Source organism: Phyllostomus hastatus, unplaced genomic scaffold (assembly GCF_019186645.2).
Source record: "Phyllostomus hastatus isolate PE091 unplaced genomic scaffold, TTU_PhHast_1.1 phas_contig_17, whole genome shotgun sequence".
Classification (NCBI taxonomy): Eukaryota; Metazoa; Chordata; class Mammalia; order Chiroptera; family Phyllostomidae; genus Phyllostomus; species Phyllostomus hastatus.
Genome location: NW_025333664.1, coordinates 46,378,654 through 46,500,549, shown reverse-complemented (window position 1 = coordinate 46,500,549; position 121,896 = coordinate 46,378,654). Strand labels below are relative to the sequence as shown.

General features: G+C 42.4%; 2 protein-coding genes, 1 long non-coding RNA gene, 1 other non-coding gene and 1 pseudogene across 8 annotated transcripts; 1 reads left to right on the top strand and 4 right to left on the bottom strand.

Annotated features, from left to right (window-relative positions):
* Positions 1–2,751: 2,751 nt before the first annotated feature.
* Positions 2,752–4,676, bottom strand: LOC123815381. The gene is made up of 2 exons (XR_006785066.1): positions 4,540–4,676; positions 2,752–3,022 (listed from the first exon to the last, which is right to left on the bottom strand). It is a non-coding gene; the product is annotated as an uncharacterized LOC123815381 (long non-coding RNA).
* A 41-nt stretch (positions 4,677–4,717) lies between these two features.
* LOC123815380 (adipocyte plasma membrane associated protein) lies at positions 4,718–39,996 on the top strand. 4 transcript variants are annotated; one of them, XM_045833701.1, is made up of 10 exons: positions 4,718–4,855; positions 9,138–9,248; positions 14,724–14,840; positions 18,885–19,000; positions 25,748–25,840; positions 27,277–27,393; positions 28,569–28,743; positions 29,340–29,474; positions 29,930–30,122; positions 38,762–39,996. In XM_045833701.1, the coding sequence occupies exons 3-10, from the start codon at positions 14,800–14,802 to the stop codon at positions 38,969–38,971; spliced, it is 1,080 nt and encodes a 359-aa protein (XP_045689657.1). In that variant the 5' UTR covers positions 4,718–4,855; positions 9,138–9,248; positions 14,724–14,799; the 3' UTR covers positions 38,972–39,996. The 4 variants fall into 4 exon arrangements, with proteins under 4 accessions (XP_045689657.1, XP_045689655.1, XP_045689658.1 ...); XM_045833699.1 differs by lacking the exon at positions 9,138–9,248 and having other exon boundaries at positions 4,723–4,855; positions 38,762–39,941; XM_045833700.1 differs by lacking the exons at positions 4,718–4,855; positions 9,138–9,248 and adding an exon at positions 4,857–4,933.
* On the bottom strand, positions 13,355–13,740 carry LOC123814949 (annotated as a pseudogene).
* LOC123815452 lies at positions 25,221–25,322 on the bottom strand. The gene has a single exon (XR_006785109.1). It is a non-coding gene; the product is annotated as a U6 spliceosomal RNA (small nuclear RNA).
* An 8,930-nt stretch (positions 39,997–48,926) lies between the features above and the next one.
* On the bottom strand, positions 48,927–64,023 carry CST7 (cystatin F). 2 transcript variants are annotated; one of them, XM_045832949.1, is made up of 4 exons: positions 63,788–64,023; positions 53,764–53,936; positions 51,804–51,920; positions 48,927–49,399 (listed from the first exon to the last, which is right to left on the bottom strand). In XM_045832949.1, exons 1-4 carry the CDS (start codon positions 63,855–63,857, stop codon positions 49,322–49,324), a joined length of 438 nt encoding a protein of 145 aa, XP_045688905.1. In that variant the 5' UTR covers positions 63,858–64,023; the 3' UTR covers positions 48,927–49,321. The 2 variants fall into 2 exon arrangements, with proteins under 2 accessions (XP_045688905.1, XP_045688904.1); XM_045832948.1 differs by lacking the exon at positions 48,927–49,399 and having other exon boundaries at positions 51,415–51,920.
* Positions 64,024–121,896: the final 57,873 nt, after the last annotated feature.

Here is a 121,896-nt window from a genome sequence, read left to right as displayed (position 1 = left end):
TTCACATCACACCACAAACTTATAAAACCCTAGGCTAAGCAGGCCAATTTTCCTCCTGCTCTCCCTGATCTGAAGGCAGGAAGGACCTGGCCCTTTTCTGCTCTTCTTTGCTTCTTTCAGACAAATCTTTCTTGATTAGGCAAAACTTGATCTACACTGATCATCACTCTCTTGTTGACCAATCCTTGGGTATGCTACACTTTCATCTTAGACTGTTTATTGTCATTTATCATCCCCTCAACTAGCCCATGATAATCTTACTCATCCAAGGCCTGTGTTCACAGGTCACTTCCTCCAAGAAGCCTTCTCTGGCCACTTTCAATTAATGGGACTTGTTTCTCCTGGCCTATAAGGCACTCTGTAGTTCTTCTGTGGCATTACTTTATATTGGCTATGCTTCTTATTTCCCCTCTCAGACTGAAATATTCCTGCACATTGACTCATATTATTTTACCTTTGTTTTGTCACAGTATTTGGCTGAGCACTTGGAAGGCTTTCAGGAGATATTTGTAGAAGAAATAGAAACAACATGGGGTTGGGAAAAAGCAATGGACTGAAAAAAGGTGTGTTTCTAGTTTTAGCTGTGAGGCACACTTTTGGTTGCATGCCCAGCGTCATTGCTTCTAAGCTGGTAGAACCCTGAGTTTATTGAGATAAATGTCCTCCATGTGGGCCAGTGTTTCAGTGGAAGTGGGCCTCATCCCTAGTCTTAGGGTGTGGTGGGTGGGGGTGGGGCATAGGTTCTGGTTCATCTAACCTAGTGGTTCTCAACAGGGGCTATTTTGGCCTCTCAGGGGACACACCTGTCTATATTATTGATTGTCATGACTATGTGGGATGCTATTAGAACCTAGAGGGTAGAGGTCAGTGATACTGCATCTTACAATGCACAGGAAAGCTTCTCCCCTGCAGACCCCCATCAAAAAACTATCTGGCCCAAAATGTTGACAGTGTTGTGGTTGAGAAACCTGGTCTAAATAATTGCAGAGGTTCCACCTTACTGCCAATAATTGGGCGGCAGTTAGGCTAGAGAGTGGGGTGAGGGGACTGAGAACTAAAACCACAACTAACAAAATGGACCTCACCATGACTCACAAACAGAAACTCATGTTACTAAACTGTGCCTAAGGATTAGTTATCTAAGCTTAGACCATTGAACTCATTTAGCTCATTCAGACCATGTGCTCTAAGATAAAGATCACTGACTCCTTCCAGAGACTCTCCTAGTTTACAAATCTTGACCTATCCCTGACAAGATGATCTGTGACTACCTTCAGTCCCCAAATCCCAAGAGTGTTGCGCGTGGGTCACCGGCCAGCAGTGACCACGGAACGCTGTGGATGGCTCGCCGAAACACGCGCGAGAAAAAACAACACATGCACAGAGACAAGCTAGTTTCTGTGGGGAAGTAGGGACGAAATGGCCACCCCCCCTAGTGGGGAGCGCGCTGATTTACCGTCCATACCTGCTTTTATTAGGCTCATTTTGCATAATAATTCAGGTAAAGTACAGTACTCATTCGGGGGAAGTAAGGAACCATAGAAAACAAAGAACTCTGCCGGTCTATTGAGTTGGGAGTCAAAGAGCTGTAAGACTGAGGAACAAAATAACTTCCTCCTAAGACCCTTCTCATTCAACTGAGAGCATTCTAAACAAAGGAGGTTTCACAGTAATTTACATGTTCTTTCTTAGGCCTGATCACCCTGGGGAATCCGCACTTCTCAGTACCGAGCTGCACCACCCTGTCATTGTTTCAGGCTTAGGTGGAGCAAGGGAACTAAGGCAACTGAGAGATAAGGAGATTTTTTCCCAAACGCTGAGAACTCAGGCTATGTCAAAGCCGAGAAGCGAGGGCCCATCACCCCCTTTTGCTGCAGCCCCCCAAGTCCTTCTTTTGGGGGGGGCCTCCCAAAAGTGATCGTGCCTGTCTTAGGTCGTTCCCCCGTGGGGAATCTTACCCGTCTTTGGCTAACTGACCAAGCTTTTTGGGGTTCAGTTATGAATAAAGCAGCAGAAGCAGCATTCCTGCCAGGAAGATAAGCTTTTGTCTCCTTGCTGGTTTACGGTTCCAAGGGCGTTCCCTTAGCCTTAGCCTAGGCGGGGGTTTCAGCCTCTGATACCAGTCAGGGCGGTTCCCAACACAAGAGGACCCTTCCATAACTCCACTGCTTTGAGGAGCCTCACAGGGCCTCTGGTGCATTCCTTTGTTGTAGGAAGTTTAATAAAACTAACTTGTTATTTTTTATTGAGGAATAATTGATATACACATTGTATTAATTTTAGTTGTATAATACAATGGTTTGATATTTGTATATATTGTGAAAGGATCACAAATTTAGTTAACATCTGTCACCACACATTGTTACAGACTGTTGTCATAAGGACTAAGATCTATTCTCTTAACAACTTTCAAATATGCAATACAGTATTATTAACCGGTCACTATACTATCTATTAACATTATTACTGTATTTTTTACAAATATGTTCCTGGTTGCTTTTTGTTGGAGAGCTTTAACACTGGGCATAGAATATAAATAATTCCAATGCAGTGGGCTATGTTCCATACTTCAGTCATGTTCAAAGTGCCTTAGAAACAAAATGTTCTATGTGAGAAATTAAGGGAATAATGATTTTCAGCAATGATACTTGAAGTAGGTCCTAGGTCCTGAATAATGAAATATTTTTGGCTAAGTGGAGCCATTATCACCGGGAGAAGGGATAATATGAATAAAGGCAGGGAGGCATAAGATTACAAATAGCAGCAATCCTGAGTGTTTGAAACATGGGAGTCAGGGAAGGAAGGATAATCCAGACAAGCAGGGAGGGCCAGATCATGCAGTACTGTCAAAAGCTTCCCTGATATATTGGTTTTATTCAACAGGGAGTGAAGTAAAGTGTTGCCAGTTATAACCCGGGATCCCTGAAGATCTCAATTTATAGAACTTTTCACTTCCCTCATGTTGGTTCTTCATCATCTCTTCTTACGGTAGTGTCACCTGGGATTCTAGTGCCATCTAGCCCTAAAAAAGAGGAGGGCACATTTCCATCAGGAAAGCCTTCAAGTGCAATCAGTGAATTAGTTCTTACTATTTAATTTCAAATAGGCCTTTTCTAGAGTTGGTTTCTTTTCTTGGTTTCCTTTGCCTGGGAATCCTACTCCCTGCTCCCTTCACCAAAATCCTATTCATTTTTTCAGCTCTTTCAGCTGTAAAATGCTCTCATGTTATTCCTTTATTACACTTAAAAATTTACATTTATTATGGTGAGCTGATTAAAGTTGTCTCTCTCCCTAAATTTCCATAACTGAGCAAGTTTGTGGTTTGCTCACCATCATCTTCCAGCATTTAGAAATTATACCTAGCTCACTAAATTAAAGGACAAATAGATTATTTCATGTTTTCTTAGAGCATACTTATTGTTATTTATACTCCGTGTTATTACTCGGGAGAGTAATTAGTTTGATTTGTCAAACTAATTTTTTTTTTAATATCCATGGCGGAAAGTCTTTTTGTAAGTAAGGTTTTATTGAGCCAAAGATGTTAGGCAGTATGGCTCGGCAGAAAAGACAGCCTGTCTGTGGTCCCAGAGTTTTGCAAGCATTTTAATACATCAAGTAGGGGTAAGGGAGAAGTAAGATGTCTGAAAGAATTTACCTAAGCTATAGGCAAAGCAGTAGGCAAGGTGGAAGGGGTCTAGCTTTGGGACAGTCGCCAAGTTGGAATACAAAGAAATGTCCGCCGCTGTAGACTGGTTGCGGGCAGCAGTCCGACAAATCCTGTGCAAACAGGTGGGACTCCTGAAGTTATATCCTGGCTAAAATAACCTGTGGAAATAGCCACCTTGAAATTAATCCTAAATTCCAACAGGCAAAACAGGAATGTAGTAAGTGTTTTTGTTAAGTGGTCAGCAGACAACAGAATGTCTCCTTCACGCTCCTGCTGTAATTTAATTTAGAATTGTTTTCTTAGCACTTTTTATAAACTTTATCAAACATCTGTTGTAACCATTACAAAAAAGACTTAACACGCAAATTCTGGCCTTAACCAAAGAGACATTTTCTAGCCTGTTTTCCTCTTAACTGGACATGTTCAAAGTATAATTTTTAGGTAGGCATTGTTACACTGCTGTACCTCTAAGAGTATAATCTCACATTAAAAAAAAAAGATTTATTTATTTTTAGGGAGAGGGGAAGGAAGGAAGAAAGAGGGAGAGAAACATTAATGTGTGGTTGCCTCTCACACGCCCCCAATTGGGAAGCATGCCATAACCCATGCATGTGCCCTGACTGGGAATCCAACAGGCAACTCTTCGGTTCCCAGTCGCACACTCAATCCACTGAGCCACACTAGCCACGGCACACAATGTTGCTTTTTACGCTGCCTGTAGAAACTCAGGTCTTTGTCATTCTAACAGCACCATCCTCTTTACCAACACAAACCACCAGCACTGCCGAGGTGCAAAACAATTACTGTCGTTCGCCATCACAAGAGAAATGAAATTAAAGCAGGCAGCAAAGAAGCAGGCCAAAGGCACTCACTTAATCGGGGGCGCTTCCAAGCCCGGCGCCCAACACTGGGGAGCCCGCGACCAGTCGAGCGCAGGGCTCACGAGCGACGCCCAGGAGCCTGGCAGCCACGCAGTGAAGTGACATGGCACGTCACTTCCGCTCGCGGGGGGTGATGGGGCGGTGTGCGGCCATTCTCGCTGTTCGCGTTGCTCCGTTTTGGTATTTGTGGGTCGGGTGGCACTGGTAGTCGCAAAATGAGCGAGGCGGACGGACTACGGCAGCGCCGTCCCCTGCGGCCGCATGTCGTCACTGATGACGGGCAGATCCCGGGGACCAAGGACGGCAGGTAGGCCCGGCCCCCAGACTTTGTCCTCGAGCGGTGGGGCCGACCGCAGAGCACGAAGATGGCACTAATAGCAACCGGGTATATGCGGTCCCGACGCACGGCATGCTGTGTCATTTAACACCCTTGGCAAAACTCATTTTACAGGGAAGAAACAGGCTCTGATCAAGCTGGTGGCACCTGGCAGACCCTGGAGGCTTTGCGCATGCTCTGCGCCCAATCGCGGCGTTATTCCGGGCTCTAGGTCCCGAGGCCTCCTCGCATCGCACCTGCCCCTCCTGCTTCAGCTTCCAGAGCGGTGGTTTCCTCGCTTTCCCTTTCCCTACTCGCTGGCCTTCTTGTTGGCCTACCATACGTGTCCACGGGTAGAGCCATCTAGCCACTACCCTACCTTCCCGGTTCTGCGCTCGCACAATCCTGAAGGGAGGTCTGAAAAGATGGTTCGGGGCGCGCCTGGATATGCCAGCTAAGAGCTGGCTTCTGTACTTGGCCCCCTCTTTCTGAGTAGGACCAGTCCTCGCTGCGGTTTTCCGGAAAGAGTAGCGAGCAGAGAAGTGACTTTGTTAGGCAATTTTCGTGAGAATTCAGCCTTGCCGATTTTTCCTAATACGGACCGAGAAGCAGAGGAAACTGTAGTTGTTGATGCCTAATGAAAGAAACCTCAGGTTTTTGGCCTTTGCTTCTGTCAGCCTTCCAGAATTTAAGTATGCTCTGTTTTGTTAGATAAAAACTGAAGCATGATCCTTAATCATCTATTTTAATGTAAAATACTTAAACTTCTGTTTTTAATTTTGCATCCTGAGTCTCATAACTTGGGGAGAACCAAGTGGCCTTATATAGAACAAGCTCAAAGTTGTGGAACTGATTGACTTATAAGTTTATACAAATAGAAATATTTATTGGCGTGGCAAGGGATATGGTAGATACTGAATGAGGGACAGTTTTTGCCAGGACAGACTGACTTTTGAATTTATTCACCTATGATAATAAGAGGAACACTTTGAAGGAGAGATATAACAGAAAGGAGTGTTTTGGTCTAGAAAGGTGATTCGCAGAGAAGACTTTCTGGTAATATCTGGCTCCTGGGCTCAAACCATCCTATTTGCCCTGGACTCAGAAACTTCCAAGGATGCAGGCCTTTCAGTGCTAATCTTGGCAGACCAGGACAAATTGGTCACCCTGTTGACTGTGGATGTTGATTGTGAAGTCATCCTCTGGTGATGACTGAGGAGCCTTTTAGAATGGCCATGCAAGAACCAGCAGTGCTTTACTATAGAAACCATAGAGACAAGGCATGCCATGTGTAGCATCCAGCAAACGTGAGAACAAATATTGGAGACTTTCAGGGTATCAAAGATGTTACTTTATTGGCCAAGTTTAACCTGTGCAGGGGCGAACTCTCAAAGTGTCCAGCGACACAGTGCCCACAAGGAGCTGCAAACGAGAGCCGCGCCAAGCGCTTCAGCTAAGTCCTTATATAGGGCCGGGCAAGCAAGCGTTATACAGAAGCAGACGTGGCAGTTAGTAATTCGCTTACAAAGACCGTGCTCGGGAATTTCAAACCAAGCATTCTTTCATAAGGCGGGAAGGCAGGATGTTTGTTCATTAACCTAGTAATCTCCTGGCTCTAGCTAGCTAGGTTCTTATTTTCTGATTAAAACTACAAAGCATTGCTTATCTAGCCTACCCAGGGGAGAGCATCTGCTAGACACAGGATGTTTGCTTAACTGCACTCTGTCTCTTTTATCATTTCTTTTTAGCTACAATGTGGTTCTTGTCTATTAAGGTTAAATTTAATTCTTAATTTCCTTGTTCCCAACACCATGTACACTTTTACATGAGAAATGTAAGCTGGCCCTTACATGAAAGTGCAGCTAGCCCTGAGATCTCTGTGAGGTGCAGTGTTGAAAACCAAGGCATATAGCTCCTGATAGGAGCTTACTTACTGGATAGGCCCAAGTCTCACCTGGGCTCCTCTGACACTCCTGGCCCTGCTGCAGAGGGGCAGAGTTAATTAAATTGTTTTTCAGTTTCCCTGTGGGGATTTCTGACTTAATGGCAGGGTAAATTGGATGTTCCAAAGTTGTCTGCTGCTGGTCTTTTCCATTGTACCTTTTTTACATTGTGTTCATTTAAGATACTTTTTTTCAGATTTATTTTATTTAAAAAATATATTTTATTCATTATGTTATTACAGTTGACCCAATTTTACCTCCTTTGCCTTCTACCTGGTACCCCCGCATTCTCTCTGTCAGTAACCCCCGTCCCTTTAGTTCATGTCCATGGGTCAGACACGTAAGTTGTTTGGCTACTCCATTTCCTGTATACTGTTCTTAACATCTCCCTGTTTATTCTGTAACTACAAATTTGTAGTTCTTAATCCCTGCACATTTTCCCCCATTCTTCCCTTTCCCCCTCTCAACTAGTAAGCCTCCAAATGGTCTCCATATCTGTGATTCTGATTCTGTTTGTTTGCTTAGTTTGCTTTTTAGATTCAATTGTTGATAGTTGTGAATTTATTGCCATTTTAATGTTCATAGTTTTGCTCTTCCTTTTCTTAAATAAGTCCCTTTAACATTTTATATAATAGTGGCTTGGTGATGATGAACTCCTTTAGTTTTACGTTGCCTAGGGAGCACTTTATATGCCCTTCCATTCTAAATGATAGTTTTTCTGGATAGAGTAATCTAGGTTGTAGGTGCTTGCTTTTCATCACTTTGAAAACTTCTTGCCAGTCCCTTCTAGCCTGCAAAGTTTCTTTTGAGAAACTAGCTGACAGTCTTATGGGAACTCCTTTGTAGGTAACCATCTGCTTTTCTCTTGCTGCTTTTAAGATTCTTTATCTTTAATCTTTGGCAATTTAGTTATTTATTTATTTTTAAGATTTTATTTGTTTATTTTTAGAGAGAGGAAGGGCTGGAGAAGGAAAGAAACATCAATCTAATGCTAAAATGAAGACATCTATAGTCTAGGAGCCCCACTATAGTTGCCTCTTGCTCACCAGGGACTCTCTGCCAGGGACCTGCCCTGCAACCCATGCATTGTATCCTGATTGCGAATTGAACTGGTTACCCCTCAGTTTGTACGCTGGCACTCGATCTACTGAGTCACACCAGCTAGGCCTAACCTTTGGCATTTTAATTATGACGTGTCTTGGTGTAGTCCTTTTTGTGTCCATCTTGTTTGGGACTCTGTACGTCTAGGACTTGTATATCTATCTCCTTTGCCAAATTAGGGAGGTTTTCTTTTATTATTTTTTCAAGTAAGTTTTCAGCCCTGGCTGGTGTGTCTCAGTGGATTGAGTGCCAGCCTGTGAACCAAAGGGTTGCTGGTTCAGTTCCCAGTCAGGGCACATGCCTGGGTTGTGGGCCAGGTCCCCAGTAGAGGGACGTGTGAGAGGCCACCACACATTAATGTTTCTCTCCCTCTTTCTCCCTCCCTTCCCCTCTGTAAAAATAAATAAAATCTTTAAAAAGAAAGTTTTCATTTCTTGTTGTTTCTCTTCCCCTTCTGTCACCCCTATCATTTGAATGTTGGTATGTTTGAAGTTGTCCCAGAGGCTCCTTAGCCTGTCCTCGTGTTTTTGGAGTGTTTTCTTGCTGTTCTGGTTGGATTTCTTTCATTCCTTCCAAATTATTGATTTGATTTTTGGCTTCATCTACTTCACTGTTCTTGCCCTGTAAATTGTTCTTTATTACAGTTAGTGAATTAGTTGTTTCTGACTGATCTTTTTTATGCTCTTCAGGTCCTCACTAAGTTCCTTGAACATTCTCATAACCAGTGTTTTCAACTCTGCATCTGACAGATTGCTTATCTCCATTTTGTGTACTTCTTTTTCTGGAGTTTTGTTCTGTTCTTTTGGGCCATATTTCTTTGTCTTTCTGATCTTGGCAGCCTCCCTATATTTGTTTCTATGTATTAGGTAGAACTGTTTCACTCCCTGTCTTAGTAGCGTGGCATATTGTAGAAAATTGCACTGGTAAATTGGGTGTGGTACAGCAGGGGTGTCAAACTCATTTTCACCGGGGGCCACATCAGCCTTTTGGTTGCCTTCAAAGGGCTGAAATAATTTAAGGACTGTATAAATGTAACTACTCCTTAACTGTTAAGGAGTTGAAATTACATTTGGCCCTTTGAATATCTGTTTAATGCCCACAAGTAACTGTTTAGGACTGAAAACTGAATGCATTGAGAATTTAACAGCTGCTTTTTCAATAGTTTTTCTAAAGGACTTTAGAGTAATTAAAAACCTCTACTAGGTCAATTTTATTTTTTCCTTTTTAAGACTGAAGAGTAAAGGAAGCAGTGTGGAGGAACAGATGGGGATGCCATAAATTCATAAAGTCATGAGGATTTAGGAATCTGGAATTTTCTTCTCAGCCCTTTCCCTGCCCTGGTATGTGTTTTCAAATGGCTCCTTTAATTTCTTAGTTATTCTCAATGCTAAAATGAAGACATCTATAGTCTAGGAGCCCCACTATAGAGGAATGTGAAAAATGAACAAATTGAAGGTGCATTCACTTAAAAAGGTGGATTTTGTTGCTGTTTGACTTTTTCAGTTTCCAGAGATCACTTGACACCTGCAGTTCTTGTCCTCTATGGATTTGGGGCTTACAGGTTTCCCACAAAAATCACAGGTTGTTTTTACTCTCATAGGGTCTGTTGGTCAGGACTTTAGTCCATGACTGAAGACTCTGATGTCCTGTGTACTGAAGGAGTTTGAGAATGCCCTTCATATTTGGTTGGTGAAAGTAAAGGATTTTGTAGATTGTGGTTGAGACAACAGTAATTGCATCACTGTGATTGTTTGCTTGCCTTTAGAGACTGTGGGAAATTTCAGGGTGCAGATGTCCTCAAGAGGTGAGCATCACCCGGGGCTCTTGAGGAGATTGGGGCAAACAAGTTGATTTCCCAGACTGTACCTGGGAAGGAAGTTGTTAGCTTTCCTGAATGTGTTAGCACAGATTGAGAAGGGGATTGTGATGGGCTTTGTCAGTGAAAATGGTTAGGGATAAATGGAGTATCTTTTATTTAAGTTACCATAATGCAGGTGTGCAGAGAAAAGGGGCACACATGGAGGAAAGGCAGAATTGTAGTTAACGATGAGTTTGCAGGAACTGCAATGAGATGGGCCTGTCAAAAAGTTAATGAACCTGGGGATAAAATAAGTGTGTTTAGAGCATGGGTACAGAAACCACTGCAAGGAACTATGCACCACACAGTCAGGGATACAGTTGCTCCAGGGAGCTGCAAGTCCTGGAACCTACCACTTACTGAGAGCTTTTTATGTTCCAGGCTCTGGTCTTAGCATCAGTCACATTGGTTCTTTTACTAGCTTGATGTGGTGCTGTCTGTAGCAAGTTTGGGGCTGGGGAGAGCAGAGTGTGTGCATGTCTGAAGAGTGGTAACCCTTGTGAGGCTGTCCTGAAACTTTGGGTTTCATAGGGTCAGATCTATTGCTTTTTCTAGAGAGGCCAGAAACCACATTTTTCTTTGAAATCCCTTATTTTTCAGTTTGGGCAACTAAAACCATTTTGTGGAGCGATAGTTTATGGTTTAGACTAGACCTTTGCCTTGAGTTGTGGGCATCACATTTTATGGGAGACTTTGGCAAACTCTGAAACAACCAGAAAAGAGAATGTTCTGCAAACCCCACCATTTGAGAAGCTCTAGTAGGACTGGGGACACTGCCTGGAGACCATAGAACTGAGAGTGTTATGACTTCAGGCATCAGATCTAGGGAGGGCTGTCTAGGAGGGCAAGAATTTGGTGCTCCTAAGGGCAGAACTGCAACCAATCAGTGCAAGCAAGGGGAAAATGTGTTTCTCAGAACATGTTGCATGAGATCATGTGGGCAGACAAAGTCCCTGAGTCAAAGAATTAGGGAAATACTCTATGTATGTTCTGGCCTTCTGGACGTTGACCATGCACACTGGCAGGCACTTTCCTGGTCTTCAGAGCTGTGTGGGATATGCCCCCAGCAATGGGCCTGACAGGTCTAGCAGCTTCCCTTCATTCACTCTGCCTCATACTCCCTGTTTGGGTCATTATGCCTCTGTGGTCAAGTCTTAAAGCATGTATCCTTCACTTATGTGCCAAGTGCTTGTTGAGTCCAGCTGTGTTTCCTTTGCCTGTGTTGCTTTGCCCCAGATATTTGATTTCTCTGAGCTTCATTGAATTTCTCTATTCTGAGGTCATCTGCTTTGACCTCTGTGTGTGGCCAGCTCTCCCCATCACTCTACCCCCGACCCTACTGTATTGTTCTTCATTGTACTTGTTACTGTCTGGTGTTTGCTTATTTATACTAGAATACACAGAGGAGATCAGGAAACTGTATTTTGTTTATGGCTATACTCTCAGGGCTTCATTTACTACCTGGCACATGTATGTAGGTGATTATTAAATGATTGCATATGAAGGAATATTAAGTTAAGTCTGCTGTCCGATGTTATGACCACTTGGCTATATGTAGCTATTTAAGTTTAAATTAATTAAAAAATGTTAATTAACTAAAATTAAAAATTCAGTTCCTCATTTGTGCTAGATAGGGAGTTTTAGGGGATTTTGAGGGAAAGGGATCAAGGAAAAAGATGACTGAGGTGGCAGTCACAGCACACAAGCTTTATTGGGTGACACTTTGACAGGTTTGCATGTGAAGGACAACAGGAGGGGTGCCACAGTCCTGAGGGGAGGAGGGCAAGGGAACTCTAGAAGAGAGGGGGAACAGAGAGAGGGCTCCCTGGTCAAGGTGAGTCTCTGGGTCAGAGAACTCCAAGGATAGCACTGGCTGGGCAAGGCCATTTTATCAGTGGGCAACAGCCGTCAGGTGAAGTTTCACAGAATGTGGAAAGCAGTCAGATGCTAAATGGCTGAAAATTTGTTTGTTTGGGCTAATTTTAAAAATAATTAGATTTGTAAAATTTGGAGTTTGGCACTGTGGGCCTTTTGAGCTAATGGTTCTCACATCTTGCAGTGAAGAAATAAACAACCCAGGGGCCTGATACACATAGGTGGCCTTTGGATCATTTGTATAATACGTTAGCCCCATTTCAGGTGCTCTGTAGCCACACATGGCTAGTGGCTGCTATATTTCTGTCATTGCAGAAAGCTCCATCAGACAGCACTGCTCAGGGAGTTAAGGTGATATTTCTAAAACATGACCACAAAACTTTCCAATAGAGGCTAGCTGATGATAAGTGACTTGGGTGTTGATAGACTACTTTCACTGGGGAGGGAGTTAAATAAGGTTGGTGGTGTCTAGTTGCATATCAGAAACAACTGGAAAGCATGAAAGGAAAAAAAGCTTCCAGGCCAATGCTGGACCTATCCAATTAGAATATCTGGGCCTTGTTTAAAGCTGCCCCAGTCAAAGATTATACTTTCTGGGATCATTTCTATAGTTTGTTAAAGCTGCCTCAGTCATATGGTGAGTGGGCTTTGGGTGAAGAAATTCACCTGCAGTGGTTTGGCTGGTTTTTGGGAAGTTAGTACTGGCATCAAGGTCCCCATATTTCTATCTGGATCTGGTTTATGCAGAAGAAGATTATCCTGTCAAAATCAAGCAAAACACTGCCCTTAAATTATTTGTTTTTTTAAGTGTATTGATTTTTTTTTTGATAGAAAAAGGATTATTGCCCTGGCTGGTGTGGTTCAGTTGGTTGGAGCATCGTCCCAGAAACAGAATGGTTGTGGGTTCAATTCCCAGTCAGGGCACATACCTAAGTTGTGGGTTCAGTCGGATCAGAGCATGCATGAGAGGCAGCCGATTGATGTTGCACTTTCTCATCGATGTTTCTCTCCTTCCCTTTCCCTCTCTCTAAAATCAATAAGTAAGTCCTTGTGTGAGGATAAACAGAAAAAGAAAAAGATTATCTATCTTAGGAGCTTATGATTCCATTTTCTTTAAATTTTTTTTTAACTATTAGGAAAATTTTTTGTTGTTTATTATCATGAGGCATCGAAACATCTCAACAAATCAATATCTGGGCAGTGAAGCAGCTGCTTTCTCCTTCACTTTGGGTTACTGGAACAACTTGCCAACAGATTAAAAAAAAAGACAAGCTCAGTGGACTGAGCATGGGCCTGTGAACCAAAGGGTTGCTGGTTCGATTACTAGTCAGGGTACATGCCTGGGTTTTGGGCCAGGTCCCCAGTAGGGGGCATGCAAGAGACAACCACACATTGATATTACTCCCCTTCCCTTTCTCCTTCCCTTTCCCTCTCTAAAAATAAATAAGTAAAATCTTTAGGGAAAAAATATTGCCTTTTGCATTACTTAAGTCTTTCCAAGGCATGAACTGGTACAATACAACCTTCTCTTGTCAGATGTAACTAGTCTTGTGTCCAAACATCATATACAATACCTAGCTAGCAGCAGCATACTGTGCCCACTTCCACCATGGCCCTGCTCATTTGTGTATGATATTTGGAGCATCTGGAGGAATGTGAATAATATCGGGAAGAAGAAGGAGGAAGAAATAGTATGAGTGCTTCACCAGATGGTCAGCTGAAGTTGTGCAGGGCAAGCCTAAAATGTCATTGGTGCAAACCCAAGCATTGTCGATGTTCTTTAATAGGAACATCTGGTGTAACCCCATGATGGGATCTTTGTCAGCCTTAAGCTGGTCCACAACCATACTGATGATGCAGCTATCTGGCGTGGGCTGATGGTCCTGTGCCTTGGGGCTGTGCTGGATTTTCTGGAATGGAAAGCTAGACCACTTCTTCACAATGGCAGCTTTCCCCTGGAATTGCTGTCCTTCCCACGCAAGGCATGACACATGAGTAATGTACATTGTGCCTAGTTGGGTTCTGTCATTATCAAGTAACTTGCAGTAATGCTGAAAGAAGCTGGATCCAGTCTGCTCCCATATTGGCTTGTCTCTCATTCTGGAGTGTCACCAGGCCTCATTGAGACCTGAGGGTCTGAGACAATGGTGGCAGCAGAGGCAGAAACCCATTGTGGTCTGCTGCTTTAAATTAATCTTGACGTCAAGTGTTTAGTAAATTTCAATGCACTTAATATAAGCAAATAATGATCCTATAAAGTTTATTTAGTAGCAAGAGGCTAAATGTGTTCACTTTTTTTTTTACCAGGTGAGTAACGATGTAGGTGAGGATCATTTGAGAGAATTTTAGTCACTGTTGGTCATTTGTCCCAAAACTTAACGAGAGATTCCTAAGGCAGATTTCACATCTTCCCAGGGCCTTAGTATTGATGACTTGGAATTGTAATTTTATAGATTTTTTCTAAATAACTGTCAGTATCTGTCAGACTCCTAGGTTGAAGAGCTGGGTTTACCTTTTGAGGTTTTAAAGGTGTGATCTACAAATGACTGGGGAATCGGATGCTCAGGAAGTTGTTGTTCTTCCTCTGCCTCATGAATTTGTCTCTGTCTCTTTTGTTCACAGAACCTGAGAATCTAGGAACATAATGTACTGAGTGTTGCTGCTTTGAATTCATGTACCAGAAAATAGTGGCTTTTGAGGAACACCTGTCTTCTCTGTAGATGAGTGTGTCTTCCCTTATTGTAATTCTTTACTCCCATTACTTTTTGTGTTCATCAGTGCTTTGAATTTTCTCTCTTTAAAACTCACTAGAGGATTTAAGGTACAACCTATCATACTATCTGGAAAATAACTGATAAGAGTGCCCCACACAGCTGGAAGATTAAAAAAGAACAAAAGCATGTTTGCCAATACTAGCAAATAGTGCTAAAGTTGAGTCACAAGCCACAGAAATTGATGGTGTCATTGTGGAGATGTGGGGTGAGAAGCCTGTTCCTGCTGAAAGGGCTTTGAGAACAGCCAAATTGTCACTGCCTGAGCCTCTGTTGATTGATTACCTTTGTATATATTTCATTTCTGACAGTTCCTTTAGTGGCAGAGTTTTCCGAGTGACCTTTTTGATATTGGCTGTTTCCCTCACCATTCCACTTCTTGGAGCCATGGTGCTGCTGGATTCTCCCATAGATCCACAGCCTCTCAGGTGAGCTGCCCCAGCAATTCTTGGGAGGGATTGCTCAGTAAAGTATAATAGGCTGGGATGATTTCTTGACTAATTAAACCAATCTGATTTGAAAGGTAAGTTATGAGAAATAAAGATTTGATTTTTTTGCCTGCATTTTATATTGAATTAGATATTCCACAAAATATATGCATGGTGTTGCCCATGTTATTGTTTCAAAAACAAAACTATATAAATCAAAAACAAAAACCAGAAGAATCCCAAATAAGAGAAGCTTAAGTATTAGACACAGTTAAGCTGAATTAATAAGAAGTGGCAAAAGCATACACAAATGGAGGTTACTTTGTTTAAATTTTGTAAGTAACTGATTAAAAAAAAAACTTGCAATTAATGTTCTTTTTTTCCTAAGTTACCTTTCCTCATTGGTGATCTGTGAACAATACAATCTGTTATAACTTGATAAAATAGTATACATTTAGGGAGCCCCATGAAATGTATTCATATTCTTAGTTATATTAAGACTGAGTCAGACTCCTATTGCTGTGATTTATGACATTGATGTTTACATGGTACAAGAAGGTCATGCAGCCTGGTTCAGTAAGTTCCTGTTTTCTTCCATTGCAACTGCCTGGAGGGATGAGCAGTCTGAAGTTTATTTTAAGTGAATTGGTCTATGTAAGGTTTAAAAACTCCAGAAAGAACCATGTCTTATTTTGAAGTAAATATAACATATGCAACTCTATAATGTATTGGTGTTTTGTATCTAACTGATATCTACCTGCAGGACATATCAATTGTTCTGACCTTAAATTGACATACATAGAAAAGAGTCAACTTTTTGTTGTTGGATTGGAAATTAGTTAAGATACATGGTGTTATTAAAACACAATTAGCTTGCATAAGATTGAATTAAATTGACAATGGGTTGAGGCCTGGGTACTTTAGATTCATATGCATATTTGCTCTGTAATTTCTGGTGTGCCAATATTTCCTTGCAAGGACACCCTAGATGTTCTCTCTGAGAGGGTTCTGGGACACATAGAAGGGAGGGGCCTCTTTCTTGCTAACCCCTCTCAACGTGTGGAAGGATGTGGCTCAGCCCAACCCAAATAGAAACTGACCTGGACTTTTCTGTTCATTTGGCAAGGTGATAAAATGAACTGTGTCCACAGGTGGGGATTAAAGTCTGGGCTGGGGAGGTAGCCTTGGGAAAGAGGAGGAAAGTAGAGAGAGCAGGTAAAGATGGAATTTCAGAGTTGGAGTGGGAGGGATGGAGCTTAAGTGACTGAAGACCTTTGATCTCAGTAAAGGTGAACTTAGGTATGGAAAGAGTAGTGAAGAGATTTAGAGGAAAGGTGGGTGTGTACTCATGACCAGAAACTGAAAGGAGACATGATCTAGTAAGGATTTAAAGTTGTGCATGAGAATTCTGCCTGGGCAGTAGATGAGCCTGATGAAGAAGGAAAGGTGGAGAAAACTAGTGAAATCAGTGTGGCCGATAGAATCTCTCCCACAGGCTCAGATTTATGGAATGACTTGCCCAAAAATTGGAAGCATGGACCTCAAAGTGCAGACAAACAGCAGAGTGGCTGAGAGTTATAAGAACAGAAATAAATTGAGGTTTGGGAAAAATGCTAATGACAACAGCAAAAAAATCCTTCTTTCAAACTCTCTTCAGAGCAAAAAGAGCAAGGAAGGAGGAGACCCACGGTTTGGGGTGAGAGATACAGTGTTGATGAGGTCAGAAAAGCAGAGCTACTAGTTTATGCTCTACCTCAGTCATCTCCCAGCCAAGGGAGATGCCATGTACAATGGGATCAGGTCCGCTGGCAGAGCTGGATGTCAGCAATGGCAGTGATTCGGGAAGCCTACCTCCAGGGTGCTAATGACCTCTATTTGAGTTTAGACCATGCTTAGAAATCTTTAAGAAATCAGAGAACAGATATACCAGAGACAGGAGGGGTGGAACCCTTCCAGAGCAGGTTGTTACGCATTAGTTTTAGTTCTAGGGAGTAAAGTCACCTAGAAGGCTGCAGGGCTTTGCCAAAACCTCACATGCGAAGCCACTTCCATTTTGGAAGACTAGAGGACTGTTATATACAGAACATTTTTAGATATTATTTACTTATTTTAGAGAGTAGAGAAGGAAGGGAAAAAGAGAGGGAGAGAAACATCTATGTGCAAGAGATACATAGATCGGTTGGTTGCCTTTCACATACCCCTACCTGGAGACCTAGCCATCAACGCAGGTATGTGCCCTGATCAAGAATTGAACCAGTGACCTCTTAGTTACAGGTTGGCACTCAGTCCGCTGAGCCACACCAGCCAGGGCTCTCCTTGGGCTTTATGTGTTTATGTTGTTCAATCTTCACATATACCTTTGGGAAGTATGACCTTTTGGAGGTCAGAATCTGAAAGCAGATTTGTACAACTCCACCAAAAATGCAGGTTACAGTCCTGCTCTTCCTTTGTAAATAAAATTCCTAGTTAAATTAAGTATTTTTTTTTCAGCAAGTTGAAAATCATAATGATGGGGGAGAGGGGCAATTTAATTTGAAGGAAGTTGTGCCATGTTCTGCACAGTGCCCACGGAGAGTGGGTGGCAAGGGTGAAGTGTTTTGCCAGCAAGGCAGAAAGCTTTTTTCCACATCCTCAACCACTCCCTCCACCCACCTTGTGTCTCCCACTCTGGTGGTCTGGCTAGGCAACTGCTTTGGTGGAGGGCAGGGTGCGGAGGGAATTGGGAGGTTGCTCCACCACTTCTCACCTTCCCACTCCTTCTGTAGTGTTCATTAGGAGCCTCCTATATGCCCAGTGGTTGGAATACAGCAGTGAAAAACAGAACAAATCCCTGATCTCATCTGCTCATCTACAAGGGGATAGATAGATAATAAACACAACAGAAGTAAGAAGCTGAAATGGGCTCTGAACCCAATAGAGTTGGGGGGTACTGTGCTTTTGAAAATTAAATTGGATGGTCAGAGCAGGTCTCACTGAGAAGGTGAGAGTGAAGGGAATAGCCAGTGTGAAGGACTTAAGATGGAAGATGTCTAGTGCAGTCAAGAACCAGCAGGAAGAGAGAAAATTGTACTGCCAACAATAATTAAAATAAAATTTAAAAACTATCAGGAAATGGCTGGTGTGGAGGGGTAGAGTATAGTACTAGGAGAGGGGAGAGAGAATTGACAGGCCATATGGTGTAGGGCTAAGAACCACAGCAAGGACTTAGGCTTTAGGTGAGATGGGGCCATTACAAGGCTTTGAGCAGATAAATGCTGTGATCTGACTATAGTGCTCACATGGGCTACTGGGTTGAGAATAGACTATTGAGGACAGAGAGGAAACAAAGGAGAGAAGACAGTTGCCTGGACCAGGGTGGTAGCAGAGGACATGAGGCAAAAGGGTTCAGTGATGTCTGTCTTTTAGAGGTGGCATCAGCATGATTTGCTGATGGATTGGGAGAAAGAATATATTTGCATGAGGAGGGAAAGATCTGAGGAGAGGGAAGAGTTCCTGGAGCCCAATCTGAGTGAAGGAAGGGAGGCAGGGCCCAGTGGAAACTATCTTCAGAGAGAAGCCAGATGGGTCCTGAGGGTGCACCTATGCTGGACGATAGGGCAGTGGCACCAGTTCTCTATGCACTTATCTCATTCCTTCTGTCTTCTCTATGAAGCAAGGCTGTCAGCTGTGAAATGTCCACATGGCTCCCCTCCATCTCCATTGGACTTGAATGGGAGGGCAACCACTGGGAGTATAAATGCCAGTGTGTGTGAATCATGGGGTGTGAGGAGGTTTAACATGCTGCAAGGCATTGGACTTGTGATAAACAGTTCAGGTGGGTGGAGGCCCTGAATGCTCTCAGATGGCAGGTGATTGATTGCAAAATTTGCAATCACCTGCCATCTGAGGGACAGTTTTTTCTTAACTTTTATATTTCTGGCAGATAAGGATATTACTGGAATGATCGCTTTTTATCAATGGAATTATACATGTTGTAGGTCCTCAGTAAACACTTTCTTCATGTGTTTTCTATAGACAAATCCCTATAATTGCATTATTTTACAGCTTCAAAGAACCCCCTCGCTTGCTTGGTGTTCTGCAACCAAATACGAAGTTACGACAGGTGGAAAGGCTATTTGAAAATCAACTTATTGGGCCAGAGTCCATAGCAAATATTGGGGGTAAGTAAACCCCTGGAACTTCAGAGTCTGTCTGGGATAACTTTGATACTGTCTGTTGTTTTGGAGGGGGGATTCTATAGGAACAGCCACTGGCACCCTGCTCCTGGTTTGGGGAGCCTTCGCCATCTTTGGCTACAGATGTTGTGTGATGTGCATGTGTTTGTTGAGCAGACATCCTGAGGGAGCTTCTCGGCTCTTTGAATTATGGGCCATTTCAGTATGGGGTGATTTTGAGTTCTTTTCTGTGGAGCACTTTATTTGGCTCAAATTGTTGGACTGGACCTGTTAAAAAGAAATGAAAAAATGCAGATATTGATGTTTAGTTCATTTATTAAAGTTATGTAGATATTTCTTGACAGGACATTGTTTCTTAGCTGAGTTTGTATAGATTTCATTTTTGAAAAGAATATAAATGATTCTTAATATTTCTACTTTTTTTTCTTCAGAATTGTCCAAACCTAAGAACTAGAATTGGGTGTGGTGCTAATACTAGAGTCTCTAGCAGCATGAAACAGTGCACTTTCTATTAGAATGAGAATTAAGGTTTGGAATGAAAAGATAAAATTAAAGTTGCTGTACTTAATATGGTATGAGGATTTCTGAGCAGCTTAACTGGGCACTCTGCTTCTAATTCTAAAGTATTACATGTTTTCTGTGAAGTAGTTTTGGACAGTGCGATGGGGGTCCTCCTTTGTTTTGTTTTGAAGACAGACCAGGGCCACTGCCCCTGTGATATTGACCATTCATCTGTCCCAGATCTCTTGTTCCATGCAGAACCCAAACACTGGTGGATTTCTGCAATGGTTTGTTTGGCTGGCAAAGTCAGAATTGTTTGAAGAGGAATAGGTACTTGATGATAGAACTTCATATTTTCATGAAAAGACATTAATATTCAATATTAATACATTTCTTCAAAAAAATTTTTTTTGGTGAAAAAATCAAATTTTGGAAGTCAAAACTGGAACTTGGAGGAGTTAAAGTGATTTTTAAAAAAACTTTCAAAGAGAAGTCTATTCTTGTGTTTTTCTTTTCTGCCTGGGTGAACATTTCATTGTACTCTAGCACCAGATAGAGCTGGTTATCTTCCTGGTGACATTTCTGGTTAGGCACAAGGAGCGGCAGAGGGCAGTGCGGGGGTTGGGGGGGGTCTGTCTAGTTAGCCTCCTGCAGATGTGAACCCTAAGGAGGATTTTGGCTATTCAAATAGGTGTGTAGTGGGTACATCATTGTTTTAATTTGTAGTTCCCTAATGACATAGATGTTGAGCATCTTTTCATATGATTATTGACAAGCTGTTTAAGTCTTCTGGCAATTTTAAAAATTGAGTTATTTTCTTATTGTTGAGTTTTAAGAACTCTTTGGATATTATGGATAACAATCCTTTAACAGATGTGTTTTCTACCAATATTTTCTTCCAGTCTATGGCATGTCTTGTCATTCTCAACAGTGCCTTTATAGAACAGAAGTTTGAAATTTTTTTTTAAAGATTTTACTTATTTTCAGAGGGGGAGGGAGGGATTAAACGAGGAAGAGAAACATCAATGTGCAAGAGAAACATTGATTGCTTGCCTCTCACATGCCCACAACCAGAGACCCAGGCATGTGCCCTCACTAGGAATCAAACCTGTGACCTTTTGGTTCTTAGGCAGGCACTCAATCTGTTGAGCTACACCAGCCAGGGCAGATGTTTTTAATTTTAATGAGATCCAGCTTATCAGTCCTTTCTTTCATGGATTGTCTTTATGATTATGTCTAAAACATTATCTCCACACCCAAGGTCAACTAGTTAACACTGATACTATCTTCCACAGTTCTGCATTTTACAGTTAAGTCTGTTTTGAGTTAATTTTTATTAAGGTTGTAAGGTCTGTAGGTCTGTGTCTAGATTTTTTGTGTGTGTGCTTGTGTATGTCTGGTTTTTCCAGCACAATTTGTAGAAAAGACTATCTTTGCTCTATTGTACTGCCTTTGCTCCTTATCAAAGATGAGGTGACTATATTTATGTGGCTCTGTTTCTGGACTCTATTCTGTTGCAATGATCAATTTACTTTTTCTTTTGCATTATCATGCTGTCTTAATTCCTGCAGCTTTATAGTAGTTTCAAGTCAAGTAGTGACAGTTCTCTGATGTTCTTCGATGTTGTGTTGGTTATTCTGCATCTTTTGCTTTTCCATATTGAAACTTTATAATCAGTTGGTGGATATCTAGGAAATAACTTGCTGGATTTTGATTGGGATTCCTTTAAATATGTAAATCAAGTTAGGAAGAACTGACATCTTGACAATATTGATTCTGTGTCCATAAACATGGGGTATCTCTCCATTTATGTAGTTTTTTGATCTTCCATTATAGTTTTATAGTTTTTCTTATGTAGAGATTTGTTTTTAGATCTCAATTATGTCATTCTTTTGGAATGCTAATGTAAATGGTGTTCTGTTTTTAATTTCAAATTTTACTTGTTCATTGCTGGTATATAGGAAAGCAATTGACTTGAATATTATTCTTGTATCCTGCAACCTTATTAGTTCTGGGAGGTTTAGTTGTTGATTCTTTTGGGTTTTCTGCTTGGATAATTACATCATCTGTGAAGAAAAACAATTTTAGTTCTTTCTTCTCAATTAGTATAGACTTTATTTCCTTTTCTTGTTTTATTGAATGAGCTAAGGCTCATTCAGTACAGTATTGTAAATGAGTAGTGAGAGTGGACATTCTTCTGTTGTTCTTGATCTCAGTGAGAAAGCTTCTTGTTTGTTACTATTAAGTATGATTTTAGCTGTACATTTTTCTTTTTTTAAAATAGATGTTCTTTATCAAGTTGAGAAAGTTTTTTTCTATTTCTGATTTGCCGAAAGTTTTATCATGAATGGCTGCTGAATTTTGTCAAATGCTTTTTCTGCATCTGTTGCTGTGATCATGCGATTTTTCTTCAGCCTGTTGATGTTATGGGTTACTTAATTGATTTTCAAATGCTGAACTAGCCTTGCACACCCTGGATAAATCCAAGTTGGTTGGGTGTCTAATTCTTTTTACATATTGTTGAATTAGATTTGCTAGTATTTTGTTGAGGATTTTTGTATCTTTGTTCTAAAAAGAGGTTTGGGTATTAGGGCAGTGCTGACTTCATAGAATGAATTAGGTAGTATTCCTTCTGCTTCTGTCTTCTGGAAGAGATTGTAGAGAATTAATATCATTTCTTCCTTAAATGTTCATTAGTATTCACCAGTGAACCCATTTTAGCCTAGTGTTTTCTGTTTTGGAAGCTATAAATTATTGATATGTTTCTTCAGGAGATATAGGCTTATTCTAATAGTCTTAGTTCTTGTGTGAGTTTTGGCAGATTGTGTCTTTCAGGGAATTGGTTCATTTTCATCTGGATGATGAAATTTGTGGGTACAGGGTTGTTCATAATATTCCTTTATTTTTTTAATACCCATGGAGTCTATATGATGTTCCCTCTTTCATTTCTGAGATTGGTAATTTGCATTTACTCTTTTTTTCCCTTAGTTTGGCTAGAAGATTATCAATATTGGTCTTTTCAAAGGACTAGTTTTTTTGTTGATTTGTCCCTATTGATTTTCTGTTTTCGGTTTCATTGATACTTTAATTTTTATTATTTCTTCTGCTTGTCTTGGATTTAATTTTCTCTTCTTTTTTTAGTTTCCTAAGGTGGAAACTTAGATGGATTATTTTATTTTATTTTCATTTTTTTAAGATTTTATTTGTTTTTTAGAGAGAGGGAAATGGAGGGAGAAAAAGCGGGAGACAAACATCGATGTGCAAGAGAAACATCAATTGGTTGCCTCTCACATGCCCCCACCTGGGGTCCTGGCCCACAACCCAGACATGTACCCTGACCCAGGATAAAACTGGTGACTTTTTGGTTTGTAGGCCAGTGCTCAACCCATTGAGCCATACCAGCCAGGGGTAGGTGGTTGGTTTTAGATTTCTTTTCTAATATATGATTTGGTGCTGAAAATTTCTCTCGAAGCACTGCTTTTGCTGCATTCCACGGATTTTGATAAATCGTTTTTATATTTTCATTTTGTTCAATTTTTAAAAAATTTCTCATGAGATTTCTTCTTTGACTCATATGTTATATAGAAGTGTATGTTATTTAATCTCCAAGCATAATGTGATTCTTTCAGTTTTCTTTCTGTTCATTCCTAGTTTAATTCCATTGTGTTCTGAGAGCAGACATTATATAATTTCTAGCTTTTTAAAATGTGTTAAGGTCAAAAGGCAGATCCGTTTTTAGTTTTCTGATAAAATTCTATACTGTTTTCCATAGTGGTTGTACCAGTCTGCAATCCCACCAACAGTGCCCTAGGGTTCCCTTTTCTCCACAACCTCTCCAACACTTGTTGTTTGTTGCATTGTTTATGATGGCCAATCTGACCGGTGTGAAGTGGTATCTCATTGTGGTTTTAATTTGCATCTCTCTGATAGCTAGTGATATTGAGCATCTTTTCATGTGTCTCTGGACCCTCTGTATGTCCTCCTTGGAGAAGTATCTATTCAAGTCCTTTGCCCATTTTTTAATTGGGTTGCTCGTCGTCTTAGACTGGAGTCGTGTGAGTACTTTATATATTTTGGAGATCAATTCCTTGTCTGAGGTGTCATTGGCAAATATGTTTTCCCATACAGTTGGTTTTCTTTTTAATACTGTTTTCTTTAGTCATTTTTGACCCAGCAATTCCACTGCTAGGATTAAATCCTAAGAACCCTGAAACACTAATCCAAAAGAACCTGTGTACCCCAATGTTCATAGCAGCATAATTTACAATAGCCAAGTGCTGGAAGCAACCTAAGTGTCCATCAGTAAATGAATGGATCAAAAAACTGTGGTACATTTATACAATGGAATTCTATGTAGCAGAAAGAAAGAAGGAGCTCCTACCCTTTGCCATAGCATGGATGCAACTGGAAAGCATTATGCTAAGTGAAATAAGCCAGGCGGTGAAAGACAGATACTGTATGATCTCACCTTTTACAGGAACCTAATCAACAAAACAGACAAACAAGCAAAATATAACCAAAGACACTGAAATAGAGAACAGGCTGACAGTGACCAGAGGGGAGGGGATTTCAGGGGAAAAGGGGAAGGGTTTGCAGGAACAAGTATAAAGGACACATGGAGAAAAACAAGGAGGGGGTGGAAATGGGGAGGAGGTGGGGAGGGCTGGGGGGTGGGGGCTGGGATGGGGGTAAAAGACAGAAAATTGTACTTGAACAACAATTAAAAGAAAATTAAAAAATAAAATGTGTTAAAGTGTCATTTATTGTACAGAATATGTTCTAATTTGGTGAATGTGCCATGTGAATTTGAGAGGAGTGTATATTCCCACCAGTTGGATTACCTAGTTGATATTAATTATATTCAGTTGATTGATGGTGCTGTTTAGTTCAACTGTGTATTTTGCTGAGGTCTCCAACACTAACAGTGGATTGATTTATATATTTTGACACTTTGTTATTAGGCATGTACACATTAAGAATGTCTTCATGCATAAGTGAACCTTTATCATTATGTAAGGTTGGGTTTTATTCTCCTGACAACTTCCCTTGCTCTGAAGTTGTCTGTCTGAAATTAATATAGCTAATTTAGCTTTCTTTTGTTAAGTGTTGACATATTTGTCCAGTCCTCTATTTTTAATGTATATGTGTTTTTACATTTAAGGTGGGTTTCTTATAGACAACATATAGTAGGCTCTTTTTTTAATCTACTCTGACTTCTAAGTCTGTCTTTTAATTGGTATATTGAGGCCATTAATGTTTAAAGTAAGAATTAAAGGAGTTGAGTTAGCAGCTACTATATTTGTTACTGTTTTCTTTCATTGCCCTTGTTTTTTATTCCTAATTTTGTCTTCTACTGTCTACCCTTTGTAGTTTTTATGGTTTCATTTTTTATCCTTTCTTAACATATCAGTTACTTTTATAAAGCTTTTTTTGTGGTTGCCTTAAAATTTGTAATGTACATTTAAAAAATATGTAATATGGCTTGGGCCAGTATAGCTCAGTTGGTTGGAGCATTGTCCAAGTAACCTAGCTGGGGGTTCTATACTGGTCTGGCTGCATAAGATCCTTTGTCTGGGCATGTGCCAGTCTGGGCAGCCAGTCTGTGCTTCTCTCTTGCATTGATGTTTGTCCTTCTTCCTTCCTCTGTCTCTAAAAAAGAAATGAGAAAATGTCCTCGAGTGAGGATTTAAAAAAAAAAAATAAAAAAAATATGTAATGTTTCATGAATTTGCCTGTCATCCTGGTGTTGGGCCGTGCTAATCTCTGTATTTTTTCAATTTTAGTATATGTGCTGCTGAAGTAGTACCAAGTGTGGTTTGATTTTATCCTGAGGGACTTCCTAGCAGTCCTTTCCTTTTAGTTGGATATGATCAGCCTGAACAGCAGACACTGATACGAGACAGACATGAACACTTGTCCCTGAGTGCCAACCCCAAGAGAGTAGAAAATCCTCATGGTTTTATCACTGACTGGTGTCTGCTGCTCCCTTGCTCTGGTGTCAGGTTTAAGCTCACAGGCAGATGACTCAGGACCCCACAATTTTACTGTTGGGTGTTTTAAGGACTTTTGGTTCCCAGATATCACTTCTCCCTCATCTTCAGAACTGCCATTTCTTCTCTGGAGATGAAAAACACCAATAAGCCAGCTCTGTTGTAGAAGAAGGTACTATGATCACAGTTCTTAGGCTAACCAAGTAATACCTTTATTCTTTTTTTATTTTTTTTTAAACAGATGTGATGTTTTCTGGTACAGCAGATGGCCGGGTTATAAAATTTGAAAATGGTGAAGTAGATACCATCGCCCAGTTTGGGTCAGGTCCATGCAGTAAGTCAGTTCCAGCCCCCCTCTTGTATGTCTCGTCCAGTCATTGAGAAAGCTGCCAAATAGCCCTGTGTAAGTCAGGTTCACCCTTGGAGAAAAAGAACCCTGACCACCTGGTAGATAGCCTGACTTGGGTGCTATCACGTGCTCTTAATTTGCCAGTGGTCCTTGGACCTTATGGTGCCTGGTTGTCATCTTTCATATCAGTTTCACGCAAAGCAGTGGCCATAGCATATTGCTGGTTACTTCTTAGCCCTACCACTTGCCATTCTGCAGAGGCCTGTGCTCACTTTTGAGGTATGTTGAAGATTAATAGGTGTTGTCTGAGTGCTACTAGAGCAAAACTGTTGGCTTTGTCATTACTTGGATGCTTAAATGTGATTCCTGCTTTAGCTTCTCAGAAATTTCAGCAGTGTCATTCAAAGTAAAAATACGCTGAAGTCACTTCAATTTTAGAAAACTAGAGTAGAATAATCTTATTGTTCACACATTGGTAGTCCTGACTTCATATTAGTTACCACTTTTTAATAGCTAGAATGTTTTTGTAAAAATGAATTCATTTTCATTGTGAAATGCAAACAATGCAAAAGTACAAAGAAGAAAGAAAAAAAATCACCTCAGATTTTTTTCAGGTGTAACTGTTACTGACATTTTAATGAATAACTTTTCAGATATCTTTCTGTTTGTGGATACTTACAGCCATCCATGGTTATGGGGGATGGAATCATGCTCTACATTTGGTTCTTTACCCTGCTTTTTTTCACTCTATATTTTGGCTCTAAATACCTCTAGTAAGCACTCTGTGGCAAGTGCCCCTGCTTTTGCTATAAGCTCCTCTGTAGTAAGCACTCCATAGTAAACACCCTACAGTGGGCATCCTTTAGTAAGTACTTACAGTAGCTCTCCATAGTGGGCACTGTACAGAAAGCACCCTGCAGTAAAAACCATTGCCACAGGTTTTAAAAGAGTGTAGGTAGTAGAGCAAGAGAGTTAATCTAAGGAATAAAATAGTAACTCTCCCTTTATACCAGGTGGAGAGAAAGCCATCATGCTCCTAGATGGGGAGGCAATTGGGATTAACCTCCCAACTCCTGAGATTCTGTGGGGATTCTAGAGTTGAAGCCTGGTTCCTGGTGATGTACCTGAGTTAACTGTTCAAGTCTCAGGGTACTGATGTGAACATGATTCTTTGGTACCAGTTGCTGTGCTTATATCCAGATCTGGATTCTCAGGTGGTTCCTCTGGACATGCTGGACAGTTGTCCTAAATTCTAGTGTACTGGAATACTGGGGGGTGGGTCTGTCTGCAATGTCATGGTCTTTTTTGTCCTCTACAGCACTATGAGTAGTTAGGAAGGGATAGATGAGTTACCTGTATATTGATGGGTGTACAGACAGAATCAAGACCAGCCACCAAATTATGTCCATTTGTTTCTCTAGAAACCCTCGATGATGAACCTACTTGTGGGAGACCCTTGGGCATCCGGGCGGGGCCCAATGGGACCCTCTTTGTGGCCGATGCGTATAAGGGACTATTTGAAGTAAATCCCTGGAAACGTATGTGACAATATTTTGTTTCCTTCTGTGATTATATCAGATTTTTAAAACAATATGTGCATAAGTGGATTTAATAGAACTTATTCAATACAGTCTACTGGAAACACTAATATTTTCTTACTCATTGATTAGTACTAAAAGCATTACCTTACAAATATCAGCTAATATAAATACCACATAAATTCCCACTCATGTTCATGTAGTTAGTATACTAATTTCCTCTGGTGTTTGTGTTTTGGCCACAGGTCTCAATAGGACTTATTCTGAGGATGTTAGACCTCTTCCTTCCATCTTTATTTTTCTATGTCTTTCTTTATGTCTTGGCTTTCTGTTTTTCTGCCTTTCTGTCTTTTCTTAACCTTACCCTTTGTCTCTGCCTTCATTTTCTTTCTCCAGCTCCTCCTCTCATTGCTCTCTTCTGACTGGTCAAGATGTCACCTTGACCAGCAGTGTAACATTTGCTGTATGTGCTTTAGCAGGGGAGGGTGCTAGTATGGAGGAGTTTGTTATCATGGGTGGTTCATGGGACCCTGGGTTCAGGCAATACAGACTGACTGCCTGAGTCTGCTGTACCATTGACTGTCTCTGTGACTATGTAAGTTATTTGTCCTCTGTGCTCACTTTCCTCATTTATGGAGAGGGATAATGTAGTTGCCTGCCTTGGGGGATTGTTGTGAGAGTTTAAGTCCTATACATGGAAAGAACTTAGCACTTAATAAATGTTTGTTCTACTCTTTAAAAAACGTACTACCTTTCTTATTTCTTTATTTAAAAGCAAATGAACAGAACATTTTATATTTTTCTCAAATAGTCTTACCTAAGGTAAGGTAAAAAAGTCTTAGGTAAAAGTCTTACCTAAGACTTTTAATAGATTTTTAGTCAGTTAGTCTCAATAAAAAAAAATTCCTAATCCTTAAGAGGAAGGGTTTTGCTTTAATGTATTCCAAAAAAAAAATTCATCAGTTAACAGATGAAAGAAAGAAAAACATTGTTTTTACTATAAGAAGGAATAAGTTCTGACATGGCGTGGAGAAGCTTATTTTAGTTTTTCTTTTTAAGTCAGGCTAATAAATGTTTTGAAATAATTGAGATGCAAGTTCTTAGAATGAAAGCAAGTCTCCTTCTCCCTCCTTTCTTTAATTGTCTTCCTTTCTTTTTCTTCTTTGCTACTTCAGGTGAAGTGACATTGTTGCTGTCCTCTGACACACCCATTGAGGGGCGGAAAATGTCCTTTGTGAACGATCTTACAATAACTCGGGATGGGAGGAAAATTTATTTTACGGATTCCAGCAGCAAGTGGCAAAGACGAGATTATCTGCTTCTGGTTATGGAAGGAACAGATGATGGGCGGTGAGTATGTATTCTATATTTTCTGCTCAGTAAGATCATTAGTCAGGCAAGGTAACTTTAGCAGAGCTATTACTTCTGTAAATCTTGGGAGTATTTCTGAGCATGATATTTCAGCATTTCAGATAGGACCTTAATGGCTTCTGGAAATGGGTGATGTATGCAACAAAACAGAGCAAGATGGTCTTCCTTTCTCTTTGATGAGAAGAAATAAAAATAGCCCAGTGCGTGTGCAGGTGTGGCCTATGCAGTTTGGGAAAGACCTATAAGCAGGCCTAGGTTTTAGGTCATCCCTCTAAAGGAGGACTTCTATGAGGCTGGAGCCATGTGGCCTCCCTGGTGCTAAGCCAGCTCCCAGGTCAATGAGAGACCTGACTGGGGGAGGTCTGGAGGAGGTTGCCTGGGGCTGCTGTGGATGGGGAAGGGCCCTTAGAGACCAACCTTGAACCATATTTGAGCAGGGGACCACCAGGGGCCTTCATTCTAGTATAAGGTTGAGTCCCCTTCCTCAGGTCCCTACCCAGAGCAGAGCAAGACTCCCAACCAGCAGGACAGTCATGTACTCTCCCTGTGTGACTCTTTGCTGTTGGCATCCACAGCCTGCTAGAGTATGATACAGAGACCAAGGAAGTAAAGGTTTTACTGGACCACTTGCGGTTCCCTAATGGAGTGCAGCTTTCTCCTGCAGAGGACTTCATCCTGGTGGCAGAGACAACCATGGCAAGGATAAGAAGGTGTGTGTAGTATTTGTTGGGCTATCACTGATCACCAGAGCTCCTTGTGCCCAGGATGGGCATGGAGGTGTCAATGGACAGAATCTGAGAATCAGCAGGGCACCTTCTCCTTTGTGTAAAAATAAGTGACAAACTTGAGTGCATTTTTCCCTCCCATATCTCAGACTACTTGAGTGTCACAGTCTGCAGACTTTTAATTTAGTTCTGACTGTGCATCCAAGGTTCCTTTCCCTATCAGTGGGTTTTGGCCCACCGGCTTTTCCTGAAACTCTGTCTAGCTGGACCTAGGGTTCATGAGTGCTTCTTTCAGTAGATATACCTTTGTTTATAATGGGCATGTTTATAGTTGTTTCCATAAACTTACTGGAACCAAGACTAACTTGGTACTTGGCTAAAATTTTTTCTTAAATTGGGGGGCTGCTGCTCATACCTACCTGCTTGGGTGAATTTTTCAGATTCTACGTGTCTGGCCTGATGAAGGGCGGGGCCGACCTGTTCGTAGAGAACCTGCCTGGATTTCCAGATAACATCCGGCCCAGCAGTTCCGGAGGGTACTGGGTCTGCATGGCAACCATTCGCCCTACCCCTGGGTTTTCAGTGTTGGATTTCTTATCCGAGAGACCTAGTATTAAAAGAATGATTTTTAAGGTAACTGAAAACTGTAATTTCAAAAACCAAAACTATAATTAGAAGATGCATCCAATTATGATCTCTTTTGATTTATAGCTCTGGAAATTCTAGTTTTGCTTATAATATTTAGTACTTTTAGTGACTAATGCGGACCCCGGCTTGTGGGGTCCGCAACATTGTGGATGAGACATGAGACAAATTCACATGGACTACTGAGTCCTATGGAGGAAAAGGGATGGCATGGCCACTCTCTCAAGAGGATAGCACCTTGACCCTTGCCTTGACAGACTTTTATTGCTTTTCTGGGCACATTACAAGATGGTCCTCATTTACTATGCACAGGTTCGAGTTAGGTGGTTACCTTTTACAGAAAACAAAGGAGAGGATGCTGCTAATTGCTTCAAAGAGAAGGATGTTGCAGACCAAGGGCAAAAGTGGTTGAACCGGTTTCACTCCATACTGGGGAGGTTTAGCACAGACTTTAGGAAGTTATAGTCAGCATTTGCTGCCTCAATTCAGGGTGAGGGAGTTTTAGCAAAAGCAAATCTCAAAGCGGCCTAGGTACAATGCAAACCTGATTCTCCATGGGAGAACCTGTCCGTGGGCGTGGGTCCTGTGCATCAGACCTCGCTTTCCACTGGGAACTGGGCCCACGCCATGCTGAATGGTCTCCTATAGTGACTTCTTTAATACACCTTTTATTTTTCAGCTTGACATGTAAACTTAAACATTTGGACTCTGATTTTTTTCCTTCTGGTTTTCAGGTCTGGGCGTTTTTATCATCACTCTACCATCATGACCTTTTGGGGCCTATATCCTTCTGTCAGCCTTGCTCTTGCTCTGAGATGGCTTTTTTCAGACCTTCTCCCCTGTCCTTCAAACTTTGCAAACTGGCCTTCTCCTTCCTACTAGCAGACAACACTGCTTCTCCTCAAAGGGTTATCAGATGAGTCTTCTTGTGGCCATACATGTAAACCCACTCACCTTTGTACCTCATTCTGCTTTGCTCCCTCCTACCTTCTTGGTCAGTCACTGCCCCCTCTGTAGGATGTTGCACACTAAATTCTTTTCCATTAAAAAAAAGATCATCCACCCTCACCAATAGCCCTTCAACATAGCCTTTAAATGTTCATCATCCTACCCTTTTTTCCAGTGATGTCCATGAAATTCCCCTGTGTAATTTAACATGTTTTACCATGGGGCCAAGTAATTTGCTGATACTAACAGGTGCTTTCTTCAGAAAGCAATCTTATTTTCTGAAAAGCTCCATTGTATAGACTGAATAGTATTTGAAATTGATGTTGAATATTTTAATAGATAATAAAATATTTGTAACTTAAAGTCCTGGAAGGTGCCTGAGCCCATGTGGTGCCAGCACCTGTGTCTAGGCCCTGGAGAGGGGCCTCATACACCTGTTTAGTCAGACTGGCCCATGGCTTTCAGTGTTGTTTGAGTTTAATGGGTCATTGTAGAAAATCATAATCTGTTCAGAAACAACACGTTCCTCCTCTTTGTCTTGTTGGCTTCAGAGCCAGAATCTGTTCCCGTTGGAACCTAGGAGGATGCAGAATGGTAGGGCGGGCAAGACGAGGGGTTTTGAAAAAGACTACATCAACTGTGGGACCATGGGCAGATGTCATGGTCTCTCTGCCTCAATTTCTCCATTATTGAAGTGGGAATTCAATAGGTGATGAAAAAATGTAGTGAGAATATGTACAATGTACACTTTGCTGAGTGTAGTAAGTGTTCAGTTCCTGTACCTGTCAGTTTTTCTACAGCAAGGATGTAATCTCTTAGTGGTGGGTGTTTGTTTCTTTCCCTTTATAGAATGTGCGCTTCTTCCAAGCGGGTATTGATTATGCTATTGCAGTTGTCCCAACTTTTCCCCCTTTTCCCCTTCCACCCAATACTCCCCCACTCCCTCAGGCACTCCTCACTGCATTGTGAATGTCCATGGGTCATTGTATAAGTTCTTTGGCTACTCCATTTTTATACTATACTATACATCCCCATCATTGTTCTGTAACTACCTATTTGTACTTCTTAATTCCCTCACCACTACAACCATTCCCCTACACTCCTCTCCCACCTGGAAACCATCAAAACACTCTCAGTATCCATGAGTCTGTCTCTTGTTTTCTTAGTTTATTTTTTATATCCACCTGTTGATATGTATTTATTGCCATTTTATTGGTCATAGTTTTGATCTTTTTTTAAAATAAGTCCCTTTAACATTTCATATAATAATGGTTTGGTGATGATGAACTCCTTTAGTTTTTTCTTGTCTGGGAAGCTTTTTATCTGCCCTTCAGTTCTAAATGATATCTTTGCTGGGTGGAGCAATCTTGGCTGTAGGTCCCCACTTTTCATGACTTTGAATATTTCTTGCAATCCCTTCTAGCCTGCAAAGTTTGTTTTGAGAATCAGCTGACAGTCTTATGGGAACTCCTCTGTAGGTAACTAATTGCTTTTCTCTTGCTGCTTTTAAGATTATGTCTTTATTTTTAACCTTTGACATTTTAATTATGTCTTGGAGTGGGGCCTTCTTGCATCCACTTGTTTGGGACTCTGCTTCCTGGACTTGCATGTGTATTTCCTTCACCAAATTAGGGAAGTTTTCTTTCATTATTTTTCTCAAATAGATTTCTAGTTTCTTGCTCTTTCTTTCCTCCTTCTAGCACCCCTATGATGCATATGTTGGAACACTTGGAAGTTGTCCCAGCAGCTGTTTACACTATCCTTGTTTTCTTGGATTCTTTGTTCTTCTTGTTCTGGTTGGTTGTTTCTTTCTTCCTTATGTTCCAAATCATTGATTGATCTTAGCTTCATTAGTGAATCCTTCATTTCTGATGGGATCTTTTTTATGGTGTCGAGGTCCTCAGTAAGTTCCTTGAGCATCCTTATAACCAGTGTTTTCAACTCTGCATCTGATAGATTGTTTATTTCCCTTTTGTTTAGTTCTTTTTCTGGAGTTTTGATCTGTTCTTTTGTTTGGGCCATGTTTCTTTGTCTCCTAATTTTGGTGGCCTCCCTGTGTTTGTTTCTATGTATTAGGTAGAGCTGTTATGACTTCCTGTCTTTGCAGCATGGTCTGAAGTAGTAGGTGTCCTGTAGGGTTCAATGGTACAGCATCCCCTGTCACCCAAGCTGGGTCCTTGAGGTGTGCCTTTCGTATGGGCTGATTACACTCTTCTCTTGTAGTTGAGCCTTGATTGCTGTTGGCGGGTCAATGGGAGGGATTTAGACAAGTCAGTCAGCTGCAAGGACTGGCTGTAACCACTGACCACCAACTTCCACCCTTGTGCAGGATCAGCTGTGCAGGTTCAGGGTGGTAGTGCTCCGTTGTGGTCTGTAGTTATCCTTTGGATGTGCAGGCTCTGGGGTTTCCCAGGTGGTGCAGCCCAAGCTGGCTCCCCCGTGTCTTTTGCCCGGGCCCACTCTGTCTGGGCTACAAAGCAATCTGAGATTGCTGCTACTTATGCTGGGCTTGGAGATTTCCAGTTGAAGCTAAGCTGTGAATCTAGGCTGGCTGCTACTAGTGCGAGCCTAGGGCCACTTACTTAGCAAGAGGTATGGGGGTCTGGGGGCTCACTGAGGTCAGCTGTTGCTTGTTTGAGATGATTTAGGAAGTTGTGAAGCATGAATCAAGACCAGCCATTCATATGGAAAAGTCTGTGTTTGTTAACAGCTTGGAGTCTCAGGATCTCTAGAGCAGGGCAAACAGTTATAGCCAGATTGATGGAGTCTCAGATGTAGCACCCGCCTGCTGGCTTTGTGGCTCTGTGGAGGGAGGGTTCAGAAAAGGGACAATGGCCTCTTCCTGCCTTGCTGTCTGGGAGAAAGCTGTCTGCAAACTTTCCCTTGATGCCAGGCACTTCAGTTCTTCCCTGTATGCCACTGGTACCTTTCAAGCTGCTACCCTGGTTCTGGAGCTCAGAGGGAGTGAGTCTTTGTAAGTTCATGTGTGGGTTCTTAATTTAAAAGGAACTACTTGGGACTCCAGAACTTTTCCCCAATGACTCAGTCCCCGCTGATTTTTGCAGCCAGACATTATGGGGACTTACCTTCCTGGCACTGGAACTCTGGTGTGGGTTTCCTGGTTTGGGGCTAGGACTTCTTGCTCCTGAGATATCCCTCCCAATTTTTTATCCAACATATGTGGATTTGGGACCAGCCTGTTGTGTGTCTGTGCCCCTCTTACCAGTCTGAATGGATGTGGTTTCTCTAATTCCATAGTTGTCAGGCTTCCATTCAACCTGATTTCTGATGGTTCTGAGTGATGATTGTTATATAATTTAGTTTTAATTTTGATGTGGTTGTACGAGGAGGCTAGCCATGTTCATCTGTGCTGCTGTCTTGACTGGAGGTCCCAGAGCAGATATTATTTTCTGGTTAGTTCACTCCTTTGTTCTCATTACTGAGAACAGTATGTGGCACACAGTAGGCACTCAGAAGTTATTATTGAAGACATGAGTGATTAGAGAGCTGAGGCCATAAATATGAGACAGAACTAGAGTGGCAGGATGTGTTCCTGGTGAAATGTGATCAAAATCATCAAGGATTTTTTTTGTTTTTAAGTTTTGAGACAATATCAGACTTAGAAAATTAACAAGAAGGGTACAAAAAAACTTTTTCACTAACTGTTTGCCAGTAAGTTGTTGGTCTGATGCCCCATTCTCCTCAGATATTTCCAGGATCACAGGCTTTGTAGGAGGTTAGATTTTATTAAAAATGTAATCAGAGTCATTGAGGGTGGGGTTTTTTTTAAGTTTTGAGACAATATCTGACTTAGAAAAGTAGCAAGAAGGCTACAAAGAATTTTTTCACCAACTATTTACAAGTAAGTTGTTGACCTGATGCCCCATCATCCTCAGATACGTTAGTTTATTTCCTACAACAAGGACATTCTCCCATATGACCACCTGTCCAAACAGGAAACTTACATGGATACCAGTGACTAACACATCCAATTCAGGTTGTTCCAGTTGCTCCAATGATGCCCTTCAATTATTCAGTCCAGGATCAGGCGTGGCATATAGTCTACACATCTCTTTATTCTCCTTCAGTCTGGAACAGTTCTTCAGTTTTAACCTGTTGGTAGACACAGGTCAGTTATGTTTCATGATGCCTCTCCATTTAAGTTGTCAGGTGTTTATCATGCTTAGATTCAGGCTATGCATCTCTGGCAGGGAGACCACAGAAGTGAAGTTGGGTTTTCAGTATGTTTTGTCAGGAGGGAAGTGCTGTAACCTTGTCCCATGCTTGTAGTGGCAACGTTTATCACCTGATTCAATGGCAAATGCCAGGCTTCTCCTGTGAAGTCATTCTTTTTCCATTTGTAATTAATGAGTATTTTGTGGGTAGGTACTTTATAACTGGGTAAATATCAGCACGATCTCATGGTTGCTTATTATACTCAATGGGTTGTATAATCTATTACTATCATTTAATTTTTTTATTTTTTAAAGATTTTATTTATTTATTTTTAGAGAGGGGAAGGGAAGGAGAAAGAGAGGAAGAGAAACATCAGTGTGTGGTTGCCTCTTGTGTGCCCCATACTGGGGTCCTCGCCCACAACCCAGGCATATGCCCTGACTAGGAATCGAACCCACAGCCCTTTGGTTTGCAGTCTGGTGCTCAGTCCACTAAACAACACCAGCTAGGGCTTATTATTTATTTTGATTGCTCAGTTGTCCAGCTTTATCCAGTGAGAGCCCCATCAGTGTGGCTTCTTGACCTTGGACATGTACGTACCATTCTTGGAATCATCCATTTGCCCAAGGATTCCTGGTTCTTTCTAGAAGAAATCTGGGCTAAGGGTACACATTGATTTTTTTGGGTATCACTGCTCCCAGGACCCCTCAGTGGACAACAGAGAATGTATGCATGTGTGTGTATATATATAGATGTGTGTGTATATATATATATATATATATATATATATATATATATAGAAAGAGAGAGAGAGAGAGAGAGAGAGATATGGTGTGTATAAACACATTTACCAGCATTTTCATCTGTTTATTTAAATTGAAAACCATAAGTAATGTTGGTATCTTTATTTCTAGTCTAGTACCACAGGACTTATTCTAGTTTTCTTCCTTTCTATATTTGTGCTTCCTTTCTCTAATAGCAAGAAACCTGGATCTCATTATCCTTCATACCTACTTGATCAATTCCCCAAATATCACCAATCTGTAGCCATTGTCACATGGCCCCTGCTAGGGCTCTAGCACCAACCTTCCTCCTCTCAACTATGAGAGGGGGCCAGGCTTTCTTCTGAAGGACTCTGATATCTGCATGACTGTCTCCCAGATAAACACCCTCTTCATCCTGCCTGTGCTGTGACAGCCTGTGCCAGGCCACCCCACTGTGGGGAAACTGTCTCAGCTTGCTTGAGCTCTGTCACTGTACTCTGTGTTACTGCCCTCTCCCTTCCTTTGGCATGGCCTCTCCCTCACCCTGTTCACACTGACTCCCTGGTCTGCACACATCTTCCCTGCTGGGACACACAAGCTGCTGCTTGACTGAATTGTTTGAGAGAGGAGTAATGTACTACAAATAATGTCTTAAAAAGATAACTGTAGGTGCTATGTGGAGAACAGCCTGTAGTAAGGCTGCACTGGGTTTGGGAGCCTGTGTGGAGGTGGTTGGAATAGCCAGGACAGGGAGTGGGGAAAGTTTAGGGAAAAAGTGGTACATGCACAGCAGATGGCAAGACACCTTGATGCTGGGCTTGTGGGGTTTGAGAGAGGGGTTAAATGTGAGGGCTGACTTTCTGGTGTCAGCAGCTGGTGTCAGGAGCCCCATCTCCTGAGCTGAGGAGTCTATTGAGTTTGAAGAGCTGTTAGAAAGTACAGATGGAGATTGGTCCTGGGTAGTGAGGAATTTAGCACTGGGCATCAGAAAATAGAGGTAGAAGTTTGAGAACTTTCTAGAAAAGTGACTAGTTAAGCTAATGGGAAGGTATAGGATCTCTTTAGGGATAAGATGGAGAGAGTGGAGAGGGGAGGAGTAATGGCTGATGGGAGGTGGTATTTCATGGGTCCTGGGAAGTTTTACGGAATATTTTGAGCTGTAATGCACCTTTGATTGATTGCTATAGAACCTTCTAGAACACAGTCTCCTTGTATGTCTGAACATTTCCAGTGACTAGGAGACATTGTTCATTGGACATATGTGATTGTATAGCTGTTTTTCCTTATCTTAGAAAGTAGTCCTGGCTGGTGTAGCTCAGTGGATTGAGCATGGGCCTGCAAACCAAAGGGTCACTGGTTTGATTCCCAGTCAGGGCACATGCCTGGGTTGTGGGCCAGGTCCCCAGTAGGGGGCACATGAGAGGCAACCACACATTGATGTTTCTTTCCCTCTCTTTCTCCTTCCCCTCTCTCTGAAAATAAATAAGTAAAATCTTTAAAAGAGAAATAAAAAGTAAAAAAAGAAGGTAGACATCTGCCTATTAATTTTCATTTGCTCATCTTATGTAGTGGTGTCCTTTGTCATTTCCTACGGGTATCCTTCTATTCTGCCAGATATTACATGTTACCATCTGTTTTTCTTTGCCTAAGACCTTCAATAGCCCTGTGGGCCTCTTGGCCCAGCTGAGCTAGGGGCTAGGTTTCTAGAAGGTTCCTGCTCAGCATAGAAATGTTTGATCTCAACACTGGCTGCAAGGAGAGCCTAGAACCATTGTTATGTTTCATAGGGCAGGGACATGTTCATTTGACCTGCTGAGGTTCTTTTACATGAACCATCATTTGCATGATGCACAGCCAAAATATCTTAAATACAATCAGAGGGCTTGGCATTTATTCTGGTGAGGCTGTGCTGGTTTTAACCTGGCGTTCTGGGATTGATGTCACTCTAGACCTTGGCCTCATGTTGTGTCTTCCTCGGATGTGATTTGTGCTTCTCTGTGTTCAGCCAGGTCATCCAGAGAGGTACCTACATGGCAAGCTTGGTGGGTATCACATAAGAACTATCAGACAGCCACTGTCATTGTTTGTGCTTGGTTAGCCTTGCCTCATATATGCAAGTGACAGGAGGTACCTTTGCCTGATCTACACAGGGGGCGGGGCTTAACACCTGTTGTAGGACAGGCCCTGTGCTAGGAATAGGGAGCTGGTTTATTCCTAGCTCTGCCCTATGTGGCTTCCCTTTCACTAGAGGAGCTGAGCCCTTTCCAAATAGTTAAGGGCTGTGGGGTCTTTTAAAAATTAAATTCAGCTGAATAAATTTTAAAGAGCTTACTGGCTTTATTCAATGATTTAAGAATCAGACAGGATCCAGTCTCAGAGACAGAAAGGCGCTCCAAGGAGCTGTACGAAATGAAGGACTTTGACAGACAGAAGGAAGCAGGAACAAATATGTCATACTAAGTAAAAATCAGGTTGGTAATTGCAAGAGTACTTCCTTTTAGAGGACAGCAGGGGTCTACCAGATTACCTAACTAGTGCTGGTGGGGGGATTCTGATTGACTGGCTTAAAATTTCATTTGTGGGAGATCCTAAACTATAAGTTTAGTCTTGGTTTGGAGATGTGGAGCTTACTATCAGCTACTTCATTGCGGGCCTGTTGTCTTGTTTTTAAAAGGTTGGATCTACTTACAGCCTCTTAGTCAGAAGATAAACTCTTTTCACACTGTGCTTCCCTTCCAGCTCTTTAGTCAGGAGATGGTGATGAAGTTTCTGCCATGGTATAGCCTCGTCCTAGAACTCAGCGACAGTGGGGCCTTTTGGAGAAGCCTACACGATCCTGACGGACAAGCGGCCATCTACGTCAGCGAAGTGCATGAACATGACGGGCACCTATACCTGGGCTCCTTCAAGGCCCCATTCCTTGGCAGACTCAGCCTTCAGTCTGTCTAGCTGCCCTGATTGCAGCCCTGGTCATGGCTGTGCCAGGAGTCACCACACTGGGCACCACACCTGGTTCAGGATACCATGGCCACAGCCCTTTTCACCTGTAGTACTGCTCCTTGGAAGTGTGGTGTGACCCTGCAGATGTATGGGCCCCTGTAGGACAGCCCTCACCTGGGTTTGACTTCTCATGCAGAGAGAAGCATAACATTTGCCATTGGAAGATAAGTTCATGTAAAGCTATTTTCTCTAAAAATCCTAAGTATAGTAAATTTTCTGGGACTTAGGGGATATCATGTACTTTCAGCAGGCCTTAGGCTTTGGTGGATAGAGCAGTAGATGAGTTGTCTCTGGATCTTGTTTTAGCTACTGGCTCTGTCCTGCCAACCTCAATGTCTTTATTATAAAACAGGGTAATGCTTGTCTTACAGGGGGGAGTACAGGAAGGGCAAGGATTGCTCAGTGCAAAAGTGCATGGAGGCCAATGGGTGGAGCTATGCCAACACTGATGTTAGCTCTGCATTCTCCAGAGTTGTGTGGGACATGGGCCCTTGTTCCCTGGGGTTTCCCTTCCATTGTTCCCACCCTCTGGCCTACTCTGTCTCATAACAGGGTTTTTGTTAAAACTCCTGAGTCCCATCAATCATATAAAGGTAAGGAAGGACCTGAGTAAGTACATAGGAAAAACATGTTGATTTCAACAGCTGTAACAGGACTTGCTGGGTTTTTCTCTGAACAACCTACCACCCAAATTGAATGACCCAGCAGCTGGGTGAATTGAGGGGAGTCCTGTTTACACACCTTGTTCCTCACCTCTAGACCCACAGATGTGAATAGTCCATGTGTTAATGTCATATTGACTTGACTGTCACAAGCCTGAAAGTTGCTGTATGTCTACACTCTAGCCGTAATTTTGTTAGGGAGACCCATGAAATGATGATAATTAAACTTTTATGTGGATTAGTCTTTTTTGATGGTATTGCCAAGGAGTTTCTTCTCTACTTCAAATATAATTATTTTAACAGTGACAGAAATTTGATTCCGTCCATTGTTGATATGGGTATTGTTTTGGCTAGGACCTTGTTTTAGGGACAGGCAGTTCATCTGATTTGCTCAGGACCTATCATGAGGTAGCAGCCAGCCTCAGGCCATTTCCTCCATGCTGCCTCCCAGCATAAATTCATTCTTGAACAAGTTGATATTGTACTTCTCTCTTATTTTCTAACCTACAAAATAGGTCTATTATCTATTCCTATTCTGTCCTAAAGAACAGGTTGTGCCTCTAGGATAGTTATATTTTTTTAAGATTCATTTTTAAAGATTTTATTTATTTATTTTTAGATAGAGGGGAAGGGAGGGAGAAAGGGAAAGAAACGTGAGAGATGTGAGAGAAAAACCTCACAGAAACATGGATGTGAGAGAAAAACCTCATTCAGTTATATCTTGTATGTGCCTGGACCGGGAGCCAATCCACAACCTAGGCATGTGCCCTTGACTGGGAATCGAACCAGCAGCCTTTTGCTTTATAGAATGATGCCCAATCCATTGACCCATACCAGTCAGGGCCCACTGGGATAGTTTATAAGGAATTTGACAAAGATAATATTTTACTTTATTTTTTTAACTTTATTGTTCAAGTACAGCTATCTACATTTTCCCCCCACTATTCTCCACCCCCCACAGCCATCCCAGCCACCCTCCCCTGACCCCACACCCCCTTGGTTTTGTCCATGTGTCCTTTTATATATTTTTTTAGGTTTTAAAATTATATTTATTTAAACCTGTTAATCAAATAGAGCACTAAAATATAAATAGTAGTGAGTGTTTCTGTCCATGCACAAAAGCCCATTGGGCATTACAGTCTTTTATTTTTTAAATTATTTTATTGTAGTACAGTTGTCTACATTTACTTCCTTCCTACCACTACCATTCCTCCCCACCCCAGCCATCCCCACCTCCCTCCCTTGCTTTCACCCCACCTTGGTTTTGTCCATGTGTCCTTTATAGTTGTTACTGAAAACCCTTCTCCCTTTTTCCCCCATTACCCTCTCCCACCTACCCTCTGGTTACTGTCACTTTGTTCTTCATTTCAATGTCTTTGGTTATATTTTGTTTGCTTGTTTGTTTTCTTGATTAGGTTCCACTTAAGGATGAGATCATATGGTATTTGTCTTTTATTTCACTGAGCATAATGCTCTCCAGTTCTACCCATTCTGTCACAAAGGGTAGGAGCTCCTTCCTTATCACTGCTGTATAGTATTCCATTGTGTAAATGTACCATAGTTTTTTGATCCATTCATTTACTGATGGGCACTTAGGTTGTTTCCAGCACTTGGCTGTTGTAAATCCTGCTGCTGTGAACATTGGAGTGCATAGGTTCTTTTGGATTGGTGGTTCAGGGTTCTTAGGGTGTAATCCCAGCAGTGGAATTGCCAGTTCAAAAGGCAGTTTGATTTTTAGTTTTGTGAGGAAATTCCATACTGTTTTCCACAGTGGCTGCACCAGTCTGCACTCCCACTAAGAGTGCACTAGGGTTCTCTTTTCTCCACATCCTCTCCAGCACTTGTTTGTTGATTTGTTTATGATGGCCGTTCTCACCTGTGTCAAGTGGTATCACAGTGTGGTTTTAATTTGCATCTCTCTGATGGCTAATGATGCTGAGTATCTTTTCATGTCTCTGGGCCCTCTGTATCTCCTCCTTGGAGAAGTATCTCTTTAAGTCCTTTGCCCATTTTTTAATTGGGTTGTTTGTGTTCCTGGAGTAGAGTCTTGTGAGTTCTTTTTATATTTTGGAAATCAAACCCTTGTCTGAGGTATCATTGGCCAATATATTTTCCCACACGGTTGGTTTTCTTTTCATTTTAATGCTCTTTTCTTTAGCCGTGCAGAAGCTTTTTAATTTGATGAGGTCTCATTTGTTTATTCTTTTCTTCATGTCCTTTGCTCTAGGGGACATTTTGGTGAAAATATTGCATGAAATGTCTGAGATTTTTTCTGCCTATGTTCTCCTCTAGGACTTTTATTGTGTCATGACTTATATTTCAGTCTTTTATACACCTTGAATTTATATTTGTGTATGGTGTAAGTTGGTGATCCAGTTTCATTGTTTTTCATGTAGCTATCCAGATCTCCCAATGTCTGAAGAGGCTGTTTTTACTCCATTTTATGCTTCTTTACCCCTTGGTCAAATATTACTTGACCATAGAGACTTGGGTTTATTTCTGGGTTCTCAGTTCTGTGCCATTTCTCTATGTGTCTGTTCTTTCCGCAGTACCAGGCTGTTTTGATTACAGTGGCCTTGTGATACAGTTTGATATCATGTATTGTGATCCCTCCTACTTTGTTCTTCTTTTTCAAAATTGCTGCAGCTATTCAGGGTCATTTATGGTTCCATATAAATTTTTGAAGTGTTTGTTCTATATCCGTAAAATATGTCAATGGTACTTTAATACGGATTGTGTTGAATCGATAAATTGCTTTGGGTAGATGGACATTTTAATGATGTTAATTCTTCTAATCCATGAACATGTTTCCATTTGTTTGCATCTTCCTTGATTTCTTTCTTCAGTATTGTATAGTTTTCTGAATACAAGTCTTTTACCTCCTTGGTTAAGTTTATTCCTAGGTATTTTATTTTTCTTGTTGCTATATCAAATGTGATTCTTTTCCTGATTTCTGTTTCTGATATTTCATTGTTGGTGTACAAAAATGCCTTTGATTTCTGGATATTGATTTTGTATCCCACTGGTTTGCCAAATTCAGTTATTTGAATAGTTTTTTTCGTGCAGTCTATATGATATTCTGTGTTCACTATCATGTTATCTGCAAACAATGACAGTTTTCCTCCTTTCTAATTTAGTTGCCTCTTATTTCTGTTTCTTGTCTGATTGCTGTGGCTAAGACTTCGAATTCTGTGTTGGATAGGAGTGGTGAAAGTGGTCATCCTTTTCTTGTTCCTGATCTTAGTGGTAAAGCTTTTAGTTTTTGCCCATTGAGTATAATGTTGGCTGTAGGTCTCTCGTATATGGCATTTATTATGTTGAGGAATGCTCCCTCTATTCCCACTTTGCTGAGTGTTTTTATCATAAATAGGCGCTGTACCTTATCAAATGCTTTTCCTACATCTATTGATAAGATCATGTGATTTTTCTTTCTTTTGTTTATATGATGTATTTCACTTATTGATTTGCAAATATTGTACCATCCTTGCATCCCTGGGATGAATCCCACTTGGTCATGGTGTATGATCTTTTTAATATATTGATGCATGTAGTTTGCCAGTATTTTGTTGAGGATTTTAGTGTCTGTGTTCATCAGCAATATTGGCCTGAGGTTTTCTTTGTTGTGTCTTTATCTGCTTTTGGGATTAGGATGATGCTGTCTTCATAAAAAGAGTTTGGGAATCTTCCATCATTTTGGATTTTTTTGGAATAGTCTGTGAAGGATAGGGCTTAGCTCTTCCTTTAATGCTTTGTAGAATTCTCCTGTGAATCCATCTGCTCTAGGGCTTTTGTGTGTTGGGAGGTTTTTGATTACTGCTTCAGTTTCATCAGCTGTTAATTGATCTGTTCCGTCTTTCTGCTTCTTTTTCATTGAGTTTTGGAAAATTACATTTTTCTAGAAATTTTTCCATTTCATCTAGGTTTTCAAATTTCTTAGCATACAGTTTTTCGTAGTAATTCTTACAGTCCTTTGTATTTCTGTGGTGTCAGTTGTAATCTCTCTTCTTTCATTTCCAATTGTATTTATTTGGGTCTTATCTCTTTTTTTCTTGATGAGTCTGCTTAAAGGTTTGTCAATTTTGTTTATCTTTTCAAAGAAGCAGTTCCTTGATTTATTGATCCTTATAATTGTGGTTTTATTCTCTATGTTGTTTAATTCTGCTCTGACCTTGGTTATTTCCTTCCTTCTTCTTGTTCTGGGCTGTCTTTGTTGTTGTTCCTCTAGTTCTTGTAGGTGTAGGTTTAGGTTGTTTATTTGAAATGTTTCTATCTTTTCTAGGTAGGCCTGTATTGCTATGAACTTCCCTCTCAGGACTGCATTAACTATGTGCCATAAGTTTTGGATTGTTGTGAGTTCATTTTCGTTTGTTTCCAGAAACTTCTTGTTTTCTTCCTTTATCTCATTCTTAACCCATACACTGTTTAATTTCATGCTATTCAATCTCTATTAATTGAGTGTTTTTGACTTTTTTCCTTGGGGTTGGTGTCTAGTTTCAGGCTCTTGTGATCTGAGAAGATGCTTGATATGATTTCAGTTTTCTTGAATTTGTTGAGGCTTGTTTTGTTTCCTATTATGTGGTCTGTCTTTGAAAATGTTCCATGTGCATTTGAAGAGAATGTGTACATTGCTTCTTTGGGATTAAGGGCTCTATGTATGTCAGTTAAGTCTATTTGATTAGGACATTGTTCAATGTTGTAATATCTTTGTTGATATTTTGTTTGGAAGATCTATCTATTTTTGACGGGGGGTGGGTGTTAAAATCCCCTAGTATAATGGTGTGGCTGTCAATATCTTTCTTGAAGTCCTCCAAGTTTTTCCATGTATATTTGGATGCTCTTTTGTTGGGTGCATATATATTCACAATGTTTATGTCTTCTTGTTGGATTCTTTAAGTACAATTTTTTAAATAGGTAATGATTCTAAAATTCAGAGAGTATTGAGAGCCGTGGCAAAATATGAACCTTTGTGTCTTATTGCAATGTGTTTCCTTCAGCCCCTGCTTTTTTTTCAGCTGCAGCCCCTGCCCCTGAACCCCATGTGCTGGTCAGCCTCATTTTGGGAAAAGGTAGCTTGGAATGTAGTTGTGAGCTCATCTTGTGTCGCCCTTGTCAGGCTGGCTTTATGTACAGCAATAGTGGAATAGTCTAGGTGATGCAACATGTATTGTCTCAGAAGAATCACCTCATATTATTTATATAACTTTATAGGAAAGGAAATAAAGTAGTGATTATTAAATATTTTAATAGGTAATGTCCCCCATATGTTACACATACAGGAATACTAGGTTAAAACTCCATCATTCTGCCATAAAAATCAATTTAAATGTGCTGGTCTTAAATAAGTCAACTCCTTGCCCGAGAAGGTAGGGCTTTGCTTTTAGTGCCTAATTTTTATCATTACAAAGAAGCTGATAAATAAATTTTATCAGTTTTCAGCAGAGGAGTCTTTATTTGACTCAGATGTTCATTTTCTGTCCCAAGTGTCATTTCCTGCATTTTATTTGTTAGTTTGCCATGGTCACGTGTAAAATACAGCCTTATTAGGTTTAAATATATGGTAGGCTTTTATTGTAAACATAAAATAGATTTGCTCTAATGTGAATTACTAACATGGTTTTAAAATTAACTCAAGTTGTTCGTTCACTCTGGGCTACTTTATTATCTGTTATAAAAACTCCATGAAGATTCAGTTATTGCTTGCCCTGGCTGGTGTGGGTTAGTGGACTGAGCGCTGGACTGTGAACCAAAGGGTCACTGGCTTGATTTCCAGTCAGAGTACATGTCTGAATTACAGGCCAGACCCCCAGTATGGGGCTCTCAAGAGGCAACCACACATTGATGTTTCTCTCCCTCTCTTTCTTCCTCCCTTTCCTTCTCTAAAAATAAATAAATAAAATCTTTAGGAAAAAAATGATTCAGTTATTGCTTTTTATGGGACAGAGGTCCCATTTTGATGTTTTTATCATCAGTATACACTTGCAGAATGGTCTACAGTTTTGAAAGTGTTTTCATGTACTCTGACCTTTTAATGATACAAGGAGATAGAGAATGAGGTAGGATGGTGTTGTAGGATGCCCAACTCTGGTGTGCCCTGGGCATCATTGTGGTTTAAAGTTTCATAGGTGGTCTCCATGGGTAGTGGTGAGGCATTCTTCACAGTCTGGGCCCATCTACAACCTCAAGAGGGCCTACGCTGTGTGAATGTCTCAGCAAAGAGAGTAGAGAGTCTGTATGCAGTCAGTAAGGAGGTGTGTAGGCTCAAAACTTCAAACACTTAGAACAGGACTGTCTGTTAGAATTTTGATGGTTTTGGTGGTTTGTTCAAGTTTGAGAAAGTGTTCCTTCTTTTTGGTCGCAGTTCTGTTCTTAGAATCATGGGTACTTTACATTTTCTCCATGGCAATAACATTAGATGATGACATGGCTTTTCCTCTGAGTCAGAGTAAAGCTGATGAATTCTGAAAAAAACAGGTAGAATTTGGTTGGCAGTGAGGGACTTGAGGTCATCACTCATTGACACCCAGCACTTGCAGTAAGGTGTTCTGCCTCCATTTGGGTGTTTGGTTTCATTTGTTTGAACCCACTGCAGAGCTCTGGCAGTTCCTTCTCAGGTGGGGCTTTGGTGTGCTGAGTCTAGAGAGAACAATTTCTTATAGCAGTCAGAGTTATGACGATGAAAAAAGTGAATGGAGCTGACACAGTCACTACACATGTTGTGTGCAGGGTCTGCTCTCCCAAAAGTTGGAGCAAAATGTCTACAGGTTTGGTTGGTGTACACGTCTCTGTAGGGGGTCAAAAGTATGCCAGCTGCTGGCTTCCATATTTCAAGGTAGCTTCACACTGGCTCACCACCCAGCCCCTTTCCTTCTGGTGTTACAATGGGAGGTTTAAGAGTTGTTGGAAGATAAGCATTTGCTTTTGTGAGGTACATATACTACATAAAACAGATTGGGATTGGGGATGATAGAACTATGGAAGCATTATAAAATAGAGCCTTTTCTACCTGGAATTCAGGCCCTGAGGCCCTCATGGAGGGAAGGTTTGCAGAAGCCTGAGGTTGGGGGGCAAACATTCAGCTAGCTTCTGTTGTGGCTGATTTGCCATAGTTCTAAGACTTCTCTTTGTTAACTGTATAGGAGGCAGTAAATACCTGGCCCCAAGTGATGTTTTTAAAATTGTGGGTATAGCTTAGAGTTCAAACCTGAGAGTTTTGAGATTGTGATTTGAAGTTTCCTCCTCGCTTCTCTGAGGGAAGGCTAGACACAGCCTCCTGGCTAGACAGAGGACATGTGGAACTGAGTGGGAGGGGGTTCATATGCAGCTCCAAGCAGGTGTTCTATGAGGCTGTTCTCTCCCGTAGCTGGTGTGTGGGGGATACCATCCCTCGATGTCCCCTGGAGTCTCAGATGGAATGAGACTACCAAAACATCATCTGCTTGGGGAGAAAAGGCTGGCTAATCTCTCAGTGGAGAAGAGCCCCAATGTCTCTTCTCTTGAGGCTTTTATTGGGATTGGTATGTGCAGGGGTATACAGTATGCATGCAAAACTCATCAATCAATGCCCAAAGGCTATAGTTAATAGAAAACAGATATTATCTTATTAACAGATATTATCTAATATTAACAGATATTATAGATAACAATTGAGGAAACACAGAGATCTTCCTCAGGTCAGAGTCCACTAGACAGAAAGACGCCAGATAACCACAAAGTTGGGAGGACAAGACCATCCTGTGCTTTGAACCCAAACATCTGGTATACATTAACCCAAAGACATTCTTAGCAGGACAAACTTCAAAGGAAATAATGCATTCTTTAGGCCTGATTACCTACAGGGACTTCCTGTGCCTGTAACGGGTCTTGTCTGCTTCCTGCGTTTCCTGGCTTTCCAGGGAGACTTACTGGCCCCTTTCAGGGCCTGTTCTTCACCGGGGCTACTGTCCCCAATACCAGGCCAGGTGGTTCCCCACAGCTGTGCATTTCCATTTCTGATACTGCATGTAAAGCCAGTGGAGGTGGAGGCTTTCTGGAGGTCTAAGTAATTTTTAGGATAGACCTGGCCTTGATGAACTCTGACCCGTATTTAAATGTAAATGAAGACTGACTGGGAGCTCAGAATCTGGGATCCTCTCCTTCATTTTCTGCTGTACTTTGCATAAATCACGAAAGACCCCTTGAGCTGTGTCCTGAAGCCTGTCTTGCTTACACTTCTGGTATTGGTGTTCCTGCTGTCTTATTAATGTATGTTGTCAACAGCTCAGAGTGAACCCATTAATCTTTACAAAAGGATTGCCTTCAGGGGCCTTCAGAATTGTAAGATAAATTAAATGTCTTGTGGCATAGTTGCCACCACTGCCCCTGAATTAAATGATCAGAAGGAGGTAAGTGAAGGCAGCAAAAAAATGTGGGGATTTGGAGTTATAGTTTTATTGTCATCACTGAAGGAAGCTGAAGGTCATTCATTTTAGTTATTGACATTGATCAAGTTTATGACTGTGCTAAATTGCCATACATATTTAATGCAAATTTTCTCTTTCCTGTGAATTATCAGGTTCATATTTTTTAAAGTCAAACAATATATTTTATACTAATCCATAGTTGGAAGAGGAGGATTTCCAAAATGAAGGGCCCCTGCATTTGCATCAAGCTTACTGGTGTAACCCCTGGCTTCTGCTCTGTGGTCTAGCCTTAACATTGCTTCCAGTGCAAGCACAAGGCCTGTCTTTTACAAAGACCTTGGATGGTCTCCTTCCCCTGTGCCCCCAGTGCAGTATGTCCACTCTTGACCTTGTCTTCCCTCTCCTGGTTAGGTATGTATGAGGTATACTCCTCTTGGGTGGGGCTGTATGTGGAGTATGGTGCTCCTACTCCTTGGTGGGTCTCTGTGGGATGTTATCTCAGTGCTTTATCCTACCTCACTTGTTCTAGTACAGCTGTGCATAGGCTGAGCCTCAAAGGCAGCAGAGAGAATTGAATGGATGCCCCCAGTCAGAAGAAAGCACAGCTGGAGGGTGAAAGTTCTCTGTGGGTTGCCACCTATCTTGCTAGTTCATGATATGGACACAGGCTGGCCTGTATCTGACTGCTTTGGTCTCTAGTACGTTGTAGCCATTAGCTGATGACCAGAAAAGCCATCAGCTAGTGGCTGAGGTGCTTTATGTAGTTAATTTGCTCAGAGTACTGAGGGGGACTCCTCATCGCTTACCTCCTGAGTCTCCCTTTAACAGATAAAACAACAGCCATTGCTTTGAGAAGGTTAGTTCTTTATTCATATTTATCTGTAACTTTCATCATCCTTGAAAGGTCAAGATGCTCCATAGCACACTTAGTCCTTTTGTTCAGTGCTGTAACTGTTCAAACGAAAGGACAGATCTCTGGGCTTTCATCCGAGACCTGGGACCATGGAATAATCAGGGCCACTGGTAATTGGGTGGGAGGGGATCCTTCAGGGATTGAGAACCCAAAACATTCCCATTGGAGGACTCAGTCTAGAAGAGAATGTCAAGTATTTAATTTAACTGTAGGACAGTCATTCTACCATCCCAGCTGTAATGAACCCATAGGCACTTCCATTCTGCTTGCCGGAAGATACTATTTCAAGAGTGACAGCAGCTGTAGTATTGCGGAGAGGCGGAAGTCAGTGACAATGGAGAATGGGTACTTTGAACTTCTGGAGCCAGGGGATGACCCAGACTTCAGAGTAGCAACAGAGAGTCTGGAATAAAGAAGGACACCCTAAAAATTGTGCTACCTGTCACAAAAGCCTCCCTCCCTAGAGAGGCTGCCCACTCCACAGAGTTTCCTATGCTGCTGCCTGTGGGCTTTGTCTGTGTTCTGTGCACATGTGTGTGCATGCATGTGAGCATTTTCCTTATTGAGTTTTATCCTTGCCCTGAGATTTTATTTAAAAAAATTTCAAGACTTCCGGCTAAGATAGAAGCGTAGGTAGATACACTGTGCCTCCTCACATTACCAAAAGAAGGACAACAACAAATTTAAAGACAAAAAACAAGAACTTACAGAGAGTTGAACTGTATGGAAGTCTGACAACCAAGAAGTGAAAGAAGAAACATTGATCCAGACCAGTAGGAGAGGCAGAGATGGGCAGCAGTGACAGAGAGGACTGGAGGCAAGGCAGCAGTTGGAAGACCGGGGTGGTTGGTCCCATATTTGCATATGGATAAACCGGGAGGAGCAACTGGAGAGTGAGACAGACCACACAACCCAGGGCTCCAGTGTGGAGAAATGAAACCTCAAAACATCTGACTAAAAAAACCTGTGGGGCTTGAGGTGGCAGGAGAAATTCCTAGCCTCACAGGAAAGTTCACTGGAGAGACCCACAGGGTCCTGGAACGTACACAAAACCACTCACCTGAGAATCAGTACCAGAAGGGCCCAATATGCTTGTGGCTAGTGGAGGCAGTGACTGAAATGTGGCACAGAGCTGAACAAGTGGCATTGTTCCCTCTTGGATCCCTCCCCCACACACAGTGCTACAACACAGTGACCTGGGTTGCCCCGCCCTGAGGAATACCTAAGGCTCCACCCATTACTACATAACAGGCATGCCCAGACCAAATAAAAGCCCAAATAAAAGAACAGATCAAAGCTCCAGAAAAAATACAACTAAGCGATGAAGAGATAGCCAACCTATCCAGATGCAGAGTTCAAAGCACTGGTAATCAGGATATTCACAGAATTGGCCGAGTAAGTCCAAAATAGAGTAAAAAGTAAAGACTGAAAAGTGAAATAAAGGAAAACATACGGTGAACCAATGGTGACAGGAAGGAAACTGGGACTCAAATCAATGATTTGGACCAGAAGGAAGAAATAAACATTCAACCACAACAGAATGAAGAAACAAGAATTCAAAAAAGAGAGACTTAGGAACCTCTGGGACAACTTTAAATGTTCCAACATCCAAATCATAAGGGTGCCAGAAGGAGAAGAGGAAGAACAAGAAACTGAAAACTTATTTGAAAAAATAATGAAGGAGAACTTCCCCAATCTGGCAAAGGAAATAGACTTCCAGGAAGCTCAGAGAGTCTGAAAGAAGTTGGACCCAAGGAGGAAAACAAGCCACATCATAATTACATTACCCAAGATTAAAGATAAGAAGAGAATCTTAAAAGCAAGAGAAAATGAGGGAGTTACTTAAAAAGAAGTTCTCATTAGACTGTCAGCTGATTTCTCAAAAGAAACCTTGAAGTTAAGAGAAGGGGCTGGAAAGAAGTATTCAAAGTTACGAAAGGCAAGGACCTACATCCAAGATTACTCTATCCAGTAAAGCTATCATTTAGAATGGAAGGGCAGATAAAGTGCTTCTCAGATAAGGTCAAGTTAAAGGAGTTATCATCACTGAGTCCTTATTATATGAAATGTTAAAGGGAGTTATCTAAAAAGAAGATCAACAATATGAACAGTAACATGACAATGAATTCACAACTATCAACAACCAGACCTAAAAAAAACCCCACAAAAATGAACTAGGCAAACAACTATGACAGGAACAGAATCACAGAAATGGAGATCACATGGAGGGGTATCAGCAGGGAAAGGGAGGGAGTAATGGGGGAAAGTTACAGGGAATAAGAACCATAAATGGCAGGTATAAAATACACGGGGAGGCTAATAGTATCAGGAATGTAGAAGCCAAAGAACTTATATGTAGAAGCCATGGACAAGAACTAAGGTGTGGGGGAATGCCTGTGGGAGGGGGTGTGCAGGGCGGAGGGGACTAAAGGGAAGGAAATGGGACAACTGTAATAGCATAAGCAATAAAATATATTTTATAAAGTTTTAAATGTATAGAAAAATGGAAATAGTTCAAGGACTTATACTTTTTGCCTATATTTATGAATTGCTAAATTTTGCTACATTTGCTTTCTCCTGTGTGTATATACATTGCCCCTGAATGTAGATGTGTCTCTCAGGGTGTGGGGGAGGAGTGCCCCCTCCATGTCTGTTGGGTTCTGTCAGATGCTGGGAAAACTGAGTTTAGCTATGATATCTGGAACCGTGGGGCCAGAGATGGGATGAAGGACTTTTTCCCAAAGCCCTGGAGAGTAGGTGGGGCTAGGGAAACAGGGGTCTGAGGAGGTGAGATCCCTTTGTTTTACCAGCTTTAAGGTGTGGTTGGTTTGGAAGTCACAGTTGTCCAGACTGGGCTGCTTGGTCTTCTTGCAAGTAGTTCTGCCGATTTCCATATCCAGCATGTATTTCAGGCCTTTCACTATCTAAAGAGAGCAGAGGGCAGGGCCTGGTTCAGCTCAGCAGGGATGGCACCTCCTCCCCCAGGAGATGGCTTGAAGATAAGTGGTGAAGATGCCCTGATGGGACTTGTCCATGTCCTGGAAAGGTGGTGAGTGGTGGAGAGGGAATGTGGAACTTATAGTTCCACTGCAGTCCTGCAGTGGGAAGAAAGTCTGCAACTGGATCCCAGACCCCTCCCTCTTCTCTCCTTATTCACTCATTTTCTCATTCCTGCTCAGGAACTTAGCTCTTGGTCCTGGGGACAAAACGCATACCCTGTGTCCTGTCTTGGGACATCTTTCTGCCCAGCACTTTCCATCAGGCATTATGAGGGTGACAGACTAGGGTTGCCCTGGGGCTCCCCTGGCCCCAGGGCAAAGATAAAGTCCTGACCTGCCACCCCATACCCCGCTCATGCCCTAGCCACTGTTGCCTGCCCTCTGTGGCCTTTATGTGGCATGAGTGCAAGCAAGGGTATCTGCTGGCTCCCCTGATCATTCTTGGGCTTTTTATTTTTCAGTTTCAAAATAACCCATCTCCACTTCTATGTGGCAACAACTTGGTTCGTTTCCCTCATTTGTGATCTCGGAGTTGGGAAAAAGAAAGTCCGCAATTTTCAGTCTCAGCCCTACCAAGTACCAAGTGAAATAAAGTCCCCAACGTCACTGAGGGATAATGCACCCCTCCCTCCAAAGGCACTTAGCATAGGGCATATCATAATTGTGTTCTTGCTGGAGGCCACAGCCTCACCCTGGGGCTAGGTCCTTGGAGTGATGACACTTGAGCTGTTCCCCAGGAGAACCTTATAAAAGTCATCCCCGTACCATACTGCTTTCCACATGACACATTTCTAATCATAAAAATACACTGCTCTCAAAAGGTTTGCAAAAGCCAAAAAAAGAACATCATAAAAATCATGTATAATTCTATGACCCGAAGGTAACCAACCATTAATAGTGTGTAAACTGTCAGCATCTTTCCTCCTTCCCTCAACACCATACCTCCATGGAAGTGTAGATTTCATCCAAAGCCAGTTTCCCACATCTGGGAACTTCTTTTTGAATGGTTGTACAGTATCCCTGGTTTTAGCAGGGGCAGAGACTATGAGGCAGCCACCTCCTAATTGTGTCTTGTCATGGTTATGCATCCCGTATCCCAGACTGACCCTGTGTTCTCAGGACACAGATGAGCAAGACCTGGCTTTGCCCTGTAGGGTCACTTCTAAGGGCAAGTGCTGAGCCATCTTTGTGACAAGTTCACAGGGTATGACATTGAGGCAAGACAGGAGGAGGAGGGGTTTGCATGTGGGAAGGGGGTGCATCTTGGGCAAAGCTCCGATGTGAAAGAACTGGTCCCAGGAAGAGAATTTCAAAAGGTCCTTTGGGGCTGTGGTTCTGGTAAGGGGGTGAGGCAAGGGTGGGGCCCTAGGCAGGGGCAGCTTTGGCAGGCTCTGCAATAGGCCCCTCCAAGGGATCAGCATCTTCATCAGTTTGGTTCCTGTTGCCTAGCTTCTGGTTTCTGCCCACCCCCAGCCTTCAGCATACCCACCTCTGGTCCCAGTTCTACCTCTGCCCTCTGTGCTACTCCTGGCAGCTCTACCCAGAAGTTGGTTTCAGTAAGAGATGGCTCCAGGATCTTTTGCCAAACTCCGATAACAGTGGTTTGGCCTGCTTGTGGACTAACTGTGGCTGCTGCTGTCAGTCTTCTGGCCTGGTCTGTGTTCTTGATGGCCAGGGCACTAGACAGGTAGACCCCTGGTAGGATAGGAGACTCTGAAGCCTGGCCTTCTGGCCCTGAGATGCTGGGCACCAGAACCTAGACCCTCACCTGGACCAGAGCTCTGATGACATGAGACTCCTTGAACAAGAAGATATCATTTGTGCAGTTGTTGAACCTTTCAACACTGTGTCTGGCTGCTTTGAGGACTCCTGGGTCATTGGTCTTGATTGTTTTGGGAAATCCTGGCTTCAGATCTGAGTTAAAGGTCTGAGAACAAAAATCTGAAAGAAATAGAACCAGACAAAAAACATTGCTGTTAGTGGAGCTCTAGATTCCAGTGTCAAGCCTCATACCTTGGTGCTTAGTGCTCTTCTCTGCTCCCTTCTCAGGACCTTAGCCTGTCTAGCTTCTCGCTCATCTGCCCTCCTCTCACCAGTCCATCCTCCCCTCATCCATCTACCTTCCATTCTCCTGTCCACCCTCTAGCCCATCGAACCTTCACCCCACAGTGCAATTCTTTTGCATCCTCTGGTTGCCTGTACTGAAAGCTGTGGACCAGGCAAGGTGGGTGGTACAATAATGGATAAGATACAGTTCCTGTCCCCACACCCTCCTTCAGAGCCCAGGGGATTTCCAATGTGTGTTAAAGAAAACCTGAACATATCTAAAGGTGGCAGAGCCTCTGGACATGATGCAGCCTCAGGGTTAGGAGCAGTTGTTCCAGTTGGTTTTCAAGGACATCTGGCCCTGATCCCTCAGCTGGTCCCCAACAAGTGGATCATGAGAAAGTGTCCAAAGCCTGGTCCTGCTTTCTCACTTGTAAGGAGGCTGCTGCTATCCTCTGCCTCAGGGATGCTTGTTAGAACCTACACAGCTTCCAGGCCACACTCCCAGGGGCCCCCATTCCCCAGGCAGGTCCAGAGAATCTGGTATTCTTCACATCATGCTGCTTTCATGCTGCTTGCTTCTGCACTGTTTTGGGTACAGATCTGAGGACAGGGCCGGGCTTATGCCACACAACTCCTCTATGGAATTGCCATGTGGTAGCAGGAGGCCTGGATTTCTTCCACCCTTCCATGTTCTTCCTGTCCTGAGGAGGCCCATATTTGGATAAAAGATAGGAGAAGCAACATGAGAGTCTTCCCCTACCATCACCATACTTCTGCCTCTAACAATTAGGCAGAACTAAGGACCTGGTCCCCCTTCTCTGCTCTTCACATCCCCCTCTCCCAGTTCCCACAGCAGCAGAGCCCAAGTGGACCAAAAGCCCCTTGCTAAAGGAGAATCTGACTCCACTCTTTTGTTCAGGTCCCCGTGGGCTGAGCCCTGCTCATCCTGAAGGTTTGGGGGGCACACAAGCTTGTGTTTGCTGAAGCTCATGTTCCACAAATAAACAGGCAGAAATTGTGCAGGGGTTTGTCTGCAGGGATTCAGGGTCTGGCTGCATCATCTACACAGATCCGAATGGAGGGCCTAAGGGCCAGCTGTGGGCAATGGGCAGAGGTGTCTCAGGGCTCAGGGGACCAAGTGGCTGAAGTGAGGAGGGCACAGGGAGAAATGCTGAGAGGCAAGGCTGGCTTGATGTAATTGTGCTAACTTAGGTTTTGAACATTGGATTTTATTATGAAAATAGTGTAAAACACCCACAGGCTGCATGAATTGCAATAAGTAAAAATGGCTTTTCTGTTTGGTGGGCTCATGGGTGAATTTGTCAGTTTACTACAAGGGTCATGTACTACTTGTGTATCAAAATAACAAAAACTTAAAAATATGGGGGGGAAATCTAAATAAATTGGGGGATCGGGAGAGTATGAAGAGGGTTTTTAGGTCTGTGAACTGCTTCTCTTTACTAAGACTTTCCCCCAGATTTTCCTGAGATGTTAGCATGCCACACATGACCCAGAGCTGAGATGTCCCACAAGGCTGGCACTAACCCAGTCAACATTTTTATTCCATTAACGGAATGAAATGAAATGAAATATAAGGCTCAGCTTTTTGGTGGCACAGCTGATGTCAGATGCTCTGTACAGTAGCCACAGGTGGCAGTGACTGCCATCTGGGCTGGTGCAGGCAGGGACTATGTCCTTGCTGAGGTATTACGTTTAGCATGCAGCAGAGGTGTCCAAGCAACAGGAAGTGGAGATGTGTGAGGGCAGCAGCAGTGCTAACCAGACAAGCTTCCAGCTTAGAGATTCCTGCTGCCCTGTGCTCCCCTCTCTCTCCACACAGACATGTCTTGCTGAGATTGGAGACACCCAGTTGTATTTGGGTTATAGACATATTCTGTCTGAGAAGATAATGGTGGCAAGGGATGTGGGCTTTGGGGGGAGTCAAAGTACCAGGTGATTCCATGGGTTGTAAAAAAATCAAAACTTAGGGAGGAAAACAGCAGCATGTATTCAGCAGAGCTTGGGAGCTTTAATAGAGAAGCATTATTCCAAGGAGTACCCCACTCATGGGAGTGACAGAAGAGGGCTGAGAGAAGTACCTTTTACCTTGTATTGGGGGTGGGATTAGATATGGCCAGTGGGCTGGCAAGGCCAGGGGAAATGTAAACCTGAACCACTTGAGGATTTGTGCCTGGCAGGATGGTACACTTTGGAGCTGTATGCTAGCTATGGCCTGCCTGTAAGGCTGTGCCCAAGAGCCCAGGGAACGAGCCCTTGTGTGGGGAAAGGAGCATTATAGCTGGGCACAGGGTCTCTGAAACAGACTGTCCATATGGTCCTGGGCTAGAGTTGGTAAAGCATGTTGGAATATATCCCACGGGACCAGCATGGGTTACACTGGTAAGAGGAGGGAGTCAGAAGCTCAGCTCAGCGGGAAGGTCTTGCCCAGGGTGTCAGTGATCTCATCAACTTAAAATGAGAGGTCCAAGAGGAGGCTATTTCCACTGCCAACTCAGGTTTTAGGCAGTGGAACCTGAATGTATGATTAGATGGCATGCACCTGAGACACCCACTGAGAACTAGGATGGCTGGGCATCTATGTAGCTGGTTCCAGGCAGCCCACCTACAGGGTCTCCTCTCCCCTGTGGGTGCTGCAGTGGAAGGAGGCTGAGAGTGGGAAGAAAAGGTGTGGGGTCTGTGTAAGTTCCATTACCATGGGAGGTGTCCTACTGTCTCTGGAAGACCCACACTGCCTGAGCAACTGGTCTCTGCTTGGCCAGAGGGGCTTCCCCAACTGGTTCCCTGGGGCCAAAGACAAATGTCAAGACTAAGTTCATGATTCCTCTGTAGGGCTCCATATGCTTTAGCAGCCCAAAGGACATGGCCTTTCCCAACAGAGGACTATGGCCATCTGTTGGACCAAGGTTTTTCCAGAGCTTTGTCCCCTACAAATGTCCTCTAGATTATCCTTTGCAATAATCCAGCCTTTAAATGACATCCTTGCAGAAGCTGGGCTGAAACCTTCACTTGTGTCTGAAGCAATGAAAACTGCTTCAGTCCCTTAAGTGCCAGGAGCTGGGTTGATCAGGTTGTGTGAGGCCCTGAAACCTTCATTTCCCTGTCTCCCCACGTGGCTTTAGCTCAGGTGGTGATGGAGGTCTTCTTACGCCTTTGCATGCTGATGTTAACATGGCTGGGAGGATTATTCCTGGGGTACCTGTGCTTACTGACAATAGGAAAATTGGTGTGGATTTCAGTTATAACCAAAAACTGTTTTGGAAAACAGTTTGGTTTCTACTTGTCACTGAAGTCTACACAGCAGAGAAAGAAAAAAGTCCCTTTCTTTCAAATTTCCTATTATTGCATGGCCTCCCATTCCCTACTGTTGGTTAATATATTTATTGCTTTGTAAAATTACATTTATTGCTTTTTCTGATTATAAGCTTACTTATTTTGGGTAGGAAATTTTAAAAATACAGAACAGTTTAACAAAAATATTAGAAATCTTTCTCAATATCTCTAGGTTAGCCACTGTTACCTGTTTTTTTTTTAAGTAAAATGGATTATATTTAGTTTTGCTTGAGTTTAACAGAATTAAAACAATGAAGTCAGGTGCAGCTGAACCTCAGATGAATGTGATGTTACTTCCTAAGTGATTTTGGTCAAGTTATGAAACACAACAAAAAAGTTATGAAATACTTTGAAGTTGCTTTATCTTTATTTAACATGTTTCCAAAAGTGTCAGTTTCAAGTCTGCACAGAGGTCCAAACAAATAGTAAAAGTTCTATTTTTAATTAAAAAAAAGTGGAAAAGTCAAACCTATTTTTAGGATGATTCAAGAGAAATTATCAGGGAAGGGCTGATCATAAAGAAAAATATCACAAAGAACTGACTCCCCTTCAGGGAAGAAAACAAACAGGTGCTGACAACATGATGAGGTCCCTGGGCCCTAACCCAGGAGTTAGACCCTCCCTGTCCACTATCCTCTGGAGTGGGGTTTGTAGTTTGTGCAGGGAAGCTGAAGTCTGGGGCAGTAGGAGAAGCCTGCTCTGCAGTCACTTCTCACACTTCTGCAGGGGTGGTGTTTGCATCTCCATCTTATAAGTGAGGAAACCGAGGCCTCAGAGGAGTGCAAGGCAGGTTTAAATCCAGATTTGACTAATTCTAAAGACCACACTCTTTTTTTGTCATTCAAGAAGTATTTTTTGGAAGCTGCTATGGACAATGCCAAGATGATTCTGTTACTAGGGAGTCTACAGTACAAGAAGGAAGGCAGCATGCAGACCTGGGCTGGGCAGGTTCTAGGAGGGTGACTGTAACCAGCCAATAAAGAGAGTGCTGAGGGGGGTGAGGTGAGGGTGAGGAGACCAGTGGGAAAGCGGTAGCAGGAAATGGCTTAGGTAAGGAGGAGAGAGAGCTGAGTGTGAAGGCAGAACTGACTGCACTCAGTGTTGGGGTGGCACTGTGATGCCCTGGGTGACATACACTGAAAGGATAATTGGGGGAGGAGCAGGTTGGTACGAAGAAACAAAACATTCTTCTGCAAAGGACCAGTGCTGGGCTGGAGACAAACTGTGCACAGTTGGAAAGAAGTGAAGTTTTTCCAAATGAGGGATGACTTTCCCATTGCCTCCACACCTCCCAGAACAGCACAGAGAATAAATACGTCAAGGCCCAGGGTTTGGACATGCAGTGTTGTACCAGGCCCTGGGGACCCAAGCCACACACAGCCTTGTCTGCAGTCAGGTGGGAAGTGAGGTCGAAAGCACCCAGAAAGGAGAGAAAATGAAGGAATTTGCTCCCTACTATGGCTTTGCCAGACCAGTCCAGGAGCAGGATACTCCACAAAGGACTCCCTACTCCTCACAGAAAAGAAATTGCTCTGATTGGTCTTGAAAATAATGACTCTAATCAAAGGGGATCAAGGGGTGCGGAGGGAGAGGCATCCCCACCCCAGCAGGATCTCTCCTGTGGGGCTGGGAGACGTGGAGAGGACATCAGGATGACCAAGAGACTAGTCTGACCGCTGAGCAAAGTATGCTGTGCTTGTGACCCAGGTGCCACCTTCAGGGCACACAGTATAATAGGAGGGACAAGCACAATGTGTAGGTACAAAATGCTAAAGTACTTGGAAGAGGACAGCTATGTTCCAGCCTTTAGGGTGTCAGCATATAGCCAGCTGCCCTGGCCAGGTGGCTTAGTCAGTTGGTTGAGTGTTGTCCAGTGCACCAGAAGATTGCAAGTTTGATCCCTGGTCAGGGCATATACCTAAGTTGCGGGTTCAAATCAGAGGCAACCAACTGATCAATGTTTTTTTCTCTCTCTCCCCCTCCCTCCCTCTCTAAAAATTAATAAACATAGCCTTGGATGAGGATTAAGAAAAAAAGACGCAGTCAGCTTTTTACCCCTGGGTTTGGACTTTTGCCTGGGGCAGTGCAGATAGTGTTCTCAGAACAGGCCCTGGAGAGTTGGCACTGAGACCCAACATGTGGGTACGAACCAGCCACATAGTGTGGAGATGCAGACCTTCCCTACCTGCCTGTGAACAGCTCAGCCTTGCTGCAGAAACAGACAACTAGGGGTGCCCCTCAGGCTCTGGGCTGTGCCAGTCCTGCACCAGTGGATGCCTAGGCCATTCTCTGTACAGTCACCCTAGTCCTCTCCAACCTTCCCTGTATCAAAGATAACCAGAGGTCTCCTCTCTGTGGTTATCAAAATGGGAAGCAAAGCTGAATTCAAGGAAACATTCTGATGTTTCTCACTTAAAAATGTGATTTTTCTATACAAATCACAAGTGACTCCTACTCCAGCATCCTGTTCCTGTTGCATTCCCACACCCACTTCAGAACCATGACACTCAACCTTGATTTACCTTTAGTGTGCCAAGCTCTGCAGGCCACCCTCATTGAGTACTGCCCCATCCTTTGTGAGCCGAGCACTTCATTTACAGGCCTGCTGGTGTATGTTGAACAACTAAGAGTTTCAATCAAATCTGCAGGTGAACAGGTGATACCACAGCTTGGGGATACTGTCAATAACCAGAGTGTTTGTTGTAGCAACAGTTAACTGTTTCTAGGCAGATTAAAGAGGGTATAATCTGTCCTTGAGTTACCAAGAACATATAGGCAAATGCCCATAAGAGGTGTGGGACAAGGACTTCCTTACAAAGACCAGTTGGTAAAATAATCCAGGAGTGAATATTTTTGGTAAACAATCCTTAATTTACTTTTCTGAAAAACTAAGACAAACTGGATGTATGTCCAGTACAGGGCACCAGAACCTGGGACACTGGCCACGTGTCCACATTCTGAAGCCATATGAAAGTCTATACCCCTTGGAGAGAACTTCTGTCCCCTTGGGCCTGTTCTCTCTGTACATTGTCCTGCAAAGGGAGTTAGTTCTTGGGAAGCTGGGGTTCCCCACCACCCTCCTCTTTCAGGTGTGTTCTGTTGTGGCCTGGGAGATAGTGGGAACACCAGCATGTAAGACCTGAGAAGAGAACCCCTGGGTACTCAGGAGTCAAACACTAGTAGTCCATGCTGGTGTCCTCCCTGTGTGACCTGGGGTGGTTTCCTCCAGGTGGCTGCTCGGGCTTACTCTTCTAGCATCATGGAGCCCTTTTGGGCAGGATGCTGGGTCCTTTGGGAAAATGACCCCTGTAGATCCCCTGCTCCTGAAGCTCACAGTCTGGAGGTCTGGACCTAAGGACTGGGTTGATAGGTCATGACTGTCAGGCTCAGTGGTGCTAGTGTCTACTCTCTGCCTACCTGGAGATGACATCCTGAACCTTGCACCCCTCTACTTTCATATGACACCAAAATTTAGTCAGTCTATATTGTTGCCATTAATTCCATGGAACTGCCCCTGCCTAGCTGTGTTCTGATGGCTTTGAGTAATGAATAGACTTAATTCTTTTGAGGGTACATGTGTCCCTCTGACATAAATAGGATGCTGGTTACTCCTGGCCTTAACACACTGGTACATGCCCAGGGTTTGAATCCCAGCTCTGCCTCTCACTGGCTATATAACATTTAGCAAGCTGCTTAACCTCTCTGAAGCTCTTATGTTTTCATCTATTAAATGGGGATGATGATGGCACTGACCTCACAGGGTAGTGGTGAGAATATACAAGATGTTACTGATAAAGATCAATAAATGGTATGCAATAGTGTAAATATAATCAAGTATTAGGTCAAATATGCAATATGGCTACAATGGGGGTCCCTGAGAGCAAATTGGTGTCCTCTATTGGAAAAAACTTCAAGATGCAGACAGAGAGTAGGTCCAAACACAGCCTGCAGCAGTTCCCAGGGCCCTTTCCCCAGATGCAGGGGCATTGTGGTATCTTCTTTACTGCAGGTGGTCTTTGGATATGACAGGTGCTCCCAGCTCTTGGTACTAGTCACTGAGGACTAATGTGACCTTGCAGTGGAAGGAGTGATGGCTGCTGGACCCTGCCCAATGGCCCTGAAATAAGAAGATGGACCTTTGCCAGCTTTGCTGGGGGATTGGGGTGCGGGGAGCAGAGTGCGACATGATGGCCTAGTGGAGTTTCCCAGGAAAGCGAACAGGTTGAGAAAGAAAGGCCTTTCATTTTCGCTAAGTTCTGCAGGGCTGGGGTTGGGGAAGAGCTACTGGGGGCTCTGTATTTAGGTTAGTGCAATTTAGTGTTTAGGCATAGGGAGAAGCCAGATGCCCAGATCGTGCCACCTTAGGGGTCCTTGTCAACCCCTTTTCATCACCACAGAAAGGCTCTCGAATCTGTTCACTGAAGGTGAGGGGGAGGCTGTGGGAGCCATGGGGCCAGGGAGAGGGTAGGTGGAGGAGAGAACTAAGCCTGGGGCTGAGTTCCCATTTCTGTTCCACACTAGAGAGAGGGGCCTTCAAGCCCTTCATTTGGAGGCCCTCCTCTATCAAATGAAGGAAGCACCTGAAAGGATTGAAACTGGGGTAGGATGGGGTAGGGTGGTATGACATGAGGGTGCCAGGATCAAACAGACTGAGGAGCAGGGCTAGAGTGAGCAACTTCAAGCACCCCAAACTCAGTGAGAATGCCATCTGTGTCCACCACAGTCAAACCTCTCCAGGGCCTAAGAGGGATGGGTTAATTTACCCATTTCATGGGTCATGAGGCTGATGCTAGGGAGGCTCCAGGCTCCACAGCTACTAGGTTGAGGGAGTGTGCATGTCCTAAGGCCCTCTATATGTGAGTGTGGACTCTGCACCCTTCATCTGGGGCTTGGTGGCAGATAGCAGGTCTAACAAGGAATGGCCCAGGCTGGCTAAGCATGGCTTTGGCAGGGAAAGGCAGGAGCAGCTGTGAACAGGGGAGTGTATTGGAGAGGGCTCTCTGTTCAGTATGAAATACCAGCAGAGGGTCGGTAATCCTTCTGGTGAAAGGGCACTAATAGTTGGGTAAGGATTCCCAATGCAATCCTGGTTTTGTCCCTGCTTTGTTAGGGTAGGAAGCTGAGGCAAGCAGAAACAACACAACAAATAATTGCCAGTAATATAAATAATTAAATCTCAGTATGGTTGAGAAGCCAGGTGTCACATTCTCAGAAGCCCCTTCACTAAGGTTTGAGGAGTGTGCTTCTCTGGTCTGAGCATCTCATTTCTTCCCCTGGCTTGTTCCCTCCTAGGGGCACTAGTGGGGCACAGTAAGACACTGGCATCCAATCAGGACAGGACATACTGGAAGAGGGGGTGTGTGGTCAGGGCTTCACTGTGTGAGCTAAGAACAAAGCAGCAGGAGACAGCTGAGGTAGAGTATCCTGTCCTCATAGTCTGAGTGCAGCACTCACCTGAGATGGTCCAAGGGCCTGAGACAATGTTACCATGATGATGTGACCCCTCCACAGACTAAGAGGCTCTGGGGCTGTCCCCTTGTCATTGGTCCTGCCTGTACATCCTCTACCTGGTCCCTTGTGGCCAGGCTCCAACCCCCCTCCAAAGAGAGAGGAGGGCAGAAACCAGCCACTGCATAGGCACTGCTCCTGCTCCCTGGGAAGTGGCTGTGGGACTTGAGCAGGTCATGTCAGTCCTCCAGCACTGCTTCCTCATTGGTTATAGGAGGTGGGAAAGGGGCCCTCCAGGTCTTCACCAGTATCCATGGCCTATGATTCTGGTGCTGAAAAGACACCTCCAGCCCCACAAGTGTGTGTGTGGGCGGGGGGTGGGGTGGTGGTGGTGCAGGAGGAGTCTGGGGGCAGGTGCTCACTGGCTGTGTGACTTGAGGAGGTCAACTATTCTAGCTGTGCCTCAGTTTCCAGACACAAAGGCTATGTCTCCCTTCTTCCCCTTCTCTCCAGCGCTGGCCTGGCAGGAAGCATGACAATGTCTGATCAACAGGGTCCCTAATGCCAAGTCACAGGACAGCATCCAGCAAGCAAGCAGAAGTGACCAGCCCTGAGATAGAAACTACCACACCCATTCCTGTGCTCCATCCCTCCTTTGTGAGGAAGGTCCTCAGGTCACTGTGGTGATCCTGGAGCAGCAGCAGGGAATAGAAGTACCTTCCCTGGACCGCAAGCAGCACTCAGACTCTCATTCCTGAAACCCTGGAAGGCAGCTGCTGCCAGCACTGGGGGGCCTTGGTGCTCCACCACTGCATGGTCTGCTGGGGTGGGGTTGCCCAACCAGGACTGTTTCATAGACCTCCAGAATAAGAGGAGGAGCTCATGGCATGCCGGCCTCTTCCAGCAATCTTGGGATCACACAGAACTGAGGGAGACCCTCTTACCTGGGGACAGGTCCAGAGTGGTGCTCAAGATGAGACTGCAGAAGGCAAGCAGCACCCAGGCCGGCTGCATGGCTGCGTGGAAGGCAGTGCTGGTTGTGCGTCACTGGGGTGGTGCTAGGGAGCGTGGTTGTGGCTGGTGGGGCAGGGGCAGGCTCTGCAAACTGCCCTGGTCCGGGTGAGGGCTGCCTGCCTTGTTACAGGGCAGGTGGTGGTGGTTTCTTGCTAAATCATTTTGACCAGAAGCTCTTCAACTTCACATCTATAGGCTACACAGTCAACCACTTCCTTTATTCAAGTTTCCAAAGTGCAATTCTTTGCAAGGGGAGGAGGAAGAGAATAAATGAAACATGTGAACAAAACTGCTGTGACCTTCTACCCTCAAAACACAGGGAAGAGATGCTGCATTTAAAAAAAAAACATTAGCGAGGATTTTCAGAAGCAGAATCACTTTGATTTCCTTCCTCAAACCATACTTTTCAGGTCCAAGACTCTAGTTTTCTGAGGTTTTGAGTGGGCTGCTGCAGGAGACTCTCTGCCTACTGGTATGAGTAGACATCACCCCTACCTAGAAGTGAGCAGGAAACAGGGTGCAGAGTGCAGTTTCAGTGGGTGAACATGGTCAGGGCACATGGTGCCTCTAGTGATCTCTGCACCTGGAATCGGTAAAAGAGCAGCATTTGCTGACTGATGGATCATAGCTCATCTTTGGCTCAAAGCTGATGAAGGAAAAGAAAACACATGTGGCTCAGAGGTTCTAGCCGCCAGCAGAGTGCCTGTTTATGTGCCAGCTCAGCCATTAGAAGTGAGACTCTGGAGCCAAATGGCCCAAGTTTGCTTAAATCCAGCTGTGACTGTTACCTGGGTGACCTTAGATGTGGGACAGCCTCTATGTTTCAGTTTCCTCCTGATAGGGTTGTGGTGAGAATTTGGGGACTTTCTCAATGTAAATGCTCAGGGCCTGGATAAAGCAAGCTGAATGGGCAGTTCATGGGTAACACAGGAAACTGAGTCTCACTACTCCCAGTGCATGCACTGTACTGCCTGTGGTGGTTGGATGGCATATTCTCTGAATCAGGACCTGCATGTTAACACCATCCAGAGAAAGATCTTCCCCAGATGGATTCTACTAGGTTTTACTGGATTCCAGGCAGGGGATCTGGGTTTGTGTGACTTGGACAAGCCATATACCCTCTTGAAGCACCCACTACTGCTCCAGGTTCCTGGCTTCCATGAGGACTGTTATCAGCAAAGCATGTTTAGCACAGTGTGTGGTAGAATGTAGCATTGATAAACCATGGCTGCTGTGACAGCCAGCATGTTCTGCTGGGCCTGCTCTGCCAGTTCTGGATGCTCACCCTCTGGCTGTCAGAGGCTGTGCCATAAGGACTCCAGGGTGATGTCTCCTTGCCAGGCTCTGGGCCCTGATTACATGTGCCATATCTGGGATTCATCCCTGGTAGGGGTCTGGGATGGAAGAGGGGCAAGTGCAACAGCAGTGGTGTCTGCCCAACTCAGGTGGCAGGTTGTCCTTAGTGCTGTGGATTCTTTTCACTTTCAGAAGCATTGGCAAGGTTCAGCATGTTTTTGGGGGACTTTATCCAGTCACTGTATCTTCTTTAGTCTTTGACCCTTTAATCCGTGAGTGTGGATGATAGTCATCCACATCCCTAGCCCCACAGCTCTCAAGCTGTGAGCAGAAGTGGGGCAGAAGTACAGGGAGGCCCTCCTTAAGTCACAAAGTGCCTTTGCAGGAAGGAGCTGATGTTGCCTCAGTATTTTACCATGTTGTCCAGGAAAAATGTGTGTTGTGCATGTGCATGGATGGTATCATATATGTAGATGTATATGTCTGTGTCTTTTTATGTCTCAGTGTATATGCTTGTGTATCCAGTCTGTTTTTGTTTCAGTCTGTATATGGTTTGAATGTGAATGTGTGTGAGTTTTTCTGAGTGTGTGTGTGTGCTTATGTGCATATATGTGTGTATTTGTATATGTATGTTGTAATGATTAATTTTATGTGTCACCTTGACTGGGTCAGGGGCTGCTCAGATATTTTTTTAAACATGATTTCTGAGTGTGCCTGTGAGCTTATTTCTGGAGGAAATTAATATTTAATTGGTGCACTAAGTAAAGCAGATTGCCTCCCCAACATAGGTGGGATTCATCCAGTCAGTTGAAGACCTGAGTAGAATAAGAAGCTGAGTAAGAAAGAATCCTTTCTGCCTGACTGTGTTCAAGCCAGGACATCAGTCTTTGCTTTCAGACTCAGACTCAGATTGGAACTGACACCACTGGATCCTGCTTCTCAGGCCTTTGGACTGAAGCTGGAAGTATACCATTGGCTTTCCTGGGTCTGGACTTCTTAGCCTCCATAATTGTGAGAACCAATTCCTTATAGTAAATCTCTTTACACACACACACACACACACACACACACACACACACTCTCTCTCTCTCTCTTTCTATTGGTTCTGTTTCTCTGGAGAACACTGATATATTTGGACACATGTGTGTTTGTGCCTATGTGGGTGTCTGTGTGTAAGCATATATTGTGTGGGTTTCTATGTCTCTTTGCTTGCATATCTGTATGTTCATGTGTCTGTGTGTGTTCCTGTGAGTTACAAGCTTTATATATATGTCCCTGCATGTGAGCATGTGTGCACAAATGTGCAGGTATGTGTGCACATGTGTAATTATGTGTGTGTGTGCTATGTGCACTATTTCTGTTCTATCCAAGGCATTCCTAAAGTGATGGGCTCCATACTGAGTATCATTCATTCATTCATTCATCACTCATCTGTCCTTTATCATCTTGCTACTTGATGTGTGGTCCCTGGAATAGTGGAATTAGCATTCCCTGGGAACTTGATAGATATGCAGATTTTCAGGCCCCAATAGACCTTATGAATCAGACTCTCTGTGACTGCAGCCCAGGGATCTGTTTTCATAAATTCTTTAGGAGAATTTTTGGCCTCTAAGGTTTGGGAAGCACTGATTGAACCCATTTTATTGCTCCTCCTGTTCTTGAGGATGTGCATAATGTACTTCTGTCCTTCATGCTGTGTCCACTGCTGGCCTTGGTCAGTTGTCATCTCATCATATGAAGAACATGGTTTTGTCCACTAATTGGTCATAAAGTAGGGCTCCTCCATGAGACTTCTAATCCCCAAGGGTGTGAATGGATGTAGAAGGAACACAGGTGGATTGGGGAAGCCTGGCTAGGCGAAGTCAAGGTGTGTGCATGATCCTCCTCCCCACTGCAACTGGTCACACCCCCAGATCAATCCCTCTGTTGGTTGTGAAAACATAGAGTCTGGTTTTGCCAGAACCTCCAGAGCCAGGACTTCTAAGGTGCAGCCCATATAGCTGGGAAGCCTCTTATCTCTGGCTCTGTGAGCAGAAAGTGCTGTCTCCCTAATTTGAGGTGTTAAAATTATTGATCTTGGTGGTGACAGGGTGGTTTGGTCCTCTCTTCCCCAGGCTGGGTCTCCTGAAAGCTCTTCCTTGCCTACTCTTGGGGTGAAAAGGAGGCAGGTGCAGTTTATGTGGCAGGGACCCTAGGTACCTGGTCTCCTGGACTCTCTTCTGACACGTCTCCTACCTGCCATTCCATTTTGTTGCAGCTCATGATACATAGCTGGAGGACACATGGTTGATTCAAACACATTAAATTTTACTACAGAGGGCACATCTAGGCACAGACAGCATTGCTGTGTGAACTTCTTGGCAGACCCTGTTCTCAGGGTACTTGACTTGTTGCCTCTATCATGGATTTCTTTTTGCAATTTGAAAGGAAAATTCAATGAACTGTATCCAGCTGTTGTGTGGGTTATATACCGCTGCATAAAAAATGACTACAAATTTAGCAGCTTAAAACAGAACAAGTCCATTATCTCATAATAATTGTGGGTCATGATCTGGGCACAGCTGAGCTGGGTTCTCTGCTTCAGGCTTCATCACACTGAAATCTAAGTGTCACCAGAGCTGCAGTCCCATTTGAGGGCTGAACCAGGGATGATCCCCTTTCAAGTTCAAGTGCTTGTTGGCAGCTGCCTGTTCCTAGCCATGTGGGCCTTCCCAGTGTGGCCATGTGCTTCCTTAAAGCCAGCAAGATAGAGAGAATGTCCTAGAAAAATGGGTTACAATCTTATGAAGGTTATCATGTAGGTGACCCCCTGTCATCTTGGCTAAACTATTGTTTAGAAGCAAGTCACAGGTCCTGCCCCCAGTCAAGGGGACAGTGCCACAGGCCTGCATACAAGGGGGCAGACATTATGGGGGCCACCTTAACATATGGCTGCCTCACTAAGTAAAGTTCACAACAAACACTCATTAACTCTCTCCACTGAAGATGCCTGCAAAAAATGACCAATGATCCCTGGCTGGTGTGGCTTGGCGGATTGAGCACCAACCTGAGAGCCAAGGAGTTGCCAGTTCAATTCCCAGTCAGGACACATGCCTGGGTTGTGGGCCAGGTCCCCAGTGGGGGGCACATGAGAGGCAGCCACACATTGGTGTTTCTCTCCCTCTCTTCTTCCTCCCTTCCCCTCTCTAAAAATAAATAAATAAAATCTTAAAATGAAAAAGACCAATGGGGTGACCATGAGTACATTTAAATGTAACTTTTCACTAGAAGGGGCCAAGGCTATTTGGGGAAATGGTGGTTTCAAGCCAGGGCAGGGAATGTACAAGGTGAGACAGGGACATCTATCTGGTCTTCCCAGAGAACAAGGAAGCCATTGGAGATTTCTAAGGTCATGTCAAAAGAACATATGCACTGTTCTTGACAAATAACAGGTGTTGGTGAGGATGTGGAGAAAAGGGAATCCCTGTGCACTGTTGGTGAGATTGCAGACTGGTGTAGCCACAATGGAAAATATTATGAACTTCCCTCAGAAAATTAAAAGTGGAACTGCCTTACTGATACAGAGAGATCTGATTAAGATAACTCAGATCACTGGGGAGAAGTGGGGAGGGGCCATAGGAGGAGTTTGCTGAGGCAATTGTGGGTAGCCTAGGATTGGCTAAGAAGCTGAATGCCTCTTGAGCCAATGGAAATAAAGAGAGCTCCGGTTGAGAGAGCTCTTTGGCTCCTGAGCTGGCTTTCTTTCTCTGGCTCTGGCTCTGGCTCTGGCTCTGGCTCTGGCTCTGGCTCTGGCTCTGGCTCTGGCTCTGGCTCTGGCTCTGAGGTTCGGTCTCAGGCTCTTCTTCCTCGAAGATGCCTGAATGATCATGCTGCAGCTGCCCACATTTCCCAATGGATGGTATTTTGTGTAAGAAGGAATGCCAAGCACAGCCTAGGATCAGGCTGGCCTGGCAGAGAGTGGCAGGTTTATTCTTTGGGTGTTCTAGAGGGAACAGGTTCTGAGGCAGAAGCCTGCCATTCTCCCAAAACTGTGTAATTTTTGCATATTATGTTGTTTTCAGTTTGTAAACTAACCCTATAGAAAAAAGGTAACTAAAAACTGACATGGAAAAGATAGGAAAACAGAGGTGTTAGAGGCTAGCTTTAATTGAGGAGAGGCTGAAGTGATTAAAGCTGTGGCTTCATAGGCTTAAGTAACTGCTTTTGAATAAAGACTCTTTCCTTTATTACCAAACTTTTGCCTCTGGAATTTTCACCTAGAGGGCTGTGGTGGGCAGCAGAACCCCAAGTGTTGTTTGGTAACATTATGACCCAGTGATTTTACTTTTGGGTATATATCTGAAGAAACACTATTATATCCAGAAAATATATGCACATCAAGTACATCTCAATCATCTCAAAACTGTAGTGAAAAACTTACCTTATACAAGGAAATAGCAGAAGAGAATGACTAATGTTAGACCATCCAACCAACCAACCAACAAAAAACCCCCACAAAAACAACCCTTGAAATGAAATAATGAAAACAGTGCCTCACAGTGTTATTCACAATAGCAAAAATATGGAAGCAACCAAGTGCCCATCAATAGCTGATTGGATAAAAAATACTGTGGTATAGTGACACCAGTGGTTCCCAACCTTTTTTGGCATCAAGGACCAATTTTGTGGAAGATAATTTTTCCATGGTGTAGGGTAAGTGGAGGCAGTCTGGCATCCTCACCCAGGTGTCTGGGTAGCTGAGGGGAGTAGTGTTCCCATAGGAGGGGCCTGATAACTAGTGTTCTCATAGCCTTGAAACTGGGTCCAATAAACTGTTCCTATAACATAAAGTGAGCTCAAATGCACAGAACTATGTTATATAAGGTTTTGGCAGTTTTCTGGCTTTATTCCCCTCTATTACATAACAGGTAGGGAGTCCCTGCTCGGGATGATGATGATGAGAGACACGCAAGGGGACAGGTGCTATGATGGGTACCATGTTGGGGAGCAGGGGCCACAACATGAGACACACAGATAGACATGCAGCTTGCAGCATGCATGGCTTGCTCACTCATGAATAAAGGCATACCAGACATCCCAACAGCTCTGTGAATATTTTTCCATCTGCACGAATACCATGAACCTGCCTGGCTTTGAAGGGTAGCAACACACGTGGCCAGTGGTGGGGAGGTAGGTAGGGGGAGGTGGGAGACAGGGGCAGTACTCAGGCAGAGACAGGAGGAGGAGCTCAAGCTTCACTCACCCACCGCTCACCTACCTCCTACTGTGTGGCCCAGTACCTAACAGGCCATGGACTCATACCAGTCTGAGGCCCAGGGCTTGGGGACACATGATTTACACAATGGAATGCTACTTGGCCATAAAAAAGGAATGAAATCTTAGCATTTGTGACAGTGTGCATGGACCTAGAGGGTGAAAGAATTTGGGGAGTCAACCTGAAGAGGCTTCCACCAGCTCAAGTCAACAAATTAGCATCAATATGAATAACAACACTAGGGGGTTGCAACACACCAAATATTTGTAAGTAATGAGTTTATAGTGATACAATAATTATAATGATGATGATATTCCCTCATCCTCTGAGGGAGTGGGGATGGTGGGACCCTTTTCCCAGTTACTGGTCCCTGTCCACAACCCAGCTGCATAAAGTGCCCTTCCTACCTCTACAAAGCTCCGGGAAGGAAAGCCAGAGCTGTGCCATGGAAACTGCAACTCTCCTTGACTTGCACAATATTGTGTCCCTGAGAAGCCATGGGGATTAGAGTTTCCTGGTACTAGCTGTTCCTTGTCTGTTACCAAAAGGAGAGGGAAGGAAGGAAGGAAGGAAGGGAGGGAGGGAGGGAGGGAGGGAGAGAGAAAAAAGGAAAGAGGGGTTCACCTTTTAGACTTCCTAAGGGGTTTAAGAGAGGTGATGTGGAAAAGAGCGTTATGAGCCAGGAGACAGCCCATAGTGCCCAATGACAGTAAGTTGTTTTGTCTCCATCCTCATAGCTGGAGTAGTGTTTCTAAAACTATTAGATATCAGGTGTGCACCAACAAGTGTCCTTGCACAAATACGCACAAGGTATGTGGGACTTCTCAAAGCCTTCAGAAAGCAGGTATAGTGTTCAGACTCCCAGATTTATTAGTATAGGAGACCATTCTCTGTGGTGTGTGCCCAGCTTACACTCAGAAAGGCCAATCCGGAAAGCAAGGTCCAGTACACAGGACCCACGCTCATAGGTGGGTTCTCCCATGGGGAATCAGGCCTGCATTGTACCTGGGCTACTTTGAGACTTGCTTTTTGCTAAAACTCCCTCACCCTGAATTTGAGGCAGCAAACATTTACTGCATATCTTTAAAGTACTTCCTAAAATCTATGCTAAGCTGTCCAAGGACAAGTGTAACCAGTTCAACCACTTTTCCCTTTGCATTTGCAAATATCCTTCTTCTGTGATGTGATTAGTAGCATCCTCTCCTTTGTTTTCTGTAAAAGGTAACCACCTAAAGCGAACCTGTGCATAGTAAATGAGGACCATCCTCAATGTAATGTGCCCAGAAAAGCAATAAAAGCTTGTCAAGGCAAGAGTTGGCACACTCTTCTGTTGAGGGAGTGGCTGTGCCATCCCTTTTCCTCCATAGGACTTGGTAGTCCATGTGCATTTGTCTCATCTCTTCTATAACACCGTGGACCTCATGAGCCGGGGTCTGCATTAATTAGCAATGGCAAAATGGAGCAATCTCTGCCAGAGTGTCTCTGATCACTTTATGGGGCTTGGATTTGAGAGTTCTAGTAAGGGAATGGCAGGGCCATGGAGTGAAGGGCAAGGCCCTGCTGGGAGCTGGGGGAGTAACTTGCTGCAGCCTGCCCCTGGATTTTGAGTTTAACAAAGAGGCATTTCATTAGAGAGCTCCTGCTAGGTTGGGCCCCAAGCAGTTGACTACACTGGTTGGCAGTGGTAGGCCTTGGGTGGCTGGGCCAGGGCCCTGTTCCAGCATGCTGGTCTTGAGCTACAGCTCACTAGCTTTAGTGACTTGAGGCTGTCTGAGTCTCAGGATTAACATCTGCACAAAGGGCCCTGAGGTTTGTGAGGGTCTAACACCAGCCTATGGGAAGGTAGCCCCAGGTCTATTGCCTCACCTAAAGATGGAGGGAAAGGAAACATGTTTCTGGCACAATCCCTGCTAGGGTTAAAGAAGCCAAAGTCAGATACTTACAAGACTGAAAAAGCCATGCCCCCACCCTTCCACTCATACTCCAAACACATATCAAAGGTGTAGTTGCCTGCAGCTGCCAGGCTGGCAGCTGGGTGTCTGTACATCCCCACTCTGGGAGGTCAGCAGTTTCTGGGCTTTGGGTGGGCAGGGTGTCAGGAGGAAGCAGGAAATGTCTGAGGGTAGCCTGTTGTTGATGTGGTTGGGTGGATGGAAATAATCAGAACAGCTGCCATTTATTGACCACTTCCTATGTTCATATGAGCAAATTGACTCGATTGTCCTCACAACTCTTTAAGATGGGTGTGAGTGTCCCCACTTTACAAGGTTCAGGGAAGTGAAGTCACTTGCCTAAGCCCATACAGCTTGTATACTTTAGGGTCAGGCTTTGCACCTAACTGAGGCGCAGCCAAAGTCTGGATCATTTGCCATGCTGTCCCAGAAGAGAGAGCTGTTTGCAAACCCTGCTCAGCAATTGGGGACCCTATGCTTAGCTCTGGAACACTCTGGAGCCCTGGTATCCTAGGGGACACAGCTGGAGGCCACAGCCTTATCCAGGTAGGCCCCTTGAGGATACTTTTAAGATCTGACATTTGATGTCCTCCTGTGTGTTGTTTCCATGAAGGCAGGGCTGAGCATGGGATCAGACCAATTTTAGTGGGTTCCGTGACCTGAGAAAGTACATTTAATCTCAGGAAAAAAAATGACCCTCAATTCTTGGTCCCGGAGCCCTCTGTCAGTCTGTGACTATTACTGCAGTGCCCCAGGAGTCTGGGAAGTGGCCACAAGATACCCTGCCACACCTGCCTTGCCTAGCATTTCAGAGGAGGAGCTGGCTGTGAAGAAGTGTTCAGGGGCTCGGGGTAGGTGGTGAGAGGGGAGGATGCAGTTTACCCACTTCAGGCCACTGAACCCTTGGAGTGAAGGTTGAATTCCCAGGAGTGCAGACTTAACTCCAGTGTGGGACTCTACAGGGCTCAGTGGGGCAATACCTGTGGGCCATGAGGGCTTGCTTGGTCTGTGGCCAATTACTTACACTGCTCTAGCTCTTGTTTGTACTATGTGGGGTTCAGTTGACCAGAACTGTCCAGTTTTCACACTGTATTGTCCCACCTGCCCAGCCACATGGCCAAGAGGCAAACAGGACATCTGAAACATCCTGTCACCTCTAGATCCTGAGCTTTCCTTCTCATGCCACCTGTCACAGCCATAGCCAGGTCCCAGGGTATCCAGGGCTTTGTCAGCAAGTGCTACTCCATTAGTTTTAATGATGGAAATGATACTAATAATGAAAGTGCCAGGTACTTTCTCAGCACTTTATGCCAATTTCTTAATTTAATCCCTACACTGTCATTTGACACACAGGAAGCTAAGGCACAGAGAGGGTGAGAAGTTGTGGGAAGTTCTGCTGAGTTGGAGCTCAGGTCCCAGCAGTGTGGCTTTGGCTTCTGTGACCTCCTCATTGAGCTCTACCTGTTCTCTGTTGGGCCCAGTATCACACACCTGTGGCTTTCTGTGTCTGCCATGCTGGCACTGGCCAGACTAAGATTGGGGGAGACTCATGTGCTCTGGACAACTGCAGATGCCAGTTTGGCAATGGGGGTCCCTGTTGGTGGCCTGAGCCTATGGGAGAAGCAGAAGGGTAGGTGGCATTGATATACCATCCAGAAAGACTGTAAACAACAACAACAACAAAATCACGAAGCCTTCTATACTAGGGAACTAGGTGGTTTCAGAAGGAGTCTTGAGTGTGTGTATATGTGGTAAAACAGAGATGTGTACCTAAACAATGTATGGAAGAAACAAAAACTGGTGGCCCAAGGACAGGATTATCTGATTAGCTTCTGATACCTTTATGTTCTCTTAGTGCTTTATTTTTTAAAGTCAGTGGTGGTTATCTGAGTGGTAAAGCTAGAAAACACTTTTTGTCTTTATATTTCTCTGTGAAAATTCAGTTTAAGCATTTCTTCAGAGCAGTTGTCTACCTGGTGGTGCTGTGATCTAAGAAATAAGCATGGCCTTGCCTGAGAACTGGTATCTCCCAACTTTTTTTCTCAGGGTTTTGTGACTTCCTCCTTAGGTGCCTGCCATTGGTCCCTCCACTCTGCCCTATTCTTGAATCTGTTCCAGCTTCAGGCCTCCTCTATAACAATGATGGGACGTCAGCAGTCTTTGGCCCTCTCTGGGGAAATGCAGTTCTATCTAAACTGCAAAGCTCTCTACAACTGAAGCTCTCAACAATTGTTAAGACCCTGCAAATCTTCAAGGCTTATGGGTCCTCACACTCACCCCAACTAGGTCTCATCCTGGAGAATCTTGGCACTTTGTAGGAGAGGGGCAGCCACTGCAAAGCTTAGTGTTATAAACTGGCAACCATTCTATTATGATCACATACTTTGCAGGTTGTGGACTTGTATAGGTATGACCTATCTTCATGAGGTTTGGTATGTCAGCTGGGAAGATCCAAAGATCAAGACTTGGAAAATCCTAAGTCGTGTTTATGTCAAGTCTAGAGTTAATGCTGGCTGTTGGCTGGGCCTCAACTGGGACTGTTCGCTGGAACACCTCCCCTTAGGCTTTCTCACAACATGGTGGCTGAGTTTTAAGATGATTATCCTCTGGAGCAGCAGGTGGCAGCTGCATCATTTTTTATGACAGAACCTTGAAAACCACATAGGGTCACTTTTGCCATAATCATAGATTTACCTAAATTCAAAGGATGGGCAACAAAACAGACCCCACTTCTCAGTGGGACAGAGTCAATGTCACATGATAAGAAAAGCATGTAGGAGGGGATGTATTGTTGTGGGTATCTTTGGAAAGTTATGTTTCTCAAGTGGGTCCAGAAAGAATTACAGTCTAAACCTCTTTGGGAGGGAACCTGTCTCCCTGTCTTTGCCCATCCAGTCACCTGCTTGACAACATGTGGGACATGGCAAGAACAGAGCAGAGGGGTAGTAGACATGCTGGCCCTGCAACTGAGGAATTTGCAAGGGGCTGACATAACCCCAGCTCATGGAATGAGTTCTGATTAGCCCACATCAGCTCAGTTGGTTCAGAGGTGGGTGGGTGACTGAAGGTGGCTCATTCAGAGTCCAGTGAAGCACATATGTTCTATAATTAGAAGAAAAGGTATCTTCCATTCTTCATCCTGTAGCTGAGCAAACATAGGTCCATTTACGTGGTGCCTTGTGCATGTCCCAACAATTGGTATTGAGAGAAACAGGCTTTTATTTACAAAATTCCAACCTTGGGTGGGGAGGTGTTGCTGAGAGCACTTATGCTTGGAGCCCTGTTCTTCCCCAACACCCAGCACTTCCCTTTTTCCTCAAAAGGTTAAAGCCAAAGCCAAACCCAATAGTTCCCCATATCCTTATCTTAAGCAAGCTGTGCAAACAGTTTCCAGTCCCTCTGACAAGTACGCTTGTGGGTCTCAAAGTCACTGTCCTCGCATAGCAGCTCTCTCCTTCAGGATCTGGGGTACGTTGTCCTCAGCTTCTGTGTAATAGTCTAGGAAAGCATGTACTGTGTTGCACTGGATCATGGTGAAGTCCAGGAAAGGCACAAGTCCCAAGAGAATGTCCCTTTCATATGTTGAGTCCCAAGAGTCAGAGTCTTGCAAGGCAGAGTCCTTGATGGCTTCTGAGGCAGCTAGAGTGGGCATGATCAGAGCATCAGCATGCCATTCTCTCCCTTACTATACCAGGCTACATGGCTGAATCATGACTGCAAACTGCCTAGCTGCTACATCATGGCTCCTTCTTCTCTACACTCACTCCATCCACATGGCTCCTATCTCACTACTGGATGCATGGCTGAATCTCATTACCAGCAGCGTGACTGAATTCTCCCGTCTTTCAGACCACCTTTAGTTTAAATCCTGACCTGGAACTTTCTATATGACCTCCTATGTGGCTCCTCCCACAATGAGCCACATTTGCCAGTTTCCCATATCATTTACATTCTCTTGGTTGCCCCCTTTAGTCAAGGCAAGAGTGACTCAGTGATGCAGGGGGAACCTCCTCCCTTTCTATCATGCAGGTGCTATACAAACTCCCAGCTGTATAATGAGTCACCATACACTCTGGAAGTCACCCCCAGGGTTGTAACACAGCTATTAACTAACCATCAGCTTGCCATAGATATGCAAAGTATCTTAACTGCTGTATCATCTGCTCCTCCTATCCTCCAACCAAGGGCTGGGCAGGGGTTTGGGGACCTCTTGCTCTGTACCCTGTTTCAATTCTGCTCCCCCTCCTTCTTTTCTTCTTCCTTACATGGGTAACATGTATCCCCCATAGCTGCTGGTAGCCTTCTTGGTACATAAGGGCAGCCAGGTGGAAGAGGAATCTATATGAGGGGAGAATTATAGAGACTATTATGATAAACCCCTGCCTCAAACCTACCCTCAAGCTTACATATTGCTAGATTTTCCAATTACAGGTTCCCATAAAGTCCCTTACTATTTAACACAATTCAAGTTGGATTTTCCAGTTTTTCTTTTTCTCAGCATAAAAGGGTTGCAACTGACTTGGGGTTTGTGGCTGGGTCAGTGTCAGGGGTGTATACTTGTCAGTTGCTAGGAAATCAGGAAGGGTGGAAGAGTTTGTACTTCTGTTAATCAGGAGAACTGAAAACATTTCCGGTGGTGACAGAAGCCCAGATTCAAGGGTGGAGCTGAATTCAGGTGCCCAGGGCATGCTCAGTTTTCATCAGACTGAAAGGGGATTGGTTCTTGGATGCTAGACTCAAACTGACTTATTTGTCCCCAGTGCTATATCATCTGCCAGGAGGTTACTTGATGCCTGATATGGCTTCTGATATATCATTATGTAAGGCTGGTAGTTAAAATAGAGGCATACATCCAGTGGCTATTTAAGCTTTACCTGTGAAACAGTGGCAGCAGTATGCCTATGACCTCATGTTGTGAGACCCAAAGGCCAGGTATGGATTTAGGCTGTCCACACTAAATTGCATCCTACCTGACATGCTGAGATTTCACCATGCACTACCTCTGGTCTAAATTGGTCAAGGTAACCTTTCCTCTGGGGGTTTGGAGTGGGGACTATGAGCAATTCCTGGAAGAAGGTAGGACCAGAGGACAGGAGGAAAAAGTGCATGGCATGATGCCTGCGTGCCCTGAGCCTGATGTGGCTCCAGGATGGGAAGATGGGGACTGCAGACCCCAGAGGTTAGGCATCTCTCTGACCCGCCTTCCCTCTTCAGTCTTTTCAATCAAAGTCAGTTCTTGGCTCTTAAGGATTTATGTGATTATGTTTATGGCCCCTCAGGGTAGTCCAGGGAAATCTCTGACTTTAAGGTTCTTAATCACATTTGCAAACTCCCTTTTCCCTGTAAAGTGCCATGTCACAGTTTTCTGGGTTAGGACATAGGCATCTCCAGGCCCTTATTGTGTTGGCCATGGGGTGTGTCAGGAATAGTAATGGTTTCTGCTGCTCAAGCTGGTCCCGCCTGATGGGCCTGAGATGTGGCTTCCCCATGGCCTTGAAAGATGGTGGGCAGAGCTGGCAAAGCCTCTGGGGTACACTCCATGGCTCAGCTGACTTCCAGTCCACTCAACTTGTATCCTCATTCTCAAGGAAGCTGTTGGGCTGAGTGTCCAGAACAGACCCTCAGACAAAGGCTGGAGAGCATCAAGTACATCTGGGAGGGACTCCCAATGAGAGACATGTATACTGACAGGCAATGGCCAAACCATATGTGACAGTAGAACCTTGACCCACTATCTACAGCTCCAGCCCAGGAAGCCAAATTACAACTTCTGCAGCAATTGGCCCAATGGCCAGGCTTGGTCAAAAACCACCAGCTGCCCTAATTTTTGTCCCATTGTCCAACTTAGCATGAGAGAAATAAGCTAAGTGTGCTCTCTTAACCAGTAAATTGAATACTGCACTTTTACTTGCCTGCCTCTGGCATCCCCAGGCCAACCTGAAATCTTTCCTTTTTTCATCATAAAACTTTCCCACTACCTGGCCTGCATTTGAGTCTGCCACATTCAAGAGATGATAGCTGTCTTCTCTTGCTATCACAGCTCTATCAGGTAGCTTTTTCTTGTTTTCACTGGGGTGGTCTTTATTTATTTTTGCACCCAGAGACACAGGAAAAGGAGTGGGGCAGGTGCAGCCTGTGCAGACCAGGCTTATGAGCAGGTTCTTCTGGGCATTTGGGAGCCTCAGAGTTGTGCCCTGGAGGGTGAGGAAGATGTTAGTCTGATGGCTGAGGAAGGTGAAGTGTCCTGGGAAGAGATGTAGTGTCCCTTCATCAGCAAGAGGAATTGGGTGTGGGTGGGGCAGGTGCCCAGAGTAACTCCTGCCTCTGGGCATAGGTAGCTTTTGGAATGGGATTTTTGGTTCTTATGGTGCCTGCTCATCAGAATAGCACTGCAAACTTGGCAAAATGCAGACTGTTTGTTCCTCAGTAGATCCTACTATGTGGGTCTGCATGTGGATCTTGGAATGAGCACTTAAAAGCTCTTGGGAGTTCAGATAGACCCCTGTGCACTGCTGAGTCTCCACATGACTCTCAGGTAGACCACTCACCTGACACACTTGTCCCATGGCAAGAGGCCCTTGTTTTTCACAGAATTATGACAGATTTAAGTAGATGGGGATAGGATTCCTGCCTTAATTAATTTTCTGCATCTGACAACCCATTTTCTACTGTGTTCACTAAGTTCCCTGGCTGTATATTCCCTTGGCATCTGTAACTCTTGGGTGTGATTCATTTGGCTCAGTGTTGATAGGGAACAGAGAATAACATATTTCACTGGTTTTACCTCTATCTTAGTTTCTGTAGCACTTGTATAATTTTTCCAGATTGCAATTTCAGGACCCCGATTTGCTCATTCTTTAACAAAGCTTCCCTCACCTTTGCCCCATCCTTAGTGACCTTCTGTCTCTTGCTGGTGAATCTGCTGTGATGTTTGCCCTCCTAATACCTCTGATAATGATCCAACCTGGGGCCTGGCTGGATTTACACATGGTTATATGTGGTAAGAGTTAGTGTCAGAGAACCATGAATTCAGGATTGAAGGATGGTCATCAAACTCCGTTCTTCACTTTATTTCCTCATGCAACATTTTATACAAAAAATGTCAAACTTTTTAAGAAAAGTTGAATGAATTATTCAGTGGACGCTCATATGCTGAGCTCCTGGATACCACAGTTAAGTTTTCTTACTTTGCTTTATGGTCCACCTATTCATCTATCACTTTCTTTTATCGTTCCTGTGCACTACAAAGTAAGCTGCACTTTAGTTGATGTTGAATCCCAGGGAATCTACCCTGCTTAAACGACTGCTTGGCCTCTGTTTAGAATTTCCTAAAGAAGGGAAACTCACTAGTTGCTATAGTTTACCACTGTATCTTCTCCAGCTGTCAACATGTCATCTCTGTGCCAGGGTTCAGTGACAAGCTCTTTCAGAAGACATTGAAAGAAACAAAGAATCAAATCCTATGAAGTGAGTTGTTAGAGCTGATTGCTGTGCCCCACTCCAGGGCTTCCCATTGAGGAAATCTCTGGCAGGGTCCAAGAACAAGCATTTCTAACAAGCTCCCTGGTGGGGTTGTCATGAGTCCTCCAAGACACCACTTTGAGAACTGCTGGTCTAAGTCTGCACAGCAATTTTGGAGGTACAATTATTCCTAAAATAAATGGGCAGGCAGAGACTTGGGACTCCTTTTGAATAGGTCTGGAAACATGCTTCTGGCCTGAAGATGCCACAGTCTTTACCCCCAAGGAAGGCACGCCATACCTCCCATGGTGCCCCCAAGATATGCCTGGTGCTGGCCATAATCTGCACTGTGGTAACTTGCTCTTGTTCTATGCATGGGTTTCTTTGTGGGCTGTCACCTTTGTGGCTTTCCTGTTTACTTGGGTGTCCACTGGCTCTGCTGACTGGCAGAGGATGGGATCCCATCCAAATCCTCAGAGAGATGCATCATCATTAGACCTGGAAGAACCATTGCACACAATAACCTTACTTTTCCCAATTTATTTCCTCACCACCCACAGTGAAACATTCTGTAAAAAAGCATGTGTCTCTACGTTCACCTTTGCCTCTTTCTGAAGACTGAAAATGCTGTCTTTCACCCTCCCCTTTTGCAAATTAAGTCATTAAAGAAAGTAAATTTGCATTAATTTTTGATGGCTTCTTAGTACCTATGAGGATGGCCAGACTGCGAATTTAAGCCTGTGAATTTCATTAATTACTCCAAACTTTTGAGGTCTGGCTTGAACTCAAAGGCCCTCTGAATGAACTCTTGTAAAAAACTCTAGTAAAATGAACTTTTGTCAGCCTCAATGTTTTATTACCTTCTGAAGCCCAGAGCCTTCCACCATGACTAATTTAGACAGAGGCTCTTGGCCTCCTGCCACAATGATGAAGGCAGGAATAGATTAAGTTGCTTTATGGGCTCCAGCTGGAGGGTAGCTCTTCTCTGTGGGGAACACCCTGAAGTTTTTTAAAAGATTTTATTTATTTATTTATTTATTTATAGAAAGAGGAGGAGGGAGGGAGAAAGGGAGAAAAACATTGATGTGTGAGAGAAACATTGATCAGTTGCTTCTTGCATGCCTCCAACTGGAGACCTGGGCCACAACTCGGGCATGTGCCCTGACTGGGAATTGAACCAGTAACCTTCTGGTTTGTGGAGCAATGCTCAATCCACTGAACCACATAAGTCAGGGTGTTACTGAACAAAAATGGAGTTCAGCTGCCCACCACTGAACACAGGCATATTCCAAAGACAACTGTTGGTAGGGAAGGAAAAAGGTCTTAATTAAGATGTTGCAAAATTTGGGGGAATAGGCAATTCCCTGACTCCAGGCTCCTCTTTCACAAAACACAGAAAAAAAAACATTTGCTCCCCAAAAGACTGAAACTCAAACCTATGCCCAGAAATCTCACTCCAACTGTGTTTTTTTCCAAAACCAATTTGATACATTTTATTTCTTAAACTTGAGTATTTTCTGTCTAGAGACAATTCTTTAAGTTTACTTACAGATATACATATATCTGTAAGCTTGTATATATACTAGCTTTTTAAAAATATATTTTATTGATTATGCCATTACAGTTGTCCCATTTCCTTCCCTTTATTCCCCTCCACCCTGCACAACCCCTCCCACCCGCATTCCTCCCCATTTAGTTAACGTCCATGGACCATACATATAAGTTCTTTGGCTTCTACTTTTCCTATACTATTCTTAACCTCCTCCTGTCTATTTTCTACTAATCATTTATGCTACTTATTCTCTGTACCTTTTCCCTCGTTCCCCCCTCCCTTCTGATAACCCTCCATTGATTTCCATTCCTAAGATTCTGTTCCTGTTCTAGTTGTTTGCTTAGTTTTTTTTTTTTTTTAGGTTTAGTTGTTAATAGCTGTGAGTTTATCATTTTACTGTTCATATTTTTTATCTTCTTTTTCTTAGATAAGCCCCCTTAACATTTCATATAGTAAGGGCTGGGTGACCTTGAACTCCTTTAACTTGACCTTATCTGGGAAGCACTTTATCTGACTTTCCATTTTAAATGATAGTTCCATTTTTCTGGATAGAGTAATCTTGAATGTAGGTCCTTCCCTTTCATGACTTTGAATACTTCTTTCCAGCCCCTTCTTGCCTGTAAGGTTTCTTTTGAGAAATCAGCTGGTAGTGTTATGGGAACTCCTTTGTAGGTAACTGTCTTCTTTCCTCTTGCTGCTTTTAAGATTTTCTCCTTATCTTTTATCTTAGGTAATGTAATTATGATGTACCTTGGTATGTGCTTGCTTGGGTCCAACTTCTTTGGGACTCTCTGAGTGCCTAGACTTCCTGGGAGTCTATTTCCTTTACCAGATCAGGGACTTTCTCCTTCATTACTTGTTCAGATAAGTTTTCAATTTGTTGCTCTTCCTCTTCTCCTTCTGGCACCGCTATGATTCAGATGTTGGAATGTTTAAAGTTGTCCTGGAGGTTCTTAAATCTGTCCTCATTTTTTTGAATTCTTGTTTCTTCATTCTGTTGTGGTTGAATGTTTCTTTCTTCCTTCTTCTCCGAACTGTTCATTTGAGTCCTGGTTTCCTTCCCTTCACTGTTGGTGCCCTGTACATTTTCCTTTATTTTACTTTTCATAGCCTTCATTTTTTCCTCTAATTTGCTACCATATTCCACCAATTCTGTGAGCCTCCTGATTACCAGTGTTTTAAACTGTGCCTCTGATAGGTTGGCTATCCCTTCATCACTTAGTTGTATATTTTCTTCTGGAACTTTGATCTGTTCTTTCATTTGGGCTATTTTTTTTGTCTTAGTGGCCTGTTACATAGCAAGGGGTGGAGTCTTAGGTTTTCACCAGTGTGGTGCAACTCACATAGCTGTGTTGTGACTCTGTGTGTGGAGGAGGGATTTGAGAGGGAACAGTGCTGCTTGCTTTGCTGTCTGCAGGTTTTAAGTCACTTCCCTTGCTACCCACTGTCAAATTGGGCTCTTCTGGTGCTGATTCCCAAGTGGGTGGGTTTGTGTACATTCTAGGACCCTGTGGGTCTCTCCAACCAACTTTCTTGTGAGGCTGGGAGTTTTCAGTCAGAGGCTTTGTGACTTTATTTCCTGGTACTGGAACCCTGAGTTGTGTGGTCTATCTTACTCCCTGGTTCTTCCTTCCAGTTTATCTGCACACAAATGTGGGACTGACCAGTCTGCAAGCCACAGCCTTGCCCAGTCCTCCAGCAGCTGCCTTGCCACAATTCCTGTCTACCCAGCTGCCTGTCCCCAACTCTCCTACCAGTCTGGATAAATATTTAACTCCTTGGTTGTTGGACATCCATACAGTTCAGTTTTCTGTCACTTCTGGTTGTTTTTTTGTTTTTAAATTTGTTGTTGTCCTTCTTCACATTGTGTGAGGAGGCACAGTGTGTCTACCTACACCTCCATCTTGGCCGGAAGTCCTCATTCCATCTTTATCTTTCCTTTGGAGCACTTGGCTGCTAGCTGAGGGCCCTCAAGCTTTAGGATCTCTACAGTGTGTGCAGGTGGCCTGTGCCACCATTACCATGCTGTGGCTTCCTATATTTGGGGGCCTGGGGCTGCTGCCAACCACTGCAGCTGACTGTGCAGGGGCTCCATCTATGGGGCTCAGTGACTGCCACCTGGCCATGTGACTTTAAGGACCCACTGGGTCCTGGGAGTGCTCTGGCATGCATGTCTATGTGTGGATCCCAGAGGGAGAGAAAAGACAAGTCTCTGATCTCCCACCACTTTAGTCTCCTAGCCCAAAATTTCATGCCCTCTGGAAGGATTCAGCTCCCCAGGTTTTCCCCATCCTTTTTCCAGGCTAGACTGGCATGTCAGCACCTCCCCCTATTGCCATTCTGGAATGGAGTAGGAGGGCTTTTCCCTTACCCAAATGGTTCACTAGCCTCACATACTCTGTGCAGGGCCTCTTCCTATTGTGTCTCTGCCTGTGGACAGGGTAATCTATTGTCATGCACCTTGCCAGTTTGTTTATTGCTGCCTTGGGCAGCCTTATCCTAGAACCCCTACCTTCTCCCAGGCCTGGCCAAGCTGTCTGGTCAGATCAACCTGTATCAAGAGTAACTCTCCTAAGTTTTAATCAGAACTTGTTGCATCAGAAATGAAGGTGCTGAACTTGGGAATATGACCTTGGCTGTGGCCCTTAAGGGCCTTCCAGTTGGAAGCTGTGGGGTGGAGAGTTTGTCAGTTCCACCTCAGGCACCCTTTTCTTATATTTGAAAATGAGTGGAGGAATCTTGACCCCAGTATAGCCAAGTGTGATATTCATTGTCACAACAAAGCATGGATGCAGGGCTGCTAACTTTCATTAGTGTGGTAGGTTGGGGGCCTTGGTTGCCTTGCCTACTGGGGTGGGAGCAAGAATCTAGCTGTCACAGGCCTTTCAAGTGGTGGCCTGCTCACATTCTGGAACATACCCACAGCTCCTGGAATCTCTGCACACAGGACAAGAAGGGCTGGGGGATGACAATATCCAAATAGGAGAGGTGGACTGGTGGGCAAACACCCGTTTAAGGGGCACCTTCCTCTAGTCACAGAGCCCCAGTGGTTGGAGACCAGTGGCCCACAGCAGCTGCCAGCCATCTCCTTTCCTGGTCTTTTCTTCTCACATCACACCCCTTGTTCTACTTCCTGGGGTGTAAGAGATGGAGGTCTACAGGTGGGACCTTAGCCTGCTGTGTGGCTATCCCCGTGCTCTTGGCTCCCCCTTGGCTCCAAATCCAAACTAATCTCTATGCTGATCTTTCAGGCTTGCTACTTTGTTTTAATTGAGGTAAAAGCTTTAAGCTTTGTTCAAGTCAGATACCCTGCACCTCAGACGAGAGAGCAAGCATGTCTGTCTTGAAGCTCCTTCATGCCCCAGCTATCAGTCTGCAGGCTCCCCAGGCACTGTTGTTCTGATTTCATTACCACAGGCTGGCCTTGCACATCCTGAATGCCATGTAAACAGAATTGCACAGCCAACAGTCTTTTCTAACCTATTTTTATGTCATGATGTTTTTGAGGATGAGCCATATTATTACGTATATTAGCTGTCTATCCCTTTTTACTGATGGGCAGTATTCTGTTCTAGAAAGTTTTGTTTGTCTATTTACTGTATGATGCTCATTACATTTTCCCCAGTTTTGGTTAATGATGAAAAATCTTGCTATTAATGTTTTTGTACAATTTGTTTATTGTGTGGACATATATTTTAATTGCTCTTGGGAGTGTCATTGTTAAATCATTGGGTAGGTGTATGTTTAGTTTCATAAAAAAGTGCCAGGCTGTTTTCCAAACTGGATGTACCATTTTTAACTTCTAACAATAGAGCATGAGTTCCTGGTGTTCCACATTCTCACCAGCACTGGATACTGTCAAGTCTTTTTAATTTTAGACATTTTAGGAGGTACAGAACAGCATCTCATTGTGGTGCTAATTTGCATTTCTCTGGTAATGGATGGTGTTGAGCATCTTTTCATGTACTTATTGGACACCTGTATATCTTATTTTGTGAAGCATTTGTTCATGTTTTTTACTCATGTAAAAATTAGATTGTTTGCCTCTTTGTTATTGATTTGTGTTTCTTTATATATGCTTTGTATATAAATCATTTTTAGGGATATATACATATATATTTTCTCCTAATCTGTGGCTTGTCTTTTCATTACCTAAATGTCTTCATGAAGAGGAGTTCCAAATTTTGTGAGTACTTTGTACTTTTGTGATTGAGATGAAGTTAGGCTCTGAGCTAGGTTTGTAACTTCAGGAGTTTTAATAAAAATTTTTAATTATTCCCGTGGTATAACATATACACAAACACTCCTCACCCAAAGGTAACCAATGTTGTCAACTTTCTGTTGTATCTATCCATATTTGTCTGCATGCTCCTACAAACATATACGCACATATGAGATTTTTAAAAAATACTTTAATGGGAGTACACTACACACTCAGGAAATTATTCTTATTTAATAGTACATTGTCAAATGTGTACATGAAAACTCTACACCACTAATTATTAGGGAAATGCAAATGAAAATTGCAAAGAGATATCACCTCATACCAGTTAAAATAGTTATCATCAAAAAGAGAAGAATTAACAAGAGTTGGCAAGAATGTGGAGAAAAGGCAACCTTTGTGCACTGTTTGGGTTGTAAATTGGTCAGCCACTATGGAAAATATTATGGGGGTTCATCAGAAAATTAAAAATGGTACTACCATATGACCCAGCAATTTTATTTCTGGCTATTTATCTGAAGAAAATAAAAACACTAACTCAAAAAGATGTATTGGAGTGTTATTTACAATAGTTAAGATATGGAGACAACTTAAGTGTCCATCAGTAGACAATTGGATAAAGAAGAAGTGGTATATGTATACACAGTGGTATACTATTTGGCCATAAAAAAGAATAAAATCTTGCCATTTATGACAACATGGATGGGCCACTAGGGCATTAGGCTAAGTGAAGTAAGTCAGTCAAAGAAGGGCAAATATATTATGATATCACTTATAAATGGAATTTAAAAACCCAAGCTCATACATACAGAGAACAGGTTGATGGTTGCCAGAGGTGGGGGCTGGGGTGGGAGAAATGGGCAAAGGGGGTCAAAAGGTTAAAAAGAAAAGAAAGATTGAGACTAGATGTAATGGAACTAAAAGGTTGGAGGGGCCCAAAATACTTGGTAGATTTCTTCACCAAATCATGCATATAGTTTTATTTTTCCCCATTTTGTTGAACACTTTGCAGTTGTTTTACCCTGTACCAGAACACACTGAATTATGATTTATATTTCATGACTTGGGAAACCAATTTTACATATACTGTTAAAATTTATGTGTTGTGAAATTTGACATACACACAGAAGAACCTCTAAAATCTGTGGAGTATGTAAAGAATTAAAATAGCCCTGGCTGGTGTGGCTCAGTGGATTGAGTGCCAACCTGTGAACAGAAGGGTTGCCATTCATTCCCTATCAGGTTACAAGCCTAGGTTGTGGCCCAGGTCCCCAGCTGGGGGCATGTGAGAGGCAACCTATTGATATTTCCAACATAATGTTTCAGTCCCTCTCTTTCTCCATCCCTTCCTTTTTCTCTGAAAATAAACAAAGTCATTTAAAAAAAAGAATAAAAATAAAGTGAGCACCCATGCAAATAAGACTAAACCTAGGCCAAGCATGAACAATGCCAGGACCCCTGTGTCTTTCCATAAGCACACCCATTTCAGGGATGACCCCAGTGCAAACAAATGGACAAACTAAACCAAATTTTTTTCTTAGACTATTTCATTTTGCCATTTAAAATTACATTTAAAGCTATGCTGCTTTATTTAAGTCTTTCATCCACCTTGAATTTATTGTGTGTGGTGTAAGTTCGTGATTGAGTTGGGGTGAAAAAAATGGAGACAACTGTACTTGAACAATAATAAAAAAATAAAAAATAAAGCTATGCTGCTTTAGGAATATTTATGGTAAAACATAGCCCTGGCTGGGTGGCTCAGTTGGTTGGAGTGTTTCCCTATGCACTCAAATAGTTATAGGTTCAATGGTCAGGGCATATACCTAGGTTGCTGGTTCAAACTCTTGTTGGGGTGTGTACGGCAGGCAACTGATCGATGTTTCTCTTTGATACCAATGTTTGTCTCTTTTTCTCTTTCTCCTCCTTCCTTTCTCTCTAAATTCAATAGACATATCCTTGGGTAAGGATTAAAAAATACAAAAGAAATACATATGTTAAAACACAGACATAAGAAATATAAATTAAACATTTTTTAAATTGAATTTATTGAGGTGATATTGGTTAATAAAACCATGCAGGTTTCAAGTGTACAGCTCAATAAAACATTATCTGCACATTGCATCATTTTCTCACCACCCAAAGCCAGGTCTCTTTCTGCCTCCACTTATGCCTCCTTTGCCCACTTCTATCTTTCCCCACCCTCTCTCCCCCAGCTGTCACCATACTGTTGTCTGTGTGTATGTGTGTATATGTATATATATTTTTTCTGCTTAATCCTTTTGCTTTTTTTACCCAGCCTCCCAAAACCTCTCTTCTCTGACAGTTGTCAGTCTATTCTATATATCTATGTGTCTGTTTCTATTTTGTTTGTTAAATTATTTTTTTTGTTAGATTCCACATATAAGTGAGATCATATGGTATTTGTCTTTCTCTGACTGAGTTATTTCACTTAGCGTAATAATTTCTCAGTCCATTCAAGCTGTTGCAAAAGGTAAGAGTGTCTTCTTTTTTATGGCCAAATAGTATTCCATTTTGTAAGTGTACCACAGCTTTTTTATCCATTGACCTATTGATGAACACTTGAGTTGCTTCCAAGACTTGGCTATTATAAATAACTTTGCAGTGAACATAGGGGTCTGCATATTTTTTTAACTAAATGTTGAAGATTTCTTCAGATACATTCCCAAAAGTGAGACTGCTAGGTGAAAAGGTAGTTCCATTTTTAATTTTTTAAAAATATATTTGATTGATTATGCTATTACAGTTGTCCCATTCCCCCCCTTCACTCCCCTCCACTCTGCATGCTCCCTCCCACCCACATTTCCCCCCTTTAGTTCATGTCCATGTGTCATACATATAAGTTATTTGTCTTTTACGTTCCCCAAAAGGTAGTTCCATTTTCAATTTTTTTAGTAAACTCCATACAATTTTCCACAGCGGCTGCAGCAATCTTCATTCCCACCAAGAGTGCATAAGAGTTCCCTTTGTTCCACATTCTCGTTAGCACTTGTTGTTTGTTGATCTATTGATGATAGCCATTCTGACAAGAGGGAGGTGATGTCTTATTGTGGTTTTAATTTGCCTCTATCTGATGACTGGCAATATTGAGCATTTTTTCATGTGTCTATTGGCCATCTGTATGTCCTCTTTGGAGAAGTGTCTGTTTAGATCTTTTGCCCTCTTCTTGAGGGCCTAAGTTCTTTATATATTTTGGAAATTAACCCCTTATCAGATGTATCGTTGGTGAATATATTCTTCATGCAGTGGGTTAGACTTTCATTTTGTTGATTTTCTTTTGTTGTGCAAAAGCTTTTTAGTTTGATGTAGTCCAATTATTTATTTTTTCCTTTGTGTCCCTTGCCTGAGAAGATATATTGGCAAAAAATAGTGCTACCAGTGATGTCTGAGATTTTATTGCCTATGCTTTCTTCTAAGATTTTTTATGGTTTTGCCTCTTACATTTAAGTCTTTTGTCTGTTTTGAGTGTATTTTTGTGTATGATATAAGTTAGTGGTCTAGTTTCATTTTTTTATATATACCTGTCCAATGTTCCCAAAACCATTTATTGAAGAGATTGTCTTTATTCCTGTGTATACTCTTCCTTCTTTGTCAAATCTTAACTGACCATAAAGGCATGGGTTGATTTCTTGGCTCTCTGTTCTGTTCTATTGATCTATATGCCTGTTCTTATGCCAGTACCAGGCAGTTTTTGATTACAATGGCCTTGTAATGTAGTTTGGTATCAGGTAGTGTGATACCTCCAACTTTGTTCTTTCTCAAGATTGCTGAGGCTATTTGGGGTCTTTTGTGGATCCATATAAATTTTTGAAATATTTGTTCTAGATAGGTGAAATGTGTCATTGGTATTTTAATAGGAATTGCATTGAATCTACAAATTGCTTTAAGTAGTATGGACCTTTTAATGATGTTAATACTTTCAATCCAAGGACATGGTATATGCTTCCACTTATTTGTATTTTCCTCCATTTTTTTCTTCAGTGTCCTGTAATTTTCCAAGTATGGGTTTTTTTTTTTTATCTCCTTGGTTAAGTTTATTCCTAGGAGGAGATTAAGATGGCAGCGAGGTAGGAGGGAGTGGATTCCACTTCTCCCTACACACAGGAGAAAAACCTAGCCAATCTGCAGAGGAACAGAGCAAACAGACAATATTACCCCAGCATATATGAAGATAGGACACCAAAAATTGTAGACGACATTGAAAAACCAGATGGTAAGGAGAGTGCTTCAGGACAATAAGGTCCTTGGGACCAGAGTGGAGACCAGGGCACCTGCCAGGTCTGCCACAGGGTTCTTGGGAGAGACCTGGGTCAATGGCTCTATCTCCTGCCAAACAAGGATTAAGCAGCACTGGGAGAGACCTGGTTGCTTGAAGTTGCAGAGAGAGGAATACAGTGATCCCTCACCTATCACGGGACTTACATTCCAGAGACACCCTCGATAGGTGAAAATCCACAAAATTGCGGTGTTATATTTATTTTATTATTTATATATAGTTTAAGGCTTTATAAACCCTTCCCACATTCCTATAAACCTTTCCCACTCTCTTATTAACCTTTCCCATACTCTTATAAAAGCTTCATATGCTCTTAAACACTTTCTACACTCTTAAACCTACATAATTTTAACAACATATAAAATTCTATATGGGTACTCACCAGTGAAGTATACTACAACTTGGATGATAAAGATCATGAATTATGTAGCTGTGCAGTACTAATGGCAATGAAGGCGATGATGATGAAATGAATGTACTGCACAGCCAAGAAGAGCATTACAGCTCTTCTGAAGGTACCACTTCATCAGGCGCTTCATCAGGTGGTGCAGTATCTTTGCCCTGGGCTGTAACTTCTATTTCCACTACAGGTGTAGGCATAACTGATCTCTTTGTCTGAGTGATGAACATAGTTATGGGGAGTTGCTGGCACTGCTTTTTATCTGCAGAGGCAGCTTCTCCATGCAGAGAAACACTCGTGAGTCCAAAGCGTCTCTGAAATTTGTCAAACCAGCCCTTGCTGGCACTGAATGGGGTTGGTCTGGTGGGAGAAGCACTCAACAGTCTTGCTTCTGCATCATTGTCCTCGTCTTGATCCTCATCACCATTGTGAATGTTCGTGCTTTCCGCAAAACTTTCATAAAGTTTCTTGGCCTTCATCTGGATGGTATTGGTATCCAGAGAGATATTCTTCCTGCAGTCATTTATCCACAGGGCCAATGCAGACTCCATCCTCACAATGGCCTTATTGTGGGAAGTGACCACCTTCTTTGCAATCTTGTTAAAAGTCATTGTTGCCATAGACCTGATATTCTTCTCATTTTTCTTTATGTACTGAACAGTAGATTTGTTGATCCCATAATCGTGGCTTAAAGCTGTGTAGCTTTTGCCTTCCTTTAACATGTCAAGAAGTTCCACCTTTTCTTTGATGATAAGCATATTCCTCTGGTACTTGGGTGCACTGCCAGAAGCTTTAGAAGGCACAGAATGTTTGGGTGGCATCATAGGGCTTGAAATAAATTCAAACTTTTATGAAAATTTCACAAAAACATAACACTGCAGAGCAACACTATGTGCAGTGGTCAGATGTCAATGTGAAGTGGACAAGGAGAGATGCTGAATGTATGGGCACAGCAAGGGAGAGCAAACAGACTGATGCTACAGTCACTGAGCCAATCAGCGCCCAGGATACAGAACACAGTGTTGTGGTTGGTTGCCCTCCATTCCATCAGCCAATAGTGTGCCTTGTACAATCTCATGTTCACAAACTTGCGCAGGCGGTAGTGGAGTACTGCATTTCCATTGTGTATAGTACGGTATTCATCTGCTGATGAAATACGTACTTTAGTTTATTTTGATTTAATGTTCTTTTAATATGTTTGAATTAACATTTTTTATATTTTTATATTTTAAATTTTTTAGGAAAAATAATTAAAACCATAAATATTATATAAATACCTATATACCTCAAAATCCCACGATATAGTGAAAACTCTGTGATACAGTATTAGATACATATTTTTTTAAAAACCTGTGATACAGTGAAGCTGAAATAAGTGAACCACGATATAATGTGGGTGGACTGTAAGGAATAAGTGGCAAACACACCGGGGCTATGAGCACTCACAGAGTCTGTGGATGCTGTCTGGGGAGATTTGAGAGTTGGGCGGTGGCGGGCCCTGACCCAGATAGTCTCTGATCTGGTTGGATAATTGCACTGTGTGAGATTCCAGGCCTCTGTATGGAGAGGCAGGCTTGAGTAGGAGGAATTTCTCAAAAAGAAAAAGTGAAAAAAGGGACACTGTTTGGGGAGTTCTCCTGCAGCAGCCACTCCGGCCTCCTCCCCACCCAGCAGGGCAGTGCTTCTGAGGTGGCGTAGAAGGCCCTGCACATACTCCCAGAGCCCTGGGAAGAGTGCATGCCTGAACTTGAGGGACCTCAGGCGGCCTGGCAGAGTGTGCATGCCCGCAACCCAGGGAAAGTGTGCTCTGAGAAGGGCCTGGTGCCCACACCCAAAGAACTGGGGAGAGTGCACACCATAGAACTACTGTCGCTCACACCTGTAGCCTGGGAGAATGTGAGCCTGAACCTGTGGAACCTGAGGAACCAGAGGTTGCTGGGGAACTGGGCTAGAGGCTGACTGAGTGCAGCTCAGGAAGGGAGAAAAGCGAAACCAATTGCCCCTCAGCCTCCTGCAGCCAGGAAGACCAGCAAAACTAGTTTGGCCAGTTTGAAGCCAGCAAGAGGTTTTTTTTTAAAAAAAGTCATTCTTTATTTTTATTATTATGATTATTTTTTATCTTCAACTCCCTTTTCCTCTCTTTCCATCTTTCTTGTTTTATTCTTCTCCCTTTCTTTCCCATTTTATCTCTTCTTCCTTCCTTCTTCTTCTTCTTCTTTTTTTTTAAATTCCAACAAGTGAAACAAAAAATCCTGGAACTTTGAAAAGACCAGAAGTGGACACAAAGAGGGGTCATCTCAACAGCTGAGACAGTGAGACAAATTTAATTTGCTACTACAGAGAACCTGTAAGTTCTTGCATATTTGTATTATTATTTTTTTCATTGTTCTCACATCTTTTATTAGTATTTTTGTATTCCTCTTCTTTTTGTTTAGTCTTCTTTGCTTGGCTGGTTAAATTGTATTGTTTGACTGGTTTCCCTTGTTCTCTCTTTCATACTATATTGTTAATTTACTATCTTTCACGTCACTTGTGTTCTATTAGCACACTATTCAAGGTCCTGTACTTCCTATTCTTGTTATCCAGATCACACAGATTCTGTCATATGATTGTTGCTCCATTATTATTGTAAATAATAGCTGTTCCATACAATTGTAAATACTACATAGCACCCCTCCCAGATATTAGCCCATGTCACAGTTTCCTGAACTCTATTGCTGTTGTGGTTAACTCTATTCTCTCACATACTACACCTATTTTCTAACTGTTATTCTCACCTTACCTCAGAATCTGACCTTCCACAACCTCACTGTTTTCTAGATCCAATTCACAATCATGCGCTGCCCAACAACAGTCTTATTTTCTTTCCACCCTTTCTAAAAAGTGGCTAGTTGGGTGGAATATCATGGTTAACACTATACATAGCCAAAGGATCTCCTATCTCTTCTCTACTGGGTGCTACTGTAAATATCACAGAATATGCTCTTGCTGTCTTAAAACATTTTGCCTTCTCCCTCTGACTGATCACAAAAAAAGAGTAGGTGGAAGCAGTGAACACCAGAATACCCACTGGAAGAGGAAACCCAACAACAAAGGAATCACCAACAGTGTGATTCTAACAGAAGGAATCACTGACAGAAGAAGGTGAAGGAGTGAATGGAAGCCACATTAACTCAACCCAGGACCTATCTGGACATACATATAAACAGTAGAGAAATAACCAAGATCAAATAACTGAACAAAAGCAAGAGAGAATCCTCAAAACCTTGTACATATGGAAGAACCAGCTTTAATACAACCTGCCCACACCAGCACAACAAAATACAAGAGATAGTGAAGAGAGTGACCCTTAGTTAACCAGCTGGTGGGAAGGACCCACCAAAAAAAGACTCAACAACAGTCAAAACCCAAAGACATCCAGTGATCCAACAAATGACAGCCCAAGAGCAGTGAGCTCAGGAGATCAAAGAGACTGCAACACTGAATCTCACAGGTATGCTACCATAGAAGTTCACACCATAAACTCAGGGAAACAGAACAGATCAATTTAAGAAGCAGAGGCTAACAAGAAGAGTCTCACAAACAATGGGAAGACAAAGAAACAGTCCCCAAATGAAAGGAAAGGAGGAAGCCTCAGAAAGAATGCTAAATGAAATAGAGGCAATTCAACTATCAGATATTGAGTTCAAAGCAATGGTTATCAGGAAGCTCAATGAGCTCACAGAGAATTGCCAAAAACTACAGGGAAACTATAATGAGTTCACTGCAATCTATATCAACATGAAAAAGGAAATAGAAACTATCAACAAGGGCCAAGAGGAAATTAAGAATATAATTTCTGAACTGAAGAACACAGTAGAAGGAATCAAAAACAGGATTGATGAAGCAGAAGATCGGATCAGTGAGTGGGAGGACAAAGTAGAAAAAAATACCCAGAAAGAGCAAAAAAAGGAAAAGAGGCTCAGAACGAATGAAGAGGGATTAAGAGAAATGCAGGACAATATGAAACTTAATAATATCTATATAATAGGGATACCAGAAGGAGAAGAAGAAGAGCAAGGGATAGAAAATCTGTTTGAAAACGTAATGATGGAAAACTTTCCTAGTTTGATGAGAGAAAAAGTCACACAAATCCAGGAAACACAGAGATTCCCAATCAAGAGGAATTCAAAGAGGCCCACTTCAAAACACATCATAGTTAAAATGGTAAAATTCCAAGACAAAGAGAGACTCTTAACAGCAGCAAGGGAGAAACAGGAAGTAACCTACAAAGGAGTCTTGGTAGGATTAGCAGCTGATTTCTCAATTGAAACACTCCAAGCCAGAAGACAATGGCACAGAATATTCCAAGTAATGAGAACGAGAGGCCTGAAGCCAAGGCTACTTTATCCAGCAAGGCTCTCAATTAAGATAGAAGGCCAAATAAGGACCTTCCCAGACAAAAGAAGTCTAAAGGACTACGTCTACTCCAAACCAGTTCTGCAAGAGATGCTAAAAGGACTGCTTTAAGGAAGGAAGAGAGAGAGAGAGAAAGAGAGAGAGAGAGAGAGGGAGGAACACAGGTATGAAAATGGCAAAGCATACGTAGCTATCAATAATAACCTTAAATGCAAATGGATGAAATGCTCCAATCAAAAGCTATGGAATAGGTGAATAGATAAGAAAATCATGACCCACACATATGCTGCCTACAAGAGACCCACCTCAGGACAAAAGACCTACACTGACTGAAAGTGAGGGGCTGGAAACAAATTTTCCAAGCAAATGGATAGGAAAAAAATCTGGGGTTGTAATACTCATATCAGATAAAATAGACTTCAAAAAAGGGGGGGGGGCATAAAGAGAGACCCAGAATGTCACTTCATAATACTCAAGGGAAGAGTCCACCAAGAAATATAAACATTGTAAATATATATGCACCCAAAATAGGAGCACCCAAATACATAAAGAAAATCTTGGAGGACTTCAAGAAAGATATTGACAGCAACACAATTATATTAGGGGATTTTTTTAAAAGATTTTATTTTATTTATTTTTAGAGAGGGAAGGGAGGGAGAAAGAGAGAGAAAGAAACTTCAATGTGCGGTTGCTGGGGGTCATGGCTTGCAACCCAGACATGTACCCTGACTGGGAATCAAACCTGGGACACTTTGGTTCACAGCCCATGCTCAATCCACTGAGCTACGCCAGCCAGGGTCTATATTATAGCGGATTTTTAACACCCTACTGTCAAAACTGGACAGATGTTCCAAACAAAATATCAACAAAGATATTGTGGCTTTGAACAATGCCCTAGATGTAATGGACTTAACTGATATATATTGAGCCTTTTATCCCAGAGAGGCTATTAAACACACATTCTTTTCAAATGCACATGGAACATTTTCAAAGAGAGACCACATGATAGGACAAAAAATAAGCCTCAAAAAATTCAAGAAAATTGAAGTCATACCAAGCATTTTCTCTGACCACAAGAGACTGAAACTAGAAACCAACCCCAAGGAAAAAAACCCAAAACACTCAAAACCATGGAGATTGAATAGCATGCTAATAAAAAATGAATGGGTCAAGAATGAAATTAGGGAGGAAATCAAAAAGTTTCTGGATACAAACAAAAATGAACTCACAACAACCCAAAACTTATGGGACACAGTGAAGGCAGGCATTACAGGGAAGTTCAGAGCAATACAGGCCTACATAAATAAGATAGAAACATTTTGGAGAAACAATCTAACCCTATGCCTATAAGAACATAGGGAATTACAACAAAGACAGACCAGAGTAGGTAGAAGGAAGGAAATAACCAAGATCAGAGGAGACTTAGATAACATAGAGACTAAAAGCATAATTCTAAGGATCAAAGAATCCTGAAGCCTTTAATCAACAAGCCTTTAATCAGGCTCATCAAGAAAAAAAGACAGAGGACCCAAATAAACACAATCAGAAATGAAAGAGGAGAGATTACAACTGACACCACAGAAATACAAAGGGTTGTAAGTTGTAAGAAATTACTATGAATAACTATGCCAAGAAATTTGAAAATGTAGATGAAATGGACAAATTTCTAGAAAAATATAATCATCCAAAACTCAATGAAGAAGAAGCAGAAAGACTGAACAGACCAATAACAGCAGATGAAATTGAAGCAGTAATCAAAAACTCCCAACACACAAAAGCCCTCAACAAGATGGTTTCACAGGAGAATTCTACAAAGTATTTAAGGAAGAGCTAACCCCTATCCTTCACAGATTATTCCAAACAATCCAAAATGATGGAAGACTCCCAAACTCTTTTTATGAAGACAACACCATCCGAATTTCAAAAGCAGATAAAGACACAATAAAGGAAGAAAACTTCACGCCAATATCGTTGATGAACATAGACCCTAAAATCCTGAACAAAATATTGGCAAACCACATCCAACAATACATTAAAAAGATCATACACCATGACCAAGTGGAATTCATCCCAGGGATGCAAGAATGGCACAATATTTGCAAATTAATAAATGTAAAACATCACATAAACAAAAGCAAGGCAAAAGTCACATGATCATATCAATAGTTGCAGAAAAAGCATTTCACATGGTATAGCACCCATTTATGATAAAAACACTCACCTAAGTGGGAATAGAGGGAGTATTCCTCAACATAATAAAGGCCATATATGAGAGACCTACAGCCAACATTATACTCAATGGGCAAAAACTAAGATCTTTTCCACTAAGATCAGGAACAAATCAAGGTTGTCCACTTTCACCACTTCTATTGAACATTGTATTGGAAGTTTTAGCCACAGCGATCAGACAAGAAAAGAAAATAAAAGGCTTCCAAATTGGAAAGAAGGAAACAAAAGTGTCATTGTTTGTACATGACATGATAGTGTACATAGAAAATCCAATAGACTCTCCCAAAAAGCTGCTCAATCTTATAAATGAATTTGGCAAAACAGGAGGATACAAAGTCAATATCCAGAAATCAAAGGCATTTTGTATACCAACTATGAAACAGTAGAAGCAGAAATCAAGAAAAAAGTTCCATTTGAAATAGCAAAAAGAAAAATAAAATACCTAGGATTAAACCTAACCAAGGAGGTAAAAGACCTGTATGCAGAAAACTACACAATACTGAAGAAGAAATCAAGGAATACACAAACAAATGGAAACATATAGCGTGTTCATGGATCAGAAGATTGAACATTATCAAAATGTTGATACTACCCAAAGCAATTTACAGATTCAATGTAATACTTATTAAAGTACCAATGGCATATTTTATGGATGTAGAACAAACACTTCAAAAATGTATATGGAACCATAAACGACACTGTATAGCTGCTATGATTTTGAGAAAGAAGAGTAAAGTAGGAGGGATCACAATACCTGACACCGAACTGTATTACAAGGCCACTGTAAACAAAACAGCCTGGTACTGGCATAAGAACAGGCACCTGGAATAATGGAACAGAGCAGAGAGCCCAGAAATAAACCCAAGTCTCTATGGTCAATTAATATTTGACAAAGGGGACAGCAACATAAAGTGAAGTAAAAATAGCCTCTTCAACAAATGGTGTTGGGAGAGCTGGGCAGCTACCAGCAAAAAAATGAGGCTCGAGCACCAACTTACACCATACACAAAAATATATTCCACGTGGACAAAAGATTTAAATATAGGTCATGACAGCATTAAAATCCTAGAGGAGAACATAGACGGGCAAATCTCAAATATTCCACACAGCAATATTTTCATTGATATGTTCCCTAGAGCAAGGAACATAAAGGAAAAAATAGACCTATGGGATCTCATCAAAATAAAAAGCTCCTGCATGGCTAAATAAAAGATGATAAAAAATAAAAAGAGAACCAACCATCTGGGAAAACATATTTACCAGTGATACCTCAGACAAGGGTTTAATCTCCAAAATATATAAAGAGCTCACACAACTCCACTCTAAGAAGGCAAGCAACCCAATTAAACAAATGGGCAAAGGACTTGAACAGACTCTTCTCCAAGGAGGACATACAGATGATGCAGAGACACGTAAAAAGTTTCTCACTATTGCTTGCTATCAGAGAGATGCAAATTAAAACCACAATGAAATACCACCTGACACCAATGAGAATGGCCACCAGAAACAAAGCAACAAACAAGTGTTGGAGAGGTTGTGGAGAAAAGGGAACCCTAGTGCACTTTTGGTGGGATTGCAGACTGTTACAACCATTATGGAAAACGGTATGGAATTTTCTCAGAAAACTAAAAATAGAGCTGCCTTTTGACCCAGCAGTACCACTGCTAGGATTATATCCCAAGAGCCCTGAAACACCAATTCAAAAGAACCTATTTACCCCAATGTTCATAGAAGCACCATTTACAATAGCCAAGTGCTAGAAGCAACCTAGGTGCCCATTAGTAAATGAATGGATCAAAAAACTATGGTACATTTACACAATGGAATTCTATGCAGCAAAAAGTAAGGAGTTCCTACCCTTTGCCACAGCATGAATGCAACTGTAAAGCATTATGGTAAGTGAAATAAGCCAGGCTGCGAAAGACAGATACTGTATGATCTCACCTTTTACATGAACCTAATCAACAAAACAAACAAACAAGCAAAATATAACCAAAGACACTGAAATTGACCGCAGGCTAACACTGACCAGAGGGGAGGGAATTTCAGGGGAAAAGGGGAAGAGTTTGCAGGAAGAAGTATAAAGGACTTATGGGAATAACAAGGGTAGGGGAGTGGAAGCAGAAGAGAGGTGGGGAGGGCTGGGGGGTGTGGGCTTGGATGGGGGTAAAAGGTAGAAAGCTGTACTTTAACAACAATCAAATTAAAAAAATTAGTTATGTGTACCTTTTATTTGTGGCAGTAGTAAATGGGATTGTTTTCTTAATTTGTCTGTCTAATAGTTTATTACTTGTTCATAAAAATGCCATGTTTTTTTGAATTGTATTTTGTATCCTGCTACTATAGCGAATTCACTTACCAGTCTAGCAAGGTGTGTGTGTGTGTGTGTGTGTGTGTGTGTGTGTGTGTGTAGTCTTCAGGGTTTCTATGTGCAATATCATGTCATCTGCAAATAATGATAGTTTTCCTTCTTCTTTTCCAATTTGGATTCCTTTATGTCTTCTTGTCTGATTGCGATTGTGAGAAATCCCATACAATGTTGAATAAGTGGTGAGAGTGGACATCTTTGTCTTGCTTTTGATCTTACAAGGGATGCTTTTAGGTTTTTTCCATTGAGTATGATGTTGGCTGTGGGTTTGTCATTTATAGCCTTTATATTTAGGTATTTTTCCTCTGTGCTGAGAGATTTTATAATGAATGGATGCTGGATTTTATCAAGCCTCTCTATATTTATTGACATGTGATTTTTATCCTTCATTTTTTATGTTATGTACCAAATTTATTGATTTGCAAATATTGTAGCAACCTTGCTTTCCTGAAATAAATACCACTTCATCATGGTATATGATCTTTTAAAGGTATTGCTGGATCTGGAATGCTAATATTTTGTTAAGTATTTTAGCGTCTATGTTCATCAGGGGTATTGCCTATAATATTTTTTCTTTGTTGTGTCTTTATCTGGTTTTGGAATTAGAATAATGCTCACCTCCTAAAATGAACTCGGTAGTCTTCCCTTCTCTTGGATTTTTTGGAATCCTTTGAGAAGGAGAGCTGTTACTTCTTTGAACATTTGTCCAATTTTGCTGGTGAAGCCATTAGGGCAAGGACTTTTGTTTCCTGGCAGTTTTAAAAAATATTTTATTTTAAGTATATTTTATTGATTATGCTAATGCAGTTGTCCCATTTTTTCTCCCCTGTATTCCCCTCCCACCTGCACCCCCCTTCCCACCAGCATTCCTCCACTTTAGCTCATATCCATGGATCACATATTTAAGTTTTTTGGCTTCTCCATTTTCCATAGTATTCTTAACCTCTCCCTGTATATTTTGTACCTAGAATTTATGCTTCTTATTCCCTGTACCTTTCCCCCCATTCTCCCCTACCCATCCCTGCTTATAATCCTCCAAGTGATCTCCAGTTCTGTGATTCTGTTCCTGCTCTAGTTGTTTGCTTAGTCTGTTTTTGTTTTTGTTTTTGTTTTCAATTTCAGTTGTTGATAGTTGTGAGTCTGTTGTCATTTTACCACTCATAGTTTTGATTTTGTTTTTACATAAGTCCCTTTAACATTTCATATAATAAGGGTTTGTTGATGATGAGCTCCTTTAACTTTACCTTCTCTGGGAAGCACTTTACCTGCCCTTGTATTATAAATGATAGCTTTGCTGGATAGAATAATCTTGGATGTAGGTCCTTGCCTTTCATGACTTGGAATACTTCTTTCCAGCTGCTTCTTGCCTGCAAGATTCCTTTTGAGAAATCAGCTGATAGGCTTCTGGGAAGTCCTTTGTAGTTATCTGTCTCCTTTTCTCTTGCTACTTTTAAGATTTTTTCCTTATATTTAATTTGGGTAATATAATGATAATGTGCCGTGGTGTGTGATTCCTTGGGTCCAACTTCTTTGGGACTCTTTGAGCTTCCTGGATTTCCTAGCAGTCTATTTCATTTGCCAGATTGGGGAAGTTCTCCTTCATTATGTTTTCAAATGAGTTTTCAATTTCTTGCTCTTTCTCTTCTCCTTCTGGCACCCCTATAATTCAGATGTTGGAATGTTTAAAGTTGTCCCAGAGGTTCCCTAGCCTCTCGTCCTTTTTCAGATTTCTTGTTTCTTCATTCTGTTGTGGTTGAATGTTTCTTTCTTCCTTCTTCTCCGAACTGTTCATTTGAGTCCTGGTTTCCTTCCCTTCACGGTTGGTTTCCTATACCTTTTCCTTTATTTTACTTTTCATAGCCTTCACATTTTCTTCTAATTTGCAGTGATATTCAACCATTTCTGTGAGCCTCCTGATTACCAGTGTTTTGAACTGTGCCTCTGGTAGGTTGGCTATCTCTTCATCACTTAGTTCTATTTTCTGTTTTTGGAGCTTTGATCTGCTCTTTTATTTGGGCCATATTTATTTGTCTGGGCATGCCTGCTACATAGTGAGGGGTGGAGGTTTAGGTGTTGGCCAGGGCAGGGCAACTCACTGCTCTGCTCATGGCCCTGTATTTGAGGGAGGGGTCAGAGAGGGAACAATGCTGCTTGCTGGGCTCTCAGCTGGCTTTCAGTCACTTCCTATGCTACCCACCAGCAAATTTGGCCCATCTTGTCTGATTCTCAGGTCAGTGGTTTTGTGTATGTTTCAGGACCCTGTGGATCTCTCCAACAAGCTCTCTTGTGAGGCTAGGAGTGTCTCCCACAGCCACAACCCCCACAGACTTTTACAGGCAGAGTTTGTGAGGCTTTCTTTTCCTGTGCTGTAACCCTGGGTTGTGTGATGTGTCTCTCTTCCCAATTGTTCCTCCTGGTTTATCCACATGCAAATGTGGGACTACCAGCCACTGTCTTGCCTGCCCACTCCAGCTGCCACTTTGCTGTGGGTCCTCTCCACCATGGATTTCCATCTCTGCCCTCCCTATAAGTTTGGATGATTGTTTCTTCTTTAACTCCTTGGTTGTCAGATTCCTACACAGTTTGATTTTCTGGCATATCTGGTTGTTTTTTGTTTTTAAATTTGTTGTTCTTTTTTTTTTGTTGTATGAGGAGGCAAAGTATGTCTACTATGCCTCCACCTTGGCCAGAAGTTTTTTCTTTAAATTACTACTTTGATTTCATTAGTTTTAATTGGTCTATGTAGGTTTCCTTATTCTTCCCAATTCAGTTTTGGAAGATTGTATGTTCCTAGGAATTTATTAATTTCATCCTGGTTGTTCAATTTTTCAACACATAGTAGTTTTTCATAGTATTTTCTTATAATCCTTTATATTTCTGTGGTGTTAGTTGTTACTTCCCCTCCTTCACTTCTGACAATATTTATTTGGAACCTCTTTTTTTCTTTCTTGATGAGACTGGTTAATTATTTGTCAATCTTGTTTATCTTTTTGAAGAAACATGTGTTGATGTTTTCTTTTTAGTCTCTATGTCATTTATTTCCTCCCTAATGTTTATAATTTTATTTTTTTTACATACTCTGGGCTCTGTTGTTGTTTTTTAAGTTCATTTGGTAGTAGGATTATTTTTTTTTTATTTGAGATATTTCTTGCTTCTTGAGGTAGGCCTGAAATGCTATGAATTTCCCTCTCAGGACTGCTTTCACTGTGTCCCACAAATTTTGGGTTGTTGTGTTCTCATTTTCATTTTTTTCCAGGTAGCTGTTTTTTCTTCCTTTATCTTGTTGTTAAACCTGTCATTGTTTAATAATGTTATTTAGCTTCCATTTGTTTGTATGTATTTCAGTTTTTTCTTGTGACTAAATTCTAGTTTCATAGTATTATGGTCTGAGAAGATACCTTATATGATTTCAATCTTCTTAACTTATTGAGGCTTGTTTTGTGTTGTAACATGTTGTTTATCCTAGAAAACATGCTGTGTGTACTTGAAAAGAATGTATATTTGGCTGCTTTTGGTAAAATGCTCGAAGGTATCAATTAAATCCATCTGATCTAATGTGTCATTTAAGGCAGCTGTTTCCTTGTTGATTTTCTGTTGGAAGATCAATTCATTAATGTAAATTGGGTGTTAAAATCCCCTTCTTTGATGGTTTTACTGTTGATCTCTCTCTTTATGTCGATCAAGATTGCTTGATATATTTAGGTGCTCCTATATTGGGTGCAAAAATGTTTATAAGGGTTATATCTTCTTGGATTGTTACAGAATGGATCTGTGAGGGGTGTCTCTGTATTATGATTTTTTTTTTCTGCCACCTTTAGGAATTTCGGCTCTCAGTGCCAGAGTTTGGTTAAAAGGAAAGGAACTACTTATTCAAAAGTTATACAGATTTAGGATAATGATTAAATGTTGGTTAAAATCCCAAAGGCTCTTAAAACACCCACAAACACACACAGTCCTTCATTCCTTCCTTTGCCCAGTCTGATCAGTCTCAGAACATGCCAATCAGAATTACTGCCCTCCAGAAGAAAAAGAACGGAAGTCTGCAGCTCACTTTTCCCGGTACCTCTCAGTCACCTGTGCACAGCTGGGCATATTTTCTGTGGTTCCCAGCACCATAAACTGTATTGCTGCAATCTCCAGTTCTTAATCCAGAACCACATGGCACCTTCTCATGGCCCACCAGCAAGAGTCCTTTCACCCCTTTGTTTCCTGCAGTGTCATGCATTGTCCTCATTCCTAGTGCTGCATTGTCCCTTTCTCACTGTCTAGCATTGTCCCCTGTCCTTCATGGTGGCCTGCTGTTAGTTTAAAAAATCCCAGCCTAGGACCTCCTTCCACAACTGACTACACCTGCCAGCACTCCCATAGTTTTCAGCTTTTCTGGGCTGCTATAGTACATCTGGGCAGGTGTGGCCCTGTGGAGCGACCCACCTCTAAGCTTTCACACAGGTCCTGTAACCAGGGGGAGCTGCCTCCCAGTTACATCATGGGTCAAAGTTATGCATACTTTCTGGCTTCCTTCTGTCTGAAAGACTAGTCTGCTGTTATTGTTATACAAAATGTTCTTTGCATATCAGATATGAAGCTGGCCTGCAAAATATCTCTCAATGGCCCTGCTCTATGTGTCCATTCCCCAGCTAGGCCTATATTCCTAGACACCCGAGGTTCTGGACTCCATTACAGGATTGCTCCTTTTATTATGTGTCTGTCTTTGTCTCTTGCTATAGCCTTTGTTTTTGAAGTCTATTTTTCTGATATAAGTATTGCTGCCACAGCTTTATTTCCATCTTCATTTGCATGGAATATTTTTCTTCATCCCTTAACTTTTAGTCTGTGTGTATCTTTTGCTCTTATGTGGGTCTATTATAGGCAGCATATGCGTAGGTCATGTTTTCTTATCCATTAAGCTACCCTATGTCTTTTTCTCAGAGCATTTAATCCATTTACCTTTAAAGTTATTATTGATAGAGACTTCCGGCAAGATGGAGGAATAGGTGGACGCACCGTACCTCCTCACACAACCAAGATTAGAACAACAATAATTTACAGATAGAATAATACTCAGAACTAATAGAGGATTTATCTGAATGGAAGTCGGACAGCCAAGAAGTTGAAGTAGACCCATACATCCAGGCTGGTAGGAGATGATGAGCTGGGCAGGCGCGGGACTGGTGCGGGTTGGCGGCATGCGGAGGTCAGGGAAAATTTGGCTCGAAATCGGCGCGACAGCCATCCGGGGCGCAAGAACGCAGTGGTGATCCCTGAGTACACAAGCTGTGGCTGGCGGACCCAGTGAGGCAGCGATTGTGGACCAGGGCAGAGCTCGCAGCCCAGGATCCCAGAGAAGGGTCTGAGCCCAGGAGAACGGAACTACCGCCATTGTTCCCTCCCGTCCCCGCTCCCGTCCCCGCCCCCACCTTTAATGTCACAATCTAGTGACTGGGGTGCCCAGCCCCTGTGAACACCTAAGACTCCACCCCCCACCATAACAAGAGCGACCAGACCGGAAAAAAAAAAGGAGAGACAGGGAAAGACATAAGACATGTTTCCAACAGAACAGATCAGTCCCCCAGGACTCATCCTTTTGAGCGACCAAGAAATAGCCATCTATCAGATGCACAGTTCAAAACACTGGTGATCAGAAAGCTCATGGAATTGGTTGATTTTGGGCGCAAATTAGATGAAAGGATGCAGGTTACCATAAAAGAGATGCAGGAAGATACACGGAGGAGAGCCAATAGTGAAAGGAAGGAATCTGAGTCTCAAAACAATACAGTGAACCAGAAGGAAGATAGAATAAACCAAGTAGAAAAGCATGATGAAATAAGAATTCAAAAAATCGAGGAAAAGCTTAAGAGCATCCAGGACACCTTTAAACATTCCAACATCCGAATTATAAGGGTACCAGAATGGGAAGGATAAAAGCAACAAATTGAGCACGTATTTGAACAAATAATAAAGGATAACTTTCCCAATCTGGCAAAGGGAACAGTCTTCCAAGAAATCCAAGAAGCTCAGAGAGCCCCAAAGAAGCTGGACCCAAGAAGAAACACACCAAGGCACATCATAATTACATTAGCCAAGGTAAAAACAAAGGAGAGAATCCTAGAAGCAGCAAGAGATAAGGGGACAGTCACCTACAAAGGAGTTCCCATCAGACTGTCAGCTGATTTCTCCAAAGAGACCTTACAGGCAAGAAAGGGGCTGGAAAGAAATATTCCAAGTCATGAAAGACAAGGACCTACATCCCAGATTGCTCTATCCAGCAAAGCTCTCATTTAGAATGGAAGGGAAGATAAAGTGCTTCTCAGATAAGGTCAAGTTAAAGGAGTTCATCATCACCAAGCCCTTATTTTATGAAATGCTAAAGGGACTTATCTGAGAAAAGAAGATAAAGAAAAAACATGTATAGTAAAAGGACAGCAAACTCACAATTATTAACAACCACACCTAAAGCAAAACCAAAAGAAACTAAGCAAACAACTAGAACAGGAACAGAACCACAGAAATGGAGGGCACATGGAGGATTAGCAGCAGGGGGATGGGAGGAGGAGAGGGGGGAAAAGGTATAGAGAATAAGTAGCATAGAATGTAGGTTGAAAATAGATAGGGGGAGGGCAAGAATAGTATGGGAAATGTAGAAGCTAAAGAACTCATAAGTATGACACATGGACATGAACTAAAGGGGGGGAACGTGGGTGGGAGAGGGAGTACAGGGTGGAGAGGAGAGAAGGGGGGAAATGGGACAACTGTAATAGCATAATCAATAAAATATATTAAAAAAGGAAAAAAATTAAGTTATTATTGATAGGTACTTATTCATTGCCATTTTATTCTTTATACATGTGTTTCCCTCTCTCTATTTTTTTGTTCTTTAAGCAGGCCCTTTAACATTTTTTTGCAATATTGTTTGGTGGTAATGAACTCCTTTAGTTTTTTTAAAATCTGTGTAGCTCTTTACTTTGCCTTCAATTTTAAATGATGGCCTTGCTGTGTAGGGTAGTCTTGGATGTAGGTTCTTACTTTTCATCACTTTGAATATTTAATGTCCCTTGTGGCCTGAATTGTTTTGTTGAGAAATCAGCTGATAGCCTTATAGGAGCTCCCCACTGGTTATTCAGTCCTCTGTTTCATCTAACCTGCTGTTGATTCCTTTTAGAGTATTCTTTATTTCAGACATGTATTCATATATGACTGGTTCTTTTTTTGGTTTTTATGCCCTTTTTAATGCTTATTATCCCTTTGTTTAAATTCTCACTGAGATCACCCATTCTTCTTCTAAGGTCATTGAGCATCCTTATAAGCATTGTTTTAAACTCTGCGTCTGGTATCGTGGTTGCTTTCATTTCATTTAATTCTTTTTCTGGGGATTTCTCTTGTTCTTTCATTTTGGGCATATTTTTTTATCTCCTTATTTTGTCTGACATTTTTTTGTTTATCTCTGTGTATTGTATCTGCTATGCTTCTGTAGGGAAAATGGAGGCAGTCTGACTTCCTCACCCAGGTGTCTGGGTAACCAAGGGAAGCAGTGTTCCCATAATCTTGAATGGGCCTGATAAGTGGTATTCTCATAGCCTTGAGACTGGGCCTGATAAATGGTTCCCATAACATGAAGTGGGCTCACATGCTCAGAATCATGGTATGTTATATAATTCTGGCTTGACAGTAGCTTTGCTTGCCTCTAGTACTTAAGCCAGTAGGGGCTTCTCACTAGAGAGACAGGCAGCTTGCAGTCTCGCCCATCAGTGAATAAAGGCATGCCAAGCATCCCCACTGCTCCGCAAATTTTCTCTGTCTCCCCAAATCTAGAGTGGACCTACCAGGCCTTGACAGGCTGTAACACAGCCTCCCAAGCCTGTTATGAGGGCTTTCTGATGTAGGTGCCTTGTGGGTCTTGGTGTTGAAATCTTTTGGATCACCTGAGCTAGGTGCTGCAGAAATCATTCTTGTAGGGGTTATGTGTTTTCTACTGTTGCAGTTGTTTCTTGAATACTATTGGACCATTGTGGGGAGAGTTAACCTTCAGTCTGGCTGACTGTAAAAATAGACCTCTTTCACCATGGATGAGTCACTGTCAAGGGACTGCCCTCTGAGGGGGATTTGTTCCTGGCAGGGTCTGGTGTCTGCCAGAGTACTCTTTTGACTTTGCCATTTGTGTGGCTAGTTAGGTTGAGTTCTGGTGTGGTTTGAAGCCCAACACTGGTTGTGTTGGTTCTTGGCTCTTCTTGGCCAGGGTTCCTGTGCAGGCCTCTGTCAGAGATTTTGTGTAATCAGTATTGGACTACCTTTCTGGGGCTACCATGTTTTTCACTGTTGCTGCACCTGCATCTGTGTGGGAAGGACCAGGTTGTATACCAGGATTAGCTTCCTGAACCTCTGATCTGAGAGGTATATTAATAAAATCCCAAGGCTTCCTGATGTTGGCTACTCTGCCCAATCTCACCCCCTAATGCTGAGGTTGTTTGGACTTCTCCAGAGTCTTATGAATACATGCTGTTGGGTGGGTCTAAGCTGGTTGTGCCCCCCGCTAACCTTTTCACACAGTTCAAGCTTGGCAATGAAGGGTTACTGGGTTGGAAGGATGGGCTAGTGGGTTTCCTACTTGAGTGCAGCATGGTCAGGAACTCAATGTGAAGTATGTGGCCCCTACTTCAGAGCCATACCAGTCAGTCTCTGCTAGAGTTCCCAACTCTGGGTCTCCAAGGAGAGTATACCAAAGATTCAGTTTGGGTACAGCCAGCTGTCCCCACTGCAGAAGCAAGCTCAGCAGGGCAGGGCCACCAGGACTTGGGCAAAGAGATCAAGAAACCCTTTCATAAGCAGTTGCACTGGCTGAACCATGGAAGGGGGTTGAGCTGCACATCTTCCCTTAGCTCTGAAGCCATACCTGCTCATCTCTGGACTGGAGCCTCTGAAGGTCCCAGCTTCAACCTGCATCCCCTTTCACCTGCAGAACTGAGCCAAGCAGGAAAGGGCCAGTGGGACTTGGAAAAACAGATCAAGGCAACACTCTGCTGGGGGTGGTATGGACCCTGGCAGGTGAGTGAGTTGCAAACCTGCCCCTAGCTCTGTGGGCCTTCAGAGACCCTGACTGCAAGTTCCAAGGGAGTCATGTTAATAGTCCAAGCTCTGAGCTGCACCATCTCTCCCTGCCCACACACCGAACTGAGCTCAGCAGGACAGGACAAGGGATTTGGGAAAATAGATCAAGGTAGCCCTCCTCTGGGGGTGGTGTCAGCCTATGGGAGTGGGGAAAGATGCCCCCCCATTCCAAAGCCACACAGTTCAATGACTCTCTGAGAAGCTGCCTATAGTTTCTCCCCCAAAATAGTATACCGTAGTTCACTGTTTGGCACAGCCAACTAACTGTCCTTTCTGCTGGACTTGAGCTTGGCAGGATGGTGTCATCAGTATTTGGAGGACCATGTTAGTGCACTCCCCAACCTGGTGCTGTAAGAATAGAAATGGCCAGCCCTGGGAGATGGCCCCTGAGGGCAGTGTGTGATGTTGACTCAGGACCAAGACCTGGGAAGACTACCCTCCAGATTTCTCTTCAGAGCCACATCACCCAGATCTCCTCTTTATAACTCCCATATGCCCTGAGTTTCAGTCCCTCTATCAGAGCCCCGGGTGAGTGCACAAGAGTGAGTTCCTATGCACTGGCCCTTTAGGTGAGCTTGTGGGATTGTAGCCGATTCCCTCTTTCCTTTGGAGGGTCCCCATTGATTTTTGGTGCTAGATGCTATGCAGTCTCCTCTTCCTGTCCCTGGTGCTCTGGTTTGGGGGTCCTGGTGTGGAGTTGGGACTCCACATTCCTTAGGGGAGGCTTTTTCTGCCAAGATATCCCTGTGGCTCTCAGCCGTCACACCTGGATACAGAGACCAGTTCTATCCTTCTTACCAGTCTGTGCAGCTTCTTTTAGAAATCATTGGATATACTACTCTTGTCCAGCTGTCCTTCAGTTGATCATTCAGGTTTATTACTCTATAATTTAGCTGTAAGTCTGGTTTGGCACCTGGAAGAGGTGTGTGTAGCTTCCACCTACTTTGCAGCCATCTTGGATCCCCCAACAAATACAAATCAAGAAGAAAAGAAAGTATTGCAAAATAAAAACAAAAACCAGTACATTGGTTCATCCACTGAGGCCATATTGATTGAAATTTCTCCTTTTGGTTTCTCCTTAATAAGACAAAGAATTAATATATCATGATATATTTTACACCTCTTTTTAAAGAGTTTTGCCTTATTTTGCTGTACTTTCAGGTGGTTTCCAGTTTCTTGCTGCCTCCAGCAATGTTGGAAACCAAGCACACAAGTGAGCCAATGACCATGCAGTGAGCATAAATCTCTGAAACCTGTTTCAGATCTTCTTTTTCCTATGGGATAAATTTTGATGAGATCATTGGGTCTTACAGCGTGTGTGTTTTGAAACCTAACAGCTATTGAATATTTCTTCCCTGAAAGGCTGTAGTAATTCACAGCTCAGCCTGACAAGCAGTAGTCAAGGATAATTTTTCATTCTTAAGGACAATAACATTTTTTAAAAATTGAAGTAATTAGGGAGACATAGGTTAATAAAGTTATATAAGTTTCAGGTGTAAAATTGTATATCATCTGTATATTGTAGGATATGTTTACTACCCCAAGTCAAGTCTTCCATCACCATTATCACCCCATACTCTCTTTTACCTTCCTTACCCTCCTTTCCCCTCTGATAATCATCATACTGTTGTCTATATCTGAGTTTTTGTCTTAATCCCTTCAGCTTTTTCACCCAGCCCTCCAAAAGCCCCTTCCTTCTGACAGATGTCAGTCTGTTCTCTGTCTATTAGTCTGATTTCTATTTTTTTAGTTTATTTTGTTCATTAGATTTTGCTATTCAGTGAAATCATATGGTACTTACCTTTCTCTGAGTGGCTAATTTTACTTAGTGAAATGCTCTCCAGATCCATCCACGCTGTTTCAAAGGATAAGATTTCCTTATTTTTTATGGCCTAGTAGTATTCCATGTGTAAATGTACCACAGCTTTTTATCCAGTCATCTTCTGATGGATACTTGGGTTGCTTCCAAATCTTGGCTATTGTAAATAATGCTGCAATGAACATAAAGATGCATATATTCTTTCAAATAAGTATTTTAGATTTCTTGGGATATATTCCCATAAGTGGGATCACTGGGTCATAAGGCAGTTCCATTTTTAATTTTTTGAGGTAACTCTATACTGCTTTCCACTGCAACAAAATTGTGCTTTTCTATTGATTTGTTTTAAAAACTGACTTGTAAAACTTATCTGCATGACATTTTCTGTTCTGAAGTTTTTTTTATTATTCTCCCCTTTCTCTCCAGCATTCTCTGTTGCACTATACATTGTCATTTCTCAATTGACATGTATCAAACATTTTTCAAACAATTCCCAGAAGATCCTCAGTTCTTATTCAGTTATTTTTCACATGTGTTTTTCACCAGTCCTTGTGCCAGTGCTTGCACTGCAGTGTCCCCACTCATGAGTTCTCTGGGAGTTTAGTGTCAGAGTTTCTAGGTAAGATTTTTATCACAGCTTGCTCTATAGGAAACTTCAGTTTTGTAATTGTGTCCAAGTGTTCTGAATGTGTTTTCTTTTTAGAGATATAATTCTAGCTGGGATCAAATGAATCTTGATTGCTTCTGAATCTCCCTCATGGAGATTAACCTGGTTTCTGAACATTTGTTGTTGGAGAGCTAGGTACTGTCTTCTGTGGAACAAGTACAATCCATTTTGGTACTGTTGTATCTCAACCAACTTATGCCAGGGTCTCCATGCCCTGCGGAGAAAGGGGCTTCCTTTAGATTATAGTAAGCAGGTGTGCCTGGTGGAACCCACACCATATACAGAGGACAAAGAAGCAGAGTGTCAGTCAATATATGCCCACAGGCCATGGGCAAAGGGAGGTTTTGGGACAGAAGTCCTAGCCTTTCTGAGTACCTTTCTCCTTCTCACTAACTCTGGAGAAGTTTTTGAAGAACTGCATAGAAAATCAACAAAACAAGCAAAAAAATATAATCAGAGACATTGAAATTAAGAAAAAACTGACAGTAACCAGACGGGAGGTGGGAGGGGATAATGGTGGGGAAAAAGGGGTAGGGTTTTCAGGAACAACTATAAAAGACACATGGACAAAACCAAAGTGGGGTAGGATTGAGGGTGGAAGGTGGGGATGGCTGGGGTGAGGGAAGTGGTGGATGGAAAATGGAGACATCTGTACTTGAACCACGATAAAAAAGAAAAGAAAATTATAAAAAAGAAAACCAAATCACAATTTTACTTCTACAGAGATATAACTGACACACAGCACTGTATAAGTTTACAGAGTACAGCATAATGACTTGACTTACACATACTATGAAATTATTACCCCAGTAAGTTTAGTTACATCCATCATTTTATGTATATACACATATATACAAAGGGAAAAGAAAAAAAAGCCTGTTCTTTGTCCTTGTGATAAGAACTTTTAGGACTCACTCTCTTAGTAACTTTTAAATATACCATACAGCAGTGTTCACTATAGTGATCATGTGATACATTACATCCCCAATACTTATTTATCTTATAGCTGGAAGTTTGTACCTTTTGACCACCTTCATTTAATTTACCCATCCTCCACTTACACTTCAGGTAACCACAAATCTGATTTATTTTTCTATGAGTTTAGTTTTTTAAATTTGTTTTTTAGATATTACATATTCATATGAGATCAGAACAGTGTTTGTGTTTCTTTGTCTGACTTATTTCACTTAGTATAATACCCACTAGGTCCAACCATGTTGTACAAATGGCAGAATTTTCTTTATTTTAATGCCTAAAGAGTATTCCACTGTGTGTGTATGTATGTGTGTGTGTGTGTATACATATATGTGTGTATCCATGTATTTTTATCCATGGACACTTAGCTTGCTTTCATGAAAGCAGAAATGTTTTTAAAAATTGAAACCTATATAACTAGGGTTTGAATCCTTTAACATCCCCAACTGTCCATAAATGTCTACTTGTCAAATGAAAGAGCTGAGAACTATGTCTCAGTGGCACTTCTTTCTTCCTATCTATTTCATCATCTAATTTAAATGTATATCTAAGTGATGATACTATGTAGAAAGTTTGAATTATTATACTAAGAGTATGATGAATGTAAGAAAATTTGCTCATCTCACTATTCACAAATGATCTCCCAAAATATTATTGTGGTTTCTCTCTCTCTCTCTCTCTCTCTCTCTCTCTCTCTCTCTCTCTCTCTCTCACACACACACACACACACACACAGTTTGGCAGAAGAAAGGCCTGCTTGAGTGTGGTTGGTGGGGTAATATGGGTGTAATAATTTATAGTTTACACCCATATTTATAGTATGATGAATGTAAGAAAATTTGCTCATCTCACTATTCACAAATGATCTCCCAAACTATTATTGTGGTCTCTCTCTCTCTCTCTCTCACATTCACACAGACACACACACACAGTGTGGCAGAAGAAAGGCCTGCTTGAGTGTGGTTGGTGGGGTAATATGGGTGTGATAATTTATAGTTTTAATTTAAATATTTCACTTAAAATGTCACATGGTGTGCTTGAGTGTGATAGTTATGTTACAGAATTACATGCTTATAATTTTGTAATAAACAATCTTGTAATAAAAAAGGATGTTATTTGTGCCAAACCCAGTATGTATATACTTTTAAATTTTATATCTATATAAAATTTGACTCATATTGTACATTAAATTCTCTTTTATTTAACATTATATTGATAACATTTACCTATATCATTAAATATTCTTAAAAATGTAAGTTTTAGATAAACTTTTTTCATACTTGTAGTTTTTAAAAAAATTACTGATGTTCAAATACAGTTGTATCTATTTTCTCACTACCGCTTTCCCCAACCCTTCTCACACCCACTGCCCACCCTCAATCCCATCCCCCCTTGGCTCCTTCCATGGGTGCCTCATTCATGTTCATTTATGTCCCTTTCCCTTCTTTCCCACATTATTTCCCTCTCCCCTGCCCTCTGGTTACTGTCAGTTTGTTGTTTATTTCAATGTCTCTGGCTATATTTTGCTTGCCAGTTTGTTTTATTAAGTAGGTTTCACTTATGGGTGAGATCATATGGTATTTGCCTTTCGCCACCTGAATACTTCACTTAGGATAAGGTTTTCCAGTTCCATCCATGTTGTCACAAAGGGTAGGAGCTCCTTCTTTCTTTCTGCTGTGTAGTATTCCATTGTGTAAATGTACCATGGTTTATTGATCCACTCATTTACCGATAGGCAGCTAGGCTGCTTTTAGCACTTGGCTATTGTAAATTGAGCTGCTATAACATCAGGCTGCATAGGTTCTTTTGAACTAGTGTTTCAGGATTCTTAGTGTATAAACCCAGCAGTGGAATTGCTGGGTCAAAAGGCAATTCCAATTTTAGTTTCTTGAAGAAATTTCATACTGTTTTCCACAGAGACTGCACCAGTTTGCATTCCCAACAGTGTACTAGGGTTCCCTTTTCTCCACAACCCTGCCAACACTTATTGTTTGTTGATTTGTTTATGATCAGCCATTCTCACTGGTGTGAAGTGGTATCTTATTGTGGTTTTCATTTGCATCTCTCTGATGACTAGTGATACTAAGCATCCCTTCATAAGTCTCTGGGCCCTCTGTATGTTGTTCTTGGAGAAGTGTCTGTGCAGGTCCTTTGCACATTTTTTTATTGGATTCTTTGTCTTCCTGGAGTGGAGTCATGTGAGTTCTTTATATATTTTGGAGATCAAACCCTTGTCTGAGATATCATTGGCAAATAAATTTTCCCATACAGTTGTTTCCCTTTTCATTTTGCTAATGTTTTCTTTAGCCATGCAGAAGCGTTTTATTTTGATGAAATCCCATTTGTTTATTCTTTCCTTTATGCCCCTTGCTCTAGGGGACATATTAGTGAAAATATTGGTGCATGGAACATCTCAGATTTTCCTGCCTATGTTCTCCTTTAGGACTTTTATTGTGTCATGACTTATATTTAGTTCTTTTATCCATCCTGAGTTTATTTTTGTGTATGGTGTAAGTTGGTGGTCAAGTTTCATTTTTTTTGCATGAAGTTGTCCAGATCTCGCAACACTATTTGTGGAAGAGGCTATTTTGATTCCATTATATGCTTCTTCCCCCTTTGTCAAATATTAATTGACCATAGAGACTTGGGTTTATTTCTGGAGCCTCTATTTTGTTCCATTGATCTATGAGTCTGTTCCAATGCCAGTACCAGACTGTTTTGAATACCATGGCCTTGTAATATAGTTTGATGTCAGGTATGGTAATCCCACCTATTTTGCTCTTCTTTCTCAAAATTTCTGTAGTTATTTGGGGTTATTTATGGTTCCATATAAATTTCTAAAATGTGTGTTCTAATCTTTGAAATATGCCATTGGTACTTGAATAGGGATTGCATTGAATCTTGTAAATTGCTTTGGGTAATATAGACATTTTGATGATATTTATTCTTCCAACCCATGAACATGTTACATGGTTCTATTTATTTGTGTCTTCCTTAATTTCTTTCTTCAGTGTTGTGTCGTTATCTAAGTAGAGGTCTTTTACCTTCTTGGTTAGGTTTATTCTTAGATATTTTATTTTACTCATTGATAGAGCAAATGGGTTTTTTCCCCCTGATTTCTGTTTCTGATATTTCATTGTTGGTGTGCAAAAATGCCTTTTATTTTTGAATATTGACCTTGTATTCTGCTGTTTTGCCAAATCCACTTATTAGATTGAGAAGTTTTTTGGTGAAGTCTGTAGGGTTTTCTATGTACACTATCATGTCTTCTGCAATCAATGAGAGTTTTACTTACTACTTTCCAATTTGGATGCCTTTTATTTCTTTCTTTTGTCTGATTGCTGTGGATAGGACTTCCAATACTATGTTGAATAGAAGTGGTGAAAGCAGACATCCTTTTCTTGTTCCTGATCTTAGTGGCAAAGTTGTTAGTTTTTACCCATTGAGTATGATGTTGGCTGTAGATCTCTTATTTGGCCTTTATGATGTTGAGGAATGCTTACTCTAGTCCCACTTACCTGAGTGTTTTTATCATAAATGGGTGCTGTACCTTATCATATGCTTTTTCTGAATCTATTGATATGATCATGTGTTTTTTGTCTTTGATTTTGTTTATGTGAATATGTTACATTTACTGATTTGCGAATATTGTACCATCTTTATATCCCTGGAATGAATCCCACTTGGTTATGGTGCATGATCTTTTTAATGTATTGTTGGATGTGGTTTGCCAGTATTTTGTTCAGGATTTTAGCATCAATGTTCATCAGTGACATTGGTGTGAAATTTTCTTTCTTTGTTGTGTCTTTATCTGGTTTGGGGTTTAGGATGATGTTGGCCTCATAAAAAGAGTTTGGCAGTCTTCCATCATTTTGGATTTTTTGGAATAATCTGTGAAGGGTAGGGGTTAGCTCTTCCTTAAATGCTTTGTAGAATTCTCCTGTGAAACTATCTGGTCCAGGGCTTTTGTGTGTTGGGAGTTTTTTGATTACTGCTTCAATTTCTTTTGCTGTTATTGGTTTGTTCAGGCTTTCTGCTTCTTTTACATTGAGATTTGGAAGATTATATTTTTCTAGAAATTTGTCCATTTCACCTAGGTTTTCAAATTTCTTGGCATACAGTTCTTGGTAGTAATTTCTTCCAATCCTTTGTATTTCTGTTGTATCTGTTGTAATCTCTCCACTTTGATTTCTGATTGTGCTTATTTGGGTTCTCTCTCTCTCTCTCTCTCTCTCTCTCTCTCTCTCTCTCTCTCTTTATGAATCTGCTTAAAGGCTTGTTGATTTTGTTTATCTTTTCAAAGAACCAGCTCTTGGATTCATTGATCCTTAGAATTGTGCTTTTAGTCTCTATGTCTTTTAATTCTGCTCTGATCTTGGTTATGTCCTTCCTTCTGCTTGCTCTGGGCTGTCTTTATTGTTGTTCCTCGAGTTCTTGTAGATGCAGGGTTACGTTATTTGTTTAAAATGTTTCTAACATTTTTAGGTGGGCCTGCATCGCTATGAACTTCCCTCTCAGGACTGCCTTGGCTGTGTCCCATAAGTTTTAGGTTGCTGTGAGTTAGCTTTCATTTGTTTCCAGAAACCTTTTGATTTCTTCCCTAATATCATTCTTTACCCATTCATTGTTTAATAGCATGCTATTTAATCTCCATGATTTTGAGTGTTTTGGTTTTTTTTTCTTTGGGGTTGGTTTCTAGCTTCAGTCACTTGTGATCAGAGAAAATGCTTGGTATGATTTCAATTTTCTTGAAATTGTTGAGGCTTGTTTTGTGTCCTATTATGTGGTCTATCTTTGAAAATGTTCCATGTACTTTTGAAAAGAATGCGTATTTAGCTTCTTTGGGATGGAGGGCCCCGTATATATCAGTTAAGTCCATTTCCTCTAGGGCATTGTTCAATGCCACAATATCTTTGTTGATATTTTGTTTGGAAGATCTGTCCATTTTTGATAGTGGGGTGTTAAAATCCCCCACTATGATTGTGTTGGTGTCAATATCTTTCTTGAAGACCTCAAGATTTTCTTTATGTATTTGGGTGCTCCTGTGTTGGGTGTATATATATTTACAGTATTTATGTCTTCTTGGTGGATTCTTCCCTTGAGTATTATGAAGTGACCTTCTGGGTCTCTCTTTATGGCCTTTTCTTGGAGTCTATTTAGTCTCATATGAGTATTGCCACCCTGGCTTTTTTTCCCCTCTCCATTTGCTTGGAAAATTTGTTTCCAGCCACTCATTTTCAGCCTGTGCAGGTCTTTTATCCTGATGTGGGTCTCCTGTAGGCAGCATATCTGTGGGTCATGTTTCCTTATCCATTCAGCTATTCAGTGTCTTTTGATTGGAGCATTTAATCCATTTACGTTTAAAGTTATTATTGATAAGTACTTATTCATTTCCTTTTATGTATGTGTGTTCCTCTCTCTCTCTCTCTCTCTCTCTCTCTCTCTCTCTCTGTCTCTCTGTCTCTCTCTCTTTTCCTTCCTTTCCTCAGAGTAGTCCCTTTAGCATCTCTTGCAGAGTTGGTTTCATGGAGGTGTATTTTTTTAGACTTCTTTTGTCTGGGAAGCTTCTTATTTGGCCTTCTCTCTTAATTGAGAGCCTTGCTGGGTAAAGTAGCCTTGGTTGCAGACCTCTGGTTCTCATTACTTTGAGTATTTCTTGCCATTCTCTTCTGGCTTGGAGTGTTTCCATTGAGAAGTCAGCTGTGAGCCTTATTGGGGCTCCCTTGTATGTTACTTCCTGTTTTTCCCTTGCTGCCTTTAATATTCTCTTTGTCTTGAAAGTTTGCCATTTTAATTATGATGTGTGTTGAGGTGGGCCTCTTTGGGTTTCTCTTGATTGGAACTCTCTGTGTTTCCTGGATTTGTGTGACTTTTTCTATCATCAAATTAGGGAAGTTTTCCATCATTACTTTTTCATACAGGTTTTCTATCACTTGCTCTTCTTCTTCTCCTTCTGGTATCCCTATTGTATGGATTTTATTATATTTCATATTGTCTTGCATTTCTCTTAATCCCTCTTCATTCTTTCTTAGCCTCTTTTCCTTTTCTTGCTCTTTCTCGGTGTTTTTTTCTACTTTGTCCTCCAATTTGCTAATCCGGTATTCTGCTTCATTGATCCTGTTTTTTATTCCTTCTACTGTGTTCTTCAGTTCAGAAATTGTATTCTTCATTTCCTCTTGGCCCTTGTTGATAGTTTCTATTTCCTTTTTCATGCTGATATAGTTTGCAGTGAGTTGATTGTAGCTTCCCTGTAGTTTCTGGTGGCTCATTGTGAGGTCATTGATCTTCCTGATAATCATTGTTTGGAACTCAATATCTGATAGTTGAGTTGCCTCTATTTCATTTAGCATTTTTTCTAAGGCTTCCTCCTTTCCCTTCATGGGGGGTTGTTTCTTTGTCTTCTCATTGTTTGTGAGACTCTTCTTGTTAGCCTCTGTGTCTTAAATTGATCTGTTCTGGTTCCCTGGGTTTATGGTGTGAACTTCTGTGGTAGAATATTTGTGAGATTCAGTGGTGCAGTCTCCTTCATGTATCCTGGTGTTCACAGCTTCCTTCTGCTATTTTTTTGTGATCAGTTGGAGGGGTAAGTCAAAATGGTTTAAGACAGCAAGGCAGTATTCTATGATATTTACATTAGCAGCCAGTAGAGAAGAGATGGGATATCCTTTGGCTATGTATAGTGTTAACTATGACCTTCCACCCCACTAGCCACGTTATAAAATGGATGATAAGAAGATAAGACTCTTATTCGGGACAAAGGGATTGTTAGTTGGATCTAGAAAGCTGTGAGGCTGTGGGAAGTCAGATTCTGAGGTAGGATGGGAATAAAGATTAGTAAATAGGAGTAGTGTGTAAAAGAATAGAGACAGCCCTCACAATAATATAGTTTAGGAAATTGCGAAGTGGGCTGAGATCTTGGGAGGGCTATTGAGTAGTATTTACAATGGTATGAACTAGGTCTTATGTACAGTAATATTAAAGCTTCAATCATGTGGCAGAATCTATGAGATGTAGATAACAAGAATAAGGAGTATAGAACCTTGGGAGGTGTACTAATGGAACACAAATGAAGGACAGTAAATTATCAACACACTGTGACTGAGCTAACAGGGGGGACCTATCAAATGACAGTATATCCAGCCTATATCTGTATTCTTAATAAAAGCCTGCCTGGGCAGGAAAATGGGGTGCTCTCTAGTACAGAAAGTGGCCATGCTTTTCCTATTCCTCCACAGGACTCACTAGTCCATGTGTATGTTTTCTTGTATCATGAGCATCTGCAGCATTTAGTCACTTTTGGTCAGTAGCTGCCTCACAGGAGAGCCTGGTGGACCCTGATCTCGGATCACCCTTCAAGAATCTTTGCTGTGTTATCAGGATCCCTTGGGTTCCCAGGGAAAGAGCACATGACCTTGTCATTCTCTCTGCAGATGGGAGTAGAACTTGGCCTTCACCAGAGTTGACAGTTATGGTCACTTACTATGCAGGTAGCATCCATAGATGACTTGCTTTATCCTCAATGCATCTGGTGGGTCCTAATCCACTTTCTGAGGGAATGGCAGCTGAGTTCAGAGGACAGTGTTGCTTTCTGGTAATGCAGAGCTCCAATGAAGCCAAGGTCACTGGCCCTGCAGATTCACACTCTACCAACAAGTTGTGGGGATGGGATCCATGAGTAGCATTGATCCAGGAGACTGAGGACCCCACACTTGTTATTTCAGAGCTAGGGAGAACCTTTGACTGGTGGTTCTCAACATTGAGGTTATGTGCAAATCATGTGCAGATCTTATTAGAACAGATTGAGCGGATCTGGGCAGGTCCTAGTGTTCTGAATTTGTGACTAGTTCCAGGTGTGGTGTTGCCCAGAGGGTTCAGGAGCTGTGCCAGATCTTGTAGGGGCTTAGTGAGAGCCAGGAGGAGCTTGAGGTTCAGGCTCAGTGGGTATGTCAGGACTGTGGCAGCACTTCAGGTGCTGATTGGGCCTAACTGCAGAATGGAAGCTATGGGCACAGGAAATTCCCTGTGCACATCTCTTTCTCCAATTGTCAGTACCTAGCTGGCATCTGCCTATTCTAGGTGACTTCTTAGTGATGTGAGGATGTTGATTTTGTAGTTTGTCCTGAGGCTAGTCTTGTAGTCCATGGGCAATCTGTCTGATGGAAGCTCATTTGGCCATCACCAGAAGGAAACATGCATGGGGTCTTGAATATAGGGAGGGGACACCTCCACACAGCCTAAGGTACACTGTTATTTTCCACATGATGAATAGGTATCATCCAACTCTCCTGGGCTCACCAGTCATCCTTGTTTCTGACCTAAATTCTATCTTATATCCCCATCCCACCTCCTCTTCCTTCCTATGCTTCACTGTCTTTCTCTCCCCACTCCCAGAGCTTCCCAAATTCCCCCTACCTCTTATAATTGGATATATATTCCTTCTGGCATGCAGAGAGGACACTGGACTCCACTCAGAATGACTGCATCAGGCTTCCTGATCCCATTCTTCTGGGAGCAGGAAGCCTGAGGGAATCTGCCTTTGATACAAGTTGGTAATATCATAGTGTTGTGTCCAAAATGGCTGCTTGGGTGTTTTATCCTGCATGTGTTAAGTCCTAATTGTACAGAGACCCTCAAGGTGAGCCTGCCACTCACCCAGACCTTGTGGGACAGCCTACAAAGAGACCAGAGTTGTCCACACATCTGGGGCTGCTGCTCTTCTCTCCTCTGTTTCATGCTTATCCCTGATCCTTCCTTTGCCTTCTTCCCACCACTGCCATACTAGCCTTTCATCATCCTCAAAAAGATGCTCAAAAGGGCCATGGGGGTGTGTGGGATCTTGGAGAAGAGCCCTATAAAATGAGAAACTGCACACCTGCTAAATGCCCCTTTGAGGACAATTTTGCTGGCAGACTGAGAACTTAATGAGAATGGAAAAGTGAGCCTGTATTGGATCATGAAAGGCAGAAGATGCCACTGGGTCTCATCTGGGCCTGAGACAGTGAAGCCTGCTGTCAGAAAGAAAGATGTTTTTGTGAAGAGAGGAGGTAACACTTTGGTGGCCCCTCATTATGCATTGGCTGAAGTTGTGTGAGGGAATAATTTGCTGCTGCTCCTAGAGACTATGGCACTTGAAATTGTTCTGACATTTGAGTTTCATTGCAGAACCACTTTGAGGATGTGCATGTTAGCATGGTCCCAACACTTGCCTCACATGGATGTAGTGGTGCAGCAGAGCTGGCTGCCAAAATTCATCAAAGTTCTGGGCATGGCAGACCACATGTGAATGGTTAGCACCACCATGACAACTCTGAGGGGAAGAAACCATAAGGCAGGGAGGCATGGAGGGTGTCTGTTCTCCCAAGGATCCAAAGCTGCCCTGTTAGGCTGGCTGGAAACAAAGTTCATTGGAAGTGAATGGGTTTTGTAGTGAGGCCAACTGTGCTTCATTCATTCCTTAATAATTTGCTCTCTAAATGTTTACTGAGCTCCTACTGTGTTCTCTGAGGAGCTGTGAGGTTTGTGGACCTGAGTAGGTGTGGACAAAATCTAGGCCTGCCAGCTACTCATGATATACTTCAGGACTTTCTTCCAGCTTTTGTTACCTTGTCTCTAAAACTGGCACACAGCTTAGCTCACATGTTATAACAATGTAGGGAACCATTGAAATTCTATCAATAACCTCACTAAGACTTGTCTGTTCTCAAGGAACCCACAGGCCCTGGGAAGGCTGACCATAGGCAGAGGAGCAACAGCCATGGTGTTCCTGCTGTTTGGATTCCCTGAATGCCTTCTTTCTAGGGACCAACTTTCTGTTAATGGACAAGAGTTACTCTAGGTCAGAGCATTAATTGACTAAAAGGGTATCTTTTTGGACTCAGTGTTACTTTACATAAATGTTTACTGATTTTAAGCCAAGAGGTTTCTATTTTGACTTGAAGTGGCCACAGAAGGGCTACATTTGGGGTGGTATTGACTCCTCCTCTGCTGAGAACTAGTTCTGTGGACATCTCAGGCCCCATTTTATATATGTGAGAACCAAATATGCAGAGG

Excerpts from the sequence above, each read along its gene's own strand:
- LOC123815380 (XM_045833699.1), top strand. The coding sequence starts at position 4,764 with ATGAGCGAGGCGGACGGACTACGGCAGCGCCGTCCCCTGCGGCCGCAT. Across the intron at positions 25,841-27,276 it reads GTTTGGGTCAGGTCCATGCA|AAACCCTCGATGATGAACCT; the intron begins GTAAGTCAGTTC and ends TTGTTTCTCTAG. Across the intron at positions 28,744-29,339 it reads GAAGGAACAGATGATGGGCG|CCTGCTAGAGTATGATACAG; the intron begins GTGAGTATGTAT and ends TGGCATCCACAG.
- CST7 (XM_045832948.1), bottom strand. The coding sequence starts at position 63,857 with ATGCAGCCGGCCTGGGTGCTGCTTGCCTTCTGCAGTCTCATCTTGAGC. Across the intron at positions 53,937-63,787 it reads CACTCTGGACCTGTCCCCAG|ATTTTTGTTCTCAGACCTTT; the intron begins GTAAGAGGGTCT and ends TATTTCTTTCAG. Across the intron at positions 51,921-53,763 it reads TCATCAGAGCTCTGGTCCAG|ATAGTGAAAGGCCTGAAATA; the intron begins GTGAGGGTCTAG and ends TGCTCTCTTTAG.